The following is a 144,179-nucleotide window of genomic DNA, read 5'->3' as shown; positions in this document are numbered from 1 at the left end:
AATACCCAGCAATAAATAATATTATATATATATATATGCAGTTTTCCATTATTGGAAGTGTATCTTCTGGGTAAGCTCCTGTAAGTGAGTAAACATATATTGTGGCTTCATTTTAGAAAAACTAAAAGTCCTATATTGGCACAACTGTAATTCTTAAACTGGTGCATTTAAAATTTTAATTCACTGAAAATAATTTATTTTTGTTAATTATAAAGTAATACATATTCATTGTAAGACTATCCGAAATGTGTATATAAATATCTATACTTACATATGCAAATATTTAAATCACACAAAATCCCACAAGCAATGATTACAATGACTAAACCCTACTAATACATGGCTCTTGGGTATATCTCTTCTTTGAAATGTTGTGTTTTAATATGGGATTTGGGAAATGTCGATTCACGTTACTTTGGTTCAGTGTTTTTTTCCTCAGAGGAATTTCAGATTTTTCAGAAAACACTTGTGTCTTGGATATTTAGAAAATTTATTCTAGTGGAAAGTGTAACTTATCTGAGCAAAAGGAAATTACTGCTTGACATTTCAATAACTGCGTTATTTTTTTTTTTACAAATTATCCCAGACATGTGTAGCTGAGAATTAATGTAGAGTCATGCAGGTGTTGTTAAGAATCTATAACGTCAGCTTCCATCACCAATCATCACGTGACTCAAGCTGTTTTTTGACTTTCAGGTGATAGAACTATCCCAAGCAAAGTAATTCCTTTTCCTTTTTATTCTGATGACAATGAAATACATAATAAGCCAAATTATTGACAAGTATTTTTCATATAGATGAGCATTTAATACAACAGAATTGCTTGCTTTTGAATAGAGGGAATCACGTATTACTGCAGTTTTCAGTTGTATGTATTTTGGGAGACAGGCATGTAAGAGGGATATTTTTGTGAATTCCAACGTTACTGAATCAGGGATTACAATGAATTCTTATTGGTAGAAAGGGGACTTTCTAACTCAAGTGAGGTCAGCTAAGATCTTGGGAGCAGACTTGGAAAGAGGGGAAATTCTCAACCTTGGCTTATATTCCAGATGTAGTTTAAATTCTGAAATTTTATTTTTATGCACTTTTTTGCATTTTTTTCTCTTTCAGGATATTTAGTGCCATAGTCGGAATTAAGAACGCTCTGGGTCTGTTATTCTAGAAAATGTCACAAACAAATGAATTTTCTGGGCAAGTAGAAACCTGCTTCTCCTGCTGGTAGGTAGGGTCAGGTAGAGAGAGGGGGATAAATTGGATAAAGAGGTGCACCTATTGATGGTCCAAGGATTCACCTGTAGCCACTCATTTAGCTGGAATTTAGTCTGAGAGTATCCATCAGTGTTTGGTCATTTTAGAACCAGTACATGAAGATTTTAGGAGTTGTATTTATGCTTATAAATTGGGTTGATCTTGATGTAAACTCCATCTGGTTTTGGCACTTGAGTTTATTTCCAAATTATATTTGGGTTCTTTGAACCTCCTCTTCCCCTAGGGAAATCTCTTTCCTTCCTCCTCCCCATCCCCACCCCTGTATCACCACTACTCTCCCACCACCACTTGTCATCTGTTTACTTTGGGAGGGCTGGGCATGGGAATGGAAACAGGACATAAACTCTAACAGTTTTTAAAAACACAAACAAGGCTGTTTGAAGAAAGGACTTCCTCTTTACACAGCATCCCTGGCAGACCACAATCTCTCCCTCAATCAGTGGACTCACGCTTGAACAAACTTCCAGACAGGAACAAACCTCAGCCTTCCAATGACAGAGAATCCAAACCCACAGGATAAACTTAGCTGGATAACAACTCATAGTAAAGGGCAACACTGGACTTAGAGCTAGGCTGGTTCTGTTATCCTAGCACACCGTGTGTATCAAGGTGTAGAGATTCGTAGGTCTAGGAGAAAGCTGGAGAGGCCAGCAAGTCCATTTCTTAAGGACTAAATAAATAACATTCTGTTAACATTGTTCATGCGTTATAATGTCAATCTCTAACGAAGACTTTACAACCGTTTTCGCATTCCTTGAAATTAAGAAAATACATGTAATGATTAACACAATGACTTCCTTCGGTCTTGTCTCCTTAGAGTGATAACCACAAAGGTTGCTTATAATCATCTCCTAAGGAATCATCTGCTCTCATTTGAGTGTTAGAAGGCAGTAGAGTATTGATAAGAACATGGGTTCCTAAGTTATAAACACCAAGGTTTAAATCCTGTCTGTGTGATCTGAAACAGGTTCCTTAATCTGGAACAGGTTCCTTAAACTCTACAGTTTGGTTTTCTCTTCTGCAAAAGGGGGATCATTTAATACCTACCTTAGAGAGTGGTTGCGAGGATTCAATAACTTACCAGATATAAACTGTGTTCAACAGAGGCTGCCACGTGGTAGCATTATCCTTTCTCAGGCATATATAAAGCAGGCTTTTTGAATGAAATAGGCAATTCCGCTTCACTTGGACACAAATTTGTGATTCAAATTTGTGGATTGTGTCAGATTGATCTTTGCCCTATGATTTGGAGGTTTGACTTCCGTATTTCCTGCCAGATGAGTTAGTCACATTAATAGCATCCTTCATCATGGTTTGTGGTTGCCCTGATCTTCAAATTTGGTCAGCCTCTATTACAATCCCCATTTATTGGTTAGGTCCAAGGATATTTTTATCTTGTGGCCACATTAACAATTTTACAAAAAGGAACCATGGCAATATTGTTACTTTTGGATATTGACAAAAAACTGCAACAGATTGGCCACAGTGGCTCAGATAAACAGGCCATGGCAGTGGATACATCCTCCAAATCTGTCTGAATCTCATCTCAGAAAACGGGCTTAGTTTGCAGAGATTTCATCATCAACTCTCACCTCAGATTCTGACGTCAGCCTTTTACAGCATTTAAGCAAAGTTTTCTACAAATTGAGAACAGAAATTTAGAATCAAATCTTCAATTGATTACTTTGAGATAAGGGAGTTCATCACACCGTCTTCCTCTCTTGCTATCTCTGAATCTGGAGCAACTGTCTTCTGTAGTCATTCCAATGTCTAATCTTTCAAGACTAGACATGTCTTGCTTATTCAAGATCTCCTTAAATCTATTTGTTCCGTGAATGTTTATTGAGCTCCTTTTATGTTACAGACACTGTTCTAGGGGGCTTTGGATAATCAGGGAACAAACTCGACAAATATCCTTGCCCTTTACGGCCTTATATTCTAGCAGGGAAGACACAGTAAACAACAGGTACAGCAAATGAGAAAATTAAATTGTATGTGTTAGAAAGTGGTAAATGCAGCTAGGCACGGTGGCTCACACCTGTAATCCTTTGGGAGGCCGAGGCGGGTGGATTGCCAGAGCTCAGGAGTTTGAGACCAGCCTGGACAAGAGAGTGAAACCTCGTCTCTACTAAAACACAAAAAATTAGCCAGGAGTGGCAGCGTGCGCCTGTAATCCCAGTTACTCGGGAGGCTGAGACAGGAGAATCGCTTGAACCCAGGAGGTGGAGGTTGTAGTGAGCCGCGATTGCGCCATTGCACTCAAGCCTGACAGAGGGAGACTCCATCTCAAAAAACAAAAACAAACAAACAAAAAGTGATAAATGCCACAGAAAAGAAAAGAAGTAAATAAGAGTAAAAAGAAGCTGTGTAGTCCCAGCTGCTCCAGAGGCCAAGGTGGGAGGATCACTTGAGCCCAAGATGTCTAGGCTGTTGTGTGCCATGATTATGCCACTGCACTCCAGCCTGGGTACCACAGCGAGACCTCATCTCCAAAGAAAGAAAGAAAGAAAAATTGAATGTAGGGACGTTGTGAAATGTGGGTTGCAAGAAATATTAAGCAGAGCAGTCAGGGGAGGCCTCTTTGAGATGCTGAAATCTGAGCAAAGATTTAGAGGAGGCAAAGTGTTAAACAGGCCGATACATGGGGAAGCAGTCAACACAGGAACAAGCACTGTGTTCAAGGAGCAGTGGAAGCCGGCACTGCTGTTAGAACACATTTCTTGTCCTCTCAGACCTCTTATAACCATTTCCTAGGATACATCTCAAGAATAAGAAACTAGTCTGGGTTCAGTGGCTCATGCCTGTAATCCCAGCACTTTGGGAGACAGAGGCAGGAGCATCCCTGAGGCCAGGAGTTGAGACCAGCCTGGGCAACATGGCAAAACCAATCTCTACTAAAAATATGCACACACCCACATACAAATTAGTTGGGCATGGTGGCACACTCCTGTAATCCCAGCTACTCAGGAGACTGAGGCACTAGAATCGTTTGAACCTGGGAGGCAGAGGTTTCAGTGAGCCAAGATGTTGCCACTGCTCTCCAACTTGGGGCAACAGAGGAACAGAGGAAGACTGTGTCTCAAAAAAAAAAAAAAAAGTGTAAGAAACTAGATAGAGGGGAATTTATTTTCTAAAATTACAGTCAACTAAAAAAAGTGTTCAGATTTTGTGGGAGTTTTTTGTTTGTTTGTTTTCTGTTAGCAAAAACAAGTCTATTGGCAATGACCCCAAGTATAACTGCACATTACACGTTTTATAGTATTAGGATACCATATGAAATTGTAATTTTGGAAGTCCAAAACTCTTGAATACTGTCAATTGCATATGTTTTGTACCTTATTAATGTCAGAACTGATGACACTACTGCTCTTAAAATTAAAGTGTATATATTACATTTATTATTTTTGAAATTTTTTTTTTTTTTTTTTTTTGAGACGGAGTCTCACTCTGTCGCCGGGGCTGGAGTGCAGTGGCCGGATCTCAGCTCACTGCAAGCTCCGCCTCCCGGGTTCACGCCATTCTCCTGCCTCAGCCTCCCGAGTAGCTGGGACTACAGGCGCCCGCCACCTCACCCGGCTAGTTTTTTGTATTTTTTAGTAGAGACGGGGTTTCACCGTGTTAGCCAGGATGGTCTCGATCTCCTGACCTCGTGATCCGCCCGTCTCGGCCTCCCAAAGTGCTGGGATTACAGGCTTGAGACACCGCGCCCGGCCTGAAATTATTATAGACTCATAGAAAATTGAAAAAAATAGCACAAAGAGCCCAGTATACCCTTTAGCTAGCTTCCACCGCTGGTAACATGTTACATGGCTATGGTAAAATATCAAAACCAGGACATGTCACTGGTACAATACTGTTAAGAAGTTTGCAGACCTTTTTCAGATTCCATCAGTTCTTACATGCACTCATAAGATACTACTTTTTAAAGTTCACACAACCAACTTTTTTAAGGAACTCTGAAAGTAGATACAGATGCAGCAAGTGAGGTTTAGGGAATTTAGAGTATTGTTTTTAGTCTTAGGTATCATCCCCCTCTGTGCAGAGTATGGGATGACCAACAGGGTGAAACCAACTGGATTTAAGGCCCTTTCTGAAAACTTTTCTTTCTGGGACGTGAACTATTCCCATAGGAGAGGAGATAAATTCTTCACATTCTTTATGCCTCTTTTGAATTGTATATATTCCTAAGAGATTAATGCATTCAATTCTTAGTTTTGTTTTTTCTGGGGTATGGAGAGATAATATGTACACAAATGCTGTGGGTAAAGCTTTGAGGATAAGATGCTGATAATGGGAGAATGATCAGCAAAATGGCAGACTGGAGCTCTCCAGGGCAAATACTCTCTCCTCCCTCATATATTTGCTGCAGGGGAGCTGTATTCATTAGGTATGTCTGGGACAACCATGGAATGTGACTGCCTCAGTCAGGGTGGCTGATATGTTAAGAAGCAATGGGTAACAAAGAGATCAAATATTAAAATCTGAAATCTCATTGCCTTTGTTTAAAAATAAGAATAACCTAGATAATATGCAAATATAAATTCTGAAATCCCAAAACAGCAGGGCGAAAGTGGAAAATAAAACTATCTTGTGTTTCAAAAGGCAATTAAAGTAAAACAGCACACCACACCATAAGACTGGAAACCCGTTGTCTGGAGGTTTTAGCAGTGCCAATGAGCAGAGAAAAGTTTCCATATAATTCAATAACCAAGTAGAGTCAGAGTGACTCAAGACTTGTCTGGAGTTTAGACTTATTTGATGGAAACTTTGTAGGGCAGGTTTTCCTCTTTCCCCAATTTGACTTTACAAGCCAAGGTCCACATACTTTGAAACAGTAACTGGACAATTACTAAATGGTTGCTGAGTGATGGTGTAAATAGTCGGAAAAAAGCTTGAATTTGGATTCATGACAGCTATCAGATAAGTCTTATTCTCATGTTCTATATAGTTTTATATGCTATTAGGACACACTGCTGTTGAAGAAGAAGTAGAAATTGTCTCTGTATTTTCAATTAAAATTCAACTTAATCAAATGTGTTATATAAATGTATATAGAGGAAAGGCTTTTTTAGAGTTTTCAAAAAGTTTTTAAAAAAATACTTGCATTGGAGGTCCATGTGTTTGCAGAAACTACTGTCGTGGGCGTTTACAATTATTTTATTTATTTGATTATATATATTTAAGGTGTACAACATGATATTTTGATATGCATATACATAGTGAAATGGTTACTAGAGTCAAGCAAATTAACATATCCATCATCTCACATAGTTGCCCCTTTTTTTCTTGGTATCTAGAGCATCTAAAATCTACTCTTTTAGTAAAAATCCTCAATTTTAAGAGGCCATACAGGTGAAGGCTCTCACACAGAGGGAACTTAAGTCAAAAATCCCAGTCCCATCACTTGGGACTTCAGGGCTGTCCAGATCATTGTCATCAGAAACCAAAACTCAGGGAAAATACAGGCTGAGAGCAGAACCTAGAGAGTCGCTGTCACTTTCATATTGTATATTTATCCCTATGTGTTTATGGATATATAACCCTTTTGTGTATTTACCCATCTGGTGAAAATTGTATTATTTTTGCTGCAGAATTTCACCACCACCACACCTCCCACCCTTACTCACACACACACTGCTGTGCTGGGTAAATATTGTAAATATTGTGATAAATTGCTTTAGATGGAGGGTAAAACATTCAGGGGTCAGACTTGATTAACACTAGATAGTTATTGATCTGTTTTCTGGTTTGTTTTTGCTGTGGTGGTGATGGATGTTGTCTGTGGAGGGCATTGTTGACTACATGCCTGGGTTTCTTTTTCAGTAACTAAGGAATCATGTCAAAGGCTGGATTTGAATTCCAGGACAATACACAGGATTTTGAGAGAAAGGAGTTTGGGGGAATATCTTGAAGCCTCACTTTTTTTAAGTTTGCAGGGTGGTGGATGATGTGATTTTTCTTTCTCAATTCCCCTAGAATTCCTCTTCAGTAAAATTGGTATTACTAACAAAGTCACTGTGGTGGTGGATTTATTTGGGGGATGTGGTAAAATGCTGAGTTTGGCCTCAGAACGGGCACAGGGTGAGAAGAGAAACTACCAGGGGATTTCAGGCACATGTGGGTCACTTGGACTTTCAGGCAGTGATCCAGTTCCTCTTAACTGAAAATGCTGCTAGGAGTACCAAGTTATCTGTTGTTAATACTTTCCCTCCAAGTTTAGAATGCTGAAGGAAAAAAAAAAAAAAAAAGACTACTTTCCTAGGTGAGCATTTTCTTCCCCATGTACTTTAGTATTATATCTTTATGTCACTAACAAAAATTTAAGCACTTCTTACATTTCCAGTGGAGAACTAGGACATTTTATAAGTGGATATTTTGGACTATCCAGTTAAAAGGAAAATCTCAGGAGTAAAGATAAATGAATTAAACGCTTGTACTGAATTTAAAATATTATCCTACGGACTAAAAATAACCTCTTAATTCTACTTATTATAAAGCTATAAATATTTACTTTAAACAGAGAAATATTGATAGGCCAAAGAAATAAGCATTCATGGTGCCACCAAGCAGAACAAATCCCCGCTAATATCAGGATGTGTATCCTTCTAGCACTGCTTGCATAGGGTCATAGTCTGTGTATTGATTATTATCTGCACCTATTTCCAAGCACTATACCAAGTGCTCTGCGTACATTATTTCATTTAACCTTTCCTTTATTCTATTAGGTAAATGCTATTTTACAGATGTGGAAACTCTTGGCTATTCAAAGGGGGGTAAAATTAAACCCTTTGGAACAACTTTAGCTATCCAGACCCTGGCCTACGTTGAAGAATCCCATGAAGAGGTTTCAGGGATATCAAGAACTCTAGACCAAATTCAAACCTCCTCATGTACTCAGGAAATAATTTGGAAGTATTCAACATGAAAAGAGTTATCTGCATGTAATCGAATGTATCCTCATACTTGGTCAATTTCCAAATACGAAAATGTTAAGGTTGCCAAGGGAAGAACCAAGCTGTCGCAACTAAAATACTCTGTGTGGCTGTGTTTGAAACTTACCTATTTTTGGTAGATTTGTTAGAGCAGTTACATTAGTAATACTAATTAATACAATTACTGATGATAGTGATGGTTTAAAAAAAGAATACGAAAGGCAACATGATGAGGAGAAAATATCTTTTGCAACAAAAAGCACACAGTATAACACTTTCCAGCTTTAACAAGCTATGTGCTATTTCATGGTGTTTAAATTTAAGTCTGCTTAACAGACATACTGTAGATTTGGGAAATGTGAAAACTTTTTTCCAAATGAAATTGTTAAAGGCAAATCTATGATATATGACTCACCTGCAAGACTTCCAAGAAACCAGTGCTCCTGGGTTTCCTTACACGCGGTGATTCATTCTTCCAGGATGTTTAAGCAGTTGTCCTAGAAGGTGGGTGGCAAAGAAAAACTAACAGAAAAAAGTAAAGAATAGAATATGTCTATTTCTGCTGTTTTCAGCTATTTTTTGAACTATCTGATATTTTATTTTTTCATTTTCAAATCGATGATTTGTGGTAATTCACTTTGAGATGTGTTATGAGGGACCATTGCAGCCATTAGGAATTCAGTCTTTTTAAGTAGATTCCTTCCTTCTTTCCTTCCTTCCTTCCTTCCGCCCTCCCTTCTTCTCTTTCCTTTTTCTTTCTTTCCCTTTCTTTCTCTCTCTTTCTTTCTTTCTTTCTTTCTTTCTCTTTCTTTCTTTCTCTCTCTCTCTCTCTTTCTTTCTCTCTCTCTCTCTCTTTTTCTTTCTTTCTTTCTCTTTCTTTCTTTCTTCTTTCTTTTCTTTCTTTTTCTTCCTTTCTTTCTCTTTTTTCTTTTTGAGTCAGAGTCTCACTCTGTCACCCAGGCTGGAGTGCTGTGGTACAATCTCAGCTTACTGTAACCTCCCTCTCTCGGATTCAAGCAATCCTCGTGCCTCATCCTCCTGAGTAGCTGGGACTACAGGCCCATGCCACCACATCTGGCTTATTTTTTCTGTTTTTTCTTTTTCTTTCTTTCTTTTTCTTCCTTTCTTTCTCTTTTTTCTTTTTGAGTCAGAGTCTCACTCTGTCACCCAGGCTGGAGTGCTGTGGTACAATCTCAGCTCACTGTAACCTCCCTCTCTCGGATTCAAGCAATCCTCGTGCCTCATCCTCCTGAGTAGCTGGGACTACAGGCCCATGCCACCACATCTGGCTTATTTTTTCTGTTTTTTCTTTTTCTTTTTTTTTTTAGCAGAGACGGAGTTTCACCATGTGGACCAGGCTGGTCTCAAACTCCTGGCCTCAAGTGATCCACCCCCCTCAGCCTCCCAAAGTTCTGTGATTACAGGCATGAGCCACCGTTCCCGGCCAGTAGAAACACGTTTCATGTGCCTTGAGGTTTACCTTTTAAGAAGCAATATTTAAATCCGTATAACATACTTGAAGGACCACATTTTTAAAAAATTGTATTACAGCCTTTCTGCTCTTTTAAATGGCTGTTCTAAACATAACCAAATATTTTGCCAAAGACTCTGTTCATTATCATGAACATCCGTGTATTCTGCCCTTTGTTTAGTCTCTTTTCTTTTCTTTGGTTTATTTGTTTGTTTATTTATTTATTTATTATTTATTTATTTATTTATTTTTGAGATGGAGTTTTGCTCTTGCTGCCCAGGATGGAGTGCAATGGCACAATCTCTGCTCATTGCAACCTCCACCTCCCAGATTCAAGCCATTCTCCTGCCTCAGCCTCCCGAGTAGCTGGGATTACAGGCACCTGCCACCATGCCCGGTTAATTTTTTTGTATTTTTAGTAGAAATGGGGCTTCGCCACATTGGCCAGGCTGGTCTTGAACTCCTGGCCTCAGTTGATCCGCCTGCCTCGGCCTCCCAAAGTGCTGGGATTACAAGTGTGAGCCACTGCGCCTGGCCTGGTTTTTATTTTAAAAAATATTTTGTTATTGGTCTTTATTGTGTTCTCGCTGTCACCCCTGCCCCACCCGGTTCTCTTCTCTAGTTTTGGGTTGTTGGATGTCACTTCTCTCTCTGCTGTTGTGTGACTGCCTATACCAGCCCTGCCTGTCACTTTTCTCACCTGCATTACAGAGACGGTGTTATGGGCTGACTTGCGTTCCGCCCAAAATTCATATTTTGAAGTCCTAACCACAATACCCAGAATGTGACTGTATTTGAAGGTAGGGTCTTTACAGAGGTAATTAAGTTAACAGGAGGTCATTAGGATAAACCCTAATCCTATATGACTGGTGTCCTTATAAGAAGGGAGAATTCAGACACAATTACAGAGAGAAGATGACCTGCAGACTTGGGGAGAAGACAGTCATCTACAACCCAAGAGAGAGGCCTGGGATAGCTCCTTCCTGAAGAAACCAGCCCTGCTACACCTTGATTTTGGACTTCTAGCCTCCAGAACTGTGAGAAAATAAAATTCTATTTTTTAAGCCACTTAGTCTGTGATATTTTGTTATAATAACCCTAGTACACCAACACGAGTTGATTTGGAAATCATCTAACAAGTTACTTAATAGCATAAAAAACAACTATAAATAGACTTGTGGTTGTAGAGTTTAAGAACAAATCTACAGGGAACTCCTATGAGCTTCATGCTGTGAACACTGGTTGTGTCAAATCATTTTATGCTGCCTTCTTAGATGCAAGTATTCATTCATCCTATTATTTACTCAATCAATGAATATTTACTGAACCCTTTCTACATACCAGACATTGAACCAGACATGGCTCAATGAGGTCTTGGTGTACCCCTTGGGGGAGCTTACAGTTTCAGAGAGGGAGACAATCACATAAAAATAAGTTGTGGTAAAAATACTACAAGTGTTTAGGATATTAATGAAGTGAGAAAAAAAAGATCAGATGGTCTTCAATTCTGGAAGGGGAGCTCACCAGACAGTTGAATTCCAAATACATGCAACATTATGGATTAGTGTGTGTGTGTGTGTGTGTGTGTGTGTAGTGTGTCTACCTACCTACCTATATTTTTTGACATATCAGCACGCTCTCTCACATTCTGCTTGGTTTCAATGCCTGTTGCAAACTTGTAGAGATAAGTGGATTATGATGGAGTGGGAAGTAGCAGTTAGAAGACATGTGTTCACATCTGGCCTCTGTTATTTATCTAACCAAGTGACCACAAACAAGTCACCCAGCCTTTCTAAGCCTCAGTACCTTCCAAACTGGTTGTTTGGGGGGATTAAATGAGATGTCAAGGCCTTTGAAAAGTTTAAGATCTTAAATACTCCAATTATGATTTATTGAGAAAAAAATGGTTCTTCCCAGGAAAATAAATCGTTAAAATTAGTAAGTGGCAAATGAAACTAGAGCTAAACCAGGTATAGGGAACATGTTATCTAAACTTATTCCAGGTATTTTAGGTATTAACTGACTTCTTGTGTGCAAAGTTTGGTTTTCATTATGTTTACTATGGCAATACCAGTCAGTGGTGCTTCCTGCTTGGTTGGAAAGCTGAATATTTATTACCCCATGTACATAGGGGTAGTTGAGGATGCTCTTAGTTGGATTAGGGACATCCTCTGATGGGCAATGCTGCTTTGTGGTTAGACACATGGACTCTAGAGCTAACTCTAACAAGTAACTTAACCTCTTCTTGTGAAGATGAGGATAAAAATGATATCCGCTTTATTATAGCATTGTTATGAGAATTAAATAATCCAAAATTTATAAAGCACTTAGGAGAGTGGCTTGCACATAAGAGCAATTTGAGTGTTAGATTAATAAATTCTGTATCTCTGAAGCATCAGCTTTTACCAACAACTGTAGACAAGCTTTTATACCCAAGGCTGGCTTTTGTGCTGCTTCCTTAGTACTACCAACGAGTTCTCAGAAAACCCCTGGACTCCACTCTTCGGGGATAATAATCCCTCTGTTACTGCCTCATTTTACAAGTTTGTGGTGGGGGCAACAGAGTAACAATTGTTTACATCATCATCTATGAATTGTAAAAGTCCCAGTGCGGGGATCTCCTAGAAAAGCAATGAAACTGCCTCTTCCTTCTCCTGGAATTATTTTTGGGCTCATTGGTTCGCTCTGCTCCTCTAGAAGGGCTTTGCGGTGCTTTCGACATCACTGGTGAAACTGTTACTGATACCATCTTTCACCAGGGCAGTGTTTCAAAGCCTTAATAACGAGCTGGCTTGAGCTTTGGTAATTTATCTTTAAGTAATAATTGGCAAATGATCAAAAACGCATGAATGATACTTGTTGTGATGTTGCTTAAAGTAATAGTGAAAAGTGAGGAATGATCTAAATGTTGGACATAGTGGGCTGATTAATACATGAGGACACCATATTTTGCAATTGATAGGGCAGTAAAATAAGAGAAATTTCTATTTTTATATGAAAAATTGTTTTTGATATGTTGTTAAGTAAAAAGCAAGTCACAAAGCCATAGGTAGAATTTGATTCAATTTTATTTTTTAAAAAAGAGGTAACTTTTGTTTGTTTATATTTGAATGGAATAAGTTTGGAAGAATCTGTACAAAATTATTAATGATAATGACCTCATTTTGGTATTTTGAGTGCTTTAAATTTACCTGTGTTCTTTTTGCTTACCTGTATTTTCTAAATTTCCTAGCAATGACTATGAATGGAATACCTAAGGGTAAGAAAGGAGGAAAATACTTAAAAAGGAACTTCATCCGTTTGGCTAGTTTTTGTCATCAAATTATTTGGACAAAAAAGTGTCTGTGCATTCCAAGAGGGCCATCGCTCTCCATAAGAACGTCACGCTTTCCTGCTGACTCTACAGAAGGGCAAATGCCTGTGGCTTGTGTGAAGGCTGATGGTGTAAACTCGAGTGCTGAAAAGTGGTACAATGGGTATTTGCTTCTTCCTGTCTCCCTCCCCTTCCTGCCCACATTATCCTCAATGGAAAAGAGGATATCTATTGCACAAGGTCGAAAGTACTCTACTATCTAAGGTCTCATGAGGGAGAAAACGAGAGAACAACCCTTATCGTGACCTAGTAATCAATGGTGAGCTCTCTAAACCACAATGGCTCTCTTTTGCTAAACTAATTATCTTGGCTGAAAGAATATCTTTGAGCTACTCCCAACAGACAAGTCTCAGTGATCAGGATAGCAGTTTGGAGCTTTTGGCTAACAACTCCTAGGGGTGCTGCCAAAGGGGCTCCTAAGCCTGTTCTCAGGCTTTTCTGGCAAATTTTCAAAGCCCAGAAATCCAAAAATTACAAATGGAAATAACAGAAAACTACAAGATTCCTCTCTCTCAACACTTCCTCGTCCAGCGTGAAGCTCTTCTTCCAGGCTGAACCTGCAGCCCTGGCTGTTGGGGAATGAGCTGGAAGATCTGATCTTACACCTGTGACTTACTATTACCCCTGGTAGGGGTTTCCTCTGGTTCAGTGGCCAGACATTGTAGAGCCCACTGATTCATTTCCTATCTGGCATTTTCCTTTTCGTTAGACTATCACTAACTGAGTTCAGGCATCAGTGGCCCTGGCCTCAGTGGAAGGACCTTGGCAAAGAGAAACATTTTGATGTAACAGTGAAGAACTAGGGCTCTGGGACTGAGTCACCACTTACCAGGCTTAGGCCGAATTTCTAAGCCTCAGTCTTTGCCTTTGTAAAATGGGAATAAAAATAATATCCACTTCATGAGACTACGGTGAGGATTAAGTCCAATCTTGAACTTAAAGTGCTTAACCAGGCCTGGCATATGATAAATATTTAATAAAAGGCAGCACTAGTGAAGAGCAACCTTGAAGTTAAGGACTGACCTGACTCCAGTTTGAGAGCTGGAGGAAGGACCAGTTGGATCATCCATGACTGGAATCCATTGCTTTGGGAATGTGATTCTGCATTTCCAGCCGCCTCCAAAGCCGGGTAATCTGGACAGTGACTTTTTCAGTAAAACACAGTGCCTTTCTATTCTGTCATGGTATTTTTTGTTTGTTTTTACTCTTTTTCTATTATTTATCACTATATTCACCCTCGAGGAATCAAAACATGATATTTAAAACAGCTGTTTAATAAAGTGATGTTTTTGACATCTTTTTTCTTGGTCTGTTTTCTTACATTTTTATCTATGGCTCTCTTTAGTCATAAAACTTCAGATGTGCAGAATCTGCTTAAAAAGCTACCAGGCAAAAAGAATTCTGCCTCTTATGCTGGCAGCTTCCTTGTAAAGGGAACACCAGAAAGCTCGGAATATTTATTTAAGAATAATTAGAAAAGGTGAACTATTAAATATTAAAATTAAAGAAAAGTCATCGAATCTACTTAAACTGCTGACTGCAGCTGGCGGCAACTCATTAAAAGTCAGTTTCAAAATGTGATAACTTTCAAAGAACCTTTTTATATATTTTCTGAGGTCTCTCTGAAAGGATTCCTTTCTTCATGAACATTGCTGTTAAGGAGGGCCTGTATAAACCAAAACTAATTTGTAGGTAAGCATGGCTTTTAAAGGAATAGAAGCCTGATTCAGAAATGTTTACTGAACTGGAGTAATTGAGCTGACCTTCCCACATAGACATACCAATTTTTCTCATTTCCAAAATGAACCAGACATTTTAAAGTCCTAAGGTCCCATTTATGAAATCAGCTCGTATGTCCTTTGCACAGACTTGTACTATGTGATTAGTATACTTTTAGATGAGATTAGGTAGCTGTGAGTGACATTTTAGGCTGCACTCTATGTGCCCTTTCAGATGACAAAGTCCTCTGTGATGTCAGGGAGCGGTTTCTCTCTACCTCTGCCTCTTAGTTAAACTTTTGCTCTTAAGAATAGAGTACTTATTTGTTTTTTCTCTTCTGAATCATGACTGACCTTAACTGCTCAGAACTTCTACAAACATGAAGAATTAATTAATACAAGAGTATAATTCAGAGCCAGTGTTTCTGGCATGCTTTGGGGAGAGATGTTTTGTGTTTGTGTGCATCAGAGACTATGCATTTAAAAGCTAAATATGGCCAGATGTGGTGGCTCATGCCTGTAATCCCAGCACTTTGGGAGGCTGAGATGGGTGGATCACCTGAGGTCAGAAGTTCAAGACCAGCCTCGCCAACATGACAAAACCCTGTCTCTACTAAAAATACCAAAATCAGCTGGATGTGGTGGTGCATGCCTGTAGTCCCAGCTACTCGGGAGGCTGAGGCAGGAGAACCACTTCAACCCAGGAGGCGGAGGTTGCAGTGAGTGGAGATCGTACCACTGCACTCCAGCCTGGGCAAAAGAGTGAAACCCCATCTCAAAAAAACAAAACAAACAAGCAAAAACTAAATATGAGGATTAAATTAAATATGAGGATTAATATACTCAAGGAGTTCCTGACTCAGAGATGTTCAATAAGTATCCAGCCACTTCCTTCCATTCCACTCCACCCCACAGCACTGTTTCTAAGACTGAGGCAGCCATTATGTACTCCCCAAATCTTTTCTCTCAGGGTAAGCACTTGGGGTTTTCTTTTCAGTTGATCTTCCCAGGACTGTCTCTGTACCCCATCCCAGCATCTTTGTCATTGTCTTCAACTTAACTATACTCCTTTTCATCTCAATTGCGGTTCTAGGAACTGCATTCAATACTGCAGCTGAGGAGACCTTCACCGAATGAAATGGCCTCTATATCCTCTCTGAATAGGACTTCTCTTACCTAACTGATATGTCTTAGATCTGTGTCCCTGCCCAAATTTCCTGTGGCATTGTAATCCCCAGTGTTGGAGGTGGGGCCTGTTGAGGGTGATTGGATCATGGGGGTCGTCCTTCCTGAATGGTTTAGCACCATCATCCTGGTGCTGTTCTCTTGATAGTGAATGAGTGAGTTATCATGAGATAACTCACTTATCGCTTATCACACTTTGTTTAAAACTGTGTATCATCGTTGGGCGTGGTGGCTCACGCCTGTAATCCCAGCACTTTGGGAGGCAGAGGTGAACGGATCACCTGAGGTCAGAAATTCGAGACCAGCATGACCAACATGGAGAAACCCTGTCTCGACTAAAAATACAAAATTAGCCAGGCGCGGTGGCGCATGCTTGTAATCCCAGCGCCCCAGGAGGCTGAGGCGGGAGAATTGCTTAAACACAGGAGGAGGAGGTTGCAGTGAGCTGACATCGTGCCATTGCACTCCAACCTGGGCTACAAGAGCGAAACTCTGTCTCAAAACAAAAATAACAACAACAGCAATTAAAAAAACAAAAACAAAAACAAAAAACAAAAAACTGTGTAGCACCGCTCCCCTCTCTCTGTCTTCTTCCTGCTCTGGCCATGTGAAGTGCCTGCTTCTGTCTTTGCCCTCTGCCATGATTGTAATTTTCTGGAGGCCTCCCCAGAAACCAAACAGATGCCAGCATCATGCTTTCTCTACAGCCTGCAGAACCATGAGCCAATTAAACCTCTTTTCTTGATCAATTACCCAATCTCAGGTATTTCTTTATAGCTGTGAGAGGATGGACTGATACAATATCAGACAAAGTTGCCTCCTGGGCTCACTCTTTGTACTACTGATCTACATATAAGCCAGAAGCGTCTCCTACAAGTGCTGCCATGCATTGGTCAGGGACCTGCCGTTCAGTCAGTTGTGAAGACACCCACTTTATTAGTGTCTTTCAAAAGCCTTTGTCAAATGCTATTGGAGATATGACTGTACTCTGGCTATGGCATTGCCTTTATTTATTGGCTACCAAAAATGGATACAGTTATTTTTCATGAGGGTGGAGTTTTTTCATTTTCATGCAAGAGGCATCCACTAAGTGCTGGGTACATGGTAGTCAGTCTGTAAGTGATTTTTGGATGAATGAATAAATTTGGACTTCATGAATTACATGGGTTCCTATTACTCCTTCTGAGTGGTTTAAACATGTTTTAAAGCCAACCTATAGCATGTGCAATTTATTTTAGAAACTCTTAATGACAGCCGCCCCACTCTCATCTGCCTCCCAGCAAATATATCTCAATTCACTTCCTTTTTTGTGTTGAGACAAGGTCTTGCTCTGCCGTCCAGGCTGGAGTGCAATGGCGTGATCTCGACTCACTGCAACTCTGCCTCCTGGGTTCAAGCAATTCTCATGCTTCAGCCTCCTGAATAGCTGGGGTTACAGGCGCACACCACCATGCCCGGCTAATTTTTGTATTTTTAGTAGATATAGGGGTTTCGCCATGTTGTCCAGGCTGGTCTTGAACTCCTGGCTACAAGTGATCAGCTCATCTCGGCCTCCCACATTACTGGGATTACAGGCGTGAGCCACCACTCCCGGCCTCTATTCACTTCTCAAAAGCAATTAGAGGTGGCTTTGAGATACAAGAGAAGTTTCCTTGGGTATCCACCACTTTCATTTGCAGGAGTCACGTGGTTCAGAGAAGCATCCCTTTCTCTCCACAATCTCAAACATCAAATGCTTCTATATCCTCTCACTTATGTTTGTTCTGCCACTCTTCATCTAAAGTCCATTCTTCTTGAAAGAAAACTGAAAAGCAAAATGGAATGTTTTGCTGTTTTCACTCTATCATCTGCCAATATTATACTATTTACCCCAAGTAATGGGCCTGTCTTTCTTACTCTTCTAATTTTGACTACTATTAATGAGACCATTTTGTTTTCTTTAGGTGTTCATGATGTAAGAGCCCCTGCTATTAAAAAATTGTGTGTTTCAACTGTGGGTGCTTTCTATTCTAGTAAGTAACTGAACTGCTGAATTTCCTACAGAAGAATCCAGAAGAACCGATTCTTTGAATGATCTTTAACATTTTGAGTAGTACCTGGGGTGCCAAGGTGAGCAATAATTTTTAAATATTAAAACTGTATTTATGATTTCTATAATGTTCTTTGAAAAATGTAGCATTTTTAAAACTATTTCACATAAAATATTGTGATACAGATAATAACTACACCTGTAGAGCCTGCGCCACACCAGGTGCTTCACGTGTAATTCTCACGACACTACTGTTCACATTTTTACATTGGGGAAACTGAGGCTTCAGATTATGTAGTAACTCACTGAAGCTCACCCAACTTGAGAGTACCAAGCAAGCACTCAAACTCAGGTTTGCCTACTCAAAGCCTGCACGCCTCCACTCCACTACCCTGCCTGCCAACTTTCATTTATCTAATTTAAAAATATTTCTTGAGCACAGGATATATGCTGAGAACTGTTCTAAGTGCCTAGGATACATCGGTGAATGAAGACAAGGTTTCCCACCCTTATGAAGCTTAGATTCTAGTGGGAGAAAGAGACAAGGAAACAATATAATTTTATATAAAATTACATACATGATAACAGGTGCCATGTGCCAGGGGAAAAAGGAAAAGGAGAGCAAATTAAGAGGAATCAGGAAGCTGAGCAGTGAGGGTGGAAAGAGGTCATCCTACTAAATGTAGGGCGAACATCATCGAAAAGGGGTCATTTAGGAGAGGAGGGAGTGAGCCAAGCATATCTCTGGCTCTTCCAGGCAAGCAGAACAGCGGGAGCAAAGGCTCTGAAGCAGGAATGTACTTGGCAAGTCCCAGGACCAGCAAGGAGGCCAGAATGGTAGTGTAGAGGGAGTGAGAGACAGAGGAGCAGGAGGTAAAGTCAGAATGTAAATAAGGCCTTGTTTGGGACATGCAGGCCACTGTACTCTGAATTGAATGGGAGGCAGAAGGGAGGGAGGTGGGAACATCTTGAACAGAGGAGTGACACACTCTGACAGCTTGTAGCAGACTCACTGCATCAGCTACATTGAGAATAGACTGTTAAGAGGGAAAATGTAAAAGAAAGCAAGCCATTTAGGAGGTTACTGCAAAAATCCAGGCAAGATGTAATACCATTTAATGTTCTGACAATCCAGACTTCAGTGGTATCAGTAGTTGGAGTGAGAGGTTGTCAGATTCTGTATGTATTTTGAAAAGAGAGCCACAGATTTGCTGAAGGGTTGGATATAAGGATTGAAGGAGAAGGAGAAGGAGAAGTGAAGATGATACTGAAGTTTATCCTAACCAACCGAAAGGATAAAATTGACAACTAAAACAGAAAAGGACAAGACAAGGCCGGGTGTGGTGGCTTACACCTGTAATCCTAACACTTTGGGAGGCCGAGGAGGGAGGATTCCTTGAGTCCAGGAGTTTGAGATCAGCCTGGGCAACATAGAAAGACCCCATCTCTACAAAAAGCACAAAATGAGTTTGGCTGAGTAGCTGGGACTTGGGCCTATAGTCCCAGATACTCAGGAGGCTGAGGGGGGAAGATTCCTTGAGCCCAGGAGTGAGGCTGCAGTGAGCTATGATCGTACCACTACACTCCACCCTGGGTGATAGAGTGAGACTTTGTCTCTAAAAAAATAAAATAAAAATAAAAAGGATAGGCGAAAAGGAGCTTGGCTGGACATACTGACTGAAATTTGGATACTGATTAGACATCTAAATGGAATTGTTGAATAACCAGTTGGACACTTACCATCAATTTATATGCATCCTAGTATAGTTTATTGATGTAAATTATTAATATTTAAATGGTTTGAATTATTGGTGAGCATTGGACATTTTTCGTAATCTTTATTAGCTTATAATTGTATTTGTCAGTGTGGTTATTTGATTCTGATCTACCACGTGACAGCATTCATTAGACTCTAAACTCCTTGAGGGCAGGGGTTGCCTTTGTTGTTGCTCATTTTGTCATTGTACTTCTATCACCTAGCATCCTGCCTGGCAGGCAGTAGGTGCCCAAGCCACACACCAACCACTCAATAAATATTTGTTAAATGAATAGATATTTGTTTTAAAAGTGAATGCTTTCTTATAAGAGGAATACTGCTCTGAAAATATTTAGAAATAAAAAAAATGTTTTTTGAGGTCTTCAAATTTCATCACCACATTGTTTCACTAGAGGTTTTCACTAACTTGAATTCAGTATTAGAAAATGATTTTGTCAGAAATTATATTCTTCATCAATATGAGGTTTCAAAAATATTGAAGCATTGACTTTTAATACATCTTGTAAAGAAAATAAATGTATATTACACATATCTACTTATACAAATGTATACATTGTCCCCTTCACATGGCAGGCGTTTCTGGAATAGCAATGTACACTAAGGGAAAAGCATTTATTTGATTTATAAAAATCACAAACAATAATAGAGAACTTTTCTTGAATGCCACACACTTGTAAAGAGAGCCACTTTTTTGTAAATGCTGTGGATTTAAGTAGACAGCAATGAAACAAGAGTGCATGGAAATGGTAGGGGAAAGTAGGTGAAGGATCTTGTGACCAAAACCATAGGGAGTGTGGATTTTGAGATACTTGGCGCCTGTGTGTGTATAACTGCCCAGTGGGTTCACCTTGCTCGCTGCCTAGACAGAGCCAATTTATCAAGACAGGGGAATTGCAATAGAGAAAGAGTAATTCACACCGAGCTGGCTCTGTGGGAGACTGGAGTTTTATTATTACTCAAGTCAACCTCAAGCCTTTGGGGATCAGAGTTGTTAAGGACAAGATAGTGGGTTAGGGGAAGCTGGTGAGCCAGGAGTGCTGATTGGTTAGGTAGCAGATGAGATCATGGAAAAGGTGAAGCTGTCCTCTTGGCCTAAGTCAGTTCTTGGGTTGGTGCCATAAGATCAGATGAGCGAGTTTATCAACCTGGTGGTGCCAGCTGATCCACCAAGTGCAGGGGCTGCAAAATATCTCAAGCACTGATTTTAGGAGGAGTTTAGGGAGGTTCAAAATTGGGGGCTCCAGCTGCATGACTCCTAAACCATAATTTCCTAATCTTGTAGACTGTCCCACAAAGGCAGTCTAGTCCCCAGGCAAGAAGGAAGTTTGTTTTGGGAAAGGGCTATTATTGTCTTTGTTTTAAACTATAAACTAATTTCCTCCCAAAGTTAGCTCAGCCTATGCCCAGGAAGGAACAAAGACAGCTGAAAGGCTACAACCAAGAGGGAGTCAGTTAGGTTAGATCTCTTTCACTGTCTCAGTCACAATTTTGCAAAGCTGGTTTCTCATACTCCTCAGTGACCAGAACACAAGGAAAGCAAACAATGTGCCTTTGGACTGATTAGTGTCCCCAGTGGGGAGCTTTTCTGGTGCCCTGGGGTCATTTCTGTTCTCTCTGCTGTGGTTGAGGAAAGAAGTGACCAAGACCCTCAGTGTATATTCTACTTACTTCATTACTATGGAGATTGTTCTGTGTATCTCATTCTGAGATAAGGGAGAGAAAACAAAATCTCAGAGGAGCAGTGCTGCATAAATTTGAGTAGGACCAACAGTGCAAACTGGGAATATCACCATTCATTTGGCTTATTTGTATGATGTTCTCCTAAGCACAAAAATTTGAACTCCTTGGTTGAAACTGGACTCAGATATGGAAAAAGTGAAATCATGTGTCTGTATCTATTTTTACAAGATTGTCAGGTCAATGGATAGGCCTGGAAAATCCTACATCTGGCTCTCTAAAGAGAGCACATCCCTCATTCATCAGAGAAATCCATCAGGGAATAAGCCAGATTAAAAAGGACAGGCAGATCTAACGATATCCATCTGCTCATTGCTTCGTAAGATTTGAGTATATTTTGGTGGTGTTTTCCATGACTCCCTCTGCAAAGTAGGTGAGAGGATGTGCCTTTGGCAGCTGCACGCAGCAACACTGGGCAGTGCTTGGGAGCCCTGGGCAAATTTCTTAAACATTTTAAGCATCAATTTTTTTTTTTTAATCTATAAAATGGTGTAAAAATAGAGTATTTTAGAAATTTTGTAGTGGGTTAATACATGTAAAGAGTTAATACATGCCTACTACAGTATCCAGCACAGAATAAGTGTTCTAAGTAGTAGCTTTTAATACAGAGAAATTGTATGAAATTCATTGTCATTATGAAAAGGGTAGAGGGGGTTAGAATCATTGATTTTCAGTTTCTGCTGAATGTTTTCTGCTCTTGAATTCAATCTGTGTGATTTTTACCTATTGTTAAAAATCTTCTCTTCATTAAAATAGTATAATGACATTTGGATACTATGAAGTACAAAAGAGATTAAAATAGTTTGAAAGGTAGCAAGTCTTAACTATCTAAGTATAACTATTGCATCGAGAGGCACACATTTTTTCAGTACGGAGACAAATATAGCTGATCTAGTCACCAGTGATGCCCTGTGACAGATGCAGGTGAATTGTATTCCCTTTGAATTCATAAATTCATAATCTCCTCTTCCACAGGTCATTATCTTATCTTGATATTCTTAGTGGTATATCTCTGATAGGCAAAAATGCCTATCTCCCTCTCTCTCTCTTTTTTTTTTTTTTTTTTTGAGACAGAGTCTCACCCTGTCACCCAGGTTGGAGTGCAGTGGCGCGATCTCGGCTCACTGCAACCTCTGCCTCCCCGGTTCAAGCGATTATCCTGCCTCAGCCTCCTGAGTAGCTGGGATTACAGGCACGCACCATCATGCCTGGCTAATTTTTGTATACTTCATAGAGACAGGGTTTCACCATGTTGGCCAGGCTGGTCTCGAACTCCTGGCCTTAAGTGATCCACCTGCCTTGGCCTCCCAAAATGGTGGGATTACAGGTGTGAGTCACTGTGCCTGGCCAAAAGTGCCTTTATCTCTCATTGTAAATTTTTTCCACATACTTCCTCTGCTCTTGAATTAATTGGCTGAAAAGTCAAGAGCAAACAAAACCCCACAAACGTATATCTCGGTAGCAGCTGAGAGCAAACCCAATTCCTGACACAAACCTATCATGTAACTGCCATTTAGGGGATCAAGAAACATATAAGGATTGTGCCTGAAACTGACAGAGGCTCCAAACAGGGCAGAACATCTGGGTATCTGTAGTGGATCCTTTGACTGCTTTCTGGAGGCAAGGCTATACGGTCCTCCCAGCTCCCCAGAGGGGCATCCTGCGGTGCTGTTTCAGCACCTGTGGGTTTTGCAACAGTAGGCAGAAGATGGTGAGAATTGTCGCCCACCTCACTCACAATAGCCTCCTTGGCCTAGCTGCTTTACCTCTTCCACCTCATTTGCTCTCAGCTCCTCCCCACTAACTGTGCTCCAACCATATACGCCTTCTGGGCATTTTTCAAACAGGCCAGGCAGGTTCTGGCCTCAGCTGTGCACTTGCTGGTCCCTTTTCCTATAACGTTCTCCCCCAGATATCCTTCCTCACCTCCTTCAGGTCTTTACTGGAATATCACCCTCTCTGTGAGACTTCCCCTAACCATTGTGATTAAAAATTGCAATCACCTCCCCCTAACATATCTTCTACCCCCCCACCAGTTTCTCCATACAGCTTACTGCTTACTACGTTTTATTTATCTTACTTATTGTTTTTATCCCCCACTAAACTATAATACCAGGAAGACAAGGATTTGTGTCTTTTTTGGTCCCGCCTGCATTTCCAGGGCTGGCCGTGCAGTAGGCTCCCAATTTCTGTCTGTCTGAGTCATGAACAGACACGCATAAGAAACGGGCATAGGAGCCTTGATGGTGGTGGTAGACATGGGGTGGGAAGACTGAAGAACCACAAGAATTGGAAGGGCTTGGTGAGATTCAGCCTATTTCTGATCTGTTAGTCCTGGTTAGGTCTTCTGGGTAACCCCCGTGCTGATACTAAATAAGAGCACAGTTTTCTGAAAGCAGTGCCCCAGGAGGATGGCCCAGGAACTCAAGGGTCTCTGGGGTGGAGTACATTGTGTGGTGGAAGGGTGTGGACAAGATAGGCTTAGGAGGGTAGGGGCAGAGAGAATACTGGGACATGGCAGAAACCAGGGCTACCTGAATACTTTGGCAATAAGTAACATCATTTCATACAAAGGTTGTGTGTGTTCTTAGGTGCTTTCTGTGTCACCTTTCTTCAGGGGTGCCTAGCCATTTACTGTAGGTTTTCTCCTCGGTCCCCTTCTCTCTATTTTTTAATTTCATTTTTTATTTCTTTTAATTTTCATTTTAAGTTCAGGGGTACAAGTGGGGGTTTGTTACACAGGTAAACCGTGTCATGGGGGTTTGGTGTACGGATTATTTCATCACCCAGGTGTGAATTCTAGAACCCATTAGTTATTTGTCCTGGGTCTCTCCCTCCTCCCACCCTCCACCCTCTGAAGGGTCCCCACGTTTGTTCTCCTCTATGTGTCCATGTGTTCTCAGCATTTAGCTCCCACTTATAAGTGAGAACATGCGGTATTTGGTTTTCTATTCCTCTCCATCTTTTTAGAAATAGAGATGAAGTCTCGCCATGTTTTACATAATTACATAATTACTATATTAGGAATGCCTTTGCTTGGCTTAACCTTTACTATAAAATGCAAATAATCTTAAGAGGGATAATAGAATGTATTTCATCCAGTATTTGTATTTTAATGGAGAGAAGTCTATGACAAGTCAGGAGCTAGTTCTGATAAGCACAAGGAGAGAGGATGAGGGCACTGAGCATCTGAAATGACTGGAATTCCCGGCCTCAAGTGATCCTCCCGTCTTGGCCTCACAGTGTGTTGGGATTACAGGCATCAGCCACCACGCCCTTCCTATTGTGGATTTTCTTTATCCTCTATTGGCCAAGGGATGTTCCAGCTTGTTCCACTTGCCTCATCACATGGGGAGTCTTGGTTTACCTTTTGTTTTGTTTTGTTTTACAAGTTTCTGCCTCTTTCTTTTATCCAGATAAACTTATGCTATCCCAAAAGGAGAATACTTTTGGGCTAAAGTATTCTCTTTTTAGTAAAGTATTCTCTTTAAAGTATGCCAGGGCTAAAGTGCAATAAAGTAAGGCTGGGGAATAAATGAGCGAAATGATTCCATAGTCCGCAGGGCCCTCTGTGTGTGCCCTCTTTTGTCACAGTCATTTCAGATGCTCGGTGCCCTCATCCTCTCTCCTTGTGCTTATCAGAACTGGCTCCTGAGTTGCCATAAACTTTTTTCCATGAAAATATAAACACTGGCTGAAATGTATTCTATTATCCATCTTAAGTATATTTGCATTTCATAGTAAAATGTTAAGCCAAGCAAAGGCATTCCTAATACAGTAATTGTGTAATTTCAGCATCTGCTGGTTAATGGTGGGATTGTGGAACCTAGAAACGTTGTTTCTGAAATCAGAGTCTAGGCTAGTATGTGCATAGATGAGATGAATGCGGCCTCAACTAGGGAGACTTCCGCCCTCAAATCTGTACTTTCTCAAGCTGGGGAATCCTCAGGGTCTTTGAAAGACAAGTCTACATAAAGCAAGTGCTCTGTCTGTTTTTGAGTAGAGAATGCAGAGACCACAAAATCTTTAGCCTTCACTTCTCTGAAATCACCACTGATTCCAATAATAACTTCAAATATTCAGTAAATCTCAGGTATAGAAACTGGCCAATTCTTTATCCTTTTTGTCAATTACCAAATGATCACTCTGATAAAGACAATAAAGACTTCCATCTTTATTCCTCTGTATGGAATAACCAACATTACAACATGATGTACCCACAAATATTTAAAATAAAGAATATTTGGCCAGGTGCGGTGGCTCACACCTGTAATCCCAGCACTTTGAAAGGCCAAGGCTGGTGGAACACCTGAGGTCAGGAGTTCCAGACCAGCCTGGCCAACATGGCAAAGCCCCGTCTCTACTAAAAATAAAATTAGCCAGGTGTGGTGGTGTGTGCCTGTAGTCCCAGCTACTAGGGAAGCTGAAGCAGGATAATCGCTTAAACCCGGGAGGTGGAGGTTGTGGTGAGCCAAGATTGTGCCACTGCCTTCCAGCCTGGGCAACAGAGCAAGACTCTGTCTCAGATAAATAAATAAATAAATAAATAAGTAAATAAATAATTAAAAAAATAAAAACCATTACAACACATATGTATTAATATTTCCTGACACCACTAACTATGTACTTTTAACTTTCTTATGGGTTTTCTGGAAACTATTAGTGCATTCTGCAGAGCTGCCTTCCAGGATTTGGAGACTAAAAAGCAGTTAATCATGTAAAATACTTTCTGGATATAGTAATGAAGTCTGGTTTCACTGTATTTTTCTGTGTTTACTTAGCAAAAGGCTTAAATAAGCCCACAGTGATAAATGTGGCCAAGTTTCCCCTCCCCTTCATCCCTGTCTTTCCTTCTTCTTTCTCAGGAAATTGGTGTGGAAAATCACTCTGTCCTGGGATGGCAACTCTCTTCGTATCCAGACTTATCCAGAGCTCCCTCTGGTTCCTCTCTAGGCACATGACTTGAGCTTCATGTGCCACCATGGGCATTGAGGTTACGGTTTCCATAAACAGGCAGACTGAGGATGAGAAGGGTGGAGGCAAATGCCATGAGCTTCTGTACCTTGGGTCATGGATCCTATGGAGTCTGGGTTTCTCTCCCTTGCATGCTGTGAAGCTGGTAGCATATGTGATTTTAACTTTCTGATGGGTTTTGACACCATCAATACAGACCTTAGCTCTGCCAAGAATATCAGGCAAGTTCTCATAAGAAGCAGAAAGGAAAAAACAATCTGGATAGCATTTCTCAATGTTTCAAAATCCATGCCCTCGTTCAGAAAAAAAAAAAATGAAAATAAATGATTTGGAATTTCAAAATAAGCACTTTTATTTGGCTTTCCAACTATATACACTTTTATCATATTGAGTATGTTTTGTTTCCAAAACACACATGTGGCCAGATGCGGTGGCTCATGCCTGTAATCCCAGCAGTTCGGGAGGCTGAGGTGAGGAGTTCGAGACCAGCCTGGTCAATATAGTGAAACCCTGTCTCTACTAAAAATACAAAATATAGTCAGGCATGGTGGCAGGTGCCTGTAATCCCAGCTACTTGGGAGACTGAGGCAAGAGAATCGTTTGAACCTGGGAGGTGGAGGTTGCAGTAAGCCGGGATTGAGCCATTGCACTCCAGCCTGGGTGATAAGAGCGAAATTCTGCCTCAAAAAAGCAAGCAAACAAACAAACAAAAAGAAAACACATGCCTCTCTGAAAGTCTAACATCCCCCACAGAGGATCATAGGGCTGAAATGTGGGCGATCTCAGCAGGGGCCCTGTTTCCCCTGGGCTTAGGGGAACACTGGACTTGTCCAGTTCCCTGCTCTGACTTGGTTTCACCTTTGTTAACATGCCTAGTGTTTTGGTTCTATTAGGAGTGTGTGGCATGCCACCCAAGAGAATGGATTTGGCAGTTATGCCAGTGATTTGATTAAGAAGAACAACCAACTGGAATACTTTGATTTGATAAGCACATTTTCTTTTCTTTGGCAGGACAGGTAAGATGCTGGGCAAGCCAAGGGATTATATTTTTATGAGCTTAATTGTTTTTCATTGCAAGCTTGTTATATATCCAAGAGAATCATTTCAACGTGCTGTTTCTTTAGTAGGATAATATATCTTTCAAAGATTTCTTTCTACTATTAAAGAGTAATTTTAAACTGGCAAAATATTTAGTTATTCCTGATAACTCTTTGTATTATTGGGTCTCATTACATTATGTATATTATATAATAATAATACATTTTTGGAAAGAAAGAAACAGGAGATACAGGAGATATTGAAAGTGAGGAAAAGGAATCAAGGAATATCCAGAATCTTCCTTGAGAAAGGATAGTTAAATATTGCTTATTACCTGAAAGCTCTACATGTCACCTGGGAGCAACAGACCCAGAGGAAGTGAGAATAAGCCAGGATGAGGCAGAAAGAAGTAATGTTAAGCAAAAAGAAATCTCATGTGATTTGGGGGGGAACGCATATAATTATAGTGGGGAGAGGTAGAGAGAGGGCAGACCTGTTTATCTCAGCACAGAACTTATTAAAAGACACTTCTATTTTTAAACACAAATTTTACTTTAAAACAAAGGATCATTTTCTTGCATGGAGTTCTGCATATTTAGAAGTTTACTTTGGATCCTCAGATATGTCTACAAATTTATACAGCTATGCCTCCGGGTAGCATGTGCTGAGGAGCATAGGAAAAACCAGTTTGCCTTCTCTGTGGTTATAATCTGTAGATTTTTTTTTCCTGAGGATATAAACACTTTTTTTCAATATTTATGGTATGAAACTAGAAATGGTTATTAATTTAAAATATAAGATATTTCCAGGTTTCATTTGACAATATTTATTTAGTTTGAAACATTAAAAAATAAAATGCAAGAAATTTTACGGGAAAGAAACCATCACCTCAAGTGGCAAATTCACCCTTTAGGAATAGCTTGCCTTTAGTTTATAACTATTCAATGCTAATTGCAACAGGAAGATCATCACCAACCTAAATGTTTTACAAAGTGTTTCACGTCCAGAATCTTTTCTTTTTTTTTTTTTCACTGTTCTAAATTGTTTATTAGCTATGAATTGTACAAACTTTACTTGTATTCGCGGAAACGGCGGAGCTAGAGAGTATTGGGCCTTCTCCAAGCTGCCCAGGGAGAACCACCAATAGTGTGGTGGAGCTTACGGCCCTTTCCAAGGCCCCGGCTCTTTCAGCCTGCGGATGTCAGCCCACGCATCTCCCTGTGCTTGTGGACTGGTGTGGCATACATTGGGTGTCAGGATTTCTTCTGATAGCTTTATGGAATGGACGGATGAGGATAACCTCAAAAAATTTGTATGTGGAATCTTCACCAGCTCAGTAAGAATTGAGGATTCTTAGAGCCCCAAAGTGGTGTCCAGCTCGCTCCTCTATAAAGGACTGAAGGCTTCGAGCAAACTTTAGCTTGTTACCATCATGATGGACAGGCTTACCATAAGTTACACTCTTAGGAACTGGACGTTTTCAGCCACTACGGTGAACACGAATCCTATATATAACTTAATCTTGCTTGGCCTTGTAGCCCAGTCGGCATGCTTTATCAGGCCAGGTGGGGCAGGGAGCCCTGTGGAAAGCAGAGAGCTGGTGGTACTATCAGCAGCGGACCCTCAGAAGAAAGTGCATGACATCAGACTGCTTCTTTCTCCATAGGTCCTGGATGTACTTGTATGCACCCATCTTGGCTTACCTGATGGTTGCCACCAGATGGAAAGGCATGTCCAGAATCTTAATTAATATTTCAAACAGCTCTTTTTGAAACTGGCAGGGCAGGTAGTATTATTATTCTCATTTTTTCAAATGTGAAAACCACAACAGAAAGAAGTCAAATGACTTGACTACAGTCATCCCACTTTCCATAGAGGAGCTAGGACTTCAATAAAGGCATTCTGATTCCAAATCCTTTTTTTGCCATATCATGCTACTTCTTTAACTACCTGTATTTACAAGCAGCTGCAGAAGCCCCTGAAGTAATTCATTTTGGATGCAGCCCATTTAGGATTCATGGATCCTGGGCACAACCCAACCATACTCTTTCCTTCTTTCCTGCCACCACTCCCCTTCTTTTCACCCACTCCTCAAACACAAATCTAATAAAATATCTGTAACTAAAGGAGGAACTTTTGTGAGTAAATATATTTAGGAAGCAGATTTCCAAACACGCTGGAGCCTAAGAAACAACTATTTTAAAATATGTTTTATGACTGCTCTGGGGTTCCACAGAAACAGATGGACACAGAAGTACTTAGGATATTTTTGGCATGTGATGGGAAATGATATCACGAGAACAATGAAAAGGGATGTGAAACACAGCAAGCGAAAGGTAATACAAGCAACAACTTTCCCTGCTGCTGCTTCAAAAAGTCAAAAATACAGCTTCATGCTCTTCCCAGAAATGACCAAAGAATTAAGGAACGACTTATCATATGAACTATCACACAATGTCTTGTTCTGCCTTGGGTCCAGGCCCCATATCTCAGACAAAGATATCTCAGCTTTTGAATACTCTTCAAAAGCTACCTATTCTCTGCTAGAAAACAGGACTCCAAACCTGCAGAATTGGGCCCACTCTTTTTTTTTCAAGACTAGTACCCGCCACCTTGAAGATGAGCTGAGATCTTACAAAAAAAAAAACACATGCTCACCTCTGGATGCAGCTCCCCTGTCCCCTGTCAGCCAGACCAATAAGTAGGGTCAAGTGACAACACAGTTGAGTTGCATGAGCACTGGGCCTGTGAGGGGAGAAAAAGGACTTAGATCAAATGAGACACAGGATACAGCTCACATACACCAGAGTCTCTGGGGAGAAATTAAGGAACTGAATTCTGAATGTGCTGAATTAAGGGCAATTGAATATCATAGACAATATTCAATACAATGAAGAGTTTATCAATATGGCAGCCCTCTTCTTTAACACAGGATTTAACACTGGTAGGATCCACTGAAGATGATACTAATGCATTGCTAGGCTGGCTTTGAAAACTTTGGGAAAATGATGGCTCACACTCACTTGATTTGAAATTCCACAACTCCATGGTACAAAGTTGAGCGAGGGAGATCAAGAGGCTCATAGCAGCAAGCAGGCTGCAGTGGCAAGATATACTATGTAAGGCCAAAAAGTTCACCAACTGGATATATTCTTTGGGAAAGCCAACGAAGCAGTTTGTCAGACCCGTAAGGAATGTACTAGTGAGAGGATGCCAGCCAGAGTTGTTGTGGAGTTCAGTGATGTTCTTCTCCGGAGTTCAGGGCTGAGGATAGCAGAAGCTTTACAGAACTGGGCTCCCAGAAAGCCGTGGTAATAATAGAAGCCAGGTGGTGGCACTGAAGCTTCAGAAGCCAGGTGGGTGCAATTATGATAATGAACCGCACTGTAGAAGTGGCAATGATAAGAGCCTGAGCCACCAAGAGCTATGAACATGCTTAACAGTGCATGGTATTCCCGGGTAAGATAAGTGGGCAGACAATAAGGGCATCATTCTATCTAAACTATAAAAGAAATCAAGAATGGATAATCAGGAGGGTGAATACAGAAATTAAAATGTCACAGTCCCCAGTTTAGATTCCAGTCCTAAGCCAATTTTCAGATCCAGAATTCATTGACTCATGGAGTGGCTTGGTCCCCATAAGGATGGATCACCATAACACCACAGCAAGGGGATACATTAATGATTCTTCCTCATTCCTTCTTGAAGGGATCTATAGCCGTTTACACAGGCAACTATATTCTGAAGAAATGCATATACCTAGACGTTTTGAGAACTGTTTAACCTAAGGTCTACATTGATATTGACAGCCAGAGACCTGAAGTCCCATCATGGCCACTCTAGCAGAGTAGGGGTGTATGGGAGGCCAAGCAATGGTGGAATGCTCACTCATGTCCAGCTTACCTGGAGCCCATGGATTGACAAAGCGTTCAGTTCCCCAGTCCCTGAATGCATGATTGGAGTGGACATACTTGGTATTTGTCAGAATACTCGTTGGGAGTTTTTGAGCTGTGAAGTAAAAGCTATCATACAGTGGGAAGGCCAAGTGGAAGTCTCTGAAACTGCCTCCACCAGCAATACAGCACACATAAAACAATTTCACACACCAAAGGAATTGTGGAAGTTAGTGTCATCCTTAAAGATCCAAAGGATGCCTGGGTGATGGTGCCTTTTATGTTCTTTAATTTACTGGCAAATGAAATACATGGCCCCTACATACACTGGACAGATCTTGGCAGATAGTAGCCCCAATTGCAGCAGGGATTTTTATGTGGGAGTAGGCAGTAGTAGCTTCATGTGTGTATTAGTCCATTCTTGCACTGCCAATAAAGACATACTTGAAGCTGGGATAATTTATACAGGAAAGAGGTTTAATTGGCTCACAGTTCAGCATGGTTGGAGAGGCCTCAGGAAACTTAAAATCATGGTGGAAGGGGAAGCAAACATGTCCTTCTTCACATGGCAGCAGGAAGGAGAAGTGCTGAGCAAAAGGGGGGAAAGCCCCTTATAAAACCATCAGATCTTGTGAGAACTCACTATCATGAGAGCAGCAGTATGGGGGTAACTGCCCCCATGATTCAATTACCTCCCACCAGGTCCCTCCCACAACACATGGGGGTTATGGGAACTATAACTCAAGATGAGATTTGGGTGGGGACACAACCAAACCATATCACTGTGCCTTGAAGGGAGTTGAGAAAGATCAGCACAGCTATACTCAAAAAAGAGAAATGGAAGAGAATAGAAATATCTTCAAATACAGTTGAATGGTATTAAAGATCCAGCTAAGTTGAAGGCCATGGGATTCTGATGACATCCATTCTCAGAATATGTGAGTTTTCATGCTCAGAAGCCTAGATAGAGAGATTCTGCTGCTGTGTTAGTTTTCTAGGGCTGTGATAGAAAAGTACCCAAAACTGGGTATCTTAAAGTGACAGATGTTTATTCTCTCACTGTTTTGGGTGCTAGAAGTTCAAAATGAAGCTGTCAGAAGGGCCGTGCTCTCTCTGGAGGCTCTAGGGGAGAATTGTTCCCTGCTAGTTCCTAATTTCTGGTGGCTCCCAGCAATCCTTCGTGTTGCTTGGCTTGCAGCTGCATAGTCCCAACCTCCACCTGCACTTGGAGTTTTTCCTCTATGTCTTCATATGATTTTCCCTCTGTGCATGTCCGACTTGTGTCTGTGTCCAAATTTCCCTTCTTTCATAAGCACAGCAGTCACTGGATTAGAGCCCACCCTAATACAGCATGACTTCATTAACTTAACTAATCCCGTCTGTAAAGATTCAATTTCCAAATAAGGTCCTATTCAAATGTACTTGGGGTTAGGGTTTCAACATATCTTTTTGGGGAACACAATTTAAACCATAACTACTGCATAGGTCATGAGGTTAAGACATGATGGAGCCGGGCATGGCAGTGAATGCCTGTCCCAGCTACATGGGAGGCTGAGGCAGGAGGATCAGTTGAGCCAGGAGTTTGAGACCAGCCTGGGCAACATAGGGAGATCCCTGTCTCTTAAAAAAAAAAAGCCACAATGGATGTTGGATGTGATAGACTTGCATAAAAGAAAAAGTTCAGGATCATGTTAAAGAACAGGAGTAGTGGAAATGAGGGTTGGCTGAAAGAATAAGTGGCTCTGGTCAGAAACTAGAGAACTGAAGTTTATATTTTCAGAGAGTAGGCAGTTCCAGGTGGATATTAGATCCAGAGTGGAGCCATGACCTGCTGAGAAGGGTAAACAGAAAGATCATCAGATTTAGCAGGTAAAGGAACATCATGCCCATGAACATTGACATTGCTCATGATCATTGTAAGAGTTAGAGTATGAAGAAATTCCGTGGGCAAGATATAAGTGATATCTGTGAATAATCAGCAGTGATCAGAAGAACACAAGAGAATAATCAGGAAAGAAGGAAAGGATGATATAACTGGAGGATTTCAGGAATATGAAAAAGGAATAGTCCACAAAGCTCTTAACAGCTTGATCCACATCCATTTTAATGTCACATATCAAGTTTTCACCTAATGGTTTTAACAGTCACAGATGATCATTGTCCAGATCTGTTATTGCACTACGGGTTGTAAACAGATGGTATTCCAATTCTATCACTGTTTTGTTATTTATTAGCTGAAATTTTGATACAAAGAATAATAGTTTCTCATCAATTACTTGGTTGTTCTGAGGTACTATTCAAATAGGAAGAATAAGACAAATGCTTAATTTATTCCATTTATGTATCAATTCTCAGAATAATGAGTTTCTTTCTTACCATATTACAAAGGTGATAGATCAAAAAGATAAAAATTATTTTTGTTAATGTATGGATTTAAGGTGATCCAAATCAAAATACTAACATGATATTTTAATTATATCAGTTTATTCTAAGTTTGTATGGAAAAAAGAAAAGGTAAAACTTGTTAGAAAAACTTCTGGAAGAGAATTATAATGAAGGAAGACTAGATATAGCATATGTTAAATATATTACAAAACTGTAATAATTAAACAATGTGGTTCAGTTATGTAAATATATCAGTAGAGAACCTCAAAATAGTCTTCAGTACAAATACAATTCAGTATATGATAAAATAAATATATATTTTCCAAAGATGCTTGCAATTTTCTTTTTATGATGTGATTTTGACACTTCTCACTCCTATGAGTTAACCTTTTGTTTCCTTTTCTTGACTTTGCATGGGCTTTGTGGCCAATGTGGAGGTGACATTATGTGACTTTAGAGGCTAAGTCTAAATGTGGTACCTATCACTTGACTCTTGTGGGAAATGAACCCAGCCACCATGTTTTGAGGAAGCCCAAGCAGACACATAAAGAGACCACAAATAAGCATTGCGGCTGATTGCCCAGCTCAGGTCTCAGATAATAGCCTGTATCAACTAATGGGTGAGAAAGTCTTCAGATAATTCCATTCCCCATCACCCCAGCTCTCAAGTATTCCCAGCTGAGGACCCAAATATTGTGGAGTAGAGATAGCCTTACCTGCTGTGATATTTCTATATTCCTGACCCACAGAACTTGTGAGCATAATACAATCACGTGCTGCTTAACAATGGGGATATTCAGAGAAATGGCTCATTAGGTGATTTCATTGTTATGCGAACATCATAGAGTGTACTTACACAAATCTAGATGGTACAACCTACTATACACCTAGGCTACAAACCCGTATAGCATGTTAGTGTACAGAATACTGTAGGAAATTGTAACATAATGGCAAGCATTTGAGTATCTAAACTTAGAAAATGTACAGTAAAAACAGGGCATTATAATCTTCTAGGACAGGTGTTGGATATGTGGTCCATCATCCACCAAAACACCACTATGTGGCATATGCAACTATCTAATGGTTTTTCAGTTATGCCACTAATTTTGGGGTGGTTCGTTATGCAGCTCTGGTGACTGGAACAGGTAGGAAAAAGATATTCAATAGATGGCTTTAGAAAAAATAGGTGGCTGTTTGTAAAATAAAACCCATATCTAGAATTAAAAAGGACAAACAACTTAGAAGAAAGAATTTCAAGTATGACACAAAAACCTGAAACCATAGAAGATCAATAAATGTGACTACATAAAAACAAAATATTGCATAGAAAAAAAAAACACTTAGGAGCAAAAGTCATAAGTAAAGTCAAAAGGTCTTGACTGTATGATGACTCAGTAAGTAAAAGCCCAGCAGCCTGGTAGAAAAATGAACAAACCAAAAGGAATGGCCGATTCCCAGGAGGGGGCAAAGCAAATTACTACGTAAAGAATGTCAATCTTATTATCTGAGAAATAAATAAACCCTTCAATGAAGTACCCTCTTTTCATCCATCGGATTGCAAAAATAAAACTTGAGCAGTATAACCATGGATTTAAAAGCACGAACCCTAAATCAAAAGCCTGCCTGTCTGACTAGTTGTGTCACCTTGGGCAAATGTGTTCATCTCTATTTGCCTCAGTTTCCTCATCTGTAAGTGGTAATGAAATAATAGTACTTATCTCTTAGAGTTTTGTGAGCATTAAGTGACTTAATGTATATAAACCATTTAGAAGAGCGTCTAGAATGTAGTAGATACCAACATGTGGCTGCCATGATTGTTATCACTCTATATTGAGAAGTTGAGGGGGGTGGGACAGGATCTATCATGCATTGCTTGTCGGAGAGTAAATCCACTCACTCTACATAGAGGACTATTTGCAAGGATCTTTAGAGACTTTAAAAAGTGACCCAGCATTTTCACTTGTAAGTGTGAATCCTACAGATGTAGTCACACTGGGAGATACAGTATGTGCAAAGGTATTCTGTGTAACATTCTTGGAAGTTACAAGATTGGAAACAACCTCATATCCAACTCTATACAAAGGGAATTGGTTTAAAATGTAGTTCATTGGTAAAATGGACTGTAACGAAAGGACTGGAAACCTTTTAGGCTTCTAATGAAAAGAGATGGTGATCCCTGCCTCAGACAGAGGACTGATAGAGGCACAGCTCTCTAGATGGTTCTGTTTTGCAAACGCAAGTGAAGTATTCCCAAGTGGAGACAATCTGCAATCACACAGCTCAGTGCCTAGCATATTTTAAATGCCCAATAAGTGGGAGCTTGTATGATCTTATTATTTATCATTATTTATTTTCTTGACATAATAGAGTCGCATGGCAACAAGGCTCTCTATGAGGCACCTTATAAATATAAAATGATTGTTTGTTTCAACGCCCACTGGAATCATCGTTAGCTTGAAGCTCAAATTTCCTCCACAAAAGCGACTCCACCTCTTGCAGTGGCTGCCAGACTGGACTGTCATCAGCAGCTGTGTCCCAGCCGACCCTAGTCATGGCTTACTGCCGAAGAGCATACTTGAGTGAATCCTTAAAGTCCTTTCGTCTCTGTGATTATTTCACTGTGTTTATAATACAGCAACTGCTGGAGAGCTGAGCTGCCCATTCATCTCTTGTGGCAGCCTTAACTCCGAGCTGGGGAGCCTGCTGCTTCCTTGTGGACAGACTGATAACGGCCTCACATTGTGACCTACAGAGTCTCCATCCCCATTTTCAAAGATACATAATAACTTACTAAAATAAAAACTTGTTGCATTTCACAATTTGTAATTCACAAAGTTCAAATGTCTCTATTCTGAAGAAAGTGGAAAAATAACCAAAATGCATCTTTATATTTCACTTTTTCTGTTTGCACAGAAATTATTCCTATGAAATGTCTGCACAAGTTCAACTTTTTATGTTTGAGGAGAAAAAACAAGACATTCATTTCCCTATTACGGTCCTCAGTAGAATACTTGCTACTTACAGTATCTCAGAACTTGAGTTAAATCAAAACAAAAAATATCTTTACTGATTTCCTTCCTCAAAATCATTGTGTCCTGCTTTCTTTTCCAATCTCCTTTCAAAGGTATAACTTTTAAAATTACTGCAACTTCCATCATTTTCAAAATACACATTTGAATCTATTTTCAAATGTATATGACTTAATTTACTGCTTCTCTCCCTAATTTTCAAATGCAAATACCCAAATCATTTTTCAAGTGTATATTTTCATTGAAGTTGGTTTACTTATGAGTTCAAATGCCTTCCTCCTCTCTGATTTATAAAACTATATCTGGCAATGTTGGGGGACATTGAATTGTTCCCATCTATAAAAGGGAGCCCATAAAATTGGTGGCTTAAGAACTGATGTATGAATAGTCTCCAGTTGGTGACTCATGGCCAGTCTGTCTCATTTCTTCCTATGTACACATTTTACACAACCAACAAAAATCATGTTTCAAAATCATCTAGGTCTGTGGTCTTATTTCCACTTCCTTTAGTTCTAAACCCTACTTATCACTCAAATCTTGGTTCAAGCATCACTTCCTCAGGGAAACTGGCTTTGACCACATCCTACTTCTGCCACAGATTGGTTCAGCTACTCCAGTTATATGTTCTCCTTGCCCTGGTCCTTTTTCACCAGAATATTTATTATAATTTTTACAGTTATAATTCTCTGCACTTCATTTGATTCATATCTATGTCTCTTCACTAGACTAAATTTGAGGAGCCTGATGTAATCTTACTCTTGGGTACTGTGCCTAGAATAATTCTTGCCTCATAGTAGGAACTCCATAAGTATTTGGTGAATAAATGAATTGTTTAAAAAGTCAGTGAATGACGAGGTGAAAAATGAATGGCTAAATTTCCCAGCACCATGATTAACACATGGTGGCACTTAATAAAATGATAGCTGTCTTTATTCTTAGTTCCCATTCCTGATCAGATCAATTTGCTAAGTGTTTCAGTTTGTGGAAGATGTGATTATGCTTTCAGAAACTGGAAGTCGGCCAGGCGCAGTGGCTCATGCATGTAATCTCAGCACTTTGGGAGGCCGAGGCGGGTAGATCATCTGAAGCCAGGAGTTTGAGACCAGCCTGGCCAACCTGGTGAAACACTATCTCTACTAAAAATGCAAAAATTAGCTGAGCGTGGTGGCGCATGCCTGTAATCCCAGCTACTCGGGAAGCTGAGGCAGGAGAATTACTTGAACCCAGGAGATGGAGGTTGCAATGAGTGGAGATCATGCCACTGCACTCCAGCTTGGGAGAGAGACTCCATATATATATGTGTATATGTACATGTATATGTATATGTATATGTATATATGTATATGTATATTTTTTGCCTTGATTTTCTAAATCACTTTACTAAAACAGTTAATTTTTAATGTTCACTTTTTTCCTAGTCAGGAAATATATTACCAATAGTCAACAAAGTTATTGAAACATTTTTCAATCTTCAAATTCCATTTTAATTTGAATATTTTAATAAAATTATTGCAGTTTTAACACTTTCTAAAGAAAAAGTACAATCATCCAAATAAAATGGGAGATTTCTGGATATTTAATGTTTTTATGCTATAATAAAGTCAATCGTAATTTTTGATCCTCAGTTTGTTGATAGCAAGATCTCAGAATTACTTGATTTTATGTCTACACGGAAAATTTGCAACCTGTGCATAATTATCATTCCATTCATCTTACATTAATTTCTTAAAATGATTTTACTTATACTTCATTGACAATGAAGATATTTTTGGAAGCTGTTTTCTCCCATTGGAGTAATTTTTTAAGTAAAATATTTATACATAGTATTATTCCTGTAAATCTTTCTCTTCAAACCAAGTATCACAACTCATCCTGTCTTTAATTGGCTTGTCAAACTTTCCAGTAATCTTATTTTTTTTTTCTGAGTTGTAGAAAAGAATTTTCCAAGATATGGGTGGGCGAAGAGTTCACTTAATCACCTCATTCATTCAGTGCCTAGATGTCGGCTGCACATTTCTGGTGTCTCTCTGTCCAGCTGTGATGAGCTTCACTGCATTCGAGTGCTTGCACTGCAGGTCTTGGAGGTAGCAACACTGTCATGCGTATGAATCTGTGTACGTCGCTTCTTCATCCTGAAATATTATGTTCTTTCTTATTCTTTGCCTAAATCTTGCTGGTCCTTCAAGATTTGCTCAGGCACCACTTTCTTTAGGAAGTCTTTTTGTATGTAATAAAAGAAACCAACGAAAATTAGATCATGGCAAAACAGAGGGACATTGTTTTAAGAATAAAGAAATATTTAAAACCAAAGACAGTAAGTGAGGGAGAGTAGAGCCACGCAGTTCAGGGCTGGGGCCCAACAATCAGGTCACTTCATATTCCCTCCTGTCTCTGTTTCTTTCCAAGAGCTTGCCCTGTGTTTGCCTTTCTGTGTATACCAGATTCCTCTGCTGACTCACTTTGTACACAGCACAGCATGGTCTCTCTCAGCCCCTTTTGCTATTAGGTTGACGCAAAAGTAATCGCGGTTTTTGTCATTACTTGTAAAATTGCAAAAACCATTAATTGTAAAAACGATTACTTTTGCACCAGCCTAATACGTCATGATCTTCCAGCTATGTCTGCTGCAAAATTCTCAAGCAACAGAAAACCTCAAACCAAGCCAAGGAAACCTCAGTCCCAGCTGAGTCAACAAGTTGCTGAATTTCTGTGAGGCCTCCCTCTCTGCTCAAATTAGTCAGGGGGCAGTGCCATGTCCCAGGATCTGTGGGGCTGTCCCTTCTACTGGCTGTCAGGAGAAAAGGTTTTCCAAAGTGACTACAGGATAAGTGTAAACAATGATGGTCAAAAGGACTGTGGCCCTCAATTTGGAATTGATACCTTTCCTATGGGTTCCAATACATTGTACTTTTCTTTCATAGCTGTTAACACACTGAATTGCAATTAACTGTTAATATATTTCTCTTTCTTTCTCACTAGGCTAGAATTTTCTTGTAAGAATGGGCCATTCTTTTTTTCTTTTCTTTATCCCTATGGCTTCTAATACAGTCCTGGGTACACAATCTGTTCAAAGGGCAGATATATTATTATTCAGTATAAACATTTGCAATTGATCTTCTGTATTATTATGGTAATGATATGTTAATCAATTAAATATATTAATAAGATAATATTTTGCTTCTCTGTTCTGGAATCCTAGAGTCCAAGGGCTCTGGTTTTATTTTCTTCGTAGACTAGACCTCACCTCCAGTTTTCTCTTGATAAAACGGAAGAGACAGTCAACAGTTGCATGGAGGCAGAAAAATAATCTGGCCTTCTAACAGCTTCTTAAACAGATTTTCAACCAACTGTCCTGTTTTCTAGTCCTACCTTCATCCTCTAACAGAACTACCTGGTGCAGCCCAACCTGGTTTCATCTTTTTTTTTTTTTTTAGATGGAGTCTCACTCTGTCACCCAGGCAGGAAAGCAGTGGCATGATCTCGGCTCACTGCAACCTCCACCTCGCAGGTTCAAGCAATTCCCCTGCCTCAGCTTTCCGAGTAGAGGGGATTACAGACACCTGCCACTACACCCATACAATTTTTGTGTTTTTAGTAGAGACAGGGTTTCACCATGTTGGCCAGGTTGGCCTCAAACTCCTGACCTCGTGATTTGCCCACCTTGGCCTCCCAAAGTGCTAGGATAACAGGCGTGAGCCACCGGGCCTTGCCGTTGGTTGCATCTTGACTGTCTCCACATCTATTTTAGGGTTAAACTTTCTTGGGTCTACTAAAGCAATTACCAAGTGTCCATTTGTTTGTCCATCTAACATTCTATTAATCACCCTCTTTGTCTTTATGGATTTATGTCTTTTAAAAAATAAACGGGCTGGGCGCGGTGGCTCAAGCCTGTAATCCCAGCACTTTGGGAGGCCGAGACAGGCGGATCACGAGGTCAGGAGATTGAGATCATCCTGGCTAACACGGTGAAACCCCGTCTCTACTAAAACATACAAAAAACTAGCCGGGCGAGGTGGTGGGCCCCTATAGTCCCAGCTATTCGGGAGGCTGAGGCAGGGGAATTGCTTGAACCTGCGAGGCGGAGGTTGCAGTGAGCCGAGATCATGCCACTGCACTCCAGCCTGGGCAACAGAGCGAGACTCTGTCTCAACAACAACAACAAAAACAACAACAAAACAGATCCAGCATGGTGGCTCATACCTGTTATCCCAGCACATTGGGAAGCCAACACAGGAAGACTACTTGAAGCTAGAGTAACAAGGCAGAACCCTGTCTGTACCAAAAATTAAAAAACTAGATAGGTACATTGGCTTCCACCTGCAGTTCCAACTACTTGAGAGGCTGGGGTGGGAGGATCGTTTGAGCCCAGGATTTGAAGGCTGTAGTGAGGATATGATTGTAACCACTGCACTCAAGAGTCTGGGTGACAAGAGAAAGATACTGTCTCTAAAAAAAAAAAAAAAAATCAAGAAAGTGAATATAAATGTGTATGGTAGATCCATCCTCTTTTCCTAGAAGTCTGTTTGCATTCATTCATTCTTTATTTAAAAATTTTGCATTAGTGAGGTATATTTTATATGCACCAAATGTTTTGATTTTAGGTGTACTGTTCAATAGGTTTTGACCTATACATAGGCATTCAATATTCCAGTTTCTCATTAGAGCCACTTACTCCTTCAACCTCTCTCCTTTCTACTACACATGTTTTTTGACGTTATCATGACCTTTTCTCCCAGCTTATCATATCCATCATGTTTTAACTTCATTCAGTAGTTGTGGTTTGAATTGTGTTCCCCAAAAAGTGATGTTGAATTCCCAAATCTGTAGGATCTGTAGTGTTTGTGTCACCTGTTTCATTCACAAAGTTGGGAATTTGTGACTTCTTTTTTTCCTGATAGGTGTGATTAGAAGTTTATCAATTTTATTAAGCTTTTCAAAGAAACATCTTTTGCTGGGCATAGGGGCTCAGGCCTGTAATCCTAGCACTTTTGGAGGCCAAGGTGGGTGAATGACTTGAGCTCAGGAGTTTGTGATCAGCCTGGACAACATAGTGCGACCCCACCTCTACAAAATTGTTTAAAAATTAGCAGGGCACGGTGGTGAGTGCCTTTGGTCCCAGTTACTTGGGGGCTGAGGTGGGAGAATTGTTTGAGCCCAGGAGATCAAGGCTGAAGCCATGATCTGTCCACTGCACTTCAGCCCAGGTGACAGAATAAGATCCTATCTCAAACAAACACAAATCTTTTGATATTACTGATTTCTCTACTTTTTTTTTTTTTTGCTTTCAATTTCATTAATTTCTGCTCTTCTCTGGTATTATTTTCTTCCTTTTGCTTATCTGAATTTAATTTGTTCATCTATTTTTTTATTATTATTATTTTCTTCCCTTTGCTTATCTGAATTTAATGTGTTCATCTCGCTCTCTCTTTTTTTTTTTTTTGAGACAGAGTCTTGCTCTGTCGCCCAAGCTTGAGTGCAGTGGCACGATCTCTGCTCACCGCAACCTTCGCCTCCTGGGCCCAAGTGATTCTTGTGCCTCAGCCTCCCAAGTAGCTGGGACTACAGGCACATGCCACCATGCCCGGCTAATTTTTTGGTATTTTTAGTAGAAACGGGGTCTCACCATGTTGCCCAGGCTGGTCTTCAACTCCTGAACTTAAGCCATCCAAGTGCCTCAGCCTCCCAAAATGTTGGGATTACGAGCATGAGTCACCACACCTGGCTTAACTGGAGTAGTTCTAATTCCATTTCACCCTCTCATGCTGTGTGTCTTACTTCTGTGTATGTTACAAATCCCATGAGAAATTGACATTAATTTGGCTCAATTGAATTATACTTTAAAGAGATAAAAATGGGAAAAATTATATTTATCCAAACATTTGTAATTTCCTTCCTGTTTATTCTTTTTTATAGATCTAAATTTCAGCCTGGTATCGTTTTCCTTCTGCCTGAAGAATCTCCTTTAATATTTTTTGTAGTGCAATTCCAGGGATATATTCTCTCAGTTGGTCTGAATATGTCTTTATAGTATCTTTGTTTTTTAAAGGCATTTTAACTGGGTGTGTAAGTCCATTCTCACACTGCTATAAAGAACTACCTGAAACTAGGTAATTTTTGAAGAAAAGAGGTTTAATTAACTCTCAGTTCCACAGGCTGTACAGGAAGCATAGCAGGCAGACCTCAGGAAACTTACAATCATTGCTGAAGGGCAAAGGGGAAGCAAGTACCTTCTTCACATAGTGACAGGAGAGAGAGTGAAGGGGGAAGGGCCACACACTTTTAAGCCATCAGTTCTCATGAGAACTCACTCACTATCATGAGACCAGCAAAGGGGAAAATCCGCCCCCATGATTCAGTCACCTCCCACCAGGTCCCTTCCCCAGCACTAGAAATTACAATTCAACAGGAGATATGGGTGGAGACACAGAGCCAAACTACATCACTGGGTAAAGAATTAAAGTTTGATAAACGTTTTCTGTCTGTCTGTAGTTTAAAGATATCACTCCATTTTCTTCTGGCTCAAACACATTTGGACAAGAAGTCTTCAATAATTCTTATCTTTTTACCCTTTGTATACAATGTATCTTTTTGTTTAGCTGCTTTTAAGATTTTAAAAATTACTCTTTTTCAGCAATTTGACTATGAGATGCCTTGGTGTGGTTTTTTGGTGTCTATTCTGCTTGGTATTTGTTAAAATTCTGGAATCTGTCGGTTCATAGTTTTCTTCAAAATGGAAAAGTGTTATTCCATTATTCTTTCAGGTATTATTTCTATCCATCGTTTTTGTAGAACCCTAATATACGTGTGCTAATCATATGTCCCTCAGATACCTAATGCTCTGCTAAAATCTTTTTGGTCTTATTTTTCTCTGTGCACTTATTTTGCATAGTTTCTTTGTAGCAAATATTCTCCAAGGTAGATGAAAAGGAAGGCCATGTTCTTGCCTCTGGCTTGGTTCTCTGCTTTCCATGATCATATATAACCATGTATGATGATGTAATACATCTACTGATGATTACATCAGTAGAAAAAAATTGACATCCTATATTGGTGAATTTTTAAAAATTGTTAAGATTTTTTATATATACATGTTATATAAGGTCATATACTAGCAGGGGCATAAGTGAGTAATAATTTTTGACAGGAATGATGAGGGTTTCTTTTGTTTTGTTTTCCTGTGTGTGTGATTTGATCCCTAATCAACCAGAATTATCCATTTGCCTCAGAGCATGGGGACAGAGATAAGGTAGGGAGGCTTGGCCTCATTATGCCAAATATACAAAGAAAAAGAAATTATTATTGTTAGTTTTCTGCTGCAAAAAGATAACTTTCATTACCCAGCAAAGCAAGGTACTGTTAAGAAAGAAAATGATTTCTAAACTTCTTAAACTCCTACAAGCATTATTAAGAGTACAGTCTGAAACACTTGAATATTCAGTTTACTATAAACCATGGTTAGAAACAAGTCAGGAGATGATGTACAGGAAGTCCCTGCTAGCCTGGAATGAGAGATAGGTGGCTCTTTTGACTCTGTGGAGTGTGGAAAAGAGTGAAAAGAGTTAAGGGGAGCTCCCAATCACACACCTTTATGATGCCTTTACTTATGGAGGAGACTGTTGGATGCGTGTTTCCCTCATCAATATGCAGGTGCTACTTCCAGTGTGTCTAAGCAGAATCCAAGGTAACACTTTGAAGCTTCATTGACTCTCCTGTAGGAAGAGAGCAATCCAGAAGCTGCCCCATGACATTTGGGTCTATGGTGAGTACCTGAGTTGAGAGCCACTGGAGTAATACTGTGGACCTCACAGTTAAAGATGAAGTTATCCTAAATCTGAGAGCCTACATTAAAGAGCTTAGACCATGGCTTTATGGAGAATGTGGCTGTATTCAGAGGTGTCTGCTGCTGTACCATGAACTGAGGTAGAGTTTAGCTATGAAAGACCTCTGAGCCTTGATGAAGTTAAGAAAACAAGTCAGAAATTTGCCAGCAGCATCTCAGAAGATACAAGTGGAAAGTTCCCAGGGACCGTATCGGACCAGACACTGAGCACATAGATCAGCAAGGACATAAAGAAGAACTCAAAGAGAAGCAAGCCAACGCAAGACCCCATCTCACACTGCCACAACAACCCTGTCCAACTCCTGCCAATAAACATCTAGACACAATCCTGGGAAAGATTAAAGGCAGGAGAGAAAACAAGAATAATGAACACATCTATCTCCAAGCACTGAGTTACCACAAAGATACTGAAATGTATTGAGATGATATGATCTCATTTCCCCTCCCCTACCACTACCATCTCAATCCTTTCTTACCCAGTGGGATGAAGGCTTATAAAGACACTGGACCATTGTATATACACATCTGACTAGAAATGTGTAGATTTTTGTCTTTTCCATATATTTCCTAAAATTCTGAGTAATATCCAAAAAACAGACATGATGCCCACAATAAGCAGAAGGAATGGTCCTTCAGAGCAATTTGTCTCAGAAAAAAGTGCCCATGGAGACTTCATAATGTTTAGAAAATGTCAACAATAAATAGGAACCAGTGAAATTCTGGTGAACATTTGTTATCTTTGTTATCCAGCATGAAACTTCCTTTCTTCTGGAACAATATATCAGTTATACATTGAGGATCCAACCCCTTCTTAGCCACCTTAAACCTTAACTCAGCTCAACACATGTTTTGGCTCTTTCTATACTACACCAATCACTGAATTATCCTAAAGGATAGAAAGGGATTGAGATAATGTGATTTAGTATTTATAGAGTAGACATTGGCATAGATAGGGAATTCCTAGCCTACAGTTCAAATGACAGCTGAGGAAAAATTTTAATCCTTTGCAGACATAACTGGTACACCCTTAGGACAGAGTTTGCAAATTAGAAGCCTAAGGATAAGTCAGTCTCACTGGTGCATTTTTTTTTTTTTTTTTTGGCTTTCATGGTGTTTTTAAAAATATTGACTCATTTGCCAATATGTAAAAATTGAAAAAAATCTAATTTCCGGTACTTATTTGAAAATCTGGGATAGAGTTTCAGATATGAAAGTGAAAAGAGTGGCAAATTCATTTCACAAAATGCAAGTATTAAAATGAACAATACTCTCAACAACACCCATTTCAGGGTTTTGTAAACTGAACATAGGCAGTCAAGTTGGCCTTTTTTACTCCTGAAAAACTGCTGGAGCTTTAGATAACAACAGTGGGAGTTTGCAGCTTTTAGCCACTGTAGGGATAGACTAATTTGATAGAATCATAGTGCAGTGTGAAAACACTGCTATGTAAAAGTGACAACACCGGTAAAAAGAAACAGAAAAATAATCAGAATTCAGAGTTGTTATAACATATATTTAAAAGTCAAGTTTTCAACTAAAACTATAATTCATGCAAAGAAGATATTGTGACTCATATGCAGGGAAAAAATTAGTGCGTGTATGCAGATCTGTATATACGTGTGTGTGTGTGTGTGTGTGTGTATATATACATACACATACATCTACATACCTACGCTCAATTTCTTTAAAAAGCATAAGACTATTTAAAGCTATGATTGTACCACTGCAACACTGACTTTACAAGACATATAGATTAATATATGACAGTAATAACAGAAAAGAGGGATGAATAAATGGATTCGTATTACACGAAAATTGCTATATTTTACCAGAATTAAGTCAGTTTCAATCTGAAGTAGGTGGTAAGTTGAAAATACATATTGTAACTCCTAGAACAATGACTAAGAAAATAACTTTTAAAAAAGTTACAATTCAACAGAGAAATGAATATGGTATAAAAAAAGCATTTTTAATATATTCAAAGAAGTAAAGGAAGAAGAGAGAGACAAAAAATTAGATACAACAAATAGCAAACTGGCAGGCATAAATTGGAACATCAATCATTACATTAAATATGAATGATTAAATACTCAATTTAAAAGGCAGAGATTGTCAGACTAACCAAAAGCAAGATTTTGTATTTAAAGTAAAAGAATAAGAAAAGATATATTATGTAAATGGTAACCATAAGAGAGCTGGATAAGCTAAATTAAGATGAGAAAAAATCAGTTTTAAGACAAGAAATAGAACACTAGAAAATTTAAGGCTAAAAAATTATCAGCACAGAGATGAAGGATGGCATTTCATAATGATTAAATGGATGATACATCAGGAAGATATAACAATTATAAATATATACCTACCCAACAGTAAACAGCAAAATAAACCTAATTGAAAGGACAAATAGACACCTCAAAAATTATAGTTAGAGATTCCAAGACTCCTCTCTCAGCAATTACTTTTTAAAAAACTAAAGAGAAAATTGCTAAGGATGTAGACCTACACAATGATATCGACCAACTTGACCTAATTAGCATACACAGGACATTCTACTCGACAACAGCAGAATGCACATTCCTTCCTAGAGTACCTAGAACATTATTTGGGAATAGAATATGCTAGCTATAAATTTCTGTCTAATATTATATGTATAATATTGATTTCAGATCTATTATATATAATATCTATCTAATATATCTATTAATATATGACATTACATATTAGAAGGAAATGTATAGCTTTAAATGCTTACATTACAAAAGAATGAAGATCTGAAACCAATCATATAAATTCTCACTTTAAGAAGCTAGAAAATTATTAGCATAGCAAAGTAAGTAGAAGAGAGAGAAAAATAAAAGAATAGAAACCAGTGAAATGAAAAATAAAAAATAATAGAAAATCCATTAAACTAAAAGTTGGTTCTTTGAAAAGGTTAACGAAACTGACAAACTTTTAGTTGGGCTTGCCAGTATGAAAAGAGAGAAGATGGAAATCTCCATCAAAACCAGAAACAATGAAAGGGGCATAAGTGTATACATCATAGAAGTTAAAAATATCATAAGAGAATATTATGAACAACTTTATGGACAAAATGATGGAATGGAAAAATTCCTAGAAATTGCAAAAAAACTGACCTAGAAAAAAAATACTATATAAAGTAAAGCAATTAACTTTTTTTGTTTGTTTGTTTGTTTTGAGATAGGGTATCACTCTGTCACCCAGGCTGGAGTGCAGTAGTGTTATTTCAACTCACTGTAGCCTTGACCACCTGGGCTCAGGCGATTTTTCCCACCTCAGCCTCCCGAATAGCTGGGACTACAGGCGGGTACCGGCACACCCAGCTAATTATTTGTATTTACTGTAGAGATAGGGTTTCATCATGTTGCCCAGGCTAGTCTTGAACTCTGAGGCTCAAGCAATTCACTGGCCTTGGCCTCCCAAATTGCTGGGATTACAGGCATGAGCCACCATGCCTTACTACAATTGGTTTTATAATCAAAATCTTTCCACAAAGAAAGCCTGGGCCTGAATGGCTTAATCTCGATAACTCTAAAAAACACTTAAGGAAGACTGAATGCCCGTCCTACACAAACTCTTTTGGAAAGTAGAGAAGGGAAAAGAAACACTTTCTGAGCTAATTTTATATGGTCAGCATTATAGCTGACACAAAAGGCAAATAAACATCATAATAAAAGGAAATTAAAGACCAAGGAAATATAGATTGGAAGGGAAAAAGTAAACCTGTCATTATTTGCAGAGGACATGATCTTGCATTTGGAAAATTCTAAGGAATCTACCAAATCGAATCAAACTAAACTATTAGAACGAATAAGCAAGTTGAGCAAAGTCACAGGATACAAGATAAACATACAAAAAAATTAATCGTATTACAGTACATTGATAATGCACAAACAATATGAAGTTAAGAAAATTATTCCATTCATAATATCATCAAAAACATAAAAATACTTAGGAGTAAATATGACAAAAGAAACCAAGACCTGTATGGTAAGAATACACACTGCTGAAAAAATTAAAGTCAATCTAAATAAATAAAGTGATAGCCCATATTCATGGATTATAAGACTAAATATTGTTAAGATGGCAATTCTTCTCAATTTGATTTATAGGTTAAACATAATCCTATGAAAAATGTAGACTTTTTAAAAATAGGAATTGACAATGTAATTCTAACATTATATGGAAATACAAGGACCTATAATAGTTAAAATAATTTTGAAAAGAAACAAAGTTGGAGGTATGCTAACTTATTTCAAAAATCACTATAAAGCCACAGCAATAAAAAATGTATTTGCATAAGCATATACACATAAATTAGTGAAACACAATGGAGTTCAGAGATAATGTTAAGTGAAATAAGACAGGTACCTAAAGACAAATACCATATGATTTTACTTACATGTGGACAAATTTGAACTTACAGACACAGAAAGTAGAATGGCAGTAACCAGGAGCTCGTGTGGGATGTGGTGGTTGGGGAGATCCTCATCACAATCACAGGGCCAATCACAATAGGAATGAACTTCAACATTTACGGTAAATTAAATTTTGACATAGCTGCCAAGGTAATTCAATGGAGAAATGGCAGTCTTCAAAAATTGGTGCTGGAACCATTGGGTAACCATGTTTACAACAACGAATTTAGACCCTTGTCTCACACATTATGCAAAAATTAACTCAGAATGGTCCTAGACCCAAATATAAGGGCTAACATTACAACACTTTAGAAGAAAACATAGGAGAAATTTTTGTGGCTTTGGGTGAGTCAGAGATTTCCTAGGTATGACACCAAAATCAGGTTCCATAAGAGAAAATATCGATAAATTGGATTTTATAAAAATAATTTTTAAAAATTTGTTATTTAAAAGAGAACATTAAGAAAAAGAAATTGGATAAAATATTTGCAAATCATAAATATGATAAAAGACTTGTGTCCAGAATATATAAAGAACTTTATAACTTAATAATCAGATGAGAAGCAAATCTGATAAAAATGGGCAAGAGATTTGAGTAGGCATTTCATCAAAGAAGACATATAGATGGCAGAGAAGCACATGAAAAGGTGTTCAACATAATTAGTCATTAGGGAAATGCAAATAAAAGCTACTTTGAGGTACCACCAAACACCTATTCAAATGCCTATTACAAAAGACTGAGAATAGGAAGTATTGCAAAGTATGTGGACTCTTTACACACGGATATACTGAGAATAGTAAATGTTGGAAGGGTATATGGGCTCCTTACAAGTTGCTGGCAGGAATGTACAATGGTACAGCCACATTGGGAAACAGTTTCCTTGTTTCTCAAAAATTTAAATATATGCTTTGCATATGACTTAACAATTATACTCTCAATTATCTACCCAAGGGAAAGGAAAATGCAGATTCACACAGAGACATGCACATGAATGTTCATAGCAGCATTATTTATAATAGCTCAAGCTGGAAATAGTATGAACGTCTGGCAACTGGTGAAAAGATAAAATATGAAATATCCATACAATAAATTACTGCTGTGTATAAAAAGGGACTACTGATACTTGCATCAGCATGGATGAACTTCAAAACATTATGCTAAGTGAAAGAAGACAGACACAAAAGACAACTTAGTAGAATACCATTTAAATGAATTTTCTAGAAAAGGCAAAGCTGCACACAGAAAGCAGAGAAGTCTGTGGTTGGGACTGGAGTGGGAGCAGTTTTTGATTACACATGTGCAGAAACAAACTTTTTGAAGTGATGAAATTGTTCCAAAACTGGATTGCATTATTAGTTGCACAACTGTATAAATTACTAAAAATCACTGAACTGTATGCATATAATGGGTAGATATTATAATAGGTAAATTGTACTTTAATAAAACTTAAAATTCAGGTTGCCTGGCAATCCTACATTTTGTTTGAAATAGAGGTGTAAGAGATAATGAAGGAGTGGCAGATACTGTGGTCAACCAAAACGTGAAGGACTGGACAGCAACTTCCTGTAGCAGATAATCTGCGACGATCTGGGGCCAGTGGTGTGGGGGTAAGAAGAATTTATGAAGATAATTGGAGGTAAAGAAAGTCATATTTATTAGAGCACGTGTGAAAATGTGTTGCAAGGGAAAAATGGGCAGGCCAGCAAGAGAGGAGCTGACTGCAAGGAGACAAAGGCTTGCTGGGGATGTTATGGAATGGTGCTTGTGCTGTGTGCTGAAGAGGGCTTTGTGCGGTACTGATAACACTGAGGTTGCAGTGAATTAGTTTGCCTTTTTTTTTTTTTAATCACTCGAGGGTCTGATGATAGCCGGGTGCAGAAATATTGTGAGTTATTTGTGCTAGAAGGCTAATGTTCTGGACCACGAAGAAGGGCAGACTTATAGCTTACCTGCTTTCTCTTTTTGCTTTCCCTCGGTCCCGCCATCCTGACTCCTTTTCCCTAATTAGAACCCCACACTCCCTTTGGATGGTATATGCGTTTTCCATTTCTCAGTTTCTATTACTCTCCTTTGGATCTTACACTTCTGAATTCTCTCTATTCATTTTGTTACCTAACTGATCCCTATAGGCATCTCTCCTTCATCCCAGAGCAGCAAGTATCCCTTCCTTACCCTCTTTGTAGATGCAGGCCTAATAACAGGTCTCAAACCTTCCCAGAGATTATATATAAACCATGCATAATATAGGAGAACATTAAATCGTTTTATTCTCTCCCTTAGGGGTAGTGAGTGATTGACTTACAAATGGAAAGGATAGATTTAAATGTTTATGTAAAGTTGAAATGTCAAACATTTTGTTGGCATTTAGAGATATTATCTGAAAGAGCATTTTACAAATAAGGAAACTAAGGCTCAGAGGCTTCTGGTAATCTGTTCAAGGTCACATGGTTATCCAAGCTTCTTTCTCCAGAGGACATATTTTTGTGCTTTCAAAAAAAGAAAGAAAAATCAGGATGTCATACACATTCTTAAAAATAAATTAATGGCACAGAAAAATGTTTTCCCTAGGCCTCACAAAGATTAAAGAAGCTTGTAGGGTTTTTTTTCTGTTTAGATTTGGCTAGATGTCTTTCTTGTTTTACTGGCGAATTAGAAGAAAGCTGGAAAAGCTCTGGAACAGCTGCTAAAATAATTACCCTACAGCATATTTCATTGTTTAATAACTAAGAAAAGTTGTCTCCCAACCTCAAAGTAATAATTAAACATTGATAAATTGCTTTAGTTTGGTATTGTGGCCTTATCTACAACCAAAGCTTCAGGAACCAAGACAGAAATGTTTAAATATTTATGTGTTACAATAAAACTTAATAGAAAACTTGCATAAAATCTTAAATGATCATCTTTACTACTATGCCAGATTAGAGTATGCAGTCACTAAAACAGAGTGATTTAGGATTAAGGATGAAACATTCATTGTTCACCTTTGCATTAACCCAAAAAGTTGTGTTGTGGCTTTATGTCTCAAGACCTTATTGTACTTTGGAATGTGATGGTGAAGCTGCCCCTCAGACCATTTAGAATAAAGAAGACTGAGGCAATATTTCACTACAGGCATTGCAATGTCTATAGCTAAACCTGAAAATGGCATACCTGACTCATTTTTTTTTGAAACAGATTCTTGCTCTGTTGCTCAGGCTGGAGTGCAGTGGCATGATCTTGGCTCACTGGAATCTCCTAAGTTCAAGCAGTTCTCCTGCCTCAGCCTCCAGAGTCTCTGGGGCTACAGGCATGTACCACCATGCCCTGCTAATTTTTGTATTTTTAGTGGAGACGGGGTTTCATTATGTTGGCCGGGCTGGTCTCAGACACCTGACCTCAAGGGACCCACCCACGTCAGCCTCCCAAAATGGTGGGATTACAGGCGTGAGCCACCGCGCCCAGCCTTGGCTCAGTTTTCTTCTTCTGATTTTAAACTTCCAATTGGGTTTTTATAATTACCCATATAAGTCCCAACTGGCACAGATGAGGCATGAGCATTAGGCAGAGACCACATCCTGGTGGTGTGTGTGCCAGGTCTATCCTGCAGATGTGCTACATTTTGTTTGACTTTTAAATGTGCTACATTTTGTTTGTTTGAAGAAACTGTTACTCTGAATTTTGTAGACAACATTTTGTAACCTGGAGTATTCGCACAAACATTTAAATTTCCTGCTTCTCTTGAAAAATCTGACCATCTGTCCACACTGGGCACACAATCCTGTGGAATAGATGCTACAACCTTTAACACGGCACAGGATTCGCCTTTTGCAGTGTATATAGTGCTGCCTCAGTCAATATGGCTCCTGGCATATTGTGTTTTCAAAAAAAAAAAAAGAAAGAAAAACCAGGATATCATAAAAATTTTTAAAAATAAACTAATGCCACAGAAAAATGTTTTCCCCAGGCCCTAAGATGTTTGTGACTCTGCAGACTGTCTGCACACTGTATTTTCCAAATGATAAGTCTTTAAAGTGGTTTGTTGCCTTGGGATGCAGACAATATACTTCTTCTACTTGTTTTGTCAGGTTCAAAACCACTTTGGATAGCGTCTCTGTTGAGTTGCTTGTAGAAGTTTTGACACTCATTTGACCAGTCTCAGTGGAGCAAATCTGTGTCCTTGAATCTGATTTTTGGAAAGAGTCAAAGGAAAATTTGGAGCCAAGTTTGGGGCAGAAAAATATGTGTGACTATGAAACAGTGAAAACCTGTTTCTCTTGGGTGGTTTGTGAGCTGACTCAAAGGTAACTTTTTAAAAAAGTTCAATAATGCTTTGAGGGAAGGCTTTTACTTCTTCCAGATGTCAACTGCCCTTTCCACTAAGCTCTGGTAATATTGAAGCAGCTTTGTTGTCTGGGGTGACACCCGAGGTTCTTGGTCTCACGGCCACAGAGATCAAATATGTGGACACACACAAAGGGTGACATTTAGAGCAGAATTTTTAATAGGCAAAAGAAAGAGAATAGCTCTCTGCTACAGAGAGGTCCCGGAAAAATGGGTTGCCGGTACCTGGTGAAATGCAGGGGTTTTTATACATGAGCTAGTGGGGAGGTGGTGTCTGATCTACATAAAGAGCGAAAAACCAGTTAGGACCAGGTGTGCCATCTGCATAGGGCTCAAATCTCTGGCAGCCCCCGCCCCAATCTTCTACTATATAGGCAGGTAGCTACTCCATGTTGCTTATTTCCTTCCTACTGTGCGTGTGCTAAAAAAGAGGGGAGGTGAAACCCCCATGGTGGACATGCCTGGCCCCCAGTAGCCCCTTCTGTCTGTGCTGCTGCCGGCATCTCCCGTGCAAGCTTACAGTTTACTTACCTATGTTTGCAGCTCAATCTTCCAAGTTGCTCTTTGTTAGAAAGGAATTGATTTCTTGGGCTGCTTTTTGTTAGAAGGTAAGCTATGCTGAGGGCTCTTTTGCTCACACTATATGCCTAAATAATTTCTTTCTCGCTCCTGTATCAATATCGTATGTGTGACTCTATTGTGCATATATGACTTAGGTTTTAATTTTTTTATTTACAAGTTGGTCTCACCCCCCACCCCCGCTTCCACCCACACTTGAGGAAAGATACATTTTAATTCATTTTTTTATATGGTATGCATAGTTGGAGGCCAAAAGATTGAGTTGAAGGATTCATTACTTGATGAATGAATGGATGGGTGGATGGATGAGTCAGTATAAATGAAGAGCATCCCAAGTTGACTATTTTAAAGGGAATAACATGCATTTTATATTTGTTAAACATTCATTCTCATGTGTAAACATTTGTATGTATTCGTGTATTCAAAATGTATTGAAAATTGTTCCTTGGTCCCTGAAGTCAGTCCCAGGTATTGCAAAGTAGTTCGAAGTCACTGGTTTCCTTCTGTCTCACTTCACAAAACACTGGTGATTTTGCTCACCGACGAGCCAGAAAATGGACAAGTTCCAGAATCAAAGGTAAAACAAAACCCACCAAGAATCAGCTTACTGTTAGCGTCCTAGTTGAAAAATAAGGCTTATCAAAGTATTTCAGATTGCATTAACACGTTTGATATTGCTGGGTATCAGAGTCAACCTCAGGAGAGGGCAACACCAACTCCTGAAACCTTCAATGCAGAAAGTCTAGAAAAATAAGCAAATATACATAAAAACAATAGCGAGAAAACTCCAGAAACCTCATACAACCGTGGAAAACGAAATATCCCTTACACGTGTGTACAGTATATATTAAACCCAAGTATTTTAAGTGGACGATTTCTCTCTCATAGTACCGTAGGTAGTGGGGGACAGGGCTCAGAGGGGGAGAAACAGAATGTCGCCTTCCTCCATGGTTCATTTGCATTTCCAGCCAGAAACTCACAGGTCGACCCCAAGACTCCACTCTCTCCCGCCTTTGAGAAGCCGGACCGGCATCGGCGGCTGCATCCTTTTCCTCCTCCCCGCTCTATTTTGGGGCCCCATGATCTCATGCCCTCTGTAGACCACATGCTGCAATTCCAGTCCAGCCCGCGCCGTGAGGCCACGCAGGGCGATTCCTGCAAGTGTCGGGAGGGTGGCCGGGGCGCGGGGAGGGGACGGCTTGGGGGGAAGTTCAAGACACGCCCACGTAAGGGACCCAAAATAACCGACACGCAGAGTGCCCGAAATCAGACAGGAAGCCAAATAATCCGGGGCGTTGAGTCGCTTTACCCTGACTGCGAGAACCGGGTGCAGGGCGGGTAGCCAAGGATCTGACCGCGAGGGGCGGGCGCGGCGGGGCGGGGCGGGGAGGCGCGGGGCCTATTAAAGGCGCGGCCGGGCGGCGGGGTCGGAGCGCCTGGGGCCACGATGGAGCGGGACGGCTGCGCGGGGGGCGGGAGCCGCGGCGGCGAGGGCGGGCGCGCTCCCCGGGAGGGCCCGGCGGGGAACGGCCGCGATCGGGGCCGCAGCCACGCCGCCGAGGCGCCCGGGGACCCGCAGGCGGCTGCGTCCTTGCTGGCCCCCATGGACGTGGGGGAGGAGCCGCTGGAGAAGGCGGCGCGCGCCCGCACTGCCAAGGACCCCAACACCTATAAAGTACTCTCGCTGGTAGGTCCGCGGCCAGGCCCCGGCACCGGGGAGGGCTGGGAGGACGGGGAGGGCGGCGCCCAGCTCCTGCACTCGCAGCGCAGTCAGCACCGGGCCCCGGAGAGAGGCATGGTCCGCGAGTGCTGCTTCGCCCGCGCGCTCTCCTCCGCAGCCTTTACAAGTGCCCTACACCGCCGCCCCTGCCCGGTACCCTGGCAGGGCAGGATGGTTCACTCTCACTTGAATTACGGATGCCTGTGAAAGCAGGATGCTCAAAATCGTCATCCTTAGGAATACTCGACCCCCTGCCCCAGGAGAGTACGAGTTTTTAGAGGAGAAAAATGACAAACGTGAACGTTGTTGGTCTTAAGAAAGTGCATCAATGTGTTGCTTCTTTTGGGGAACACTGGGTGCAGTATACATGATTTCACTTGGGTTAACTGATTCCAGCTGAAGTGTTAGCAGAGCTCTTTAAGTTTTATTAGGAACTTTAGGGAACACTTTTTCCCTTCGGCTCCGTTTTGGAATTTCCTTGCAGCTGCTCAGAAATTCCATGGATATTCACATTTATATGACTGAAGAAACCTTTATGATTCTTTGCCCACTCTTCTAACCATAGGCTACATGGTTTGTGTTGCTAACAAAAGCTACCTATTACTCCTCTGCTATTTTGCTATGACAGTTGCAGGACCCACAGTCAACTTTATGAAATGTGGGGGTTGGTTTTTATTCTGAATTCATGGTGGGAAGTGCTGATTGAGAGAAGGCCTGGATTCCTGGCTGTTATTAATTGCTGAGGCCTTGCGTAACTGTCCCCAAACCTCAATTTCTTCTGTGTGAAAATGGGGCAACATCAGCTGCCTTGTGCATTGCATGGGATTATTGTGAAAATCAAGCTGAAGAATGTATGTAGGGAAGTAAATTGAAAACCACAAGGAAATAGAATCATTTTTATTGTATTATATGGAAATCACAGATTTCTCTGTATAGTGTACCCTAAAATATATCCCTTTACATATGATTGAACAATGCTTTGTAGACAAATTTCTAATTTTTGAAGTCTCCTTTCATTTTGTATACATTTCCATTTTCACTGTATTTGGGATATCATGGAGATGCTATAATACTTTGAGGAATCAATCGATCTTCCTAGACTTAAGAGATGGTGTCATATACTTAGTACTTAAAAAGAAGCCTAAGGTTCAAAGAATAAGTATCCCAAGCCACATGATGTTTGCATCTGAAGATAAAATTTTGCATCTTGTAACATTGTTTGAGTCTATAATAACACTATATTGATGAGAACTTAGTCTCTTGAGTCACCTTTTTAAAATTTTGTTAATGGAAGACCTTAGCTTTTACAACCTGATCACTTAAATTGTTTAGTATCAATATCTTAAGGTGTTTCACACACGACGAGGTAGTCAGTAATCGTATATGGAATCTGTGTATAACTCTAGTGTAAAACCATTTCTACATGCCTACCAATCTTTACAGGTTTTCCAATTGCAAAATTCAGTTTTTAAATTTTTCTTGCTCATTTACTTATCCATCCACAACAGATATCAGCAAAGGTCTACTTTTGGAGCAAGCTGTGCAGTCTTTGAGACCTGCAGTCAACTGGTCAAACAGCATTCTGTGTGATGATGCTACTCTCAGCATTTGCCATGGAAGTGTCCTAGGACTTACTTCCACAAGTAGGACTATTATGGACCTTTTTTTTATCCCATTAATTGGGGTCTTTTGCATCTATTGAATTGGAAAGAATTCTTACTTCATATCTTTTGATGGAACACTGTGAGACATTAACATACGAATGTTACCAAACAGACCTGGTTCGTGACTCATACCTGTTGTCCTGGCACTTTAGGAGGCTGAGGTGGTTCCATTGCTTGAGCCCAGGAGTTTGAGACCAGCCTGGGCAGCATGATGAAACCCCGTCTCTACAAAAGATACAAAAATTAGCTGGGTATGGTAGCATGCATCTATAGTCCCAGCTACTTGGGAGGCTGACGTGGGAGATTCGTCTGAACCAGGGAAAGTTAAGGCTGCAGTGAGCCGTGATTGTGCCACTGTACTCCAGCTTGGGTGACACGGTGAGACCCTTTATTGTTGAAATTGCTATTTAGCGATTGAACTTAAAGTGCAAACTTGTATTCTTCTTTCCCTTCCCTACTTCAATACCTTTTTCCCCCAACTCCCACTCCCCCCAGAACTTCCCCAAACAATGGGCTTCCAAAGGGAAAAGGCCCCAAAAGCAACCTGACAATTGTTGTCAAAGAGCTCTGGGACATATCTTCTGGAGAGGAGCTGCAATTACAGAATTCCTTTTTTTCAGACTAAACCTCAGCACACTTTTCATAAAGCTGCAGAAATGGACTGAACTAATTGTACCCTGGGGTTAGGATTGGGAGAGGCCCACCACTGTGATCCTCAGCTACACTGTTTTAATTTAGCGGGATAAATAGAAAAGTTGCCTTGCCTTGCAGAGACAATCATGTTGCAGTGGCAATGTAATTTTTACATTATTCTGCAGTTTTCTCAGATAAACTAAAATGATGTAGATGTGTGAGAGTGGATGAAGAAGTGAGGATTCTGTCCTTCCCTGGCTTCTCCCCAGCGTGGTGTTTGATCTTAGGAGAGGGCTACCAGGCTCTGCTTTAGAGGCTTTTGGCCCTGGGCCCTGGAATGCTTATGCCTAGGTACTGAGCCAAACTGAGGAAAACAGCAAGAAGGAAAAACAAGTATTATTCTCTACATGCTTCAGTAGGTATGTTAGATATTAGATGCCTTTCCTTGCTTGTAAATGAAGTTTTGAACTGAAGTGTAGACTTCCACCGAGATATATTGACTTGGAGATGTATTTAAATATTCCTTTTGTTTCTTGGCGTGATTTTACAGGGTCATGTAATTCTCAACTACATTGCAATACATTTCTCCAGTTAGCTACTCAAAAGCATTTTTTTGTGTGTTTGTGACCTTCTGCTATGCTTATGAATACATATATCTGTGTATCTGTGTATGTGTAAAGGGCTTGTGTATGGGTGGTGGTCACTGAAGACTACTTTCATGTTTCAGTGAAAGAGTTCTTCTTCTTCTTTTTTTTTTTTTTTAATAAATGTAGAGAGTCTGGCACAAGTTTGAGGACTGCAACCCAGGAGTGTAGATTCAAGTTGCCCTGGGTATATGCTCCTATTAGCAGCAGTTACAAATGGTTTTTTAAAGGAAAAAAGAAGAGGCAGTTCCTAAGTTGTTTATCAAGCATTTATGTTACAATAACAAGCTATTAGTTGGCTATACATTGTTCTTTGTATCACAGATTCCAGGAACACAAGACAGTGGGTGAAGCAGCTGTCAGGAACAAAATGCTTTTAAATAATTGCCCCTGGGAATGGCTGTAGTGAGATGTGACAGAAGTGCCATGCTTGTGTCCCTCTGGGCCTGATACATTTTGCATAGTTCACATATCTCAGACGGCTCTGAGCAATTTTTCTTTCTCATTTCCTCCTTTTAATAAAAATCTTTCTCTTCTGAAAATACTGATCAACATTTTGGATGTAAGTTTGTCCCACATTGCCAGGAAGGCTCATTTCCAGATAATCTTGTCCCATGTCAGAGGGAATGAGATGGGCAGAAGTACTATAACTTAAGAACTTAGTGAGGCTCCAAGGCTAAATTGGTTGGCAACAATTCAGGGATTGGATTCAACAATAAGGGGACAGAGCAGTGGAGTCTCAGGCCATTCACTTACACTGGAGTTGAGGCGTGTTGGGTCATTTCTAAGCATCTAGCTATTGTGATAAGTTTTTTGTTATAGAATTTTGTGGGAGACTTTAGACATCTTGAAATACAAAGCGTAATCAATTTAAGAATCAAAAAGATGACACAAGTAAGGACAATTATCAACAAAACAACTTGAAATACAAATATGAAAAGTGTTCCTATTCCCGAAGGTAACCAAATGAATATTTTAATCCACTTCTTGTCGAGGTCTAAAGAACAAAGTGTTGAAGATCTCCACTGAGAAAGATGTCCACTTAGGCAGGGCAGCCTGATATTGGCCCTTATTACATGGCTGGAGGGAGTCCTTTATTTGATGGCATTTTCCATTAAACAAAATCTCCAGGTTGGAGACCATGATCTTTGATGTTTTTCTCTCCTGAGAGCTTGCTGTTAAAAGAATCCTTAATTAATTTAGAATTTTCAGTGAGAAACTTATAAGGCCTTGGCAATAATGAAGAGTTATCACCTTGTTAATGGAAAAACCAAACTCTGTAAAATATTTTAAAGAGGTTTATCCTGAGCCAAGACGAGTGACTGTGGCTCAGGGAAACACTTTCTCAAGGAGTCCTGAGAACATGCACCAGAGGCAGTTGGATTACTGTTTGTTTTTATATATTTTGGGGAGGCAGGAGTTACTGGCAGAGACGTAAATCAGTACATGAAAGATATACATTGATTCCATATGAAAAGGTGGGATGTCTTAGAGCAAGGGCTTACAGGTTATTTATTCAGCGTGTTCAGAGATACTTTTTTTTTTTTTTGAGACAGAGTCGTGCTCTGTCACCCACGCTGGAGTGCAATAGCGCGATCTCGGCCCACTGCAACCTCCCCTCCCGGGTTCAAGCGATTTTCCTGTCTCAGCCTCCCAAGTAGCTGGGATTACATGCACATATCGCCACTCCTGGCTAATATTTTGTATTTTAGTAGAGACAGGGTTTCACTGTGTTGCCTAGGCTGGTGTTGAACTCCTAAGCTCAGGCAGTCCACCCCCCTCAGCCTCCCAAAGTGCTGTGATTATAGGTGTGAGCCACCGTGCCTGGTAATTCAGAGATTCTTTAATTTTCGGTTGATTAAAGGAGTAAGACTCTGTCTGAAGTTTGATATCAACAAAAAGGGATGTTATGGCCGTGTGTGGTGGCTCAAGCCTGTAATCCCAGCACTTTGGGAGGCTGAGGCGGGCGGAATCATTTGAGGTCAGGTGTTCAAGACCAGAATGACCAACATGGTGAAACTCATCTCTACTAAAAATACAAAAATCTAGCAGGGCATGGTATTACGTGCCTGTAGTACCAACCACTTGGGAGGCTGAGGCAGGAGAATTGCTTGAGCCCGGGAAGCTGAGGTTGCAGTGAGCAGAGATTGCACCATTGCACTCCAGTCCAGGTGACAGAGCAAGACTGTCTCAAAAAAAAAAAAAAAAAAAAAAGTGATGTTGTAAGTTAAGCATGCTATGTAGTAAGACTGATTGTTTGCAGACATGGCCTAACCCTCTCCTGGCATAGCCTTAAGGTCTTTTTTATAACTTGATGTCTTATTGCCACAGAGACTGTTTTTGCAGTCTTATTTCTATTGTAACATTAATGCTGGTCAATTGTTGCACCTAAATTCCAAAAGGGAGGGAGTATAATGAGCTGCGTTTGACCTCTTTTCCTATTTTGACTGAGAACTCAGTTTTTGAGGTTTCTCTGGGGTCTCCTTGGCCAAGAGTGGGTACACTCAGTTGGTCGAGGGCTTTGGATTTTATTTTTAGTTTACAACTTTTCAGGAGAGCTGGTTCATAGGCTCCTTCATCCAGTTGCATGGATCTTTCCATTCTTATTTCAAAAGGAGAAAGCTGATGTTTTCCAAGCAGGGTAGAATGTAAGTTAAGCAAATGGAAGAGCCTTAGGCCAGGGAAAGTTAAAGCTTTCTGTAAGCTTTGCCAATTAACTTTTCATTATTCCATTTATTTATTCTTCCACTCTGGAAGACTGAGTGTGGTTTGCACAATGGAAATGCCGATCCATCTAATCTCAATCAGCTTCAACCACACAAGATAAGATTTCTGGCGGAGCATAGTGGCTAATGCCTGAAATCCCAGAACTTTGGGAGGCTGATGTGGGAGGATTGCTTGAGCTCAAGAGTTCACAACCAACCTGGGCAACATAGTGAGACCTCATCTCCACAACATGTAGTAGGACTTCCGAGAATGGAGAATGCAGTGAGTTCATGCTGGTACCAAGCACTGATTTTAGAGAAAAACACCAGGGGGTGGTGGGAAGTCACTGTGAATCCTGCTGACCTAAAGAAAAAAAAAAAAACAGGACTAAATTAATATAATTAGAGAGTTTTATTTGGGCCACGTTTGAGGAATGCAACCCAGGAGCCTAGATTCAAGTTGCCCTGAGTGTGTGTTGTGAAAGAGTTCTTTCTAAGAGGCGGAAGCTGGCATTATTTGAGATTTGGGTATAAACATTAAAATTCAGTTAGCTTCCTTTTCCTTCCCTTATAATCTATTATCTGAACTCTAGAATACTGAAGGAAGAATGTTCAAGCTAAGTCTCTGCTCTTAATCAGACTTGGAGTGGACATTGTTCCTTTGGTTTATAAAATTTGTCCAGCCGTAGTTGAACATTTTATTTCAAAATAAGCAGAGCATCTTCAGAGGCTAGAGAAGTGTCCACAGTGTCCCTTACGGTATTGGTTTCACATGTTCTAATAAAATACATAAAGGATTCCTAGGAACCCAAGACTGTTGTGTTTACTCTTAGGCAGAAGATAGTACCTGACACTCAGTGTCAGCTTTTAATTGCTTGAATGAATGTACTGCATTTTTAGTTAGACTGAGCCCCACTTTGACTTGGAAAAGAGGAAGGTGGGAAGACTGAATACACAAGCAGAGACCTATAGGGTCTGTGATGGTCAGGAATCCAAACAGAGATGACACTTGAGTATAAATTCAGGGGTAAGATTGAAACTGGGATATAATTTTATTTGGGTATAGGGAGATGGAGGAGATAGTGAAGGAACAGAAGTACCCAACTAAGGTGAGGGTGCCTAAGAAGAAGGCAGACAGGGCCTCTGATAACTTGGATTCAGAATCAGAAATCTAGTCAGTGAACATTCTCTCAGGTACAAACAGTCCAAGTGTGGCAGTCGGCATGTATGAAGGAGAGCCTCCTTCACTTACGCCAAGGCCCCTTTGGTTTTGGTAACTTTGCTGCCACATCCTGAACTCGGTCTTTGTGATTCTTGTAGACGGCACGCTCTTCTTCAGCATTACTTTCTGTCCCTTCTTTTCTTCTGCTTTGAATCTTGTTCTGGTATTTCTTTCTCACCATTTATAGCTCAGCTGTTTCTACTCCATGTTGTCTCTTTCTCAGGGATATGCAGCTACTGTTTCAAAAACACTTTGCTAATTTCTCTTCTGTTTCACTTGTTGAGTTAACTTTGGACACTCAGTTTTGTCATGTCCTGCCCCCATCATATCCTAATCATGACTCTGAAGAAAATCCCTGGTGGTCACATTGACAGACCTTATGTGTTCTGATTAATAAAGAACTGGGGGCCATTAACCTTTCTAGAACATTTACAGAAACTTTTATCTATAAGCTTTTTCTTTTCTTTTTTTTTTTTTTTGAGACGGAGTCTCATTCTGTTGCGCAGGCTGAAGTGCAGTGGCGTGAACTTGGCTCACTGCAACCTCTGTCCGGCTCCCGGGTTCAAGCGATTCTCCTGCCTCAGCCTCCTGAGTAGCTGGGATTACAGTAGGGAACCATCACAGCTGGCTAATTTTTTTGTTTGTTTGTTTGTTTGTATATTTAGTAGAGACAGTGTTTTACCATGTTGGCTAGGCTGGTCTCGAACTCCTGACCTCAAGTGATCTGCCCACCCCGGCCTCCCAAAGTGCTGAGATTACAGGCGTGAGCCACTGCATCGGCTCTATCAGCTTTTCATCTTCATCCAGCGGACTCTTTTTATCTTAAATAGCAATATTAAAGGTAAATGAAAATAGTTTCATATTCAGTTTTACTCTCAAGCTTGATGAATATCACTGTAAAATATTTGTGTGATGGTTAAGATACAGCAAATGTGTTTCATCTATATTGTGGCCTTTTTGTACAAGCCAGATAACTTTATCATGATTTATAACTTCTCTTTTTTTCTTGCTATGGGGAGAGGCATTTTAAGTTCCAGACAACTTAGGAACAAATAAGTGTTTGGAATACAACTTGTAATTAGAGATCTGCTTTTGGTTAAAATAAGCATGCCTCCATCAACCATAAAATATCCCCCAAACAAGAAAAAATAAACAAGAAACCTTTTAGCAAATGAGCTCAGGGCCGAACATAGATTACTCTCCTAAGCATAATTCTTGGGCAACAAAACCTGATACTCAGAATTCTGACCCAACTCGAAAATCCCTTGTCATCAGATAAAAACTAAGTTATGCATTTACCAAGGAAAGACAGTGTAGTAACACATTTAAAGTTTTTCAAAAGAGTGATCAGAATGTTCAGTTAAATATTAACAAGAAGACTATTTTCTGAGTATTCTAGTTATCTGAGATTTAGTTATAACAATTAAGATAATATCTGTAGTGTCTTTGAAAAATTATTTTTACCTTTTTTTACTTTTAGTTTTTAGAAGAGTTGGTAGAAATGTAGGTGGTAGAGGTTTAGATGGTTATAATCATTTTTGTAGCACTTGGCAGTTTTAAAAAGCATTTCCCATATATTTTTGATTGATCCTTAATACTTAACAACTGTGAAATAGGAAAGTATGGTGACAGTCAATTCTGCTTTACAGATAAGGAAGCTGAGACTCAGTCAGGCAGTCAGTCAGGTTTCCATGCAAACAGTATTGTGCATAAAAACCACCTGGGAAGTGTTAAAGACAGAGATTCCTAGGCTCCAATCTCAGCGATTATGATTTATTAGATTTGGAATGGACCCAAAGAATCCTCACTTTTTAACAAGCACCTCAAATTATTCAGATGTAGGTGGTTCAATTACTCTACTTGTAGCAACAATGGGCTAAATTTATAGGCAAAAGTCACACCATTAGTAAGTAATAGACTTATGATGGTAACAGGAAGGACTTTTATCTACAGATTTTTATCATGGACTAATAGCTAAATGTTATATCCTATTCATCAAGCTTGGCCTGCTGTTGGGTTTCCAACTCTCCTTTGCCTGCTTCAGTATAACAGTATGTAATTAGAACCTCAGAAATTTCTGGTGTGGTGATGCTAAAGATTGCCTCTATATTGAGATATACATGTGTCTTTGGTAGTTCAGTGACTAAATTTTCCTGGGTGGAAGCCAAAATTAGTGCACTTTATTAGTGTGAAGTCAACAATCCACTGTTTCTGTGAGCTTCCAAAGTAGGTATACTTTTGGGAATTTATGCTTTTCTTCTTAGAGTTTCCTTCTTGGCTTATTTTTGAGTGTAGTAGAATAGAAAAATAGAGAGCTTTGATAGAAAGTGATTTTGGGCTGTGTGAGGTGGCTCATGCCTCTAAAGGGGAGGCCGAGGCAGGAGAATCAGTTGAGACCATAATTTAAGATCAGCCTGGGCAATATAATGAAACCCCATGTCTCTCTCTCTCTCTGTCAATCTCTCTCTGTCTCTCTTTCTCTCTCTCCATACACACACACACACACACACACACACATACACACACACAGACACAGTGTGTATGTACATATCTCCATATTTTATATATATATAATATGTATAAGAAAGTCATTTTGGAGGAAGTAAATTGTCACAGCGAATTGTCACAAGTGTTTCTCACTTATGGATTGACCATTTTCTCACCATATTTCAGGACTTTGCACAGACTTAGCTGGCAAACATCCTATGACAGTTGTGATTTGAGCGTCTTAAAAAAAATCACTCTATCTTGGTTTTCAGGTGAATATTTTTGAGAAAGTAGCTTGTTCCTAACGGTGTGTTTCCCGACCCCCCTCCTGCTTAGAAAGCTTTTTTTGACATTAGCAAGCATCTGGGGGTCTTGATGATTTTTTATGGTTAGAGAGAGAGAACTGAAAAGAAACTCAGTAGATTAAGACATTATTTGCCCTTTCAGTATGTTGACCTTTATACTGTGGTATTAAAGGAGTGATAGCACCTTAGCAGAAGTCATTGCAGTGGCACCAGTTGTACAAGTAGTCATGCCCTTGCAATAAAAAAAAAAAAAGTCCATTTCACTAAAAAGAACACCTTAGATGAAGCAATAAAAATGTCCTTGATGAGGCCGGGCATCAAGGACAAATGACTTATGCCTGTAATCCCTGCACTTTGGGAGGCTGAGATGGGCGGACCACGAGGTCGGGAGATGGAGACCATCCTGGCTAATATGTTGAAACCCTGTCTCTACTAAAAATACAAAAACACTTAGCTGGGCATGGTGGCAGGCACCTGTAGTCCCACCTACTTGGGAGGCTGAGGCAGGAGAATGGCATGAACCTGGGAGGCGGAGGTTGCAGTGAGCCGGGATTGCGCCACTGCACTCCAGCCTGGGCGACAGAGCAAGACTCCATCTCAAAAAAATAAATGTCCTTGATGAAGCAGATTTAATAATCTCAAACCTAGATTGCCTGTCTTCTTGATGTTCTATGTGACACAATTGGAAGTATGCATGTAGCATATCTGCTGCATACTGAAGTACTGTTTTCTAGAGGAAAAGCAGCTGTGCAGTTTAAGTTGCAAGCTGAACTAATTTTTTTTCCAAAGAACACCATTTTTATTTGAAATAACTGACAAGCTTTTTATTTAGACTTAATTATTGACATATTTTCTCAAAAATGAGTGATGTTAGCTTGTCCCTTCAAGGAAAACCTATGAAACTACCAGTTGTCTATGATAAAATCTGAGTTACCAAGCAAAAATTTGATTTTTGAAAAACTTGTATTTGCCATTTGAGTGTCACAGGTTACTGATCCTTATACAAAATTGATGAAGATAGAAAGGAGTGTGTGTTTTTTTTCATGTTGTTTAATGACATGCATTAACATTTGGAAGAATGATAAAACTTAGTGAACCAATATTTTCCAAAGGACGAGCAGATGATGTTACAAAATTATGCATTGGTATAATTTCCATTCAAAGTGCAAGATAGACTAATGGATTTTAATGTAACAGTATGAAAAGTTCAGTAATACCCTTTCCATTTTTATGCCATAATTTACTTTTTTAATAAGACAAATATAAGATAAAAATTAATTCAAGAGCACAGATATATGCATACTATCGAAATAAATACAATGTGATTTATAAATGAGAACAAATTACCAATGAACAGTGTTTCAGAAGTTGGAAAGGTGACACTAACAGTGTTAAATACATAGCCTTTTATTTATATTCTTCAGATTCAGGTTTTTTGTGTGCATTTAATATAAAGATGAGGAGTTCATTTTGCAACCTGAAAATATTTACTTACTGAAACTGTATTAATACTTTAATAAACTATACAAAAAAGATAATGAGATAAACGTGCATTTGTGGAACTGCATGTCAGTCAGCCAGTTCCCTGCAGAGGGAATTCTCAGCGTTACCTCATTCATCTGTGAGGACATAGAGCAGTCCCTATTTAGACACACACATTTGTCTACTGCTCCAGCATGGCCAGCCCACCACTTATTGATGGTTTTCTTCTGCTGTGACTGTGCATGTCCAGTTGTCTTCTTCGTAGAGCAGACATTTGCCTTCCTCATCCAGCAGCCGTTGGAGGAGGACTGGGGCCATGCAAATGATTGATTCGACCTATTCTTTGGGGAGGATTTCCCTGTGGCCCTCTTCCATCATCATATCTGGAATCAGATGAGTTTCCATAGCTTCTTTTTTTTTTTCACATCTTGCTGAAGCAGAGTTTTGAAAAGCAAAACCACAAAGTGCTATTCCCCAGAAGAAATCTGTTATCAAAGATAATCTCCATGGAGACTGACTCCAGCTGTCCAACACTTGTCCGTTCCAGATGTAAACCATCTTGCCCCCCTTCCCTGCTTCGGAGCAACTGGCCACAGTTTAAGAAATTACTACTTTTAGAATTTTGGTGTGGTTTTAAAGAAGAATGTCCATAATCATCTGAAAAGGCATCTCAGGGTTGTTAGTAACTTTTAGAAGTATAATGGGATCCTGACAAGAAAAATTTTGTGAATATATTTACAAATATTTAGGAAATAGGTGTATATTCAGTAATATTTTCAGTAATATTTTTAAAAACTAGGGGATGTGAGGGCGATCTGGCTGCGACATCTATCACCTCATTGATCGCCAGGGCTGATTTGGCTGATCTGGCTGGCTACGCGGGTGTCTCCTTCCTCCCTCACTACTCCACGTGTGTCCCTCCCGAAGAAGTGCACTTGTTTGAAGAAGACGACCATCTCCCATAGACTAGGACCAGTCTTTGGTCAAAGGTATATGAGTAGCTGCACTCCCCTGCTAGAACCTCCAAACAAACTCTCAAGAACTGGGGAGAGGAGAGTGAAAATTAACCTAGTTACAATGATTGTATCTTTACATTCTTTTATAGATTTCAGAATACCTCTGCACCTCCTACCTCATTAGTCCAAACCACAGTGCTGCTGTTATCCATCCTCATGTTAGAGATGAAAAAATCATGGCTCAGAGAAAGTTTGGAGACTTTCCAAGATCACAAAATTAATAATAATCTCATCTCTGTAGTTTACTGGTGAATAGTTTTGGAGTCAGACAAAGTCAGACTTAAATCCTGGTACTGTCACTAGCTGTTTGAATATAGACCAAAAAGTTTCCCAAATAGTACCACAACTGTAGCATAGAGACAAAATCATATTAGAGTGTGTTAGGATAAGTAAATTATAATGTGTACAAAATGGTACATAATGTACCCTGAATAAGTGGTTGTTTTTTTTTTTGTTATTATTGATAAGCTTCAGTGTGACTGAGAATTTTTTATTTTTCCTTACTCAGAAGGCACTTTATATCCTTACTACCCAAAGTGTGGTCTGCAGACTGACATGTCAGCATTATCCTCTTAGAATCTGTAAGAAATGCAGAATCTTGGGCCCCACCCCAGACCCACCAAACCAAGATCTGCATTTTCATAGATCCTCAGAGGTTTGTCTGCACAATTAAGTTTGAGTATCAACACTCCATAAGGCTATGAGATGGCACAGAAGGCACCACATCTGGAATTTCCGTAGCTGGGAATTCTAATTAACCCTCGCTGTGCCGCTGACTTCATATGTGATGTTGTGATTAGAAACCTAAAACAAAATGAAAAAACTCAGTGGGCCTCCCTGACCTCAACTGTGGTTGCATTAGGTTGAATTGGTGCTACCGTGGTTTGCATTTGGCCCCTTTCCTTCTGAGAACCTCAGTGGCACATGGATACAAGTAGCCTGATTGCTTTTGCACATATAGAACACGGCATAGTCTCCTCCCTTTGTATATGCAGTCTGCGTCTTTCAGGAACCTGCCTGTGCTCTCATTTGTTGCTTATAATTTAATTGCCTTCTTTTACTCTGCACTGGCTTGTCCTTTAATTGCTCTTTATTGCCCTTAGCTTTGCCAGTCTTCTATCTTTGCTGTTATCTGATAACATTCAGATGTTTTTCCAATTCAGCCATCCATCTATTAAAATATCATGTAGATGGTGCTTTTCATTGCACCATCAATGGAACTTTCCAATTCCAAGTTTCCACTGCAGTCCCCTCTCAACAGTCGACAGTATACTTGACACAAAACCAAAACAAAAGAATCTTATACCAAGGTGATGTAAAATGAGGTTAAATGTCCTTGACCCAGAGTTTATTCCATAATACTTTATCATCCAAACACACTAGCTTCCTGTAAACTGCCACCCAGCACCATTTCGATTAGAATCTCTGGGATCCTAGGAAATGGGTAAATGAAATATTCATGTGGGAATGTGTGGTTTAGGAGCATTATGGATAGACTCTGTTGGTCTTACCTACTTTTGGATTAGTTGGGGAAATAAGCAGGAAACAACTCTACTTGGACACGATTTATTTGAATACCTTACTAATCAGCATAAAGGAGGTAAATGTGAAGAATATTGACATATATAAGTATTTATACATTTGTTATCTCTTAGAAACTTTCAAAGAAAAAGAATATTGACTATTATGGAATGATTCAAGCAAAGGTCTTCAGAGACAGGGATCATGTAAAGGGTCTAAACTTGAATCACAAGAATCATTTGCTATGTGACCTTTGAACAATTACTTTCTTTCTTTGACTTTCAGTTTCCATAACCGTAATATGAGAGGTTGGATTAGATGGGTTCCTTCTAGTTCTAAAATATTTGTTTTGAGAGCTTATAATATTTTCCCACTTGTTATAAAAATACTATCTATTGCAAAAAATTCAGAAAATATAAAAAAGGGTAAAGAAGAAAATGAAAATTGCTTTTGTTTTTTTTTCCCCTCTAGGACTTTTCTATGTGTACGTATCACTTTAAAAAAAAAAAAAAAACAAACAAACAAAGATGAGATCACTTTGTGCATATTATTCTGTTGCCTTTTTTTATTTATAATCCATTATGAAAGTTTACCATTGATAGACAGCTTTCTAATGTACTTTTCATAAGTAGGATTTTGAGACTTTTATTTTAGTGTCCTGAATTCAATAGGTAATCTTTGAAACTATTTCTATGCATACTTTAGACATTCTCAGTCCCCAAGAATTTTCAGCTTTTTGGTATGTGTTTATTTTCTGTTTTATTCATTCCACAGCTCCACCTCTGTTGCTCATGTCCTTTCTCATGGTTAGAGTATTAGGTTTTCTAAAATAATAACTTCTCCGCATTATGTTTCTGCTCTGAATTTTTCTGGAACTGCCACAGCACACAATGAGGCTAGTTGAGACTAGTTTTTATTTCCCACACTCGGGTTAAGAGTAGACGTTAATCATTGTAGGGCTCACCATGAATAGTTGCATCCATTCATAGCAGTGCTGAAAGTCTGTGACATATGTGTTCAGTCGTTTATGAGTTAATATTTGTCAACCACTTAGAGTAGACCTTGCTGGTAGTAAGTGCTATGTGTGTTCACTAAATACATACATACCTATTTGTGTTTACTATTTGTCTGGCCCTATGCTAAGCACTTATCTCCTTTAATGGGTACAGTTCTGTGAGGTAGGAGGGAGCAAACCTGTTGGCTTGGGAGTGTCTGTCTGGCCTAGCTCCCATACCTCAGTGGGACTCAGTATCCTATTTGTTGTATAGTATATGCATATATTATGTGCATACTTTGTATTTAGGAGTTTGTAGGGCTCAGATATGTTTTAGTCAACTGCTGCTCTGATGGCACTTTGCCAGTTTAGAGAGTCAAGAAAGGACTGAAGATGCATATCTCTCTTCAGCATTCCACACCTCTGAAGCATGCCTTCCATGACATTCAGCTCAACCTTGTATAGTTCTCCAAATACACTTTGTACAGATTATATCTGTTTTCTACCCCAGAGTGATTTGTTTAACCTCTCCTTTTCTCACCCAACATCAGGCACCCACCAAGACCCAACTCAATGTGTCCTCTCAAAAGAAACATTCCTTAGATGCTCTTTGGCCCCATCTTCCTGTCCCAGAACCACTCAATTGCTACTGAATCCTGTTGAGGCCATAGAGCTTAGTGAGTAAGGGCCAGACCCTGGAGCCAGATTACTGGAGTGTAAATGGCGTCTCTGCCAATAATTGCTTTGGGTCTTTGGGAAGGTCCCTTAACTTCTCTGTGTCGTAGCTTCCTTGCCTATTAAATGGGGATAATAATAGTAGGTACTTCATAGGTTTGTTTTGAGGGTTAGATGGATTCATATTTATAAACTAATGAGAAGACTGCCTGATAGTAGATGTTAGATCAGGGTTCAATATTGTTATTGCTGTGGCTTGTAACTTATTTAACAAATATGTAGAGTTTCTACTGTGTGGGCAGTCTGGTGCAAGAGGCTGGGGACTAAATGGTCAAAGGGAAAGTTTACTTACTGTCTGTTTTTTGGGTTTTATCCGAGGGGACCAGATACTTATCAAAGAATTACACAAGAATATCTCAAGTTGCAGCTGAAATAATTGCAGCCCAGAAGCTGTGTACGGGTTAGAGAGGGAATAGTGAGGGGGGAATTAGCCTTGTCCAGGAGGTCTGAGAAGGCATTTCTTAGGAAGTGACAGGCAAGCAGAAGAGGATTATGAGATAAGGCAGCAGCAGGGAAAAGGCCCTGGGAGAGGAGACGACATGGCCCATCCCAGAGCTTGGAGGAGGCCAGGATGGCTGGTGTGCAGTGCTGAGTGGAGTGTAATGGGGATGAGGTGGGAAATGTTGCCAGAGCCATCTCCAGGCAGGATTTTTGTTATTGTTTTTTGAGACGGAGTCTCGCTCTGTCACCCAGGCTGTAGTGCAGTGGTGCCATCTTGGCTCACTGCCACCTCTGCCTCCCAGGTTCAAGCGATTCTCCTGCCTCAGCTTCCCAAGTAGCTGGGATTACAGGTGCCCGCCACCACGCCCAGTGAATTTTGTATTTTTAGTAGAGACAGGGTTTCACTGTGTTGGCCAGGCTGGTCTTGAACTCCTGACCTCGTGATCCACCCGCCTTGGCCTCCCAAAGTGCTGGGATTACAAGTGTGAGCCACTGCACCCAGCCCGTTTTTGTTTTAAGAGCAACTGGAGGCTGGGCACAGTGACTCATGCCTGTAATCCCAACATTTTGGGAGGCCGAGGCAGGCAGATCACTTGAGCCAAGAGTTCAAGAGCAGCCTAGGCAACATGGTGAAACCCCATGTCTACCAAAAATACAAGAATTAGCCCGTCATGGTGGCACACACCTATAATCCCAGCTACTCGGGAGACTGAGGCACCAGAATTGCTTGAACCCAGGAATATAAGTAATGTTATTGTGCCGTAACTTGAAGCAGGAAAGATTCTTAAGATGCTGACAGTTAATGATCTCTTCCACAGTTTTAAGGTTATTTTCCTTTAGGTCTAACTCATGCAAATTATTCAGTCTGAAAATGGAGTATGGAATGTGTTCCAGGTCACAGTTGATCATTTCTGGACTTTTCTTATTGACCATGATTTTCAAGTTGTTCAGCACAGCCAGTTTGCATCCATCATTATCAAGGGACAATTTCTGCAGTGAAGGCAGCAGGTCTGCAATGACCCGTGGGATCTGGGAGAGGCTGCCCTTCAAGTAGAGGGGCCTTGGACTTTTTTCAGTCCCGAAAGCCCTCTAACTGCATAGTACTCAACTGTTCAGGGGGAACACAGCCTCCCTGTATGGGAGAGAAAAGGTTCCCTAAGATTCTTCAGGTGAAACACCCAGCATGGGATTTTTCCCATTTCAGGATGCTTCAGGCAGAGGATTTTAAAATTCTGCTCCAAAAAACCAGTGCAGGATGGTCTACTACCAAAGATGAATGGTCCACATGAAGCTCCTTGAGGTTAATCAGCTGTGAGACGGTAGAGGGCAGCTGCACATCCGGGATCTGCTCCAGGCTTAGCACCTCCATTTGTCTGGAAGACAGTTGAGCATAAAAAGATGCAGTTCTATCTTGTCTTGGGCATTTTCCACAAGCTAATGTTTCAGTTTCTCAACTGTCCATTCGGTACTGAGCTTGATCTCTTTCAGTTTGTTCTCACTGACCTCTGATAGGAATATGGACAAGCGTCTGGAATAAAAAGGATGGTACTGATTAGCCAGATGAAGGATGAAGGCAAAGTCATTCTTGACATCAGGAATGTCACTATAGTTGCTTTTTTCTCTTAACACCTCAAAGGAATATTGCTTCAGGGAACTCCTCAGCATCCACCACAGCCTGTAGGAGGAGGTCAGACTGTAGAGTATATCCAAAATGGCATAAAATTAAGCCAGAAGCTTCAAGATTTCTGTGAAGGAATAGACACACTGGTAGGCTTATATTCTGTAAAAGCCTGCATGTCAACTGAACAGACAATTTAAAGAGTGACGTAAGTTAAAAAATACAGAACATAAGTTATCATGAGCACGAACAAAATGACTTTGACTGTTATCTGCTTCAGATACACTCTATAAATGATGTCCTGTTCCACGCGCATGCGGAATCTTCTCACTTTTTCAAAGATGGCTGTGGCCTGTTGCCCCTCCTTCTTGTCCAGGCCACTGGAATTTGGGCTTTCTATACCAGCTGACTCCAAACCCGGCTGCGGGTAGGACAATGACTGCTTGCTGGAATCTATGTCAGTTGAACACCCTGAGGACAAAAGCAAAATCTTGAACTGGGAGAGTTTCAGAGGCGTCACTGACTGCTCGGCCACTGTTTCTGACAGGACGCGGGTGGTCCATGGGGAATCAAAGCACTTGTAAAGATGGCCACAAAATGCTCAAGCCTGGATCTGGTGCTGGGGTAGTGAAGCCAAAAGTTGCTGCAGGCTGCAAAAAACAGTGTGTGCAAGAGCACCAGGAAGGGGAAAATCTTTGCAAGCCAATGGAACTGTTTCTCGTAACAGACAGCATTGATGTAGGAGTGCTGCTGTCAGTGGAGGTCATTCTGGATTCCCAGTGGGAGCGGAAAGTGGTGTCCCAGGATTAGAGGATGTGTTTATGCTGGCATTCAGGATGTCCCAAGGCATGGCGCAGTGATTGTCAAATTCCACTTCGCATGAAGACAGCACAGAACCCTGCTCTGTGTCAGCTGGAGAGCTCCAGCCAGCATGTCCACGTGATCAACATGATTTAATACCAGAAGACATCCTACTGTGATTTTAAGATGTGATAAGATGACTGGGCATCTGCTAATAAACATTTTAGCTCAGTTAGTATAATCATGACTTTCCCTTGTAGGAGGACAGAAATATAATGAAAAAATATAAAATAAATCAGAAATGCTTCAATCAGGTGGTCTACACCTTTTGAAGTTTCTTAGACATACCATCTCTGTATTTGTCTTCATTCCTATGAATGCTGGCCAACTGGAACCCTGCAATCAGTCTCAAATTGAAAAATTTCCTGTCTTTAGCCACAGGGTCAATGGTGGACGAGGCTAATGAGTGTGGTATTGAAAACATGGAGTTTTCAGTACCTGTGGGCCATCCAGGTAGTGAGGTCCAGTAGGCAGCTGGAAAATAAGCCGGAGCCTTTGTGTGCCTCCAGCCCCGGGCCCCGGGCCTACACATTCCCTTCCATTACCAATTTTAAAATTCTGTCTTTAAGTTGTCACTGTAATTGTGATTGAGTAAATACTAGGCCTTTACAGAAATTAAGTGGTGGTTTATATCTCCCATTTCCTGTCCGCAGGAAGAATTACTAGAAATCCTTTGTTTAGTTGTCTTTTTGTTTGTTTCTACTGAGCCCATCTTTCAAGGATAAACACAAGGTGCCCGAATGACTATGTTCCAAAAATTATTTCAGATAAAAACAGCAAATAAATGACAGAAACTTAACTGCGCATTATGTTCTTTCCACACTTTGTTTTTCGTCTCTGACCTACTATCTGCGTAGGCAAGATACTTGCCTAGGCAGGAAAAACTATGTTTTTTGGATAAGATTCATGAGGCTTCTCCTTTTGATCCATCTGTTGGGTCCCCTGCCTGAGGGCAGAAAGAGCTGTTCTGCACCATTAATAAAACTGCTTTCCTCCCTTTCCTATCTTATGAGCTGAACTAAACTTTATCATTCTTTTCTAAAGTAATTTAATACTACTTTTACTTAACGATATATCTTTCTTGATAGTTGCTGCAAAATAGACCAACTATTTTTAGTACTGAGGGACAATTTTTCTTTTTTTTTAAAAACCGACGGAAGAAAGATCTAATTAAAATATGCTTTTGCATTAAAGAGATTTGAGAATTAGAAAAGACGATAACCCTCAAAATGGAGCGTTCTTTGCCTATGTTAAATTTAGTTTAGATTGTGCCTTGGGATGTGTGTCTGTCTGTCTGTCTGTCTATCCATCCATCCATGTATTTATCTGTCTTGCTCTGATTATTTACTGTTAGTCAGAGTCCAATTAGAAAAACAAAGCTCATACTCAGTAGCTTAGTCGAAAGAATTTAATATAGGAAACAGATGCCAAAAGTGTTAGAAGAGCTAATGGTCAAACAGGGAATGGTGGGGCCCTTAGGCAACCCTGAGAAGAGTAACAGAAGGAAGCCACTACCACCTGGAGAGCAGGAAGGTCAACAGAAAAAGGTGATGAAACCAGAGCTTGGGAGCCAGGACTTTGCTGTAGCAGCTGGGACCCTGGGGAGCTGCAGCCACTGCAGGTGTCCCACCTGGAGCAGGGAGGACAAGGTAGATACATTCTGATTGCTCCCTTCCTCCCACCCTCCAATGTTCTCTTTCCTGTTGACTTATCCTGGCCTGATGCTTGGAGTCTGGGAGCCTGGGAAATGTAGTAGTCAAACTTATTTCTCTGAGTTGGCAGATCAAAAGAAAGGCAGTAACACAACTTGGGTTTTTTGGGAAACAGACTATTAGATGGAAATGAGCATGCCTGGGATTTCACTGGAGTATGTTCTTGAGATCAGCACCCATGAAAGGCAAGACGAGGAATTAGGGTGTACAGAGGATGAATGTGAGCTGCAATGCTCACTGGGTGTGATGCTCATTGGAGGCTCTGCACCTGTGGAAGGCAAGGCAGGAAAGTAGGGCTGTGCAGAGGGTGAAGGTGAGCTGCAGTGCTCAGTGGATGTGATGCTCATTGGAGACTATGCCCACTCTATGGATCTTCTTAAACTAGTCTGAGACACTCTAGAGTGGTCCAGGAGGGAGCAAGCTGCCCCAGGAAGAAGGAGAGACTTTGGGCAAAGTAGCTGTCTTTTGCTGAGACACTCCCTATAGGGGACCACTCCCAGCAGCCAGAGGAGCAGTAGTGCCTTTATCTCTGAAGGGGAGTCGAGGCACCTGACCACAGTGTCCATCACAGGCAGGGAAAGGATGTGAAAGCACTGTCTGCACATTGTTGATTTTAAAAAAATCATACATTGATGAAATGTATAAAGTGAAAGTTCAGTTTGTCTTTTTAACTTAATTCTGTTTATGATTTACGTATTTCCATGTCCCAGCCTGTAGATCTACCTAAATTAAAATATGTATATTTTAGAAGATTTATTGATAAGAAAATGTTTAAAAAATAGCATTACATGCAAAAAGATGAAACAAAAATTGCATATAGAATCATTTCTCAGTTATATACATTTATGGGTTTGAGTGTGTAAATGCATTTAAAACAATAAAAAAATAAATAAATAAGGCCAGGCTGGGTGGCTAACGCCTGTAATCCCAGAACTCTGGAAAACTGAGGTGAGTGAATTGCTTGAGCTCAGGAGTTTAAGACCAGCCTTGGCAACATGATGAAACCACTGTCTCTACCAAAAATACAGAAAATTGGCTGGTCATGGTGGCATGTGCCTGTAGTCCCAGCTACTTGAGAGGCTGAGGTGGGAGGATCATCTGCGCCTGGGAGGTGGAGGTTGCAGTGAGCCAAGATCACACCACTGCACTCCAGTCTGGGCGACAGAGTGACAGCCCGTCTCTCAAAAAAAAAATAAAAAATAAAAAGGAAAAAAGATAAAAAATTTTAAAAAATGAAATAGAATTTTTTTGGTAGAATAATATGGATTCATGCCTGTCTCTCTTTTCTCTTTTCTCTTTTTCCTTTCAATAAACATACTGTTTGAAACTAGTTTTAGAGTTACAGAAAAGCTGTGAAGCTTGTGCAGAGTTCCATATACTCCATACCCAATTCCTCTGTCATTAACATCTTACATTAGTAAGGTACATTTGTTACAGCTCATGAATCAACAGTGATACATGATTATTAACTAAAGTCCATACTTTATTCAGAATTACTTGTTTTTTCCCTAGTGTCTTTTTTTGTTTTTTTGTTCCAGTACCCCATCCAGGAATACCACATTACATTGAGTTGTCAGGTTTATTTAGGCTTTTCTTGGTGAAGTGCCTCAGACTTTCCTTGTTTTTGGTGACCTTGACAGTTTTAAAGAGTATGAGTCATGTATTTTGTGGAATGTCCTTCAACTGGGATTTGTCTGATGTTTTTCTCATGATTATACTTGATTGATGTATTTTTGGGAAGCACATGACAGATGGTAAAGTGCCATTCTTAACACATCATTTCAAGAGTATCTGCTATTAATATGTCTTGTCATTGATGATGTTAACCTTGACTACCCAGCTGAGGTAGTTTTTTTCAGGTTTCTTTGCTGTAAATATACTCTTTTTTGTCCCTTTCCATACTGTACCTTTGGAAGGAAGTCACCTTAAAGGGTAGAGAGTTACATTCCACCTCCTTGATGGTGGAGTATCTGCATACATTATTTGGAATTCTTCTGAATTGGAAATTTGTTCTCCCCCTTATATTTATTTATTCTTTTTCAGTAGGGAGTCATTAATGTCATTAATGTCTATTTTATACTTTGAATTATAACCTGGTACTCTGTTTTCCATGTTTTTGCTCAACTTGTTCCAGCCATGGCCAATTGGCAGTTAATTTCTGTGACCCTTTGACGTGTGTGTGTTTGTATGTGTTTGGTACTTCCTTACTTTCTGCCCCTACAGGATGTTCCAGGCTTTTAGGTTCTCTTGACTTGTTTTTTTTTTCCTTAAAGATTTCCTAATATTCTATAACCATAAAACTAGTGTGTATAATCAAAAGTCAGTTTCTCCACCCTGCAAATTAGGAGTAGACTTACATAAACCGTTGTGCCTGAACTCTGTGCATTTCCCAAAGGCGACATCACACCACCCATGCCTCCGTTGCACCATATGTGTGGATTAGTTTTCAGACATCTCCCTTTCTCCAATGAAGTGATGAACAACCAGGTTATTACCTCAGAATGAAGCTGGCCAGATGTGCACTTTACCTTGGGAATGATTTAGGCATAAAATGTGGGAGAAGGAGACAGGCAAGCATGCTTCCTCATGTGGGCAGGGATCCATCTTGGTTTGTGTGACCAACCTGATAAATTAATCTCTGTTCAGCACCTGGTCATCAGCTCTGTAGACTCAAAAATCTCTCATAGTTTTTGGTGTGTCAGGAGTCCACAAAAGGCTTGACTGGACCTGTGTGAATCAGGGTCTCTCATGCAGCTGCAGTTAGATGGTGACTTAGAGTTGGAACAGCAAGGGCTGGGCATTTAGGAGCTGGCCAGGCATCTTTCTCTCTCTTCATGCAGTCTTAGGGCCTCCTCATGTGGTCTCTATGCATGGAATGGTTGGGATTCCTCATAGTGTGGTGGCCTCTGTGTAAGGGTAACTGCTCACATGGAGGCTGAAGGCTTTAACAGCAAGTATTCCAGTGATGGATCTACATAACTTTAAAGTAATTGGATAGTATTTTGTGTTGTTTGGATTTACCACATTGTATTGTATTTGCTCCATTATTTATAAACAGAAATTTAGGTTATTTGCGAGTTTTTGCAGTTCCAAACACTGCTACAATAAATATCTCTGTGTGCATATCTTTGTGTGCTTATGTGAATATTTCTAGCAGATAATAGAAATGGAATTGCAAGAGTGGTAAATATGCACACTTTGAATTTAGATGGATTCCTTGAAATGACCTTTTAGAAAGGAACTTACACTTCTGTGAAGACAGTGTGAAAGAGTCTATTTCTCCTCACGTGTTTGTCAGCACTGGTGATCAACAGTCTTTTTAATGTTTGTTCATTTTTTTGGGTAGAAAAGGGACTCATTGATTTTTAGTTCTTTGATTTTTTTAATGAAAGTGAATGTTTTATATTTTTATTAGCTATTTTCTTTAAATAGTTGGTTTATTACTTTTGGTATTTTTTAAAATTGAGTTTTTTTTTCTACTTGATTTTTATACCCTATTATCTATTGTCATGTACCAAAAATGTCTTATCCTAGTTCCCCCATCCCAATGTGGTGGATTTTTTTTTTTTTGGCTTTACAGGAATTTTCAATTTTTATGAACTCAAATGTATCAACTTTTCCATTATAATTTTTGGATTTTGTATCATACATGTAAAGCAACATCGTAAAAATATTTGCTCATCTTTTTTTTTTTTTTTTTTGAGAGGGAGTCTCGCTCTGTTGCCCAGGCTGAAGTGCAGTGGCCGGATCTCAGCTCACTGCAAGCTCTGCCTCCCGGGTTCACGCCATTCTCCTGCCTCAGCCTCCCAAGTGGCTGGGATTACAGGTGCCCGCCACCTCGCCCGGCTAGTTTTTTTGTATTTTTTAGTAGAGACGGGGTTTCACCGTGTTCGCCAGGATGGTCTCGATCTCCTGACCTCGTGATCCGCCCGTCTTGGCCTCCCAAAGTGCTGGGATTACAGGCTTGAACCACCGCGCCCGGCCTTGCTCATCTTTTCTTCTGGTGATTTTATTTTATACATTTAAACACTTGCTCCATTTGCCATTTAATTTTGTTATCAGGCAAGAGATAGAAATTTTGTTTACTAAGCACTTTTCTCAAGATGTTTTTTCTCAATAGATTGCTTTTCTTAAGATGCTGAAGTAAATCGGTACCATAGATAAAGAAAAGCCACAAAACCAGCATTTTGCTACAGTGACAGTCCTACTGAAGACAGGAGACAGTTAAACCCATCGGACCAAGAACAGAAGAGTGGATATTTAATAATTCTGTGATTAGTTCTGGGGGTTAACTATTTGTGAATCTAAATAGAAGTTCCAGCGGCTGGAGGTGTATCCGAGGAGGGACCCATTAGCCTTTTGAAGAGTGATTCTGCTGTGCACTTGTAGTGTTTTCTGTCACTCTCCTTATTGACGAGATGCTTGTGTCTTAAGATTCAATGACGGTCTACAAGTCATGGAGTGAAGGTGAACATCAAAGCTCAATGAAACCATTACTTTATACTATGAGATGGATGTTTTATTCTTTGACCTTTAACTTCAGAGAGAAATGACCTGTGAAAGCACTTGGTGAGATATTAGTAAAGACGTGATTTGCCCACTGAGGCAGAAGTTATAGGTGCTGGTTATGTTTTCTTTGAAAATGTTTGGTACTTACTGAAACAAAAATGAATGAGCATGATAGGAGAGGAGAATAATTGCCCTAGAAATATCAGCTGTCTAAAGGGCTTGCAGAAACCCAGGAAAGATTTCAAATATAAAGGGCCTGCTGCAGGTGAGTTTCTGACCACTTTTCTGCTTTAACTGGGGAAGTGAGGCTCCTGGGCTGGTGTTTCAGGAGCTTCTCAAGACAAGCTTCTCATTCTAATAGCCTGTGTTCAACCAAGAATTTTATGCATGTACATATTTGAGGTAATAGTCTTTTTTTTTTTTTTTTCTGAGATAGAGGCTCACTCTGTCACCAACACTGGAGTGCAGTGGCATGATCTCAGCCCACTGCAACCTCTGCCTCCTGGGTTCAAGCAGTTCTCCTGCCTCAGCCCCCTGAGTAGCTAGGATTACAGGTGTGTGCCACCATGTCTGGCTAATTTTTTTTTGTATTTTTAGTAGAGATGGGGTTTCACCATGTTGGCCAGGCTGTTCTTGAAATCCTGACCTCGTGATCTACCCGCCTTGGCCTCCCAAAGAGCTGAGATTACAGGCGTGAGTCATCGCGCCCAGCCAAGGTAATAGTCTTAAAGAGAAGAGGGTACAGGATGTAGGGTCAGGGTTTATCCAAATAAAGTTATATTTAGTTTCCAGAGAGAAGTACATTTGTAGACATTTTACATTTATTAGGAACCACAGAAAATATTTAGTACAACTCTTTATTTTTATTGATAAAGGGACATAAATAATGTAACTTTCTCAAGATCACAAAGCTCCAAAAGTAATACATGTCTTAATTCAGATATGAAGCCATTGAGAGTTACTAGTCCCTTGTGATTATGGTCACAATTTCACCAAACTTATGTTTTTAATTGAATATGGCTGGAATTTTAATGTGTAATTTACTTACAGTTTAACTGGTAAAATATGAGTCATTTCTGCTTTCTTAAGCCATTCTTTTAATTTGGTATTTCATTTTAACCTTTCCTTCTAAAAAAAATTATTTTGTCAATTGTCATTACCAGCTCCCATGAGTTACTGATAGGAGTTTTCTTTGAGTCTGTTCTTCAAATGCTTATTTATCAGGATAATTAATTAAAAAGAGAAATGATGTAATGATTCTTTGCTTAAATATCAGAGGTACTAAAATACCTTTTCTGGATTACTAATCTTAGTTTAGAGAAGAATCTGATAGTTTTATTTGCCCAAGGTACTAGTCCAACCAAATCTATACTGTGTTTATCTAAAATAATTGTTTGTTTTTATTTTTATTTTTTTTTCTTCAACTTCTATTTTAAATTCAGGGGTTCATGTGCAGAATGTGCAGGTTGGTTTCACAGGCGAACATGTGACATGGTGGTTTGCTGCACAGATCATCCCATCACCCAGATATTAAGCCCAGCATCCATTAGGTGTTCTTCCTGATGCTCTCCCTCCCCGCACCCCTGACACGCCCAGTGTGTGTTGTTCCCCCATGTGTCCATGTGTTCTCATAATTTAAAATAATTGTTTTGAGCTGCATTTTCTATTACCAGTGACTCCTAACATTATATTAGATTTAGGGGATTGTATTCTTATCTTAATTTTTCATTTAAAGAAAGGTTAGGCCCAGAGCCCCTAAGTGACATATGGGGACCACTTAAGGATTTCTATTTCGTGTCGTAATCGTAAAACTTCTCAACCTTCTCTGACTTTATTTCTCTTGTCTTCTGTTCTTTTAAAAGAAAGATGTGACAAAAAGCACAAAAGATCCCCAAAAAGAGTGTGTGGTTTTCTTTCTTTTTTTTTTTTCTTTGAGACAGAGTTTTGTTCTTGCTGCCCAGGCTGGAGTGCAATGACGTGATCTCAGCTCACTGCAACCTCTGCCTCCTGGGTTCAAGCGATTCTCCTGCCTCAGCCTCCCTAGTAGCTGGGATCACAGGCACCCGCCGCCCTGCCTGGTTAATTTTTTGTATTTTCAGTAGAGACAGGATTTCACCATGTTGGTCAGACTGGTCTTGAACACCTGACCTCAGGTGATCTGCCCGCCTCAGCCTCCCAGAGTGCTGGGATTACAGGCATGAGACACCACGCCCAGCCGAGTGTTTTTTTTTTATTTTTATTTTTTTATATGAATGCTGTTCTCTTTATTCACAATTAGAATCCACTTAGATAAAATCTTATTGTTCTCTTTATTCACAATTAGAATCCACTGAGATAAAATCTTATTGTTCTCTTCACAATTAGAATCTACATAGGTAAAATCTATTAAACTCAGCCTGCTACCGATTTTCCCCACTTACCAAATAATAAAAGAACTTGGCGTTTTTTTTAAATGCACGAGATTAATGACACTGACACAAATTAGAAGCAAGTACTGTTTGACATGCTGGCATGCGTCCAGTAGTTTCATTAATCATTGTTGTAAAAAAATGGGTTGATGGTGGATTCTTGGAAAGTCAAACAAAATTGCTGTGATATGTCTCTGAAGCATGTTTTTGTGGACTCCTGTCTTAACATTACTCATTTTTAAGCCGATACCCTTCCTTTTATGTTTGTGGAAAGTGCAGTACTGGCATCCATAGGGCAGAGATTCTTTTTATCCGTAGAAGCAGGAATCCCTTTTTAGGGAAGGTGCTTGTGATCTTAGCTTGCTTAGAACTCACACAGGGAGGTCCTAGACGTGCTTTAGCAGCTGGACTTGAACAGGCAGTGACAAGTACTACCTTATGTGTGGATCTGTACAGAGCCAAAGGAAACCAGTAGGGTTCCCCTCTGTTACGTTGCCATTAGCCTACTGATTGCTCCTTGTCAATTTTTACAAGCAGTGGTTTGGTAATAAATGCCCTTGTCCACCAAGAACCAGAGTGAGTTTTCTAGCTTATTTGGGGCTCCTGTTGTCATTGTGTGTGTGTGTAGTTTAATAAATTGCTTAAAAGTTTATAAAGGCCAGACACAGTGTCTCATGCCTGTAATCCCAGCACTTTGGGAGGCTGAGGTGGGCGGATTGCCTGGGGTCAGGAGTTTGAAGCCAGACTGGCCAACGTGGTGAAACCCCGTCTCTACTAAAAATACAAAAATTAGCTGGGCATAGTGGCGCATGCCTGTAGTCCCAGCCACTCGGGAGGCTGAGGCAGGAGAATCATTTGAACCTGGGAGGTGGAGGTTGCAGTGAGCTCTTGCCACTGTATTCCAGCCTGGATGACAGGGTGAGACTCCGTCTCAAAAAAAAAAACCAACCAAACAAACAAAAAACAAACAAAAGTTTATAAAATAACTCTTCCATTACTTCTTTACTACTTCCCCTTCTTTCCATCATTGTCATTTTCAACCTATGCTGGCTGTAAGTTGATAGATATTCCTATAATGATTTCTGTGAAACTTGAGACCTGTTAATGAGATAATAAATATTACTATTCTCATAATTGCCAAGGCTGACGTAATTATGAGGATATAGGGCATTCTGCTCTAAGGCAATTATCATATTAGATGTTCCCAGGCATCACATAGTCAGGCATTAATATTTGATCTTTAGTGTCTTCTACCATGTCTCTTTTGCTCTTAAAACATTGAGTTCATTTTATTCATTTTATTTTTCATTTCTAGAAATTTTATTTTTTTAGCTTTCTTGATCTTTTTAAAAATAATATACTGTTTTCTGTTACTATTATCTATCTTGCCTTATTTCTTATTTTGAACACTATTTGAAGAGATGACAATTCAGGAACTCGTGAAAGACACCAATCTTTAGATTCATGTAGCTTATTGAATCTTAAGCAGAATAGATAAAATAAATATATGTTGACAACAGAATAACATTGTAGAACATAAAGTTGAAAATAAAAAAGTTTAAAGGTATTGGAGAAAATAAGACAGATTCACTTCAAACGTATGATATTCTGATGACTGGATTCTCAGTGGTGATGATTAAAGCATAAGGTAGTGTCTTGATATCATCACTGTGCCAAAAGAAAATAATTGCCAAACTGGAATTTGTATATCCGGGAGAAATATCTTTCAAAAACAAGAACAAACCAAAGACATATACAGACTAACGAATACTGAGAGAGTCTGCTATCAGGAAAAATCTAAAAGATATACTTTAGGCTGATGATTCCAGATGAAAGCTGAGAAGAAAAAAATGCATAAAGAAAATGGTAAATATTTGGTAAGTTTAAATGAACTTGTAAAACAATGATGTCTTAAGGGGTTTACAAGTTAGAATAATAGTAATATTAAAAGAAAAGTCTGAAAAGCTATAATCTAAGCATCCATATTAACAGTAAGAAACAAACAAACAAACAAACAAAAAACCCAAACCCAGAACATTAAGCATAGATATGGAAAGAAAGAAAAATAAGAGTAAGACCAGAAAGTAATAAAATAACAATAAGCATACAAAAGAGAAGATAAGATTACTCCTGGTTAGCCTGATTAAGCAGAAAACAGACAAAAATAGGGCGGCAGTACAAATAATATCAGGAATGACAAAGAACACAAATAGAGGTGCTCCAGACATTGAAAGTATAACAAAGGGTTATTATAAACAACTTTATAACAATATGTTTGAAAATGTAGGTGAAATGAAAAACTACAAGAAAAAATACAACTTATCAAAATGACTCAAGAACAATTAGAAAATCTAAGTAATTCTGTAACCCATGAGGAGATTGAACCACAAATGAATAAACTTACACAGATTTTTCTAGGCCCAGATACCTTTACCACTGAGTTCTTCTAAACCTCCAAGGAGAAACGAACTCTAATCTTACCATCCTTACAGCCTAGTTTATGAAGTTAGCATGGCCTTTCACCTGAAAATCTTTTTACTGTTGTTGTCCTGGAATTTTGCAATGATGTGAATCGGTATGAGCTTTCTTCTATGATTTATTATTTTGGATATTAGGACTCTTTGATGTGAAGTTTTGTATATGTCTTTTTGAATCCCATTGAATATACTTAATAAGATGTCTTTTTATTTCTAATTTTTTTCTCTTCCTCTCTCCCCTTTACCCTTCTGTGTTGATCTCAGACTTTTGTTGTAGGCTTACCTCAAATGACTGGTGAATCATGGTGGTTCATTTACATTTAAGAATGAGAGATTAGGTAGATTTCATAGAGCTTTGAGTATTCAGGCAGAATTTGTTTATTGGAGTTTGCTTAAGGTAAATAGGCAGAGAAGGAGCTTACTGTTATGCTGAGAACGCCTGAAATGCCAGAATGAGGAAGAGTTTTCTCTGGGTCACTAATACCCATACTAGCCCTGTGGTTGTCCTGTGTACTGATTCCAAAAGTACATGGGTCCATTGGAGAAACTTTGGAAAATAAATATAAACACGAAGAAGATGACAAAATAACTTGTAAGCCCATCCATCAACTGTAGATTTATGTATAACCAAAAATTGGGACCATATTACCCATTCTGTTTTACAATCTGTTCTTTGTACCCAATAATGTGTCCTTTATCCATGTCAATTAAATATTCTTCTAAATCATGACTGTGAACGGCCGTATAACAGCCAGTTACATAAATGGTCTATATTTTCTTTAGCTATTTTCCTACTCTTGGACATTATGTGTATGTCTATTTTTTCTTATATATAGTACTGTAATGTATATTTAGATATTTGTATTTGTATCTAAATATTTGTACGTGCTTTCTTAACCTTAGTATAAACTCCCGGAAGTGCAAATAATATGTTTTATGGCATTTGTTTCAGGATTTTTCACAGCTACTTGTACCCAAAATGCTTGGATCAGTCTAAGGCTGCAATATATTAAAAGTGCAGATAGATATGAATCTATAGAAGTCTCTAATATATTAATACAAATTGGTGTTTATATGGATTCCCTTTTCAGTAGCATGGGCTGCTTGGCCATTGTATACCTATAGCTAAAATGTCTAGTACTATCATTTCCTGCAAAATAATATGTTGTATTTCTTCTCAGATTCCTTTCTCCTGCATGGTCTTCAGCTACTGTTGAAAACAGATTACTGTAGAACTAAAACAAAAAGAGGAAAAATGTTAATGCACTGGTTTATGGCATTTAAGAAAATAGGAACTAGGCTGTCCTACAGTTGACAAACCTTGGTAAAGTTGTACTATCCCTTTGGAAGAATCTGTAGTGGGCCCAGTCCTTTCAGTGATTGGATATTTCTAGTAGGAACCACCATTTATTCAGTACCCCTGTGCCCCCGTCACCAATCTAGGCATGTTTGGTACATTCTGCCAAAGGCTCCTGCCAACTTTGTGAGGTGGGTATTATCACCACTTCATAGATTTAAAAATGAGGCTTAGTGAGGATTTGAAACATTCCCTACTTTCACAGCTGCTGGTTGTCTAGAAGTCAGAAGAATGCAAGCCGCCTGAGACCTCTGTAGTTCTTTTGTGCACAAGGGTGTCTCTCGCACTAGGTCAGTGCTTGAGATACAGTAGGGTCTCAAGAAATATTTGTTCAATGCTGAATACATGAATCGAAAGGTGGGATTTGAACCAAAGTCATTTTGAACTTGAAGTTCTTTCTACCAGACAGATGTCAATTTCTTCAGTTTTAGTGTTTCACTGAGAGATTGTGAGATTTGTCCCTATGTGATGTGCTTGTTCAGTGCTGGATGTCTCTTTTCCTGATTTTCATGTGACTAGTTATGTTGTAAGTGGCTTCACATCAAGTTTCACTGCAATTTGGAGGATCTTCTTCAGATAAGTCTAGCGTAACTAAAATGATACTGAGTGCATAAGAGACCAAGCATGCATGAACAATCTTTTTTAGAAGATTCTAACCTCTGCTTTGAGCTTTTGTAATGCTCAAAAGTTCTTCAGGAATGTATTGTCTTTGAGTCTCCCTTTGAATCTCTAGTAGAAGTTTCTTGGCACTGGATTTACTCAATAGAATTGAATCCCCATCCTCCAGCAAATGAAATCCCTTGAAGACTCCCAGCACCATGCTGGTCTGAATCCTCACAGTTCTTTTTCAGAAAGCACGCAATTTTGGTCAAAGGTCAGAGGACTGATAGGCAATGTAGTCAGCTAATTCATTTCAAATGGCCTTTTCATACCATCTGTCACATTGGAATACCACATCCAGCAATCTACCATTTCCTAAAAAAAATTTTGTTTGTATATTTGTTGTAGGTATCCTTTATGTAAAGCAGACACAATGTCACTTAATAAACTGACTTTGTCAGCTTAGATGAAGAAAATTAGGGGATTTAAGGTTTCTCCCCAATTATGTTTAATGAAATCACAGCTTGCTGATGTTCAAGCTTAACGATTATTTGTTGAATGTTTACTTTGTGCAAGGCACCGTGCTAGACATGGAAAACACAGGATTGAGTAAATAAATCCATGCCTCTCGGGAACTCACAGTCTAGTCAGAGACAGACAAATCTTATGGAGCCTGGTAAGAGCTGCAGTAACTAGGGGTGAGGAAAGACCTAGAGAAACACGGTGCTAGCATCTTCTGGGTGAAGAGGGGTTGGCAAGTCCTAGGCCTTATTTCCCACTGGACTCATAACATAGCCTTCCACAATGATCCAACGGGATTGTTCTGGGATATGTAAATCCAGTCCTGTCACTTTCATATTTGAGTGCCTGAACACACTCCACTGATCGCCCCCAGGCTGCCTCAGGACCCTTTTGTTCCCTCCCTTTTCCCTCCAGCCACTTCCGTTCCCACTCCTACCTGCTTCCTTTACACTCTGCCTGCCTATGTTCAAATCTTGCCATGGATGCTTATTAACCCCCTGTCCTTGGCAAGTTACTAACCTCCGTAGCTCACCTTCCTTAAACTGTGTTAATCATAATCTATCTTGTGATGTTATAGTGGGTATTAAATGATTTAATATAAAACTCTTAGAAAAGTGCCCGGCACGTAGGAATTACTAGAGAAGTGACAGCCATGATTGTTATTGTTATTTTCTCCTTCCCAGGCTGGTGCTGTCTTCCCTACCTCTGTGGTTTTGCATGAAGCACCATGCATATATGGTCACCACTATGTCATTTCTTAGGTTGTTTCTAACTATGTCATAATCATGAGCCTATGGCATCATTCCAGAGTTGTTGTTGCCTTTATTAGATTTATAAACGCTGACATTAGGACTTCACTACAGATTAATTTTTTTTTTTTTTTGGTATTTCCCCACAGAATCTAAATACATTGCATCTTGCAGATACTCAAACCTTTGTTTACTGATAGAGGGAAAGGTCCCTTTTTCTCCAAATCTCTTTTTGTAAAGCCTTTTGAAACCCTTTTCTTCTTTTCTGTTCTCCACTGTGTTGTTAGTATGCTAGCATTTTTTACATGTTTCAACCGAAGTCCATTGCAATCATTTATTTTAATGCTCCCCGCGCCCAACTTCTTTGTTTCTCTGTAAGGGTAGGAGTTGTTTTCTTTGTATCTCTGGTCTTTAGTACAGGGACTGCACACTGTGGACACTCATATTTCAATGAATGCCCGATACAGAAAGAATAATACACATGATATTAATGCCATTGTATTTGAGGAAATCGGTGAGGAAAACAAAATTTTTTTTGAGTATTTCTTTTGACTCACTAAATGTCTAAGAACTAGTGATTTAGTTAACTAAAGAAGCAGGAAACTCCAAATATTCCAAAATCTTTGCTTTTACTTTCTGTCTCCCAGTTTCTTGTTTTCTAAGATAAGATGTTTTTCTATGGCTTCTTAGAAAGGATTAAAATTTGAAAAATATCTAAATTGTTATGGAGATTAAAATGGATGGTAGATTATGACATTGATGAATTCAACTACTTTGACGAGAAAATTCAAACTAAATTAGATTTCACAGCTCTGAAAACTGTTGAAGGGGAATTTCCTACTAAAAATCATTCTGATTAGGTGTTTTGCAACAGAGTAGTAAATATTCTGAATTTCCTCTTTTATGGATGTGACTGTAAATGAGAAATGATCGTTTCTATCGTCATACTTTTGTTTCAGTTCTATGCTATCTTTAATCTTACAAAAGATAAATCAGGAACTTCTTTGTAACAATGAAGAGGGGATTTTTAAAAGTCAGCATGTGTCTTCAGCTACTTAACCAAAGGATAAAGGGCTGTATATAAACCATGTGTATTTTAAACCAATGATTACCATTTAAATGCTTGCTTACCACCTAGTCTTTCCGTAGTAGTTTTCCTCTGCATCTAGTTCTCCTACTCAATACCCATATCCAATTGGTCCTGCCCCTTTCAGCCTTTCCACCCATGCCTTAATTCTCTTATCCCCTTTTGTATTCTGTTTTCGCCACCTTTCCCTCTTCCAGGGCATATCATCTTTTCTTCCCCCCATTTTCCCACTTCTACTTCTAGAATTTCAGGCCATTCAAGTTTGTTATATTCCGTGATTTCAGATTAAGCTGGGCTCCCAGAGCTTGAGGGTCTTTTTACTCTTTCCTCGTTGACTTAGTCTTCATTGTCCCCACTGGTTTATTGCCATCTTTCACATGGGATGCCCTAAGCCCTGTCTATTCCTTCCACACTCCCACCCAGATGCTTCTTACTTGACCAAGAAGATTGAAGGGGTACATCATCAGCTGTTTCTAGCTCCTGTTGCTATACTTTAGTTTGTTTTGTGTGTGTATGTGGTGGGTTTTTTCTTGTGTGTGTTTCTTAAACTTAAAATGTTTATCTTTTTAAAGATATCTTCCTTAAAATGAGCTTAGATTGTTCCTAGTTTTTTTGTTTGCTTTATAAATACAGTTTTGAAATAAACACCCTTGAACAACTATTTTGGCCATTTGTGAGAGTACAGTTAGCACTAGCTTTGCATGATTCTCTGCATGCACTCTTTCAGTTACTATAGTTTAATTAAATAAAACCAGCTCCCAACAATGTAGTTCAAATTTCATTTACCAAGATATATTAACTGTGAGTAATTGCATAAAGTACAAACTTTGCTGCTAGCTCATCAATCCACAAATCGCTGTGCAAATAGCAAGTGCAAATTATGGTCAGTAACCAATTGCATCATTTCTTTCAAAGTTTGTCAGTGATTAGCCCATACGCATCTTTTAGTCAGTTCATGCGCAGACAGCAAAGCATGTAGTTGTGTTGTTGCTTTGCCTCTCAGAGGTAAACCTATATGACATTTTCAAAAAATGGATAATTGAAAAAGTGAATGGACTGATAAAGAATGAAAGTAAAGTAAAGAAAAGAAAAGAGGGAATAATGCTGGAAGTGAAACTGAAGCCAAAGTAAATGGAGTTATGGAAGAAACAGCTAACCATGGGAATGGTAACACTGCCAGGTGTGACAGACTCCAGATATGAAGCCAGAGGAGTCTAGTGAAACTGAATTTTTTGAAACGAATGAGGGGAGTGGTTGTGAGAAAAAGAATGAAGATATCCCAGAGGAAGTGACATTGGTACAAAACTTCCTCTTGGAGACATTTCATAGTGTTGTAGGTGCAAAGGTTATGTGAAAACAGTGGAAACTGATCTAAACTTAGAAAGGAATATGGAATACGATAATTCTCCAAGGCATAGAAAATATTCTTACTCTGTATTGTGAGTTATGTGATAGATGAGAAGAAGGTAAGTACTGTTTAGACTATTCTAGATAAGTTTACAGATAAATACAGTTTCAATTCTTCATGTTTTTTTTTTTGTTTTGGTTTTGTTTTTAAGGCAGAGTCTCACTCTGTCACCCAGGCGGGATCATGGCTCACTGCAACCTCTGCCTCTGCGAGTTCAAGTGATTCTCCTGCCTCAGCCTCCCAAGTAGCTGGGATTACAGGAGCCTACCACTGCGACTGACAAATTGTTGTATTTTTAGTAGAGACGGGGTTTCACCATCTTTGCCAGGCTGGTCTTTAACTCCTGACTTCGTGATCTACCTGCCTTGGCCTCCAAGAGTGCTGGGATTACAGGCATAAGCCACCGCGCCTGACTGATTCTTCATGTTTTAAATTATAATACACTAAATATAGATGTTTTACTATGTTTTATTTTCTTATACATTTATAATTGACAGTAAAACAGTAGTTTTTGTTGTCTTGTTTTGGGTTTTTTTTTTTTGTTGTTGTTGTTGTTGTTATTTTTGAGCATCTTGCTCTGTCACCCAGGCTGGAGTGCAGTGGCACGATCTGTGCTCACTGCAACCTCCGCCTCCCAGGTTCAAGTGATTCTCCTTCCTCAGCAACCCCAAGCAGCGGGGATTATAGGCGTGCACCACCATGCTGGGCTAATTTTTTTGTATTTTTTGTAGAGATGGGGTTTCACCGTGTTGACCAGGCAGGTCTCAAACTCCTGGCCTCAAGTGATCCCCCCACCTCAGCCTCTCAAAGTGCTGGGATTATAGGCGTGAGCCACTGCGCCTGGCCGTTTTTGATGTTTTTGATAGATATTTTTAGAGATTATCTTTCCATACAGTCGTGTCAGTTTATACCACCATCAGAGGTTTAGGAGAATCCATTACTATTCTCTTCTGATACCTTGTTCTGCTTATTTGCCCTTGTTAACTTATTTATTCAAGCTCTTCCTCTGATACCTCCTTATTTTAATGAATACACACACACACACACACACACACACACAAACATACGTTTTTGTGTCCTTAAAGAAGGCTAACCTTTTGCTCTCTTTGCAAAAACTCTTCCTTGCTTTTATCTATTTTATTTTGAAGTGAGTTAACCTGCTGCCTCACTTTCCTTACCATTCACTTCCTCTTAAGTCTTTGTGGTCACTTGACAGTAGACACGTTGAGAGCAGAAGTCATGTCTGTTTTATTACTGAATATCCAGTACATAGTCGGTACTCGATATTCTTCATCTGAAGGAATGAATTCATAAAAGCCTCCACCCACCATCCACTTGGTCCTATTCACCCATTCTTCCTGTCTCTATTATCTCTTCACCTTAGCTTTCCGGAAATACTACACCATCTTTCCATACCTCCATCCATCGTCCATTCCCCTTTGCATTTTCTTGGTTCCAGCTAAGATAGGCTGCTCATTATTCATCTACCACCTTCCATGTGCCTGCCTTCCTGGAACCCTTCTTTATGCTGCCCTTTCTCCTAGAAGTTTGCTGTGTTCTGTCCTTTCTTCCCTTCTTCCAGTTCTGCCTGGCAACATCATGCCATCATTTCCCCCCATTCAGAGCCATGCCAAAAGCTTGCTCTAGGAAACTCTTTCTGATATCCCTCTTCCCAACCACCCCAACCTTTCTCCTTCTTTAAACAACTGTAGAACTTTGCAGGAGGTTTGTAGGGCCTACCAAATATGGGCCATTGATGTGCTGTTTTTAACTTCTCCTACCCAAATAGAAATTCCTTGAGCTATCTCTTATTTTTTCCTTCTGTGTATAACAGTCTTTGCACATCATTAGTACTCAATTAATATTTTATTGAGGTTCCCTATAATCTGACATTCCAGGGAGGTTTTGAGGAAACTTTGTCCCACTAAAAAAAATTGAGGATTGTTTTGTGGGTTATTCCGCTCCTTTGTCTTCTAACTCATAGAAGTTCCGTCATGATTCTTAGGGGTTGTAGGGTATGCCCACTTATTTTAAAATGTCAAAGACCAGAAGAGTGGAGAATGGGAAAGTGGCGAAGCGTTAGCACTGGAAAGATGTTTAGAGATCACGTAGTCCAACCCTTAAATTGTATAAATGAATAAATTGGTATGTAGAAAACTTCAGTAACCTGCCTGAAATCACACAACTAGTTTGTGGTAACACTTGATCCGGGAGGTTGTCAGTTGACCCTCTTCAGGGCTTGTTCCCACAAGGTGCCACAGTGCATGTGAGGATGTTAGGTTTGGGTTTGTGTAGAACTGTTAAAGGAGGCATATAATATTCCATATATTGCCTTTAATGGATGAATACATAGGTAATCCAGACTCTAAATAGAGTTTTCTCTCTCTTTTCCTTAATAATTGTAATTTTTATGACTGATTCATTTATACTAACTGGAAGAGTTTCTAATTACATTAACATAGGATGGTATAGAATGGTTGGTTGACATTTGAGTAAACTTCTTATCGAAGTACAAAATACTTACAGAAATGTATACGAATCACATGTGTATAGCTGGAATTTTCAAAAAGTGAACACATCTATGTGACTAGCCCCAGGCTGGAAAAAAGAACAGCACCAGCAAATTTAGAAACATTTAAAGCAATAAAACATTTGGAGAAATAAAAGGATTTTGAAACTGTATAAGGCTAGGCATAGTGGCTCTTGCCTATAATACCAGCACTTTGGGAGTCTGAGGCAGGAGGATCCCTTGATGCCAGGATTTCGAGGTTACAGTGAACTATGATCTTGCCACTGTACCCTAGCCTGGGTAACAGAGTAAGACACTATCTCTAAAAATATAAAATAATAAAATATTTTTTAAAAAAGAAACCATATCTTTTTCTCTTTTCTCCCTACAGGTATTGTCAGTATGTGTGTTAACAACAATACTTGGTTGTATATTTGGGTTGAAACCAAGCTGTGCCAAAGAAGGTAATTAGTCGTGTGTGTGTGTGTGTGTGTGTGTATGTGCACAGCCTTACTGGGAATGTGATTGAGGTAAACATCTCCTGTTTCTATGAGTACTCCATAGATATTGTCAAGTCAACACTGGTTTGAGCCTTCTTCTTGAAACTCTTCTATTATATTAGCCATATAAAATTCTACTTACAAAACTTACCAAACTTTATCCCCAAACAAGGAGGAAGGGCTATGACCAATAAACAAACAAACATCTTCAAATAATAAAAAATTAAGAACCAATAAGCAGACACGGCCGGGGGTTCTGATGCAGTTGTCCTGGAGCTCACGCTCCTTGACTTCCTCCAGGGACTCGGAGGGCATTCTTTACTGCTCTTTTCCCCTAAGGAGTTAGTTGCTGAAGCAACCCTGTAGGCTACTAGGTGACGGTTACCATCCCTGGGCAACCAGAAACTTATCAGTACGTGCTCTTAAGGTTCCAAAATTGCAGACATTGGCTGTTTCAAAGCCATAGTGATATTTTTTGAACTTCTAGATATATTTTTTTCTTTCCATCAATTGCAGAAATCTATCCAGCATTGATGAGATTACAATAAATAATTAAACTGGATCACAGTAAATTGTAGTGGTTATTATTTTGTCTTTGAGGTAGTTCCCCCCCGTCCCCTCGCAATAAAATCATTGATGATCATCCTAGAGAATTCAGCTTTGAAAATTGAACAGGTTCTTCTGTTTGGCTTTTCTGTGATTGTAATATTAATTATTTAAAAAATTTTTAGTGATTATTAAGCTATCATGTACTGTTGAAAGGTAGTCATTTTATGTATTCAGTAAACTATTCAGAACACATGTATCTAAGTTTAACTGAAGTAAACAGTTACAGACTTTATTGTTTACCTATGTCATTTTTTAGCAGGAAGTGATTCACTCTTGAGTTGACACATACAAATGGAAAAATAGCAAGTTTAATCCAAGCCCGACATAGTATGCATCGTATTTTAAAAAATTATTAGGTATATATTAATGAGCTCCAAGTAATAGCCATTATTCTAACAGACTTCCCCGACCCCCACTCCAGGTTAGGAAAGTTCGTATTTCTGACACTAGAAATTATTATTGTTACTTCATCTTCTTAAAATTGACTGATTTCCCAGTATCAAATGAGAGTTAAATTCCATGCCAGTGTCTCTTTGGGTCAGAACACCATTAAAGTCAAGAACTAAGATTATTTTGTTGTTGTTGTTGTTGGATGTCCATTATTTTCCATGTGTTCCTTTTTTTCTTCTTTTTCTGATTGTCCTAATTTTGTAGTTCTCCACTGAAACCTGGCTTATTCAAGGCATCTAGTAATGAGCTTCAACAGTTAAATTGTTGTTTGTCATGAAAAGTACTTTCCTCCCATGTCTACCATTTATTCATTTAGCAAAAATGTGCCAATCTCAACTACATGGCATGCACCTGGCTGGGTTTTAGAGATACAGTATGCTGGGCAAAAGCCAGATGTGGTCTTGGTTTGCTGTCTAACTGGGATATTAATCAAATAACCTAGTTACAAGTGGAATTAAGTAATTGAGGGGAAGGACAAGGTTTTATATGAGCTTAAAAAAATGGAAATCAGGCCTAGCTGGGGAGTTAGGAAAGCTTTTTGGAGGGAGCCAGGCTGGATCTAAAGGTGAGATGGGTGTTTCAGGTCGGGAGGAAGATCTATGCCAGGGAGCATGTTCTGAACAAACCCACTACTTCTTTACACCAGGATTGAGAGTGAGGCAGGCTAGGTAATCTTTTCCTTTCTAAAATATTCATAATCACGTCTAAAAAAATTTTTTTTCCCATATTTTGAAATTTTAGGGAACCTCATGCCTGCTTAATCCAACTTTTTCATAGCATGAAATATTCAGAACAAGCCTTTATTCTGACTTTTATTTTATCATACCATAGGTATTTAAGTCTTATCAGACCCAGTAAGGTTTGTAATAATAATAATAATAAAGTTCCCTTTCTTTCCTACATCAGGATATAAAAATCACAAACCAGGTACCTAAGGTTACTTTCTGTTTGTGTCACTTTTTGTGTGTATTTGTGAAAAGATTTTTGGGTCACTTTATTACTCCATCTGTATTTTCTAAAGTGGTATTTGAACCTAGTATACACCTGACTTGGTTGTATTAGTTGATGTTTTCTTTGAATTATATAATGATTAGAAACGTCTGACTTACTGTTCAATGTTTTCAGTTAAAAGTTGCAAAGGTCGCTGTTTTGAGAGAACATTTGGGAACTGTCGCTGTGATGCTGCCTGTGTTGAGCTTGGAAACTGCTGTTTAGATTACCAGGAGACGTGTATAGAACCAGGTAAGGATGTGCAGGGAAAAAATGGAGTTATGGTCATTAGGAAAAGATCAAGGAAAGTTCTGTGTCTTTCAGGTATGTGATTTACCTAATTCATTTGAATTTTTTTTATTTACCATACACACACATTTTGACATTAGCTTTTATATTTTCTTTCAGCAGTTCGTTAAGAGAAACAAATTTACAGAATTCTTTGTTAAACATTTTATGGATAGCAGAACTTTGCCTATTTTTAATGTATGCTGAAAACCTTTGTAATCTAATTTGCATTCAAATTCTAAAAGCCTGCTGGAAATATAGGAATATTTTCATTATGGTTCTCTGACAGCAAGAGGTCTTATATGTCCACCTATATTTTAAAAAATAAAACTATCAGAATATGAAAATTTTCTTAGTTAGATTTGGACTTCTCTGCGTATGACATGGAATAATATTTAAATGAAAGAGATTTATCTATTTTTCATTAGTTTTTATTTTTTAAAGACAGGGACTTGTTCTGTCACCCAGGCTGGAGAGCAGTTGCTCAATCATGGCTCATTGCAACCTTGAACTCCTGGGCTCAAGAGATCCTCCTGCCTCAGCCTCCCAAGTAGCTGGAGCTACAGGCTCACACCATTGTGCCCAACTGATTTTTAAAATTTTTGTAGAGATGAGGTCTCACTACATTGCCCAGGTTGATCTCAAACTCCTGGCCTCAAGCAATCCTCTCACCTTGGCCTGAAAGTCAGACTTACAGTAAATTTTAGCAGGTAGGAGAAGCCAAGTCTGCATATGAATTGCATAGTGGTAAGGCGCGTCTAAATTTGAAAATGACAAAATTCTGGAGTTTTAGTGAAATAATAATAATTGGTTCCTACATATTTTACCCCCCTTAGTTTGGAGTGGCCATGGTAGTGGCAGATTCTGTGAGTGACTAAGAGCTGTGAAATTGTTCATTGTTGCTCATGGATCACACTCAGGAAGACAGCAATTCTGTGTTCACTTTGGACATGTTGAATTTGAGACATAAAACACATTTTGCTGATGTTTGTTTCTAGAACATATATGGACTTGCAACAAATTCAGGTGTGGTGAAAAAAGGTTGACCAGAAGCCTCTGTGCCTGTTCAGATGACTGCAAGGACCAGGGCGACTGCTGCATCAACTACAGTTCTGTGTGTCAAGGTCAGGTGCTCGTTGGGCTCTGCAGCAGCCTGGCGTCTTCCAGCATCTTAGCTGACATTTACATAGGTGTTATCTTTTATACTAGGAGTCATGGCTATTGGCCAACTGTATTAGCTGAAAAAAATAATTTTAAAACTTTTTATTAAAGAAACTTTTAAACATACACATGAGGAGAGAAAGTATGTAATGAACATTGTACCCATCACCCAGCTTAATGATTATTATTATGTACACATGGCCAATCATATTTTATCTATAACCATGGATTCTCCTGCCACCACTGTCTCATGTTATTTTGATAATAGCAGCATACTTAATGCTGTATTTGTGGAAAGATCCTTCTTACAGTCCTGGCTGGCTTTTATGTCCCGGCTTCCCTCCTAGTAGATGGGAACACTGTCTGCTGTGCATTGAGAGCGTCGATGTGAAATTGTTTAGAAAGATTCGAGGGCATTTTATAAGGTGATACTATTATGATGTCTTGTCCAGGTATTATTATTTTTTCAAATTTCTTAACAGAACCTGACTCTATATGGGAGAGAACTAAGACACCAAAATACCAAGGATTTTGATGAGTGGATAGAAGGAGAGGGTTGTAAATTTTGACTGAAAATATTAAGAATTTGAAAATGGAAAAGATACCTTCAAGTTCTCACAAATACAGTAGTATGTTTTAGTCTTACAATTATGCATCCATTTTTAATTCCTGATATCAACTAACTCTTATTTTGAAACAGAATAATTATCTTTATTGATTATACACCTCCAGAGTCATGTCCTGTGTTATCTATCTGTTCACATACTTTGTTTTTAGAGTCTGTCCTAATGTGTCTCACAAGCATCACAATTATTACTGTTAAGTGTGTTGAATTCATTTTATTTTCTTGAAAATATTTTAGGTGAGAAAAGTTGGGTAGAAGAACCATGTGAGAGCATTAATGAGCCACAGTGCCCAGCAGGGTAAGATTATATTCTGAGGTATTAATTTTTTCTTTTTTAGAAGTACAGCATCATTTTTTTCTTTCCAAATTAAGATGATAAAAATAATAAAATCACTGATTTATTAAATATCACAGGTTGAGTATCCTTTATCCAAAATGTTTGGTATGAGAATTGTTTTGGATTTTGGATTTTTTCGGATTTTGGAATATTTGCGTTTTACCAGTTTGAGCATCTCAAATCTGAAAATCCCAAATGCTCCAGTGAGCATTTCCTTTCAGCATCATGTCAGTGCTCAAAAGTTATGGATTTTGAAGCATTTGAGATGTCAGATTTTCAGATTTGGGATGCCCAGCCTGTATTTTTAGCCAGATCTTGTGTTTGGCAATGGTGGAACAGAAATTATTATGGAGTTATCCCTATTCTGGAAGTTTATAGAAAAAAGAGAGGTCATGAATATTTAGTCTTTAGTATTGAAGAATGCTAGATAGAAATATTTGCATTTTCCTTTTCTTTTTTTTTTTTTTTTTTTTTTGAGACAGAGTCTCGCGCTCTGTCGCCCAGGCTGGAGTGCAGTGGCGCGATCTGGGCTCACTGCAAACTCCGCCTCCGGGGTTCATGCCATTCTTCTGCCTCAGCCTCCCGAGCAGAAGGGGACTACAGGCGCCCGCCACCTTGCCCAGCTAGCTTTTTGTATTTTTTTTTTTTTGTAGAGATGGGGTTTCACCGTGTTCGCCAGGATGGTCTCCATCTCCTGACCTCGTGATCCGCCCGTCTCGGCCTCCCAAAGTGCTAGGATTACAGGCTTGAGCCACCGCGCCTGGCCTTCCTTTTCAAGAAGGAAGGATCTTTACTTTCATTTGGAGTTTTGAGAGCTGCTAAACTTGTAGAAAATTTAAGTTCTTTTTTTTTTTTTTTTGTATTTTGGTCCATTTATACATTTTTGGGATAAACAAGCTGTTTGTGAGAGATGATACATTTTAAAAAAATAATTCATATTATTTTTGGTCCTTCAAATATTTTGTACAGGGTCTTCTATATATGACACCATTGAAAAGAGTGGAATTTAAAGGGTGAAGATTTTATAAAGGTGTTAGGTGTATTTATCTTTGTTCCATTTGAGGTCTACCATCTCATCCATTTGAATTATTCATCTTCAGAAATGTATTTTTACCTCTTTAAAATGATAGTTTTCTCAGACTGTTAAAATTTTTAAGCTGTATTTTAGTTCATTTTGTTCATGTATATAATTTTTGTTATATGTCTTCTTTTTTTCTTTTGGAAGGAAGAGTACTTTTGATTTAAATAAGCAGCAGCAACAGCAGCCAAAACTAAACCTCAACCAAATGATTTCAACAGAAGAGCCTTTTTTAAGGAAAACTTTTCATGTACCCTAAACTGTCTTTTAAATGTTAGACTTAGTGAATTTCGAATCTTTCTTTTTCTTCTAAATATTGCTTATAATTTTTCAATTGTAATATTGAATCTTTTTGTGGAAAACATAACCCTTTCTTTACAAGAAGATCATAACTTAGGCCACTTATTACTACACTGGATAATTTACCAGTGTGTTTACCTAATGGCCCACTAACCTGCTTTTATGATTTCTGTTGATTGAATAAAACTAATTTTATATAGTTTTATTTGGACCATTAAGATTATATACACTGGTTCTGCGGAATCTCTCAGTGGAGCTACGTTACAGATAGTAGCTAGTGAAAATTGTATAAAAATTTTCTCCTTGTCGGGTTGCTTTTGTGTTTGTGTGTGAGGATAAGATGGGAGGAGGCAGAGTTGAAAAGGCAAGGTAAGATATTTGCTGTCAAATTTAAATTTACTGAGTAAACTTTCAGTGGGAAGTCTTCTCACAGTTATCCAGTGTTAAACTGCCAAGAGCAGCTTGGCTGGGGAGACCCTAACCCAGCGGCGCTAGAGGAATTAAAGACACACACATAGAAATACTGAGGTGTGAAGTGGGAAATCGGGTCTCACAGCATTCAGAGCTGAGAGCCCTGAACAGAGATTTACCCACATATTTATTAATAGCAAGCCAATCATTAGCATTGTTTCTATAGATATTAAATTAACTAAAGGTATCCCTTATAGGAAACAAAGGAAGGGATGGGCCGAATTAAAGGAATAGGTTGGGCTAGTTAACTGCAGCAGGAGCATGTCCTTAAGGCACAGATCGCTCATGCTATTGTTTGTGGCTTAAGAATGCCTTTAAGCGGGTTTTCTGCCTGGGGTGGGCCAGGTGTTCCTTGCCCTCATTCCGGTAAACCCACAACCTTCCAACGAGGATGTGACGGCCATCATGAACATGTCACAGTGCTGCAGAGATTTTGTTTATGGTCAGTTTTGGGGCCAGTTTATGGCCAGATTTTGGGGGGCCTGTTCCCAACATTATACAAGTTCCCTACCACCTACCATGTATCACTAGATGCTGCAAGATGTCTGAGCCATGGCCGTTTGGGGGTAGCCACATAGCCACCGTCCATAGCTATTCTCATTTGTCAAGTATATTAGCATCCTCTGTGGTTTTTGGCCTCCTCTTTGGAATGTCCACACTACATGTTAACTCTTTGTATATGTATGTATGTGTTGTTGAAACCTCATTGATCATTCCCAGCTTTGGAATCATTTCTTTGTTGTTTATATATTTAAATATAGTATCTTTCAAACCTTTGTATTAAGTATTTATATCTTTTAAATATAGTAAGCCTAAAAACTAAATACAGTATATATAGGCTTGGTGGATGGCTCATACCTGTGATCCTAACACTTTGGGAGGCCGAGCAGGGAAGCTTCCTTGAGCCTAGGAATTTGAGACCAGGCTGGGCAACACAGTGAGAACTCGTCTCTACAAAAAAATAAAAATAAAAATATTAACCAGGCGTGGTGGTATGTGTTTGTAGTCCCAGCAACTCAGGAGGGTGAGGCAGGAGGATCACTTGAGCCCAGGAGGTTAAGGCTGCAGTGAGCTGTGATAGTGCCACTGCACTGCAGCCTGAGCAACAGAGTGAGACCCTGTCTCAAAAATAAAATAAAAATAAAATAATAAAATAGTGTGTAATGTATATACTATATGAAGTACTATTTAGTATATTAGAGTCCATATCAGAAAGTGGTGGTTTAGGAAAAATATTTACAGAAATATTGCGTGGTGGTTTTTTTATTGTTTATTTTCCTGCAAATTGGGAAAACAATATTATATTTCAGTAGCAATTGGTTTAGCTTTTCGAACAGCAGGAACCATGAATGATGTTTCTGTATGGTGGCTCAAAATGATATGAATGCTTAATATATACTATTTGATGATATATGTATTATGAAATGATAGAGCATGTATATAAATATAAATGCATGTAAAATATACTTTATAAGTATGCTTGCTGACTTTGTTAGTTAGTTTTCTTAAGATCACACAGACCTTAGTGGCAAATCTTCACTGGACCTGTGCCTAGAAGGTAGCACATCTTCACTGGGTGTGTCTTGTCTTTGCTTCTTGAAACAGTTTTTTTCTTTTTCATTACCCAGGTTTGAAACGCCTCCTACCCTCTTATTTTCTTTGGATGGATTCAGGGCAGAATATTTACACACTTGGGGTGGACTTCTTCCTGTTATTAGCAAACTAAGTGAGTAACTTCGGAATTTACTGCTGGAATATCACGATTTCAGTGCGATCGACTAGGCAGGCAGTCTTTCTTGGAAAAGTACTGGCAGAACCTAATTGTTTCACTAAACTTTTCTATGGCAAAGTAGTTGAACCTGGTGATAAGGAACTTACCTTTAATAGTGTGATTACTCTGAAGCTGTCCTTCAAAAAAAATAAGTTAATATGGTTATCTTAGAATTTTAACCTTTGGCCATTTTTGTATGTATTTATTCTTTCTCAGAATTTTGAATTCCTTGTGAAAAAGTCCCTTGTTTATTTATTTTACAAATATTATTATTATTATTTTTGAGACTGAGTCTCACTTTGTCACCCAGGCTGGAGTGCAGTGGCGCGATCTTGGCTCACTGCAACCTCTGCCTCCCAGGTTCAAGCGATTCTCATGCCACAGCCTCCCAAGTAGCTGGGATTACAAGCGCATGACACCACGCCTGGCTAATTTTTGTATTTTTAGTAGAGATGGGGTTTTGCCATGTTTCCCAGGCTGGTCTCGAACTCCTGGGCTCAAGCAATCCACCCACCTTGGCCTCCCAAAGTGCTGGGATTATAGGCATGAGCCACCACACCCAGCCTTATTTTACAGACATTTTATTTCAGAAAAAGAATTTTAAAAACTAAAGGTATTTCTGAGATATTACAAGTACAGACAGAAATTTGTCAGTTATTCTGTATTCTCCTTTGGATTGAATTGGATTCTTCAGGATATTCTTTTTTTTTTTTGTTAAATCTCAATCAGGCCTTAATTAAGTGGTTTTTCTATAAATTCCCCATAAAATAGTAGAATGGTGTTTTCTTAATATTGATGCTAAAGTTTTAAATCACGTTAACAACCTTTAAGCAGCTACAATGTAATACTGGACCAAAACAGAAGTAAGTAAATACAATTACTTTAGCTTTTTTCTGGGATTCTAAATTATTTTTTACCAGATTAGAGTATGTGAGGTGCTTTGAACATTAACATCACTCTCGGTATATTCATATGTATGTCACTATGCTTGTCTTATGAAGTGCCAAAATAATTTTGGGAGAATTTTTAAAATGTTCAGTTTCTAGTTTCTACATGGAAGAAGATGGTTTTGTTTTGTTTTAATATTTTGCATAAAAAGTCTTTAGCTTTGCATGGACAAAGCTGTGTTCTTCCCAGCAGGCCCATGGCCTTTGAAGTTTAAATACAGCCCTTTGTTACCATTATCAGGAGAGCTTGTCTGTATGGTACCAAATGCGGCATTGTGAGTTTAGAGTTAAGAGGTGGAGGTACCTGCATATGAAGTTTACAATAAATCATTAAACAATGAGCCCAAGCCCTAGCTTTGAATAATTAGGGAATGTAGCCTGTAATTCTGAACTGATAGAAGGCAGTGAGATAATATAGACACATGCCAATTTGAGGGACATTTTTAGGCGAATGGAGTATTGAACGCTGGAATCATTAGTTATGTGTTCCCTCCTCAATAGTAGAGGCAGGAGAAAAAGAACGAGGCACCAGAACTAGAACAGCAGGCCAACAGGATTAGTCGGACTTCGGCACTTTCTTGGACTTGAAGCCACAGATGCCTTTTGTCTTTAAAGTGGCTGAGTTTGTCCAAGGTTAGCTGGTTCTAGATCTATGGCCTGGGACACTGTCTTCCCAGCTACTCCTTCATCCTTGTTTTAATGTATAGACTTAGTTCAGTTTTCTTTTTCTACCTCTTCTGATTTAGGTATTTGATCACTAAGTAGTATCAAAGAACTTACAAGCATCATTTTATTATAACCTGTTCATCTTGAATGAAGTAATGTTATGGGTAATTGGCTTAATTATTTTAATGTTTTTCTGACTAAGAGAAAAATGAAGTCATCTTTAACATTGGATTTGTATCCACAGTGTTGCTTTATAATTATATTCATCCTGAATTTTTATCTGAGTAAAATCCCTCCTGGGCTAAGTTTTTTTACGTGATTTAGACTGCTGTGGTACCACTGCTAAAAGAGGTAGGCCAATTGTCAGATGTGTTTAATAACAATGTTTATTTTTTTCCCTTCTAGAAAAATGTGGAACATATACTAAAAACATGAGACCGGTATATCCAACAAAAACTTTCCCCAATCACTACAGCATTGTCACCGTAAGCTCTGCATTTCAACTTCTCTCTGTTTGCAGAAGTGAGATGGGATTATAGCATTTTTTGAGAGAATAGATTTAAGATAAAAGAAAAACAACTTATTTTCCAGTATGTAGTTAAGCAAGGAAACCCAGGTTCTGATCTTTGCTGTGCCACAAACTAGCTGTGGCTTTGGAAAGGTCACTTTACTGGCTGCGTCTCCATTTTCTCATCTGTGAAAAGAGATGACTCAGCACCTCAAGAAACGATTTCCTGGTTTCCTTTCAGTGTTAATATTCTGTGATTCTTGTATCCTAGTTTTGAGGCTTACTTTATTTGAGCCAAAAAACTGTCCCAAACTCCTGTGTTCACAACTTGTCTTTCCGATCATCTTGATGATGAATTTAAGCAAGCCGCTTCACCTGACTCCAAATAGGATTACAATCCTGTTTTTGTTTCAACGTTTCCAGATTTAATTTGAGTCAAATATAACAGTAGAACTCATTAAACTTTAGAATTGAAGCCAGAAAATTAGTATGTTAGCTTATATTGATTCAAGCTGCTTTACTCAGCAGTTTAAAAAGATAACAGCATTGTTTTCAAAATTTGAGAGGCTACCATTTTTTTTTTTTTTTTTTTTTTTTAAGATGGGCTCTCTCACTGTCACCAGGCTGGAGTGCAGTGGTGCAGTCTCGGCTTACTGCAACCTCCACCTCCCAAGTTCAAGTAATTCTCCTGCCTCAGCCTGCCAAGTAGCTGGGACTACAGGTGCACACCACCACACCCAGCTAATTTTTGTATTTTTAGTAGAGTCGGGGTTTTGTAGCCTGCACGGGCCTAGGGGGACTGAACAAAGTGGCAGAGGCAGGGAATGTTGGAATAAAAGACAAAGACAAAAGAGTATATCTGGAAGAAGGGGTCAGGGGGTACCTTGCCTCTAGTGGACAAGGACCCTGAGCTTTACACAGCCCTCCATTTTTATTAGGCAAAAGAGATAGCGAGTGGGGGCGGTGGTTGTCTGCTAATTGTCAGTTGGCCTTTTGGTTCACAGCAGGCTAGTGAGACTGCATTCTTTGAACAATAGGCTAGATTTTTCAATAGATGACTTCAAGGATCCTGGCGCCAGGGAGTGAGGCCCTCAGCAAACCTTTTGGTGGCAGGGCAGTGTGAGTTTGCCCACATCCTGCATTCATGATAAACAGTTTGCTGTTTGATCATATAGCCTCCAGTGGAATGCTGAGTTGGTCACGTTCCACAGGCCTTCGGCTCCCTGCAGTGTTTCACCGTGTTGGCCAGAATGGTCTCCATCTCTTGACCTCGTGATCCACCTGCCTCACCCTCCCAAAGTACTGAGATTACAAGTGTGAGCCACTGGGCCCAGCCAAGGCTGCCTTTTTTATATAGATCTTTATCCTTAGTATTACTAACTTATTTTCTCCTATTACATAATTTAAATCACAAATACTACATAAAATCTTAAGTGGTTGTGTTTTGCCATTACCCGATTTTTTTGTTTTTCTTTCCTTAAACTTATTATAATTCCATGTGACTTGAGTTATCGGTTTCTTTTTGATGATTTTTTTCTATGAATTTATTTAACATTAAGTAAACACAACTTGCATATAATCTGTTTTATCTTTTTTAGGGGTTGTATCCAGAATCTCATGGCATAATTGACAATAAAATGTATGATCCCAAAATGAATGCTTCCTTTTCACTTAAAAGTAAAGAGAAATTTAATCCTGAGTGGTACAAAGGAGAACCAGTGAGTTCTTTGTTTTTCTACTAAAATAGTTTATTATTCTCATCTATTTCAATTAGAGTAAAATAACCAGATTCTCTGGAGCTTTTAATAACCGATTTCATGTACTGTGTCTGTGGCCATTCTTTTGTAAATGGAGATGAATACTGATAATCCTAAACATAACTTGTATAATTGCGTAAAAAGAGAGTAGTTTATTTCAGAGGTGGATCTGGGTTGTGCTGGGCCATTTTTCTTTTCTGAGCAATTCTTCTTCTACCAGTAGTATAAAGCAGTAGTATGGGGGTAATAACTTTGATCTACACAAAACTATGTTGCTTTTGAAAGTCTTGGTTTGATTTACGTGTGCTAATTTAGGAGGTTCTTTCCAATTGTGATTTAGCTGTATTCTCCTTTTTACTTTTTAAAATTCTCCAATTTACTTTTAAAAATTGCCACAATTTAAAAAAATGTTTTTTAAAGTTGCCACAATTTTTAAAATTGCCACACTAATTATATAAGGTCTATTTAAATAATCACGATATTCCTCTTAGAAGGACAGAGAGCATAAGAGTTTGCAGGTTATGAATTCAAATTTTAGCTCTGACATTTAAAGCTGTGTGACTTTGGACAAATCATTCTGTTTCTGCCTCCGTTTTATCGTATCTATACTGTAGATACTATTGTTTACTACTTCGTAGGATTATTGTGGGATTATGTGAATTAATAATGTAGGATGCTTGTAGGAATACTATTTAGAACCATGATTGGCAATAATAAGTGCTTAATAAATGTTAGTTACATACACAAATATCTCAGCAAGTTAAAGACATGTATATTTGTGAATTTTTTTTTTCTTTTTAGAGAAAACTGTCAATTAAGGGAATAGCTCCAAAAGCTGCAGGAGTTAATCTCTGACTATTTAATATCTTGTTGCTGCTTAAGAGTCATATTGGCCGGGCGCGGTGGCTCAAGCCTGTAATCCCAGCAATTTGGGAGGCCGAGACGGGAGGATCACGAGGTCAGCAGATCGAGACCATCCTGGCTAACATGGTGAAACCCCGTTTCTACCAAAAAATACAAAAAACTAGCCAGGCGAGGTGGCGGGCGCCTGTAGTCCCAGCTACTCGGGAGGCTGAGGCAGGAGAATGGCGTGAACCCAAGAGGTGGAGCTTGCAGTGAGCTGAGATCTGGCCACTGCACTCCAGCCTGGGCGACAGAGCGAGACTCCGTCTCAAAAAAAAAAAAAAAAAAAGAGTCATATTACATGATTATTGTAATCTAAGTGCTGCAGCTTGTTGACCTTAAAAACATTCTAGTACTAGAGAGGAATTCATTGGTGTTGCATGAACACATACTTTCATGAGAGATGAATGTTTGCATGATTTCTTAATTTTCCTTCATTATCTGCTCCAGATTTGGGTCACAGCTAAGTATCAAGGCCTCAAGTCTGGCACATTTTTCTGGCCAGGATCAGATGTGGAAATTAATGGAATTTTCCCAGACATCTATAAAATGTATAATGGGTATGTGAAATGAACTTTTTCTAGGATCTGTAACGTAGAACAGCTTATTCTTATGTAATCTCCTTTTTATGAAATCCTAAGCTTTAGCATTTCAGTGATATGTTGACTGAAAAATGAGAACTGAAGAACTCTTTCTCAAAGAGTTTAGATAGATGGTAAATGGACAGTAAAACTAGAGAAGTGGGCCGGCCTCGGTGGCTCACACCTGTAATCCCAGCACTTTGGGAGACTGAGGCGAGTGGGTCACCTGAGGTCAGGAGTTCGAGACCAGCCTGGCCAACGTGGTAAAACCCCGTCTCTACTAAAAATACAAAAATTTCCATTTCTAACTTAGTAAATATGCTTTCTAATATAAGAAATGGATTAGAATTAACCTCTGTGTGATATTTGAGATCCATGATGCATTGAGAAAAAAACAAAAACTTTTTAATAGGAGAAACTCTTTGGCCCGTTTGAGCAAGATTACTGAAATAATTTTATTTATTTTTAAATTATAAAATTTCTGTCACAATATCAATACAATGCATTTAGAAGGATGAACAGAAAATATCTTAAATCCCAGACATGAAATGCATAGCAGTTTTCCTTGTGATCTTATGCTAGTTTGTGTTCTTTATGGCTTCCGTGAGCACAGTGCAATGCCTCTTCTTCACCTTCTTATTTGCCACTGTTTTTATTCCATGGACAGTAATTAAAAGTTTATGGGCTGGGCATGGTGGCTCACTCCTGTAATCTTAGCACTCTGGGAGGCCGAGGCGGGCAGATCACGAGGTCGGGAGATCACCTGGCTAACACGGTGAAACCCCGTCTCTACTAAAATACAAAAAAGAAAAAGAAAAAGAAAAAGAAAAAAATAGCCAGGTGTGGTGGTGCACACTTGTAGTCCCAGTTGCTTGGGAGACTGAGGCAGAGGAATTGCTTGAACCTGGGAGGCGGAGATTGCAGTGAACCGAGATCGCGCTACTGCACTCCAGCCTGGCAACACAGTGAGACTCCATCTCAAAAAAAAAAAAAAAAAAAAAGAGTTTATGTACTAAGAATGGGGGATTCAAAGATTAATAGTATATGGTCTGTTGGCTTTTTAACAGTACACAACTAATTGTACTTGGATGTGGCAAGAACTCTGATTAGAGGTGTGTAAACAAAGCCTGTGTCCAGAGGAAGGCATAAGGCATAGTCAATTCTGCTCAGGAAATACTGCCTGGAGAACTGCTATCTGCTTCTCAGGTGCCTGCTTCACAGCTGTGCTGACTCATCAGTGAGTGAGTGCTTCGTGCTGTATGCTTTGCAAAGTATATTAACACATGAGTTATTCATGTGGTATGCAGTGACTGTTTTCAGGCCCATGAATATTATCCTCAAGTAGAGGATAGCAAGCAAAGTTTTAAATCCAGTTGCAACTTTTATCTGTGTAAAACCTAACTTTCATTCCTTCACTGGGAAAATTAATTTTTCAAATAAAACTCTTACTTGATTTCCAACACAATAGATGTGAAATAGCTTTTAGTATTTCTTAATGACATTTTCAATGAAAAAAAAAAAACCTGTATTTTAAACCCAAACAATTGTCAGACATCTTTTATTTTTGTTTGTTCTAAATTTTAGTTCAGTACCTTTCGAAGAAAGGATTTTGGCTGTTCTTCAGTGGCTACAGCTTCCTAAAGATGAAAGGTCTGTAGGCAATTAATTTCTATTGTAAATACTTCATTTTGTAGAAATGATATACTATTTTAAAAACAGACTACAACAAAACTTTGCTATTTGCTATGCTGTTTTATATCAAAATAAATTCTTTAATGGTCATACCACATTTTGAAGAATTTCAAAGTTGTAAATTGTTTCTCAGTAGAACTGTTACCCCAGTGTTATAAAATTTAATCCCTATCAGTTGATGAATTATTTTTTCCATTCTGTTTTTCAATGTGTTCGTAAAATATTACATTTTGATACTGTTTGATTTAGACCACACTTTTACACTCTGTATTTAGAAGAACCAGATTCTTCAGGTCATTCATATGGACCAGTCAGCAGTGAAGTAAGTACATTTTTATCAGTAATTATTTCATTAAACCCAGTCATCAAACTGAACCTTGCTTTAAAGGAGGCTGCTGGACCATTCTGTAAGGTTCTATGGTTTCTGGAAAAAGCAAGTATTATACACAATATTACTAAATAAAAGGATGCACTTTAAACACAATAAGAGTTGGGAGAATTGTTTAGCCTGTGCTAAATTGAACTGATGATGAATTAGCTTCTATATTTTCAATGTGAAAGCCTTTATCCACTCCATCGCCCCCTACCTTGGCCTAAATACTAAGTGCTTTTTGAGAAAGTTGTAAACAGCTAAACCTCCAGTAGAAAATACAGGGTAATAAGTCAAATAGTAGAGGAAACCTCCTCTGAACTCTCTTGCTTAGGAGATATGCTTTGGCCACCTGAGACCATGCTTACAACAGAGGTCCCATAGAAGGATGGGAGATTTTATCAAAAGTATAGCGATATTTGAATAATTGTTTTTGTTGATTATTTCCAAGGAAACTAGAGGTATGAAATAGCTCATGGACTAACACTTTCAGTGTAACATCTCGTTTGATCTGACACCCTTTCAGGAACTTAGCCATCTCCTAGCTATGTTTTCAATCTGTGTAGCACTTTAAAACAGCAAACACTGCTTTCAGTTTTCACGTGGCCGTATCATTTTTGTTACCATTTTAATGGCAAAAAAACACAATTACTTTTGCACCAACCTAGTATTTTGGAACACGGGAAGCATTAGAACAGAAAATGATTTGAAGGCTGGGCACGGTGGCTAACTCCTGTAATCCCAGCACTTTGGGAGGCCGAGACGGGTGGATCACCTGAGGTCAGGAGTTTGACGCCAGCCTGGCCAACATGGCAAAACCCTGCCTCTACTAAAAATACAAAAAAATTAGCCAGGCCTTGTGGTGTGTGTCCATAATCCCAGCTACTCAGGAGGCTGAGGCAAGAGAATCGCTTGAACCCAGGAGTGGGAGGTTGCAGTGAGCCGAGATTGCACCACTGTACTCCAGCCTGGGCGACAGAGTGGGACTCTGTCTCAAAAAAAAAAGAAAAAAAAAGAGAGAAAGAAAAAGAAAATGATTTGAGCATATTTCCTTGTACCTCTAAGTTGACTTTCCTTCTGATATATATTTTGTCTGTGACCTAAGATATGAAAGGAAGTAAAAAGTAAGGATCTTGACTATGTTGGGTCATGATGAAAGTGGAAAGAGGTATTGCCAGGATCCCTCCTGTCTGAATCCTTGTGTAGTTATCTTGTGCCGCCTGTGATTCCAAGGGGGTCATAGACTATTTAAAAAAAACACTCTTTCTTAATTTCTAGGGCTTCACTCCCAAATTCCTATCAGTTCTCCCGCCCAGGTAGCCCAGGTTGGATAGTCGGTGAGCCTTAAGGACTCTTCAGCACAGAGTCGAGACTAAAGCCTGGCCTGACGTGTCTGTCATGATCCCTGTTTTTGAGGGTGCTGCTTGCCTAATTCAGCAACAGCAGAGGGAGGAAAAAAAAGCATCCTTATTTTTCTCGCTTGAATTTACAACAGCTGCCTAAACCGTCTTCCCTTCATTTCCCTTTCCCTGGGTCTGCCCTAGATTTGCCCCTCTTAAAAAGTAGGTACTGCCTGGATCACTATCACCTTGGATAAAAGACAGTGAAGAGAGAAGGAAGTTGACCCTCACCTAGGTCTGTTTTTACCCTTTGTATTCTTTCCATCAAAATCCATCTCCAGCAGCTCCACTGTAGTTAGTAACTCCATTGTGCCTTCCTTTCATTCTGTCCTTCAACTTAGCAGAAATACTCCTGGCTTAGAGGGAGGATAAGGAAGATGCATGCCAGCAACTTGGACATGTCATAATTGGTCAAAGGGAAAAGTTTCTTGTAGCTGTTGTCTTGATTTGAACAATTGGCTACATGCTAGTTTGATTTTTGCTCTTTCACTAAAGTCACTGATACCCAAGACTCGTGTCTGGGTCAGTTTGGCTACAGAAAAATCCAAGGATTGTTTTATATTTGTTTTTAAGGTTACATACGTTTTAAAATCATTGCTACCTTTTCTAATTCACTAACAATGTGACAAAGCACCTGCTTTTCTGACTCATCTTCATTTAAGATTGAGCCTATTACTTTTCAAATCATATCCATCAATTTGCAAACTCTGTAAACTCCAGCATTACTGGCACAACAAAACCCACTTTATCTTAATACTTAAAAATTCCAATTCATGTTGCTTGGATATCTTTGAATGAAAGACCTTGTCTTGTTTCCTATTACAGTGAAAGAGCTTATCTTATATTACAGTGAAATATACTGACAATGAATGAAGATTAAACTGATTCCACATGTTACAGAAAACACACAAAACTGCACAAGAATTTTTCTCAAATGTTTTTGCAAGGAGAGAGGATAAAATGAGTGCCGGAAAGCAATTTGCCAATATCATTTGTCATTCTGTGTTCCTGTGATATTCATATGTAAAATACATGCAGTTTGTAAGGAAATAATGAGTTGTATTCCTATGAGTTCTAATTTAGAAAATTAAATACATTGAATTATAAGAAGCATTTCATGAATAGTTTGAACATTTTTGAAAATTAGGAAACGTATTTATACAGTGACCATTTAAATGATCAGAAAGTATAAGAATAAATTAATTGAGGAAAATGGAGTGGTAATTAAGAACATATTGGTTTCTGGCCAAACACTGTAGATTTGAGCTTTTATTATTTTGGCTTAAGTTGGGTCTAATTTAAGTAGTAGCATTCTGACCTCGGGAAGGGAGAACTAATAGATCAGCTAATCTCATTCACAAAACTTCAAATTGAACATGTATAGAATTAGGACTCTTGCATTGTTAATGATCTGCAGTTATTTACTGTTCTTTGTATCTCTGACCCTGACCTGTCTTAGTCTAATGTGAATCAGCTCATCCTAGTTGCATCCACTGGCCCTTATCTATCTATCTTTCTTTCTTTTTCTTCTTCTTTTTTTTCTTTTTAACAGAGATAGCTTTATGTATAAATAGCCATTAGTGTGGAATGCATCGCATGAGGTTGTTGCTTCCCATTCTTAGGTCATCAAAGCCTTGCAGAGGGTTGACAATATGGTTGGTATGCTGATGGATGGTCTGAAAGAGCTGAACTTGCACAGATGCCTGAACCTCATCCTTATTTCGGATCATGGTAATCTGAATTTGCATTATTTGCTCTTCAGGATAAAGGGCTGAACAAAGTTTACTTGATTGTTTCCCAATTTCTTCTGAATGTTATAGTGAATTCTTTTTAAAAAATGTAGTTTCTTGTGGAAAGTCTTTAGGAAAAAAATACATTAAATATAAAATATAAGTGAAACACAGAATTCACAGAAACCTAAGTGCCTATCAAGCACAATGTACCAATCTTCTGATTTGAGAAAGGAATACACCAAGAATTTGAATAGTTAAAAAATGTACATTTTCCACATTGAATTTTTATAACTCTACAATTTTAGATTTAATTGGAACTGATCATTATGTCTTCAATTGTCTTTTTTTGTTTTTGAGACAGTCTCACGCTGTTACCCAGGCTGGAGTGCAGTAGCATGATCACAGCTCACTGCAGCCTCAGCTTCGTGGGCTCAGGTGATTCTCCTGCCTCAGCCTCCCGAGTAGTGGAACTACAGGCATATGCCTTGACTAATAAAGAGAATTTTTTTTGGTAGAGATGGGATCTTGCTATGTTGACCAGGCTGGTCTCAAACTCTTGGTCTCAAGCTCCCATAGCTGCCTCTTAAAGTGGTGGGATTACAGGCATTAGCCATCGTGCCCAGCCTTCAATTATCTTTAGTGTGATAAATCTGACTTTAGAAGCATTGTATATTAATTTCGATAGTATTTTAATTTCACTTGTATTTACTATGATCTTTGTAATACGCTTGTGTACAGTTTGGGGACTATAGGAGCAGTGTGCCTACAGAAAGTAGAAAATAGGTTCTTTTTGTTATTGTTCTTGTTGTTTGCTTCAGAAATAATTATAGAAATCTGTGGTTAGAAGCAGTCCTAAGAAGTTACATGCTAAAGAAGCTCCAGTCTTGGAATGAGAGTGAATTATACACATCCACTCCCAGGTGGTTTGGGGCAAATAACTGGGCTTTCACATTCAGTCTAAAACTGTGATAAGACATTCTTCTTTGCTCACAAGATGATATTGTAATATATAAATAAAAATAAACATTAAACTAAATTTGGGTGATGGAAAAGATTTTGAAAAAAGTGAAGCGTTAAGTACAGCTGAAATTCTGTCTTACCTATCAGATGTTCATCTAATATGAGTGCTACACACCCTTGTTTAACGAATTTAACTCTGGAAGTGAAGGAAATTCTGCTCTGCATATTAAACTTTTTGTTAAAGTTACAGCATGTTTTGGGATTTTTTTTTTCTCCTAGGCATGGAACAAGGCAGTTGTAAGAAATACATATATCTGAATAAATATTTGGGGGATGTTAAAAATATTAAAGTTATCTATGGACCTGCAGCTCGACTGAGACCCTCTGATGTCCCAGATAAATACTATTCATGTAAGTATATCTCTGTGATAACTTTGAATATGGTCATATTAAGAATACCTTCCTCTAGGCTGGGCACGGTGGCTCACGCCTGTAATCACAGCACTTTGGGAGGCCGAAGTAGGCGGATCACCTGAGGTCAGGAGTTCGAGACCAGCCTAGCCAATGTGGTGAAACCCTGAAAATACGTATATGATACTATACTATATCTATACTAAAAATATAAAAATTAGCCTGGCTTGGTGGCAGATGCCTGTATCCCAGCTACTCGGGGGGCTGAGGCACAAGAATCGCTTGAACCGAGGAGGCGGAGGTTGCAGTGATCTAAGGTCATGCCATTGTACGCCAGCCTGGGCAACAGAGTGAGACTTGGTCTCAAAAAAAAGAAAAAAAAAGAATACCTTCCTTTAAATCATTGTATCTCTAAACTAAAGGGAATCAGAGTTAATTTTTTTCATGATTAAATCTCCAATGCAGATCTTTTGTACACAAATGGATTTTATGGGACTGGATGTGAGAACACAACTTACCTATTGGTTATTCATGGACTAAGCATAGTATTTGATGAGTTTAGTGCAATTTTATGTTGAAGTATGTGTTTTACTTGTGTATCAGAGTGAAGATTATACTAGAAAAAAAGTTTAAGAGAAAAATCCAACTACATTAATTCAAGTTTAATAAATTAATGACACTCCATTAAAACTACTTAGTTTGGGAATAATATTCTGTTGTGAAGAGGAATGCTGGCAGAAATGATTAATTCTATAGGCAATTGATTCCTGTCCTCCCTTAAACCATTTCAGAAACAATAAAGAATGTATCTTTTAAATAGGAAGAATGAATTTCACATTCTCTCTTGACTACATGTGGAACATAAACTGCCAAAATATGTTTTAAAATATTTATTCTTTTGCCAGTCAAGTGTATTTCATAACTGTTTCCACCTCTGTTACCTCCCTCTCTTTTTGATTACCATCCATGATAACTTTCAGATGTGTAGAGCGAATTTTGTGTCTTTTTGATATAGTTAACTTTGAAACGGAAATAGAATAAGCTTTTCTGACAATTATCAGAATTGGGTTAGATTGGGCTATTTGGTAAGATATGTGTCAACAGATAGATACTATTGACTATTGATGAGGAAAATAGATTTCACTGCAGGAAAATGGTTATGCAGATATATTTACACAGTGTTACAAAGTACAGGCTGTGTATGCCTAATATCAAGTTATAATTAGTATTTTTTTAATTTAGAAAAGTAGTACATGACTGTTATAAAACCTGTTCTAAAAACTATACAGATATGCCGGGCACGATGGTGGCTCACCCCTGTAATTCCAGCACTTTGGGAGGCCAAGGCAGGTGGATCACAAGGTTAAGAGATCGAGACCATCCTGGCCAACATGGTGAAACCCCGTCTCTACTAAAAATACAAATATTAGCTGGGCGTGATGGCACGTGCCTGTAGTCCCAGCTACTGGGGAGGCTGAGGCAGGAGAATTGCTTGAACCTGGGAGGCAGAGGTTGTAGTGAGCTGAGATCGCGCTACTGCACTCCAGTGTGGTGACAGAGAGAGACTCTATCTAAAAAAAAAAAAAAACTCTAGGGCAATAGCAGTCTCCAGAGATGTTTGTGATGGGATAGCTAAGCTGTACCATACCCTTATCTCAGTTAGGCCCTCAAGTTTCCCAAATTAAAGCAAAAACTATATATGTATATCACTTTACATAAATGTATAAAATATATGTATATAAAATGTATACTCTTATCTGGATAATTTTCTCCAATTTATGTAATGTTTGGCTAAAATAAAATCTGGGAAGCTAGACAGTTATTGATTTGTAGTAGAAAGTACCCTAAGTAAATCCATGGCCTTACTATGCAAATTCAGTTTTTAAATTAGTCTACTTGCCTTCTCTTTGAAGTTTCCTCATACCCCTCTTATTTGAAAATTCTAGAACTGTCATTGAATATTGAAGTATACAAAGTAAAGAGTAGCAGCTTCCCACCTGGAGTCCTCCTGCTTGACAACTCATTTCCCCTGTGTAGAAACAACCGTTGTTAGTCTTGGATTATGTCTTCCCGGATAATTGTGATGTTCGAATAACTATTTTTGTTGTTAAGTATTTCCTAGGGAACTAGAGGTACAAAGCGGCTTTACAAAACACATACAGTTTTTATTTTTACCCAGTGAAACCATACCAGATCTAGATGGATAGATACTTTGAGGGATGGATGGATATTGGTTACTAACCGGATGGAAAGATGGTTGGACAGGTGGATGGATAGTTAGATGGATGAATGGATATGTAGGTTAACAGATGGGTGGATACGTAGATGTTCTGTAACTTGTCTTTCCATTTAACAATATGACACTATATCATAGGTGTCATTACAGGGTGATACCTAAAGGTCTGTCTAATTCCTTTCAGTGGCTACAATGTAATGACTTAAATGAACTCTTTAAAACCTGCCTTGGTGTTTAAATATAGAGTTTGGATCTGACATTCTATATTTTTGTATTATGTTTTAGTTATAGCATACAATCAACTATTAATTCTTATGTTTGTTCCCCTCCAGTTAACTATGAAGGCATTGCCCGAAATCTTTCTGTGAGTATCTTTATTTTCCATTATCTAATTATTTTTAGTTTTGTATAATATATAGAGAGAAAAGTTTCAGCATCTATTATTGGGATTGAAGGATTAGAATATTTTAGTAACCTGGGCCAACATGGAAATGCTGTGTAGTTTAAAGATCTTTAAGATTGTCTCCCAATAATGTAGATTTGAAAATTTTTAAAGAATTTATCTGTTGGCATTATGAAATTTATATGAGAAGAAGAAATAATTTTAAAACTATAAGAAATAATTTTTAAAGTAGAAGGAAAAATCATATGGCTGTATCACCATAAACACCATTAGCATTATGATATATTTCCTTCCAGTCTTTTTTTATGCCTTAAAAAAATGTTTTTATACTAGTGCTGAGTTATCTATACTACATTTTATACTCACACGTTTTAAGTCTGCAAGAAAACTCTTAAATTGCAGTTATAAGGATGTTTGAAAATAGAACCATCAGTGGTAACTAAATATAATCTAGTGACACTGTCTGAGTTCTGGGGCTTTTGTGCAGTAATAATTATGATTTCCTCTAAATATTTCAAGTAGTTTGGAAGATTTACCTTTTACATTTTACAAGTAGTAAGAACTTTTAGCTGTTTTCCCATCTGACTTATTGGGCCGGCTGATGAAATGTTTGTGAAAAAAAATTTCATGTGAAATTTTGACACTTTAGATAACAGGGAAATAATACTTTTTCTTTGCTGTTTGCAATTTCAGTGCCGGGAACCAAACCAACACTTCAAACCTTATCTGAAACATTTCTTACCTAAGCGTTTGCACTTTGCTAAGAGTGATAGAATTGAGCCCTTGACATTCTATTTGGACCCTCAGTGGCAACTTGCATTGTAAGTTCTGACAGTCTCCCAGGTAAACTTAACCTGATCGGTTAGTGATTCAGGGTAACCACTGGGCCCTTTCTAACCATATTGTTATGTGAAAACTGTGTAAGTATGATTCTCTTCACTCTAACTCAGGATTTCTAATGTCGGCCTATGGATGTTTGAGTTAGATAATTCCTTGTTGTTGAGAGTTGTCCTGCACATTGTGGGATATTTGACAGGATCCTTTACTTCTCCCCACTGGATCAAAGTAGCACTTCTTCTCTAATGTGACAACCAAAAATGTCCCTCAGCATTGCCAAAAGTCCCCTGGGAAGGAGGGATCACCCAGACCATCCTTGGCTAAGAATCACTGGTCTGGCTTTTCATATCTATATTGATTACTTCTTATAATCTACGTTTGTTACCACTTGCCATTGCATGTCTTCTACACATTACAGTATGTCTAATTGTGCTGCCAAAGCCCAGCCAACAGTTGGTAAAAGCACTTTACCTTATAATAATGAGTAACTATCTTCATTATACACAGTTGTTTTTTCATTCTTCTCATACTAATCCATCAATAAACTTTAGTTTATTAGTGTGTTTGGCAAATTATTTGGATGGTTAATAGTGTTAATATCTCACAATTTGTTCATCAACTGTTTTGGTGGTTGCCAAGAAGCCAGTCATGATACATACCCCTGTCAAGCAAAACCTAAGCAGTGAACCAAAATTCAGTAAACAGAATTATACTGTCTCCACTCTTATTGGAGAGCTGGGCTTTTAGTTTAAAAAAAAAAAAAAAAAAAGAATATGAAAGGAGAAATGGTCCTATCTGCATGAGAGAACTAATATTTAGTAAATATCTAAACACCGTGTTGGAAGCATTTCTTTAGGCTACATCATTGAATTTTTACAAATAACTAACATGAGAAATTGAAATCAAAGATGATAGTTAAATCTATCTAAATTCACAGGCAGTTAATCACACAGCTAGTGTTCAAAACCACTTCTGTCCTGATGCTGGTGGTTTTTTTTCTGTCTACCATATTGCTTATAGTTTGCTTGTCCATGAAATAAAAGATAGAAGTGACTTCTTAATGCTTTTCAAAGCCAGGTGGTTTTATTTACCCATTGTGTTGGTTTAATAAAATAGTTACATACTTTTTATTAATGAAAATAATGTTATGTTTATGAAAGGACTTTACACTTTTAATTCATATATGTCAACATTAGGAATCCCTCAGAAAGGAAATATTGTGGAAGTGGATTTCATGGCTCTGACAATATATTTTCAAATATGCAAGTGAGTAAACCTATTATACTTAATTGAATTGAATCTAAAGAAAAAATGATATACAAAGTTTTACACTTGAAAACAGATTGTGATTATATGTCTTGAATGAGAATTAATGAAACATACTTTCATAAAGCTATTTTTCTTTGAACATTAAAGAATTTTGTTAAAATTTTATATTCATTGGCTATTACTAAAAAGTCAAAAAACAACAGATGTGGTAAGGATGTGGAGAAAAGGGAATACTTATACACAGTCGAAGGGAATGTAAGTTAGTACAACTTCTGTGGATCACTGTATAGAGATTTCTCAAAGAAATAATAATGAAACTACCCCTAATCCAGCAATCCCACTACTGGGATTTCCCAAAGGAAAATAAATCATTTTATCAAATAGACACCTGCACTCGTATGTTTATCGCAACACTGTTCACAGAAGTAAAATTATGGAATCAACCTAAATATTTATCAATGGAATATGGATTAAAAATGTGGTATATGTATATATATATATATATATATCGTGGAATACTGCTCAGCCATAAAAAGGAATGAAATCATGTCCTTTGCAGCAACATAGATGGAATTGGAGGCCATTATCCTTAGTGAAATAACTCAAACAAAAAACTAAAAACCACATGTTCTCACTTGTAAGTGGTAGCTAAACAGTAGGCACACACGGATGTACAGAGTGGAATAATAGATATTGGAGACTCCCTAAAGGTGGGAAGGTGGGAGGAGTATGAAGTATTAAATACCACTTATTGGGTTCAGTGTACGCTCTTCTGGTGATGGGTAACACTAAAAGCTCAGACTTCACCACTATGCAATATATCCATGAAAGATAACTTGCTCATACCCCTAAATCCATAAAAATTAAAAAATTAATAAAATTTTATATTCATGTTTCATAAGCATATAATGTATCTCCTATTATATTTCTAATAATTATTTTTCATGTTTTTTGTGCTCTGTTAAGAATATTGCTTTACAGTTAAGAAAGCTAATGATAGATAAGAAAGTATCATATTTACGTTCTTAGAAGAGATAATATCTTACATTTACCCAGCCTTTAACGTTTTCAAAATAAGCTTGTAGTAATTTTCTAATTTGATCCCTGAAGCACTGTGTAAAGTGGGCAGGGGGAAGTTTATATTCAATGTCATAGATGAAAAAAAAATTTATCGTTCTTTCTGTTCTGATTGTCAAGTCAAGAATTTTAGTAAAACTAAGAGACATATCCTAGATGTTCTTAGATTATATGTGTGATAGAGTTAAAACTATATTTCCCACAAAGTCCACTGAGCATGGTAGTTTTCCTCTTATCATAACCAGTTTGTATATGTACAATTTGGATAACAGAATTTTTTGGACTAACCTGCAGACAGCTGAAATGCACTGATAAACTTCCTTTTTTGGCCATCTAGGCCCTCTTTGTTGGCTATGGACCTGGATTCAAGCATGGCATTGAGGTTGACACCTTTGAAAACGTTGAAGTCTATAACTTAATGTGTGGTAAGTGTGAACAGGTGGCTTTTTTCCCTTCTGCAAACAGACCTGAAATAGGATTGTCAAAAGCAGGTCACCATTGTAGACACCTTTGTGGAGAGGATGGTGAGGCAAGACAGATTTTTACCTTCGTCCTGACTCTGACTCACTGAAGAAATGTGGGGAACATGTCATCTTATTACTTATCTGTTTGTTCCACTAGGCTGCTTGCTGGTTAAAGTACACCACTCACAGCAGGGTAGTCTGCACACCCTCAGTGCCCAGCACTTTCCTAGACCCTTGGCTTAATTATTTGATTCTTGACTCAGAGCAGTGATAGAAGCCAGAGAAAAGACATTGAGGGCAGTGAAAGGTGGACAAAACTTGTGGAACTCCTGGTAGCCATAGTGGTTGAATGTAAGTCAATGTCAAGGTTGTAGAAATGACGGAGGACCCATTAGGGATATTCTTGGTTTACTTTGTACCTTCTAAAGTAGTCCTTTTATGGTGAAGCATTGTGTTTTAAATATTAATTTCTTATTCTCATAATGGTCCTAGGCATTTACAAAACCTTAAATATGTCTTAACTATAATTCTTTTGGTGGGAGTCTATATAGTTTAAATGAGGAAATATATCCTAAAATACTTAAAACAGCACCTGGCATATAGTAAGTGCTTACTACATAAGTATTTGCTGTTATCACATTTAAGAGCATGAGTCTTAGACTCAGACAAAGCTGGTTTTGAATTCTAGATCATTTAGTTAGTAACTTTGAGACTTGGGCAAAACACTTTGATTACTCATCTACTAAATATTGATGATAACTTATAAAATTGTTTTGGGGAATAAATAAGAAAATATGTTAGCACCATGACTGGCAGAAAATATGCATTCAACAGGTGGTGACTGTAGTTATTGTACACTTTAAAAATCAGAAATTTTGTACTGAAATACAGCATATACATATCAGTATTTCTATTAAAAAGAACCTAGTCTTAAATACTCTAAAACTCAAGAGAGTTTTATACTTTTCTTTTAGTTAAAGAGTAAAGGACTCATGTATTTGGTTTTAAAAAAGTAAAGATCATGGCACAAGTCTACTATTTGTTTGATTTGAAACATCTAAGTAACTCTACCATTCTTGAAATGATGCAGATTTACTGAATTTGACACCGGCTCCTAATAATGGAACTCATGGAAGTCTGAACCACCTTCTAAAGAATCCCGTTTATACACCAAAGCATCCCAAAGAGGTGCACCCCCTGATACAGTGCCCCTTCACAAGAAACCCCAGAGATAACCTTGGCTGCTCATGTAACGCTTCGGTAAGTATCGTCAGAAATCAGAAAGTTTGGTCCAGTATGTATGGTTTGATAGCACCCTCTGCACAGCATGTGCTGTAGAAATGCTTAATAATCAAATTAGAATTTAGGAATGGGGGTAGGTAAACATATATTTTAATCCTAGGGGGCACATGCAGATCTTTTGTAATATTTCTTTTCTCTTTCTAGTTTTTGCATTTTATGCTCTTATTTTTAATTCCTTGGAGCTGTGACTTGACTTGGGTGCAGATGTGAAGAAGTCTAGTTCAGTTCTTGAGCATCCTGTATTAGGGAATCTGTACTGTTACTCTAGTAGTGAGGTCGTGAGCACATAGTAAACCAATCACAATGTACCTTTTTAAAAATACAATTCAGGTTAAGTGTAGGGAGGAAAAAAGATTTCTTGGTATGAAATGAATATATTACACTGTCCTTTTTTACTTCCATGTTAATATATCATTATTATAAAAAGATAAAGATACTAGACAAGTTATGAACAAAATTGATAACATCCATAAGCAGGCACCTGCAATCCCAGCTACTTGGGAGGCTGAGGCAGGAAAATCGTTTGAACCCGGGAGGCGGAGGTTGCAGTGAGCCAAGATCGCACCACTGCATTGCAGACTGGGCAACAGGGTGAGACTCCATCTCAAAAAAATATATATATATATGTATATATACACACACACGTGCACACATATATACAAAAATATGTATAAATATATATCTATATAAAATATAATATATTATAATATTAAAAATATAATACATAAATATAAATATACATAAATATATGTTTTGATATATATATCAAAAATATACATATATACACTGTGTGTGTATATATACGATATATGTGTATATGTAGCAATTTGGAGAGTAGTTTATTTTATGCTTTACATTTTGTTTTAGACTTGAGTTAGACTAGAAGAAAGACTTGGGGTACCTAGATAAGAATTACAAAGCAGCAATCATATTCTTATTTTTTAGTTGCTGGCGTAATGCTTATACTAACAATTTTGTCTTTTGCAACTGTCATTCCTCTCCTCTGTCCTCTTCATCAAAAAAGTAACTTCTGTCCAAGCATGGTGTACCACACCTGTAATCCCAGTACTTTGGGAGGCCGAGGTGAGAGGGTTGCTTGAGACCAGGAGTTCAAGACCAGACTGGGCAACATAGTGAGACCCCATCTGTACAAAAAGCTAAAAAATTAGCTGGGCATGGTGGCATATGCCTGGAGTCCCATTTACCTGGCAACCTAGGTGAGAGGATTGCTTGAGCCCAGTAGGCCGAGGCTGCAGTGAGTCATGATTGCACCACTGCATGCCAGCCTGGGTGAAAGAGCAAGACTCTTGCCTTTAAAGAGAAAAAAAAAAAATCCACTCATACAAGACTATTGTAAATGATCTTTGTTCTGTGTTGGGATAATCAGCCTATAGCGGTTCCGTGTTACAAAAATTAAAACATGTCTCTCAGTCCTTAAAAATAGTTTTATAACCTTTTTTAGATTTTGCCAATTGAGGATTTTCAGACACAGTTTAATCTGACCGTGGCAGAAGGTAAGGCATGCTACCCTCAAGCTTGGAATGTGAAACAGTTTTCTCATCAGTGTGAAATGCAGAGAACTGGTTTGGGGACATTATTTAAGAATAACCAGTAAAATAAAGGGAGTTCTGGAGGACCACCTGATGAAACATAGAGGTTTCTTTGCTTGACAGTTTAGAATGTTAGACATAAGGAAAGAAGAGATATTTTGCAGTGGATATTGTATGTAACGTATTTAGTGGAAGCTGAATCACGCTTTATGAACATGATGGAGGTGTTCTGAAATTTTTGACGATTTCTATAGGTTGATAGTAGAGATTCAGATTCCCATTTGAAATACCTAAGTTTCTATCTCACCTGGTTCTTAGTTAATCATACAAGGTTATATATTGATTTATTGATCTAAAGCTATTTCTTCATCACTTTTGACCAAAAATCAAGAATATACAGACATCCGATGAAATTTTTCAATTATGACTTGAATGTTTGGAGTCACTATAATACACTCTCTCATCCTTAAGCTACCTGGCACACATTTTTTTTTCTTTCTACTAGAATAAAGAGGTAAATTCTGTGTTAGTTCTGATATGAGCTTGTCTCTGTAAAATCCGTAGGATATCTTCAAGGTGGCAAAGTATTGTAGTGAATGGTGGCACTTTCAGAATGGAGTAGATCCAAGTTTGAATATGAGCTTAGGTACTATATGTTCATGGAAAGAGTATTCCCTATCAGCTGCTGTTTCCTCATCTGTAAAATGGGCATATAACCTTAATTCATATGGAAATGTAAAAATTAGTTATATGATATGTAGCAAGCACTCGACATTTGGAAAAATGGCAATAAATAATATCTATATTGTTATTGTTTTATTTAGTTTAATCTCATAGTTTCAATTCTGAACTTTTGCTTTCCAAGTACACATATCATTAAAAAATGTACTTTCTGGAGTGCGTCCTAAAGAATAAGTAATTAAAATAATGCTTAAGAGTTTGCATCCTTTGTAGGGACATGGATGCAGCTGGAAACCATCATTCTTAGCAAACTATCACAAGAAGAGAAAACCAAACACCGCATGTTCTCACTCATAGGTGGGAACTGAACAATGAGATCACTTGGACTCGGGAAGGGGAACATCACACACTGGGGCCTATCATGGGGATGGGGGAGGAGGGAGGGATTGCATGGGGGAGTTATACATGATATAAACGTCATGCACATGTACCCTAGAACTTAAAGTATAATAAAAAAAAAAAAAAAAAAAAATGCCGAAACAAGAAAAAAAAAAAAAAAAAAAAGAATTTTTGATAATATAACTTTGAATTAACTGGAATATTTAGCAATTTCATGTAGTGTCCTCATGGTATCTTGATATTACATTGATTTCAGAATCTTTATAGGCAAAAATTTCAGTGAATCTGAAGTGTCTTCTTAAGTGTTTATGCTTCTACCCTTTGTAATCAGTTTTTTTAAATAGTTAAAAGTAAATCTTCAATATGGTTAAGTAGAAGAAAGGATTAGATGAGGGTATCACACTATATATTATCATATAATGCACACTAACTAAATTTATTTATTTTCATCCTATGACCCAAGAGAAGAATATTAAGCATGAAACTTTACCCTATGGAAGACCCAGAGTTCTCCAGAAGAAAAACACCATCTGTCTTCTTTCCCAGCACCAGTTTATGAGTGGATACAGCCAAGACATCTTAATGCCCCTTTGGACATCCTATACCGTGGACAGAAATGCAAGTATTTGTCACCTCTTTATGTGTGGCTATTTCAAATTAATGATTAAGCAGAACATTGAATGCATAGTTTCTCACTGTTCACCTTGGCTTTATACTCAGTTCCTGCATTAGAGGAACACTGAACAGGGAGTCAGAAAAATTCAGTTCCAGTTCAAGCTCTGCCACTGAGCAACTGCATGACTTTGAGAACTCAGACCAAATTTCTTCTGTGAAATGAGGGTTGTGCAGTAAAGAATTCTGTTTTGGGCTGGGCACAGTGGCTTATGCTTGTAATCCCAGCAAATTGGGAGGCCGAGGCAGGTGGATCACGAGGTCAGGAGATCGAGACCATCCTGGCTAACAGGGTGAAACCCTGTCTCTACTAAAAACACAGAAAAATTAGCCGGGCGTGCTGGCGGGCGCCTGTAGTCCCAGCTACTCGGGAGGCTGAGGCAGGAGACTCCAGCCTGGACTACAGAGCGAGACTCCATCTCAAAAAAAAAAAAAAAAAGAAAAAGAAAAAAGAAAAGAATTCTCTTTTCCCTCCCTGACCCCAGTTTTAATATTTTATGATTCCAATTTATAATTGCAGGAAATCAGCTTTAGGATCAGTCACAGTTACCCATTTCTAAATACATGGCTGTGTGAGGACAAGTATTTCCCTCAGCCGTCCAAATCTAAGGGAGCCCTCACTGTTTGGCAAAGCCATTAGAGCTCAGTAACATCATTGCATGTACCATCTATAGGAAGACACGAGCCCAAACCAGGGAGAGACCAGAATCCTGCCCACCACCAACACCAGAGGAGTTAGGCCTTGAAAAGAGTGAGGGCAAATATCCCAGAATAAAAGTAGCCTTCCCCCTCACTCATGGTCCCCTGGGTGCTCTGGTAGAAGAAGGAATGGTGAAGGAGATGGTACTGGAAAGAGAGAAGGGGGAAGATGAGATTTTGGTCTTACATGGAATTGAAATTTTAAACTGGGATGAAACTGAAAGTGACTGGCAAGGTACAGGATGCCCTAAGGGAACAACAAAGGGATTTGAGAGGGCATAGTGGAGGACAGCAATTTGATTTAAAAAATAAAATTATTTTTACTAATCAGTGAGATGGCCAAATAAAAAGATAGGGAAATGTCTGTTTATATATAATTTCTATGTTCCAAATATATAATACACACATATATTTATATAAAGTTTCTTGAACTTGGATTTAAAAAATTTTTCAAGACTGTCTTCAAACACCAAACACTTAAAAAAAAATTTCACTTTGTGATTGATCAGTCTACAACACTTTTTATAGGCACCCCATCCTATTTATTAATATTTATACCTTAATTATGGTGTTCCTTGATTCCATTTTCAGTTTTCTTATATAATTAAAATGCATGACTTTACAGTCATTGCGATGCTTGAGGTTTTTGCGTTACTGTTCAGTGACTCTCCTCCCTTACTCCAGCGACTTTTGGCAGTGTAGTTAGCTATGGAAGATAGACTCAGATCTCTAAAAATCAGCATTTTACTATATAAAAGCTTAAAATTGGCCAGGTGTGGTGGCTCACACCTGTAATCCCGGCACTTCGGGAGGCCGAGGAGGGCAAGTCATGAGGTCAGGAGATCGAGACCATCCTGGCTAACACGGTGAAACCCGGTCTCTACTAAAAATACAAAAAATTAGCCAGGTGTGGTGGGTCACACCTGTAATCCCAGCACTTTGTGGGGGCTGCGGCGGGTGGATCACCTGAGGTCAGGAGCTCAAGACCAGCCTTGCCAACATGGTGAAACCCCATCTCTACTAAAAACACAAAAATTAGCTGGGTGTGGTGGCAGATGCCTATAGTCCCAGCTACTCGGGAGGCTGAGGCAGGAGAATCGCTTGTACCTGGGGAGCAGAGTTGCAGTGAGCCGAGATTGCGCCACTGCATTCTAGCCTGGGTGATAGAGAGAGACTCCGTCTTAAAAAATAAATAAATAAATAAAAGTTTAAAATTGTAGATAAAAACATTCTAAACATTATTTCATATTAGCATAGCAGAATCTGAAAATATTTGCACAAATATGACAATTAGTATCTTTAATATTTTAAAGCATTTTTACACTTTAGTTAGAAAAAAAGATGAATATACTAGTAGGAAAATGGGAAAATAGTCAAGGACATGAGCTGACAGCTAGAGCTTCATAATTTTATGATGTAGTTCACCTTTAAATATTAATAAAGCAGTTTTCTTCTCTGTGCCTGATATCTGAGAGTTCTTTTCATTTCGTTCTTCAGGACAGTTTCTCTACGGAAGACTTTTCCAACTGTCTGTACCAGGACTTTAGAATTTCTCTTAGTCCTGTCCATAAATGTTCATTTTATAAAAATAATACCAAAGTGAGTTACGGGTTCCTCTCCCCACCACGTAAGTTTCTTCCTCTCCTTACCTTCCCTTTTCTTATCCTCTTCTCCTTTTTGTTTTCTTTCTTGTTTATAAATCCTACCATACATTATTTATTGGTGAAAAATTGTGGATGTGGTCTAGAACTACCAACGGAAAAATTTTAATCATCTAAAACTTAAATTTTATAAAATTTTCTTTTTGTTGGGGGGTAGTTGATTTAGTGCAGATGTGGAAGCAGCACACTTCATGGTTCCTTTCTGCATTTCTTTCAAACAGAATTTGAGAATACTGTGAAGTTGGAATATATATATATATATATAATATATATATATATATCAAGTCGGAAGAATATATCAAGGTTCTTAGGAAGGAGATCTAACGTTGTTGTTTAAAAAGAAAATGCGATTGTCAGAGAAGTAGGTAAAGGTAGAGGCTTAAATATTCTTGCTTTTTCACTGATCCAGAACCTCTAGGGAATGGCTTTTTTGAAGCTAAGTATACTATTTTTTGAAATGGCAATTTTGTATGTTGATGAGAAGCCATTTTGCGGCCAGCCTTAAAAGGCAAAAATCGAAACCTGCAGGTGCTCAACTACCATCAGCATCCAGTTCAGTTCCCAGAGTGTGTGTCTGAAGTCAGAACTTGGCTATTGCATTATAAAAATAGACTAGGTCCAAGCCTCAAATTCATACAGAGAAGCCTTGTATGGCATTTCGAGACAGACATCCTGTGATGTTTTTTCTGGGTAGCAGGTGTTGTTCTGGAGCCAGATGTTCTCTTTTTTCTTTTCACTGTGAAAAAGTGTAAGGAAAGAAGATTGTCAACACAATTCCTTTTAGCTGAAATAAGGTCAATAAAGTTTGAATATGTTTAATTTGGGGCTCTTGTTATTAAAGTTTATGTTTCTTTGACATGCTCATCTTGAAAAGACTTAAATATTTTATTTTTGTAAAGGACTTGACCAAACACATTACATTTTCCCTTGACCCAGTACTTGGGAAAGTTTTTCAGGTTTAAGATGGTACTCAGCTAGTTTTTAAAAATGCTCACCTCTGCCATGAGAAACTATAATTTCTTATGTTATTTGTGAAGAATGAAAAATTTGTCCTCTTTTCTCTTTGTAGAACTAAATAAAAATTCAAGTGGAATATATTCTGAAGCTTTGCTTACTACAAATATAGTGCCAATGTACCAGAGTTTTCAAGGTAAAAAAATGTTAACTCTATATTTGATAATTTTAATTAATTTCTGCACATATAGGCATAATTCATATGTAATAGGACTTATGATCTAGATTAAATGAATTAATACCAAATACATTCTTAAAGGTTTAACTATAAGCATACTAGTACACAAAAATTCTACAAATATGAGAATTATCATATATTCCAGTATCCATTCTGCTTTGCATTTAATTGTTTGCAAACATTTTTGGTGAGAAAGTATATGATGCGCTTCCTAAAGTTATTCAGCTAATACAGTCTGCTATCGCTTATATTAACTTTCATTCAGCTTCCTTATTTAACTTTTTGGAAGTTCTTGATAATTGTCTGTGCTTTCAAATGAATAGATTTTACATCATCATTTACTTGCAGCATTTGGCTTTTACAGGAATAAAAATATAGTTACTTATATTGATGTATAGAATATCAAAATATAAGCATAGAGAGTTTTTACTCTAATATGTATCTAGAATACTTGTGAATATTTCAAAGTTAATATTCAGATATTAATAGGAAATCTGAATAATATGCCTTGTTTGTGTTTGCAATGTTGCTATGCTTGATGATGACATATGATCACAATTTGAACATGATGTACTTGTTCAGTGATACCTCAAACAGAGTTGGGTTCAGCTTTTGTCTGTGAGTCCTTTCAAAGGCCAAGGCTGAATAATGAAGTTTTGGCCTCACACTAAGATTGGAGCCAAGGCTGGGTGTGGTGACTCATGCTTGCACTCCCAGCACTGTGGGGAGGCCAACTCAGAAGGACTGCTTGAGGCCAGGAGTTCAAGATCAGCCTGGAAAACAGTGAGACCTGGTCTCTAGTCTCTACAAAAAATTTTAATTAACTGGGCATGGTGATGTGCACCTGTAGTCCTAGCTATTCTAGAGACTGAGGCAGCAGCATCTCTTGACCCCAAGAATTTGAGGCTGCAGTGAGCTATGGTTGTGCCACTGCACTCCAGCCTGGGTGATATAGCAAGACCCTGTCTCTAAACAAAAAACACAAAAAGCAAAGACTGAAGCCAAACTTGACTTTATCTTTATTTACTATAAATGCTAATTTTGAATCATGGTGTTAGTTTATTTCACATGACAACATGGTACCTTGTTCTTTTGAAACTACACTGTCTTCTATCTCGTTTCAGTTATATGGCGCTACTTTCATGACACCCTACTGCGAAAGTATGCTGAAGAAAGAAATGGTGTCAATGTCGTCAGTGGTCCTGTGTTTGACTTTGATTATGATGGACGTTATGATTCCTTAGAGATTCTGAGGCAGTAAGAACGTATTTCATTACTCTTAAAAATAGGAACCAAATGGGATTACCATCCAGTTGAGTCAACAGAACCTTTTTTATCCAGTGTCATATATTTGTGTATGACATTTCTGACTACACAGGAATCCTTTTGAAATATCTGATCAATTTTGGCGTTTTGCTCAACATTCAGTAAAATATTTTTTAGGTAAAAGAAGTAGTGTTTCTCACCCATTCAGTTCAGTTGAGTAATTTTTGAGCTCAGTTTAAATGTTGAACTCATTTAAGATCTCTGTGTGGCTAATTGTTAAGGTATGATCTTAATATACTGTCATTCAGAAGATGAAGAGCTCTATGTTGTGGCTACAGATATCTTGAGTCTAGGAAAGAATAGGGTTATAAAGCTGTAATGCTTGGGAGTCTGGTGGCCTTGGGTGACTGTTACACCTTTTACCCAACTCTGGCTGGAAGGGCATGATAAAAAGCAACCATCTGAAGGAAACCATCAGTGGCGCTTTTTTAAAAAAAGAGATGGAGAGAACATTTTGGAAACTGGTTGATCTTTATTAAAACAATAATTTCAGTAGTTTGGGAAAGAATTTCGCTGTTAAGTCCGTAGGAAAAAGACTGAGATTCCACTGAGATTCATCCCTTCTCAGAACTTTCCTACTCTCCCAGGCTGACTTAGATTATATGTGACTTACAAAATACACCGGAGAGCACATCAATTTGTAAAGTTACAGTTTTTTACTTTCCCTTGAGGCATAAAGCTGCCTTAGAAACTGTAGCACTAGAGAGGATAAAGAAGAGAACTGCATATGCTTCCTACTCACGGCTTCACCCAGAGCCCTCTGTTTAAATAGTTTTATAGATTATGATTCTACATAAGGTCATATTTGAAAACAATGATTCTACTACCTTAAGTTTTGAAAGATACTAAAAAAACAAACAGCCTTAAAACGAAAAGAAATAGGAGAATTGACTATGAGGTAAAGATGTTTGGGACATCTTTGATAATATACTACAGTTTAAAAGATTAAGTTATTAAGATAAGGAGGAAAATCCAGTTAGAACAAACAATTCATGACAACATGTCCTCTCTGAAGGGGCTGAAATAAAAAATTCCTAACCAGTTCTTTCTCTGCCCACTATTTGTCTATAATGGCCTAGAAGTTAAGACTATCGGTAATGGTTTATACTCTTGGTCATAGGTGTTTAAAAATGATATTTTGTTTTCTTTAGTGTTTCAATTTCAGTGTCTTTAAGTAGAACTAAAAGAATTCCAAAAGTCAATAAATTTCTACAGAAAACAAAAATAATTTGGACTTGGTTTATCTGCCTGTCTTATTATTACTCTGAATCTGGCAGAATATGTTGAGGCATTGTGATTACTAGCTTCTTATATTTAATTATTTGTTTGAATTTGATTTGTATATGTATTAAAAGCATGCTCTACTGAAATAGTCATCAAAAGGAAGATAGTTATTTCTTTCTTAAAATGAATATTGGCATATTTTACAGAAAAAAAAGAGTCATCCGTAATCAAGAAATTTTGATTCCAACTCACTTCTTTATTGTGCTAACAAGCTGTAAAGATGCATCTCAGACTCCTTTGCACTGTGAAAACTTAGACACCTTGGCTTTCATTTTGCCTCACAGGACTGATAACAGTGAGAGCTGTGTTGTAAGTAGCTTTTGTATATTTACTTTGCATGTTGAAAATCTAGACATACGCATATTTGTTTGTGTCATACATCTGACATTACAGTGAGAGAAAGCACAACTCTTGAGTATACATGGACTTTGAAATTACAGGATGCTTTTAAATTTGATCTTTTAAGATGACGTATCTTTGGGGAAGACTACCCTTGTCTGCTTTTATTTTTCATTTTCTTTTTTTTTTAGAGAGAGGGTCTTGCTCTGTTGCCCAAGCAGGTCTTGAACTCCTGGCCTCAAATAATCCTCCTGCCTTGGCCTCCCAAAGTGCTGAGATTGCAGGCATGAGTCACCCTGCCTGGCCTCTTTGTCTGGTAAAGATACTAAAAATCAGATCATCATCAAACTTTGTATGGCTTAACCACTAAAGTCTAGGTTTATCTGAAGTATGGATTTTCTCTTGTTTCAAAACTGGATTTATAATTTCAAAGTGTCAGCACTGTTATAAATTAGTCTTAAAGTTGTTAGACAACATTTCAAATTTTCTATGCATCACTTAATTATAAAAAATATTTTCCTTTCTTATCCTGTTGTCATACCAGTGTGTTTGGGAATAATTGTTTTAGGGAATAATTGTTTTATATTATCTTATTTGCTCAGAATTTTAAAAATCTACATTGTAGATTGGGACATCATGACTGCATAACATTTTAGCTTTTTTTTTTTTTTTTTTTTGAGGCAGAGTCTGGCTTTGGCGCCCAGGCTGGAGTGCAGTGGCGTGATCTCGGCTCACTGCAAGCTCCGCCTCCCGGGTTCACGCCATTCTCCTGCCTCAGCCTCCCGAGTAGCTGGGACTACAGGCAGCCCCCACCGCGCCCGCCTAATTATTTTTGTTTCTTTTTTTTTTTTTAGTAGAGACGGGGTTTCACCGTGTCAGGCTCGGATCTCTCGACCTCGTGATTGGTCCGCCTCGGCCTCCCAAAGTGCTGGGATTACAGACGTGAGCCGCTGCACCCGGCCTTTTTTTTTTTTTTTTTTTTTTTTTTTTTGAGATGGAGTCTCGCTCTGTCGCCTGGGCTGGAGGGCAGTGGCGTGATCTCCACTCACTGCAACCTCCGCTTCCCGTGCTCAAGCGATTCTCCTGTCTTAGCCTCCCGAGTAGCTTGGATTACAGGCGCCTGCCACCATGCCTGGCTAATTTTTGTATTTTTAGTGGCGATGGAGTTTCGCCGTCTTGGCCAGGCTGTTCTCGACCTCCTGACCTCAGGTGATCTGCCGGCCTCAGCCTCCCAAAGTGCAGGGGTTAGAGTCGTGAGCCACTGCGCCCGGCCCATTTTAGCAATTTTTAAGTTTTTCCTTATGGTGAGCCAAAACATTTTTCTTTCAGAGTGCTTCCCACATTTCCTGTTTTTTTTTTTTTTTTTCCATTGAAGTGACACCAAGTACGTCTTGACCTGAATCTGCAAAAAGATGTAACTTTCATACCAGTCCTAGTGAATGGGTGGTAGGTATACCTGGAGTCAGGATCTTGAGATCCAGTATGAGCTCATCAGAGAAGAGTGCTGCATTCACTCATTCATTCATTCACTACTACTTTGATTCAGCCATTCATTCCTTTGATATTTATAATCAAGTGCTCTAGGTACTGAGGACACAGAAGTAAACAAAATAGTGAGCTCTTCTCTGGGCCCAGGAGTAGAATACAGTGGTCCATTTGCCATCCTTGATGGTAGTAGTCTTTGTATATATCGTTAAAATTCGTGAAGATATGTCTCTCCTTGTTTCTGTGATAAACTTTCAGAATTACTTGTTCCTATAGAACGCATTTCTCATTAAGTTATTTTTCCCCTTATTCTTCAGAATTAAATACAGAATAGCAAGACTTTAACTAGTTGGTTGCCTGATCTGACTCTGCTGAAAGTTGTCAGTTTTGTGGGCATTCTTAGATACATGCAGCCATTGCCTGCTTCATTACTTTCTTTATTTTCAGAGATTATATCGTCATTGAATGCATCAATTAGAGTAGGGTTCTGCAGCAAGTAACAGAAACGCCTTTGCAGTGGCTTACGCAAGTCAGAGATTCCTCATAGAACAGGAAGTCCAGCTGTGCACAGTCCTGGGATGGCGCTTTGGGTCAACTGCACCACTGGGGACCCAGAACTTTTCCCTCTTTCTGCTCCACCATTCTTAGCATGTGGCTTTGGCCCACGTGGGCGTCTTTATGCATCTTTGTAGATAACACATTCTCATAAAAACTAGTATTTCTGTAGTATGTTTGCACACATCATTATATTTGATCGTCAAAATAACCCAATGAGGAGGATACAGATAAAGGAATCAAGATTTATATGTTAAATAACTTTCCTTAGTTTACCCGATAAGATAGTCACAGAACCAGTCTCTTTTTAAAAAATTTCCAACTTTTATTTTAAGTTCAGGGGTATGTGTGCAGGATGTGCAGGTTTGTTGCATAGGTAAATGTGTGCCATGGTGGTTTGCTACACAGATCATCCCATCACCTAGGTATTAAGCCCAGCATCCATTAGCTGTTCTTTCTGATGCTCTCCCTCCTCCCCCCTTGCCCTCCAACAGGCCCCAGTGTCTGTTGTTCCCCCACACGTGTCTATGTGTTCTCATCCTTCAGCACCCTCTTATAATTGAGAACATGCAGTGTTTGGTTTTCTGTTCTCACATTAGTTTGCTAAGGATAATGGCCTCCAGCTCCATCCACGTCCCTGCAAAGGACATAATCTTTTATGGCTACATAGTATTCCATGGTATACATGTACCACATTTCCTTTATTTAGTCTATCATTGACCACATACACCATAGTGTTCCATGGTGTATATGAACCACATTTTCTTGATCCAGTCTATCACTGATGGGCATTTAAGTTGATTCCTTGTCTTTCCTATTGTGACTAGTGCTGCACTGAACATATGTATGCATGTATCTGCATAATAGAATGATTTATATTCCTGTGCTTATATACCCAGTAATGGGATTGCTGGATCAAATGGTATTTCTGCCTCTAGGTCTTTGAGGAATTGCCACACTGTCTTCCACAGTGGTTGAACTAATTTACACTCCCTACCAACAATGTAAAAACATTCCTTTTTCTCCACAACCTTGCCAGCATCTGTTATTTTTTGACTTTTTAATAATAGCCATTCTGACTGAGAACCAGATTCTTTATATTAATTCCCATATTCTTTCTACCATGCCATGTAATTTCTGTTTTCCGACTTTTTTTAACTCCACACCATTGAAGTTTCTTAAACCTATTTAATGCAGGATCATCTTTTCCATGTATACTTTCTTTTTCCCAAACTTGATGCATCTAATTAAACAAACATACATGGTATGTATTAGAAGGAAAGCTACTCGAGAGGAGAGATGATGCCTAACAAATCATATGGCATGTTCCACTTTAGAGCTGAAGTCTCATAAATGATTAAACTGGGAAGATGGAGCGTGTATAGAAGTGAACTGAGTGTCCTCTTGGTAACGTTTCTTTTATATTTCTTATTCTGCTAGCATGGGAAGCATGAATCCTCATGGGTTGAAGAACTGTTAATGTTACACAGAGCACGGATCACAGATGTTGAGCACATCACTGGACTCAGCTTCTATCAACAAAGAAAAGAGCCCGTGTCAGACATTTTAAAGTTGAAAACACATTTGCCAACCTTTAGCCAAGAAGACTGATATATTTTTTTATCCCCAAACACCATAAACCTTTTTGAGAGAAACTTATATTTTATATAGTCCTCTATCTACACTATCGCATTGTTCAGAAACTGTCGACCAGAGTTAGAACGGAGCCCTTGGTGATGCGGACATCTCAGGGAAACTTGCGTACTCAGCACAGCAGTGGGAGAGGGTTCCTGTTGAATCTTGCACATATTTGGATGTGTAAGCATTGTATACATTGATCAAGTTTGGGGGATAAAAACAGACCACACCTAAAACTGCCTTTCTGCTTCTCTTAAGGGAGAAGTAGCTGTGAACATTGTCTGGATACCAGATATTTGAATCTTACTATATAAACCTTGATGGCATTGGGCAAACAGTAGACTTAGTAGGATTGGGGTAGCCCATGTTATGTGACTATCTTTACGAGGATTTTAAAGTAGTTCTAGATTTCTTTTAAGTTGGAGTTTCATTTCTTTTCATTTTAATCAAAAAAACAAAAAATTAACAGAAGCCAAAATACTTCTGAGATCTTGTTTCAGTCTTTGCTGTATATCCCCTCAAAAGCCAAATTGTTAATCTTGTTTGTTTTTTTTTTTTTAATTTTTTGATTGGATTTCTTTAGATTTAATGGTTCAAACAAGTTCAACTTTGAGGGACGATCTTTGAACATACTTACCTATGATAAAATCTTACTTTGTATTTGTATTAAAAAAAAGAGAAATATTCCCATCCTGCTCACTGGTAATTAACATAGGTTTACAATGGCTTTAAATGTGGCCCTTTGACTGTTAAAATTGTATCTTATCTTTGGCGAAATTTCAGAGCACCAGTCAGTACATGCAAGGTACCTTTTTTACTGAGATGGTAGGAATGTTTCTGTCTGTGCACAAGACTTACCCTACCACTGCAGAGCTGTTCTCTGTTAAGCGGTGCACTTTGAAGTTCCATAGATTGAAGAGAACATGTCACCTCACATCTTCTTGGTGGACATGATAAATGACACAGTGATCTTGATTTCTTTACTACCTTGACTGTACCTTTTTGTCCCTATCTGTAAATCTTCAAAGACTGCATTAACTTTTAGGCTACCTAGGTCCAATTTAGGTATAATATCAGTACATACACCAAAGATTTTTATATATCCTTCGTATGATCATTCTTTAACAGCCTAAGGGCCAGCTGCAAAGACCTTTGGAAAATCCAATTTGCAACTGAAAATTATTTAATAATTTAGGAATTTTTTTGTTTGTTTGTTTGTTTTTAAGTTCTGCAGTTTCCTGAGGCTCTGTATATGATATTTTTTTCAGCCTGCTTCTCTCTTGTTCAGATTAGGTAATTTCTATTCTTCTGTCTCGAAGTTCAGTGATTCTTTCTTCTGTCTAATCTGTTCTGCTGTTGAGCCCATTTATTCCTGATTTTTATATTTTAGTTATTGTGTGTTTTATTTCTAAAATGTCCATTTGGTTTTTTTTTATATCTTCTATTTGCTGAGAATTTCTGTCTGCTGAGACTTTCTACATTTTCATTTGTTTCAAGTGCATTTATACTTGCTCGTTGAAGCATTTTTGTAATGGCTGCTGTAAAATCCTTATCAGATAATTCCAACATCTGTCACCTCATTGTTTGCATCTACTGATGGTCTTTTTTCCATTCAGAAGCATTTTCCTGTTTCTCGGTGTGTGAAATGATTTTTTATTGAAACCTGGATATTTTTAGGTATTATGTTATGAGACTATGGGTCTTATTTAAACCTTCTGCTTTAGGCAACTCTCTCTGATACCACCACAGCAGGGGAATTGGGAGTACTGCTTCATTATTACCAGGTGTGGCTGGGAGTCCAGGTTCCCTAGTCAGCCTCCCTTGATACTGAGTGACAGGGTCCCCTTGTTACTACTGAGCAAGGTGAGAATTCAGTTTCCCATTAGGCCTCTATTGATTCCTCCCTGGCTGGGATGTGCAGGGCACCTTTTGCTGCGCCCTGGGAATCTCCACTAATGCTGTGGGACAGGAGTGACCAGGAAGGGCTTCATTACACCAGGTGGGAATGAAATTCCCAGTGGCCTACACAGCCTTCTCCAACACCACTCTGGTGTTGTATTCTTCCAGCACACAAACGTACACAATTTAACTCAAAGCATCTTAGCAGAGCTTAATTAAATGGATAGATGCCTGTTCCCTTTTGCTGGACACCAAGAACACCAAAATAGGGGAGCTGGAACACCTCTTCACAGCTTGGTGAGAGTGTAAGTCTAGACTCCCCACTCAGCATTTGCTGGTATGGGTGGGGCCATGGTTTTTTCCATGGTGTTTGGTTGGAGTAGAACCATTCTTACCCTTGCTTGGCTACCCTTTTCTGGTCCTTTGGCAGGAGAGAAAGCGGGACTCTTTCAGGGTTTTTTTCCCCTGCATTTGTTGACGTTTCCAGGTTGCTGACTTTTTGAGCTCCAAGTTGGAAATATATGAGCTGAAAAGAAAATGCAAGGAACTCATCACAGTGTTGTTCCTTGGGCCCTGATGTTCCCAGCCTGTCCGTTTTCTCTGTACTGTTCAGAGTCTTGCTGTGTTTTAATATAATATACAGGATTTTTATATGCATTTAGCAGAAGGATATCTACTCTGTCTTTGTAGAAGTGTCTCACTGATTTTTATATATTCTTCCAGCACACAAACATATATAATTTAACTCAAAGCATCTTAGCAGAGCTTAATTAAATGGATAGATGCCTGTTCCCTTTGCTGGACACCAAGAATACATAAAAGAACAAGTGACAGTTTTCTCTGTCTTAGGGAGAAGAGGCAGCAGAAGTGTAAAGGATCCCTAAAGAGTGATAGATGTTATCATGAAGCCACAGGAGGGGTGCCATGCAGCACAAGAGAGACTCTGGATGCTTCTTGGTAGTAGAGGCAGTGGCTTCCCAGCCTTGGGGCTAAGGCTTGTAGGGTGAATTGGAACTTTTCAGATAAGCAAGGCAAAGAAGGGACCTTCTAACATTCCTTGGATGGAACATTTTTGACATTTTTCCCATTTACAGCTACTTATATTTTCTACAAGTGTCACTGTGACCAACTTATGTACAAATATACTTTTTCTTGCTTTGTTATAATAATCTGTTCTTAAAGAAAATGTCACTCTCTACATTCTATGCTGACTCTTAAGGAAAGAGCACCCACATCTGCTCCTACTTAGCTTTTCTTCTGTGGTTCTTACACAGTATTACTTTTTTCTTTTGTTTTCTTGGAAGAGACTCCTCCTTTCTTTTCTTTTCTTGAAAGAGTTTTAAACTGATAAAATGGCAAAAGTGACTGATCTCTACTCCCTAGCTTGAATGGTAAATTCAAATCTGAATGGTAAATTTAAATGGTAAATTCCCATGGACATATATGGAAATGCCTTTATCCTACTTTCTCCAGTAAAGGCTGTTCTTAGCTTTTCAAATGCAAAGTGAAACCTTATCCTGATTTCTACTGCCATGCCACAAGTCAGTACTTCTTTTTTTTTTTTTTAAGAAATGGAGTCTCACTCTGTAGCCCAGGCTGGAGTGCAGTGGCCCGATCTTGACTCACTGCAACCTCCACCTCCCGGGTTCTAGCAATTCTCCTGCCTCAGCCTCCTGAGTAGCTGGGATTACAGGCACACGCCGCCACGTCCGGCCAAGTTTTTGTATTTTAGTAGAGACGGGGTTTCACTGTGTTGCCCAGGCTAGTCTCGAACTCCTGAGCTCAGACAATCCCCCCACCTTAGCCTCCCAAAGTGCTAGGATTACAGGCATGAGCCACTGTGTACTTCTTAAGTGAGGTAAGTAACTTTCATAGAAAATTTCCATCAGTTCATTCATGAAAGAACAGAGAACCTGGCAGAACTTAAAAATGTTTCCAAGAATCAGAGAAAAGAGGACAAACCTCAGGGAGAAGAAGGCAGATGCTCATGTTCCAGCAAGGGAAGCAGCTGCGTAGAGTACAAGGACTGTTAGGCCTGTTGGCCGTTCCTATTTAAGGAGACAAGATGGGCATGGAACAGGGACCACCCCCTCCTCTGGGAGAAATTGTTACCCCCTTCACTTTTCCTCTGTCATTACCCACAGTCACTTTCCTTCTTTGCACTGTGGTAGGTGTTTACCCATCATAGGAATGGGCCTTTGAACTTTGAAACTGAATGTGGTGATTACACTTCATGCTGCAGCTTATCACAGGAGTGCTTTCATAAGCATTAAGTAAAATTTCATAATGACTGAAGCCAAGGACATTTTCCCTGGTTTTTGGCCAGTCTAAATATTGTAAGAGAGAGAGAAGAAAAGTGTATGGAATATAAGTGTCTCTAAGCTAAGAAATGTGGATGTTCAAATAAAACATATATACAGAACGCTGGGTGCTTTCCTTTGTGGCTATGTGTGTGTGGAGGATGGGTAGGGTCACGGCCGAGGGTGCCTCTCTGAAGACATGAAACTGAGTCCAAGGGTTGTTGACAGTTAACCACAGCTGTAATGTTGAAAGGCGAGTTCATTTCAGGTTCATAGAGTAAACATACCTGATCTGTGACCTATATCCTTGTTCTGGGTATTTTAATTATATTTAATCATACTTCCAAGTAAAAACAAATGACAGGCATATATATTCTTTAGTATTTAGAATGGTCTGGAACCAAACTTGGCACTTCTATAGATTCTTTTAATGTGAAATTTTTGTATTTATTCTCTCCATTATAGTGACTGAACAAAAAAATGTTTACTAGAAATCATATTCATACCAGAACCCATAGATACGTGAAATACATTTTAGTCTACTAGAAATGGAAGAATCCCTGGAAGAGGCATTATGCTCATGGGATACCAAAAGGAAGGAACATAAAAGAAGTATCTTTCATCCTACCCATTGCTATTGTTTTAAATTTAAGTTTTTACTTGCCTGTAAATTCTCAATTCAAGGGATAGTTTTAGGATTTTAATTAAAACGACATTTTAAATGATATATCAGAAATTCAGAACTCAGAATGGAATATACTTTGGCTTTCACATAGTAGAGATACAAAACAATTGAAGAAATATATAGGAAATAAATTTTTTACAATGTCTCATACAATGTCTCATAGTTTTGCCCCACAGTGTTGAGATATTTTTCACTGTCAAAAAATGTATGCATTTACTTAGATGGCATTGTGCTGGTTGTGACATAAAGGAAATGAAACAGGGATCTCCGAACTGAAAGTTTATAACTTACTAAAAATTCTAAAGGATTTTAAATGAGACTGAAATTTTCTCAGTCCAATGAATGGATCTTGTTCAAATTTTTGTAGTAAAAAAATCACTGGCCAGGCGTGGTGGCTCAGCCTGTAATCCCAGCACTTTGGGAGGCCAAGGTGGGCAGATCACGAGGTCAGGAGATAGAGACCATCCTGGCTAAGACAGTGAAACCCCATCTCTACTAAAAATACAAAAAAAAAAAAAAAAATTAGCCGGGCGTCGTGGCAGGCGCCTGTAATCCCAGCTACTCGGGAGGCTGAGGCAGGAGAATGGCTTGAACCTGGCGGAGCTTGCAGTGAGTTGAGATCGCGCCACTGCACTGCAGCCTGGACGACAGAGTGAGACTCCGTCTCAAAAAAAATCTGATGATACCTACAATTTTGGATTCTCTGTTACATTTTGTATCTTGACACAGTGTCACTGTCTGGAGAGTTGACCACTTTTATTAAGTTCCAAACAGAAACAAGATGGTAAATCTGTGGGTCTTTTGTCTGTGTGCTTGTTCATAAGCTGTCTCTGCAGTTTTATTCAACAGCACACTTGAAGACATTGGCACTGGAATAGATTTTTCCAGCTCAGGGTTGACAGTAGATTTCAAAGCTATGCTTACTCTGTGTCCGGCATTGGGGTAAGTTGGAGAACAGGGCAGACGGGATGCCTGCCCCCTTGGTGCTCTCGTCAGTGTTTTACCTCTATTTCAAGGTCCAGCCCAAAGCCATATCCTTAGGATCCATTGGTCATGTGGTCAGACTTTCCCAACAATTACAGATGTGTAATGCAGTTGATTATTCCATAACCCACACACTATGTTGTTAGATGGCACTGCGGCCTATTAAGACATTTTACCCAGAACGCAGACTCCAAATCCAAATACACAACTTGCTAAAAACAATCTTTGCAAGTTTAACATGAAATAAAATAATTTCAAGGTGGTGTGGTTATAGGTATAAGAGGATTGTTAGCTTCCACTTGGGGCTTCCAGGGACCTGGCAAGATCTTATCCTACAGAGAACACCAACCTCTTCAGGAAATTGGGAAGCCCAGAGAAGCTGCGCCACCTAAACATTTCCCAGCCTGTGATCCTGTGAGAAAAGAAAAATAGCTCAGGGCAGCCTGAGCTGTGTGAGGCATGTAGAATTTATTAGGCCCAAAGAGATGTGAGTGCGAGACTTTATTCTTACCACCCACCTCCCGCCATGCCTGGGGGCAGTTGTTTAAAGTCATTTCATGACTCATTAGTTGCCTTACTCATTATCCTCACATACCTGGAGTTTGTGATGCAAAGAACAATGTACAGCAAGTCAATAGCTTATGTTATTTTGATGTAACTAGATGGTAAACAATTTAGGAATAGTCTCTTTTGTCCTTCAAAAGCCCACTTGTAACTGCTGCTAATTGGAGCACATATTCAGGGCAAACTTGAATCCATGTCCCCGGATTACAGCTCTCAAAACTGGCCCAAATAAACTCTGCTTGTATTAAGTTTGGCTCAGTTTCTTCTTTTAGGTCAACATTAGTTACATTTTCTTAGACTGCATACTGTGAACATATTCCTGAAAACTGTAACCTTGATGAGATTTATGTGTCCCAAGAGTGCTGTTTCACAAGTGTAATCACCTGGTGGGTTCTTCCTGCCCAGTGACTAGACAAAACCAGTTCACTGAGATTGTGACATTGCAGTAAAGAAAGCATTTAATTAATGTTAGGCTAGCCACGTGGCTCAGAGATTAGGGTTTTTCAAGGACAGCTTGGTAGGCATAGGACTGGGGAATGGGTACTGCTGATTGGTTGGGAAGGCAATCATAGGGATTTGAAAACAGTCTTCATGCACTGAGTCCACCTCTGAGTGGGAGACCACAGGACTGGTTAAGTTATGAGTCATGGGTCCAGGTGAAGTCAGTCAGTTGCCAGAACGCAAAAATTGGAAAAATTTATCAAAAGATCCATCTTAGGTTCTACAATAGTGATGTTATCTATAGGGACAATTGAGGAAGTCACAAATTTGCTTCACTGAATTGAGTGAAGACAGCCAGCCTGTGAGGCTAGAAATAAGATAGAGTCAACCACATTAGATTTCTCTCACTGTCATAATCTTTGCAAAGGCAGTTTCACAGGGCGACAGCTCAATACTGTGGGATTTTTTTTTTTCAGTCACTGTAACTCTTATTTAGCATTTTAGAATCTGTATTAGTCCATTCTCACACTGCTATAAAGATATACCTGAGACTGGGTAATTTATAAAGAAAAGAGGTTGTTTAATTGGGTCACAGTTCTGCAGGCTACACAGGCTTCTGCTTCTCCAAAGGCCTCAGGAAACTTACAATCATGGCAGAAGGTGAAGGGGAAGGAAGCACATATTCACATGGCCAACAGGAGAGAGCAAGAGCATAAGGGGATGGGCTACATACTTTAAAACCAGATGTCATAAGAACTCACTCATTATCATGAGAACAAGACATGGAAGTCTGCCCCCATGATCCAGTCACCTCCTCCCAGGGCCTTCCTCTAACAGTGAGAATTACAATTTGACATGAGAGTTGGGTGGGGACACAGACCCAAACCATGTTGGCATATATTTCTTCAGAGATAGATTCCTTTTCATGTGTTTATCGTCACTGTATTTGTCTATTTGCATTGCTATACAGGAATACTCACAACTGGGTAATTTAAAAAGAAAAGAGGTTTATTTGCTTCACAGTTCTGCAGGCTATGTAAGCATGGCACCAGCATCTGCTTGGCTTCTTGTGAGGCCTGGAGAGCTTCCAATCATAGCAGAAGGCAAAGGGTGAGCCAGCATGTCACGTGGCAAGAGAGGGAGTAAGAGAGACAGGGAGGTGTCAAGCTCTTTTAAACAGTAGGTCTTGTGTGAACTCATAGGTGAGACTTCATTATCGCAAGGACAGAGCCATTCATGAGGGATCCACCCCCATGACCAAAACACCTCCCACCAGGCCTATCTCCAGCATCGAATATCACATTTCAACATGAGATCTGGAGGGGAGAAAACATCCAAACCATATCAGTCATGTCTCAAAAACCATCTGTTATTTCTAGCATAATGTCTGGCACATAGGAGTTGCTCAGTAAAAAATATCCAGATGAATGAAAACCAAAGGTACAATCTTAGCAAACATCCACTTAAGATAGCTAAGGAACTCCAGCCTGGGCAACAGAGTGAGACTCCATCTCAAAAAAAAAAAAAAGATAGCTAAGGAATAACAGGCTACAGAAATACAGCCAGAGGACAATTTCACAGTAATTATTTCTTGCCTCCCTAGCTTTTAAGTGTTAGATGACACTTTCAATGGGATATTTTTTGAAAGAGTTCCTTTATAGATGTCATCCCAGTGCACAAAGCAGAATTTTTAAAAATAATAATAAAAGAATAAGAATACTTTTCAAGAGCCATTCACAATTGTTTCAGTTAATCTGTCCCGTGGAAAGTCTGCTGCCTGGCGAGCTGAGGGGAAAGCACGAGATTTTCAGTTCTGACATCTCAAATGAAAACCTCTCTACAAAGCACATGGTGTTTCTCCAGCGACCAGCTATCATAAACATTCACCGGCAAAGGGGGAGACGCAGGGGAGTGCCTCTTGGTTCTCACATCCCTCAACTCCAGGTAACACCTTCTGCTGTGAGGAAAAGCATGTCGGTGTTACTGGTGTTACTACCCCAGTAGCAAACACACCGGGGCATCTGGAACAAATCGATTTTGGGCAATTTTCACACACTTTACCAAAGAGGGGAGACATTTTTTCACCCTCCCTCCTATCTTTGAAATTCAGGGCAATGGAGTTTAGCATTGGCTAAGATAGTAGTGAAGTGAATTAGAGGTAAACAAATTATCCCATCCATCAGGTGTCTGATGGAAAGCTGACAGTGAAACTGAAATATGGAACATAAATTTTCATAGACCCAATGAATCAGTAATATTGTGATAACCAAGATATCTCTGAAATAGATCAAATACAAACATGAAAATAATCATAGCTATCATTTACTGGGTGCCTGTTTTGTTCCAGACATTGT

General features: G+C 38.9%; 1 protein-coding gene and 3 pseudogenes across 1 annotated transcript; 1 reads left to right on the top strand and 3 right to left on the bottom strand.

The window, feature by feature from the left end:
• Positions 1-28,443: 28,443 nt before the first annotated feature.
• Positions 28,444-29,218, bottom strand: LOC117097411 (annotated as a pseudogene).
• Positions 29,219-55,424: 26,206 nt separating this feature from the next.
• On the top strand, positions 55,425-138,349 carry ENPP1 (ectonucleotide pyrophosphatase/phosphodiesterase 1). Its single transcript, XM_033235441.1, has 25 exons — positions 55,425-55,676; positions 93,767-93,839; positions 96,060-96,176; positions 97,211-97,336; positions 98,236-98,296; positions 101,813-101,910; positions 103,974-104,053; positions 105,675-105,794; positions 107,187-107,296; positions 108,902-108,967; positions 109,259-109,331; positions 112,402-112,510; positions 113,752-113,883; positions 116,452-116,483; positions 117,216-117,343; positions 118,556-118,625; positions 120,043-120,130; positions 121,260-121,429; positions 122,934-122,985; positions 124,565-124,719; positions 126,970-127,099; positions 128,203-128,283; positions 129,450-129,582; positions 131,082-131,244; positions 134,755-138,349. The coding sequence occupies exons 1-25, from the start codon at positions 55,437-55,439 to the stop codon at positions 134,923-134,925; spliced, it is 2,778 nt and encodes a 925-aa protein (XP_033091332.1). The 5' UTR covers positions 55,425-55,436; the 3' UTR covers positions 134,926-138,349.
• LOC117097527 lies at positions 67,135-67,562 on the bottom strand (annotated as a pseudogene).
• On the bottom strand, positions 69,234-74,365 carry LOC117098061 (annotated as a pseudogene).
• Positions 138,350-144,179: the final 5,830 nt, after the last annotated feature.

Source organism: Trachypithecus francoisi, unplaced genomic scaffold (assembly GCF_009764315.1).
Source record: "Trachypithecus francoisi isolate TF-2019V2 unplaced genomic scaffold, Tfra_2.0 Lachesis_group15, whole genome shotgun sequence".
Classification (NCBI taxonomy): domain Eukaryota; kingdom Metazoa; phylum Chordata; class Mammalia; order Primates; family Cercopithecidae; genus Trachypithecus; species Trachypithecus francoisi.
The sequence above is the reverse complement of the archived record's forward strand: the minus strand, read 5'-3'. Positions and strand labels throughout refer to the sequence as shown.

Excerpts from the sequence above, each read along its gene's own strand:
- ENPP1 (XM_033235441.1), top strand. The coding sequence starts at position 55,437 with ATGGAGCGGGACGGCTGCGCGGGGGGCGGGAGCCGCGGCGGCGAGGGC. Across the intron at positions 107,297-108,901 it reads ATCTATAAAATGTATAATGG|TTCAGTACCTTTCGAAGAAA; the intron begins GTATGTGAAATG and ends TCTAAATTTTAG. Across the intron at positions 116,484-117,215 it reads GCATTGCCCGAAATCTTTCT|TGCCGGGAACCAAACCAACA; the intron begins GTGAGTATCTTT and ends TTGCAATTTCAG.